At 49.2% G+C, this 133,519-nt stretch overlaps 2 protein-coding genes, 1 long non-coding RNA gene and 1 pseudogene across 32 annotated transcripts; 1 reads left to right on the top strand and 3 right to left on the bottom strand.

The window, feature by feature from the left end:
- Positions 1-17,126: 17,126 nt before the first annotated feature.
- Positions 17,127-22,918, bottom strand: LOC140712059 (uncharacterized; annotated as a pseudogene).
- Positions 22,919-23,764: 846 nt separating this feature from the next.
- On the top strand, positions 23,765-108,584 carry LOC140708570 (uncharacterized). Of its 30 annotated transcripts, none has more exons than XR_012093316.1 (7): positions 23,765-24,600; positions 27,185-27,292; positions 34,674-34,746; positions 36,210-36,361; positions 36,967-37,042; positions 37,129-37,223; positions 37,313-37,561. XR_012093316.1 is itself a non-coding variant. In XM_073017289.1 (7 exons), exons 1-6 carry the CDS (start codon positions 23,791-23,793, stop codon positions 37,181-37,183), a joined length of 1,278 nt encoding a protein of 425 aa, XP_072873390.1. In that variant the 5' UTR covers positions 23,765-23,790; the 3' UTR covers positions 37,184-37,223; positions 37,313-37,561. The 30 variants fall into 30 exon arrangements, 16 of the variants coding, with proteins under 16 accessions (XP_072873390.1, XP_072873388.1, XP_072873392.1 ...); XM_073017289.1 differs by having other exon boundaries at positions 36,963-37,042; XR_012093319.1 differs by lacking the exons at positions 34,674-34,746; positions 36,210-36,361; positions 36,967-37,042; positions 37,129-37,223; positions 37,313-37,561 and adding exons at positions 41,018-41,173; positions 43,034-43,215; positions 101,691-101,746; positions 101,922-108,584.
- LOC140711984 (uncharacterized) lies at positions 38,881-41,018 on the bottom strand. The gene is made up of 2 exons (XR_012093332.1): positions 39,174-41,018; positions 38,881-39,044 (listed from the first exon to the last, which is right to left on the bottom strand). It is a non-coding gene; the product is annotated as an uncharacterized lncRNA (long non-coding RNA).
- On the bottom strand, positions 42,211-46,738 carry LOC140712060 (uncharacterized). Its single transcript, XM_073017795.1, has 5 exons — positions 46,697-46,738; positions 45,778-46,012; positions 45,042-45,527; positions 44,010-44,289; positions 42,211-43,890 (listed from the first exon to the last, which is right to left on the bottom strand). The coding sequence occupies exons 1-5, from the start codon at positions 46,736-46,738 to the stop codon at positions 43,410-43,412; spliced, it is 1,524 nt and encodes a 507-aa protein (XP_072873896.1). The 3' UTR covers positions 42,211-43,409.
- Positions 108,585-133,519: the final 24,935 nt, after the last annotated feature.

A 133,519-nucleotide genomic window follows, 5' to 3' on the forward strand; every position in this document is an offset into this window, starting at 1 on the left:
ACGGCTTCCGTGTGGCGTGTGAAGCTGGAGTCCTGTCACGGTGACTCAGGCTGGGGTCTGAATAGGGGTCTTAAAAGCAACTAAGCAACTAGGACTTACACCCCAAAACCCAAGTCCCCACACTCATGTACCTGTCAAATGCTGCGTGGCCATCACCACCAGATGTGAACCAAGATCGATCTGTATCCTGTGGCCCTCATAACCTCCGTACATGCCTGGGCCCAGCACAGGCCTGCACGGTACCCTGCTCACCTCCAGTGGGGCTCTCTCCTGCCAAGGGGGATGGCCCTGAATTAAGTTGAGATTTCCAAAGCTCTACAAAAGTCATCCTTCCTCCTGCTGGTTCAGAAGGCCTAAAGCCCTGAAGACACCAGTGAGAATTGAGCTAGCCTCTTAAGACAGCTCAAACACCTACACACAGAACGCTGGACCTCTCTGCCCTGGAGAGCAGCCGATAACCCACTGGGCTAAACAGAAGGCACAGACATCACACACCCAGAAGCAAGTGGTGCTCACGTTTGCATTCCAGGAGCCGCCCATGTGAGTCCCCCCCTCCAAGGCTTCCAAGTCCCACTTGATTGTTTTCATCATATCTCTATAACATCAGAGACATTATATCTCGTGGTATCTATGAGATCGCCTCTACTTTTACGAGCACATATGCTCCCTGAGTTACCATGGGATGAAACTGTTCCAATAAACCCAGCGTAAGCTGAAAATATCCTAAATAGAAAGTGCATTTGACATAATAGTTTCAACTTACAACGGGTTTATCCAGAGGCAGCCCATCTCGATTCGAACAATGCACCGAGTGTGACTAGTTCACACCATCACAAGGTTGAAAAACAATCACAAATGTAACCATTGTGAGCCAGGGACCATCTGTATTGTGGCTCCTGTCTTCAGAGACAACAGAAACCTCTTCTTAGACAAGAATCACGATTTATAATCCTCAAAATGTTTAACTAAAATTAGTTTAACATCTACAGGTTCAAACAAAGCCGAAGTAGGCCCACAAGGCCGTTTGTGCCATTCACTAAGACACATGACTCTGTAGTAACCCTCACCACAGCCCCTCATGGTGGGTCCCACAGGTGGCTGAGGCTTGTGGCTACGGACACTAATGAAACCAAAATCAGTATGCAGGTGCAGTCAAGTCATATGACTTCTCCACTAGAATATGCACAAATATTCATCAGCAAATCTGATCTTTGCTTTACCTCCCCCTCCCATGACCTAAAAAGGAGTCCACCACACACACACCCCACTTGAAAAAAAATTCGTCCTTGCATTCAATTCTGGGCATTTGGAATAGACCTAATGGGGGATTAAACCTTTCCTCCAACCCATTGATTAGTCTTCTTAGAGGATGAAGGATTTTGCATAACACAAGTCAGCATGTAAAAGATCTTGTATAGAAACATACTTTCGAGTGGTCGTCATAGTGATTCAATATACAAAGGACCCAACACACAGCACAATGTCTATTAGAAGAATGATTAATTTGTTCCCCTAAAAATCCTAATATCTACATAGAAAAAATACCCTACACACATTTTATCATTCTTTACCAGTATAGTCATACAAAGGAGTATCACAAAAGCAAAAGAACACATTTGGTTTGACTCACAGTTCTAAATTTAATATAAAATTGCAAAAACCACCAAGACAAACATGACTATGAAGTATTTAACGATCTTCACCTAAATTCAAGTCACCATTCAACCACCAATACCTCTGCTCTCCTTACAGGAACTTTCCAAAAGTCAATTCTGGAATTAACAGGACAAATTTTTCTGGTGATAGAAATTAGGAAGAAATTGGTTGAAGACTGTTCCTTGGCTGTCAAATTTTTCTCAATAATATTTTGTAAAATAAAAGCGTCAAACAGATCTTTACATTAACTTACAATCTATCAAGCAATACTGGAGCAAGCTTTAAATATTAGCCACATTCTCACAAGACAGGGATGCCCTCTCTCACCACTCCTATTCAACATAGTGTTGGAAGTTCTGGCTAGGGCAATTAGGCAAGAGAAAGAAATCAAGGGTATTCAGTTAGGAAAAGAAGAAGTCAAATTGTCCCTATTTGCAGATGACATGATTGTATATTTAGAAACCCCCATTGTCTCAGCCCAAAATCTCCTTAAGCTGATAAGCAACTTCAGCAAAGTCTCAGCATACAAAATTAATGTGCAAAAATCACAAGCATTCTTATACACCAGTAACAGACAAACAGAGAGCCAAATCAGGAATGAACTTCCATTCACAATTGCTTCAAAGAGAATAAAATACCTAGGAATCCAACTTACAAGGGATGTAAAGGACCTCTTCAAGGAGAACTACAAACCACTGCTCAGTGAAATCAAAGAGGACACAAACAAATGGAAGAACATACCATGCTCATGGATAGGAAAAATCAATATCATGAAAATGGCCATACTGCCCAAGGTAATTTATAGATTCAATGCCATCCCCATCAAGCTACCAATGACTTTCTTCACAGAATTGGAAAAAACTGCTTTAAAGTTCATATGGAACCAAAAAAGAGCCCGCATCTCCAAGACAATCCTAAGTCAAAAGAACAAAGCCAGAGGCATCACGCTACCTGACTTCAAACTATACAAGGCTACAGTAACCAAAACAGCATGGTACTGGTACCAAAACAGATATATAGACCAATGGAACGGAACAGAGTCCTCAGAAATAATACCACACATCTACAGCCATCTGATCTTTGACAAACCTGAGAGAAACAAGAAATGGGGAAAGGATTCCCTATTTAATAAATGGTGCTGGGAAAATTGGCTAGCCATAAGTAGAAAGCTGAAACTGGATCCTTTCCTTACTCCTTATACGAAAATTAATTCAAGATGGATTAGAGACTTAAATGTTAGACCTAATACCATAAAAGTCCTAGAGGAAAACCTAGGTAGTACCATTCAGGACATAGGCATGGGCAAAGACTTCATGTCTAAAACACCAAAAGCAACAGCAGCAAAAGCCAAAATTGACAAATGGGATCTCATTAAACTAAAGAGCTTCTGCACAGCAAAAGAAACTACCAGAGTGAACAGGCAACCTACAGAATGGGAGAAAATTTTTGCAATCTACTCATCTGACAAAGGGCTACTATCCAGAACCTACAAAGAACTCAAACAAATTTACAAGAAAAAAAACAACCCCATCAAAAAGTGGGCAAAGGATATGAACAGACAGTTCTCAAAAGAAGACATTCATACAGCCAACAGACACACGAAAAAATGCTCATCATCACTGGCCATCAGAGAAATGCAAATCAAAACCACAATGATACACCATCTCACACCAGTCAGAATGGCAAACATTAAAAAGTCAAGAAACAACAGGTGCTGGAGAGGATGTGGAGAAATAGGAACACTTTTACACTGTTGGTGGGATTGTAAACTAGTTCAACCATTATGGAAAACAGTATGGCGATTCCTCAAGGATCTAGAACTAGATGTACCATATGACCCAGCCATCCTATTACTGGGTATATACCCAAAGGATTATAAATTATGCTGCCATAAAGACACATGCACACGTATGTTTATTGCGGCACTATTCACAATAGCAAAGACTTGGAATCAACCCAAATGTCCATCAGTGACAGATTGGATTAAGAAAATGTGGCACATATACACCATGGAATACTATGCAGCCATAAAAAAGGATGAGTTTGTGTCCTTTGTAGGGACATGGATGCAGCTGGAAACCATCATTCTTAGCAAACTATCACAAGAACAGAAAACCAAACACCACATGTTCTCACTCATAGGTGGGAACTGAACAATGAGATCACTTGGACTTGGGAAGGGGAACATCACACACCGGGGCCTATCATGGGGGCGGGGGGGAGGGATTGCATTGGGAGTTATACCTGATATAAATGACGAGTTGATGGGTGCAGCACACCAACATGGCACAAGTATACATATGTAACAAACCTGCACGTTATGCACATGTACCCTACAACTTAAAGTATAATAATAAATAAATTTAATAAATAAATAAATCATGCTGCTATAAAGACAAAAAATATATATATTAGCCACATTCTGTCAGGGCTGACATTAAATCAGCCTCAGTCTCATGTCTTGCAGCATCCACAGCTCATTTTCTCAAAACCACTTAAGATTTCAAAATTAACTCAGTTAAACAATGTAAGTCATCTCCTTGATCTTTGACATGAAGGGGTAATTTTCCCCCAAAATAGTACCTCTTTCCTTGACATGATTTAATCTGCAGTTAGAGTATTTAACAGGGTTTTTTTCCTTCATAGAAAATAAAATATACACCTTTCCAATATGAAAAACACTAACTGATAACACTTTTGACCTGGTTCAGCTATAGTTTGTTTTTTTTTTTTAAAGTTTAAAAAAGGAACCTAACTACATCTTTGGACCTTATGTGAGGTCGTGTCCAGGGTCACTGGGACCCCCGCTTGGTTAGTGCAGCCAGGTACCAATTGAAGACAGAAACCCAAGAGTTCACTCAAAGCCCCTTCCCAGTGGTTCATCCTAGTGGAATCCATGGGCACAAAGGAATACAGCATTCCACGGAGGGCTTTGGGGATAGGCTGCTTGAGAACAAAGAAGTGGCTCACGTCCCCCAAGTATAAAAGTCAGTGACTGCTCCCAGCTTCAATGCAGCATCATCCACATCAGCCAAGGTCTGGAATCACCCGAGACCCCATCAACAGGGTATGAACGGAACGTGGCCCGAACATACACAGAAGCAATACTCCACCACACAGCAGAGAGCCCTGTCATCTGCGGCAGCATGGATGGAGCTGGAGTACATTACGTTAAGCAAATGAGCCAAGCAAAGAAACAGCGCATGTTCTCACTCAAGCAGGAGCTGAGAGATCTCATGGAGGCCAAGAGTAGGTGGTGAACAGGGCCCAGCAGAGCCCACTCATAAGCAGGATGGGCAGAGGCTGGTAACGGGCACTAACAGCCTAATGGGAGCACAAGACCTACTATTGACAAATCAGCAGGGGGATGGCAGTGGGTCATCTACTGTGTATTTCAAAACAGCTAGGAGAGAATAATTTGAACATTACCAGCACAAGGAAAAGAAAATGTTTGAAGTGAAAGACATCCCAAGTACCCAGATTTAATCAATATAGGGATGAATCAAAATATCACATGCATTCCGAAAATATGTATATATATTATGTATCAACAAAAAGAAAAACTAATGACAGAACCATTTGCGAAGCACGTGCAGGAGAAGAATGGGAAGCCTGACATGGTGGCTGTGTGTCCCCACCCAAATCTCATGCTGAACTCTAACCCTGTGTTGGAAGTGAGCCCTGGTGGGAGGTGATTGACTCATGGCGGTGGTTTCTAATGGTTTAGCAAAATCCCCCCCAAGTGCTGTCCTCGTGACAGTTCTCCTGAGATCTGGTTGTTTGGAAGTGCATGGAACCTTCCCCTTCCAGCCATGTGAAGGCATGCCTGCCTCCTCTTCACCTTCCACCCTGATTGTAAGTTTCCCCAGATGTAGAAGCCTGTACAGTCCACAGAACTGTATGCCGATTAAACCTTTTTTTCCTTATTACCCAGCCTCAGGTAGTTCTTTTATTGTAGTGGAAGAACAGTACAGTTCTCAGGACCAGCAATGTTTTCCTTCTACCCAGTGGCCAACAAGGTCCCACACCCTAGCTGGTTTTCTGAAGCCTTTGCCAGAACACTGAGGCTGTTTTGGGGATACTAACTCCCCATCTCTGGCAAACCAGATGGGGCATCCTATTTCCCTTTTACCACCTTTGAGAGAGACCCCACCTCTTAAATGACCTCTGCCAGGGGCCTCCTTCAGCAGCAGCAAAGCTGAGTATTCCTTGCACTTCCCTTCTTCTGAACAAGTGAACATTTTAAGCTTGTTTTTCCATCTTCCCAGCTCATTGGAAAAAAAAAAAAAAAAATCTTATGCTTTTTATACACACACACACACACACACACACACACACACACACACACACACACGAGAAGTGCCATGAGGGCAGGGGCTCTTGTTTTCCCAGATCTGAGCCTGGCCCTCAAACACTAGCTGAATTCCTACTAACATGATATCCAGAGGCAGAAATGCAAATAACCCCACGACTTCAAATACCCTAAGGATCTAACAGGCCTAGTGGCCCATGTAACTATGGTTTGTGCAGGGCCATTCAACTGGTGTCCAAATCCCTGTCCAAGTGAGCTCTTTAATTTTAGGACTTTTCAGACAGCTTTTTTTGGTTGTTCTGTTTTGTTTTTGTTAAAGGGATCTATTACAGTTACAATCAAGAATATCCCAGGCCGAGTATGGTGGCTTATGCCTGTAATCCCAGCACTTTGGGAGGCCAAGGTGAGTGGATCACCTGAGGTCAGGAGTTCAAGACCAGCCTGGACAACATGTTGAAACCCCGTCTCTACTAATACAAAAATGAACCAGCCATGGTAGCAGGCACTTATCCCAGCTACTCAGGAGACTGAGGCAGGAGAATGGCGTGAACCAGGAGGTGAGGCTGCAGTGAGCCAAGATCATGCCATTGCATTCCAGCCTGGGCAACAGAGTAAGACTGTCTCAAAAAAATAAAAATAAACCAATATGCCCACTTACTTCTTCACCAATGTCAGATATATCAGTTAAAACAAAAATGTGAAACATGTTTTTAAATTTCAGTGTTGAATTTAACCATATCTTTTGAGATATGGAGATAGAAGCTCCCCAAGGATCAGGGGAGAAAAAAGTTAAGAAAATTTCAAAACCTCAGGAGAAAAACAAGTATGGGGTAAGACCTCAAGGCAAAACTTTTTCTTTGTACTTTGATTTCAAAAGAACAAGAGATACCAAAAATATGAAGTCTCCCATCTGCATTTTATACTCCTCTATGTCCTTTGAAAGGCTGGAGATGGGATCCCAGGTTCCAAAGTGCCCGGCCACGGCTCACATCAGGTGGATCCCTCTACATCCTTTGAAAGGACGAAGATGGGATCCCAGGTTCCAAAGTGCCTGGCCACGGCTCACATCAGGTGGCATCTTTCACAGCCGTTTACTCCCCTGTGTCTAGAGAGCTCTGTGGCCCAATTTACACAAAAAGGTCCTAATTTACACACGTTCATCACTTTGAACAAAGTCTCAAGAAATGAGACAAATATTGATACTCCACAGAAGTATTCTCTTCCGAAAAGTCAAGTGTCAGGCTTCCATGAGCCAGGCAGCTTGGTTACAGAAAGCACTGGCTGACTTGCTTGTTTAATGTTAAATGCATTTAAAATGCTAAGTGATCCGGCCCCCCCCAGTGGGTGTGTGTGTTGAGCTGGCTGTAGTAGTGATGCACACAGGACCATGTTCTTTCCTTTGGTTTTGCTTCAAGCAGAGCACCCCACACCCAGGAAGAGGCCATAGGATGGCATCGAGGTCTAGGACAGTTCTAAGGAGAGCTGCAGGCTGACTGCCTCATCCGCAAATAGTCTCTCATTTCAGAGGAAATCATTGAACAGAGTTCATAACACGTGAATGTTAAAATTTCTTATTTCTAATTTCATCGCATTAGAACTTTTGAATAACAGATGTGCACCTGCTCCAAGTCAATGAGGATGCTCGGACAGTCTCTCACAGGTCCTCCGCCTCCACATCCCACCTAGAAAACGTCAGCTCAAGCCGATCACAGCGCAGTGCGATTTTCTATAATGTGCACGCCTGCATCTCAGCAGAGATGTGAATGTCTAGAATGTGCCTGACAGGCCCAGGAGGAACTGCAGCAGCTGTGGGGACACACTCCGCTTAGGAATCCGATTTGGAGGGAACTCAAGGCAACTAAAACTAGTTCCACTGTTTTTTCTTGGCAAGGCTTGACCAGGGAAACTTATCACTGTTGCTAATTCATGGTAATTGGGATGGGGACTTAACAGTAATTAGAGCAATTACAGAATTTGCTAGTCAATTACAATGGCACAGATTCCTGAGAATGGAAGAACTGTTGCCCAGGAATAGAGTTCAAGATGTCCTCCCCATGCCCCGGGAAACATGGCATTTCCATGCACCCCTGCTTTGGTCCCCCAGCCACCACCCTCCTGATCTCAGCCATCTGATGGCATCACTCCCCACAGCTGGAAACACCTGACCTCTTGTCACCCTCCCATCTCCCCTGCCTTCTTCCAGCCCGGGGTCTTCAGGGATGCCCACAGAAGGGACCAGGAAACCAGGGCCTGCATTCAAAGTCCTCCACGGCAGGACAATCACCAACGGCCAATACTCCCAGAACCTTCCACCTCTAAAACGCTGCATTCTCTTTGCTATGTACACACGGAAGCATGTCAGGTTCCACCTAAAGGTATCATCAGGTTCCACGCTGGTCAGGAACCCAAGCCTAGTCACTCTGCGTGACTCAATTCACCATCCACCGAGAAGCCTGCAGTTTGGATGGTGGATGCATTTCCCCTGAAGACTCAGAGACGGGAGCCTGGCCAAGGAGACCCATCAACCCCAGTCCCTACAAGGCCCGGATATCCCCTCTGCTGTCTGCACAGAGTACCACAAGTCTAGCAGTGCTGGCTCTGTGGTGGGATCCATCTCAACCTGCAGAGGACCCGGGGCAGAACCGTGCAGCCTAGCTGCAGCCAGAGGCCTAAGGGATTCCCACAAGGCTCTCCAGCCAAGGTGCCCTCACCACAGGCAAAGCCATGCAAGAGAACTGCCTGCTGAACTGGAAACGTCCCAATCTGCTCAGCCAACACAGAAAGACAACAGCCACCTACAGCTGCTGAGCCCTGAAACGTGGCCACTGGGTCTGAAGGGCTGAATCTGGAATTTAATCTGTGAAGTTCTTTTCAAATGTGTTTAGCTATGTAATCAAATCTTTATTCTAATTAAATTTAAAGGAGCCTCTGGATATGGGCTCCCTTGTCAGGCATCACAGCTCCAGGGAATAATGGGAGAGAGAGGCCCAGAGCCTCTCTGCATTCTCCATGCTAATTCAACACGTCATCATAAGGAAAGGCACTCCAGCAGGAGAGGTGTGCACAGGAAGAAATGGATTGGCCCTGACACAAGCATGACCCCCATGGCATCACAGCTGCCTCAGCCAACAGGCAAAAGACAATGATGCCCACCTGGACAGGCCACCGATGTGATGACGCAACCCAAGCCCTAGGCCCACAGCAGCCAGAGACCACCCGCTGCTCGTCCCGGGTGAAACACAAGCCCTGGTCCCACAGCAGCCAGAGACTACCCGCTGCTCATCCGGGTGAAATAGGCAGAGCTGCCTGAGCCCTCAAAAGCAGGAAGAATTAAGGAGGCAATTCCCGTGATTCCCAGGACACACATGACACGCCTCGGAGACAGACACAGGCTTCGCTGCGAAAGTGCAGAGGATGGTGCAGTCCCTAGGTGGGCTGCTTCTTCCAACGATCGGGGAAGAAACCAGATCCATTTCCTTGTAGGAGAACCATTTGTACCGTGATTAGACAGAAGACAGAAGGTGGCTGATGTTATCAGATCACCAAACACCGCACGGCTGCTTCTCCAAGGAGAGCCTGGAAACTTGCAGCCACCCGTGTAGGGGCTGCAGTGTTTACAATGGAGACATGGGTGACTGAGGTCTGGCTTCCTCAGGGAAGCTAAATTTGAACTTTCACCACTGAGGAATCTGTCATTTACAGTCACTCTCCCTCAGTGCAGAAGAGGGCTCAAGACACTGCACCAGACTTCAACACTCAGGGACAAATTCACAAGTTTTACAAAATGTCTATTTACTTGGGATGCCAGAAGAGATGTAGCTTCACACACACACACCCCCGGGTTTGCTTAGCCCCTCCACCAGTGGACCTCACCAACGGATGACACATCCACGCCTCATCCATGGCAGCACAGAAAACCACTTGGAAGACAGCCACTCCCACCAATCTTCCTGGTTTTGGTGTTTAAAACCTGCATCTCATACGTGAGATTACACTTCTCCGAACAACAGACATTGCGACTGTCATTTCACCCAAAAGGGCTTTAAGAAATGACACACGGCCCAGATGCCACAGGTCGCAGGCCACCGTACTCTAGCCTAATTCCTTTGTACCTGTATGGAGGCTTCACAGATACAGCCCCGTCACATTAATGACCGTATGAGAAGCTCAGGGCAGAGACGAACTCAATGCTGAATTTTTACATATTTATCGCCCTTTTATCCAGAAGACAATGGAGAAAGGCTGGGGCAGATCACCTCATTGAGTGTAATGACTCCAGCCACTTCTCTTCATCCCAGGTCACTCCCTCAAATCACACGCTTTTGAGAAACCAAAGCCATTCTGTTCTCTTCACTCTGGGTTCCAAGTACTAAATTCCTCCATTTTATATCTGGACTGCAATCTGATACAAAATTTAAAGCTAATTTAGGTTGCGGTAATAGCTCCTATTTACGTTATAGAAAAGGCATGAATGAAAACTTTAATCTGTTCATAGGACCAATTTTGTAAACAAACCAATTATTCAAGCAATGATTGTCTACAGTTAGATGCAAATTACTTTGCTCATAAAAGATTTTCCAATAGGCATTTTTAAATCCATGGTCTGTATTTCCTGAGCCTGTCTCTGCACCTTCCCGAGTGCACAGGACTTCTCAGGGCATCCCATCAGCAGGCCCACTGAAGAGAACAAGCCCGCAGCCCCCAGCCCAGCAATCAAGTCCGAGCCCCAGCAGCCCCTCATCCAGCTGGGGCTTCCTCACCAGCACAGCACCCAGAGGACTCCAGGTTTAATGCCACGTGTGCATGGAAAGTCGAGTGCTGGAAGGACCACAGTGGACATTCTACAAATGCAAATTCCCTCCTCGAACAGCCCAGCAACCCTCTACCTTCCTCAAAGTACCCATGCCAGGCAGGCATAGAGTCTAATGGGGTGCCTAGGAATCAGCATTTAATACGATTCTGATGAATAAAAAAGTTTGAGAGGCCGGTCAGCGAGAGGCTGCCATGGCCTCCACTGATTTGCAGGCTCTGAAGAGACACATCCAGGTAACAGGTCAGACAGGACAAGGATGGGGAGGTGGAGGGCAAATCCCATAGGCCACCAACCACCCCGCCATCCCCAGAGACTCCGTGATTTAAGGAGAGGCAAAACCAGGGAGAAAAGATGCCTGCACCACTCGAGGGACTGAGCTTTCACCTAAAGCGTGCAGCATGTGGCTGAGGGTCAAAGTTGGGCAAGCCAGGAGCACAGAACGGGGTTCACAGGCCCAGAGGTGCCCCCCACACCCAGACCTCCCAAGCACTGCCTGTCTCTTGCTCCCCTCTATTGTGTTGGTTTCTCAGCTGCCCCCCACCACCTTACACCTCTCTACAAGCTTGGTGAACTGAAAATAGCACGGGGGTGTAAGAGCTGGGCTCTGGGGCCAACATCCTGCCTGAGACATTAGTTCCACCCTACCCAGCTGTGATATGAGCCCGAGATTTCTCAAATGTGAGATGGGAAGGAACTGAACCCACTTCCCAGGGCGGCTGTGGAGACTGAGATCACATATAGCCACACCTCGGCGTCCAGCACACGTGGGACCCCAGCCGCGTTGACCCTGATGGGAATCCCTCTATGCCCCCTCTGCTACCAGAGCCAACTCCCACCAGTAGCTGTGGAGGGTGCGTCCTCTATTCCCACGCCACTCACCTCCCATCACTCCACACAGTGACCTGCCGCGCAGCAGCCACCAGCAAACCCAGCCCCACTATCTAGGCTCCTATGGATAACCGAACCCTCACCTTGGGTCGTCTTCTACTTGCGGTTCTAAAGGGGGCCGAGAAACCGCCCTCAAGGGCACTCACCTGTTCCTTATTGCACGTAATGACCTGTCACGCAGGTCCACCAGCAAACCCGGCTCCACCATCCAGGCTCCTGTGGATAACCGAACCCCCACCTTGGGGCGTCTTCCACTTGCGGTTCTGAAGGGGGCCAAGAAACCGCCCTCAAGGGCAGTCACCTGTTCCTTATTGCACGTAATGACCTGCCATGCAGGGCCACCAGCAAACCCGGCTCCACCATCCAGGTTCTGGTAGGTAACTTCCCCCACCCCGGCTTCTTCCTAGGTGTCTGGGAGGCTCAGAAACTGCCCTCCAAGGGCACTCATCTGTTCCTTATTGTACTAATACCTCATTTACAGAAACCCACTTTGACTTCCAGCACTGCAGGTGTGACAATTTAGGAATCCTGCTTGCTTGCAAGCTCCAAGAGCTTGAGGTCATGTCCACCTCACCAGCATCCCAGAGACCCAGCACTGTCCCACTGTTTAAAATTCCAAAATACTCTTTCAAAATGCTAGTGGCATTTGGTTTGCACATAAAATGCTAAACACCTTCAAGTGAAACAAGTATCTTCAACAGTTTGATTCAATCATAACATGTGAGTTACACATCTGCGAAGTTGTAAAGCCTCATGCATTTATAACATTTTATGCATGGTCAAATGATTAATATAAATTATGAGAATCTCTAACAGGTTTTTTTTCTGACATTAGATGACCAAAGGAAAACTGGGTTCTGGCTGGCTTGTGGGCCTGTAGAGGCACACATCGGCTGACACAACCAAGCTCCTTCCCACTGACATGGCCTCATCCCAGGCCCCTCACCCGGACGCCCGTAGGCCCCTGGAGGAGCAAGTTGACCTGCCCACATTTCTCAAATGCACAGCTGTTGCTCACACTGCAAATGGAGCTCAAGGCACGAGCAGGCCACCACGCTAAACTACCACGCAGCGTCCACGCCAGGTGATGGTGGTTTTCACTCCATCCCAAAGCCCCATATTTGAGTTTACAGCTATGACTACTAAATGGATTTTTAGACCCTCAAAAACATACTTTGTTTGCTTTTATGCAACAAAGTTAAAAGATTATCCCTCAGATACAGGCTCTGAAACTGTGGAATAATTATTTCGGAACAGAGCCTCTGCCAGATCAGGATAAGCACTTGGGACAACACCCCGTGACCTCAGCCCACACAAACCCATCCAGAGACCTCCCGCACTGCTCTGTAATTTCTGTGGATTTCTGTAAACGCGGTATTAGTGCAATAAGGAACAGATGAGTGCCCTTGGAGGGCAGTTTCTGAGCCTCCCAGCCACACGGCCATGTTCAGGCTGAAGCCGCACCACCTGCAGAAACACTGTCCCTCCCCGAGGTGTGCCTGGCTTCTCCCTTTTTCCAGAACTTAACAAAATCTGAAAGGACAGGTCTGTGTAGAAAAACACAAACTACTTGCGATTTCTTTTCCCAGTTCAGGCTGTAGGAAGCTCCTTTCAGCCCTCACCGTGTTCTGACTGTGGCTTGGTTCCCATAAGAAATAAAGTCAGAAGCCGGGCGCAGTGGCTCAAGCCTGTAATCCCAGCACTTTGGGAGGCCAAGACGGGTGGATCACGAGGTCAGGAGATCGAGACCATCCTGGCTAACACGGTGAAACCCCATCTCTACTAAAAAATACAAAATATTAGCCAAGCGTGGTGGTGGGCGTCTGTAGTCCCAGCTACTTGGGAGGCTGAGACAGGGGAATGGTATAAACCCAAGATCCGGGCACTGCACTCCAGCCTGGGCAACAGAGCGAGACTCTATCTCAAAAAAATAAAATAAAGTCAGAATTCTAGTCCCCGTCTCCTGGGCGGTGTGGCAGGCATACATACCTTCAGTTACATGAGGAAAGGCGTGGCAAGCCCCCTTCCTTCAGTAAAACTGCACAGTTCCCAGAACCCTGATGCCATCCCCCTCAAGCCACTCTGAACACCTGGACAGAGCACATTTCAATGCGTGCACCTTTGTAGGCTAGTTTTCTATTTCTCCACTAAATCACCCCAAATTTAGCGCCCTAAACACTGACTTATTTTCTCACATTTCTGGAAGCTGGAGTCCAAAACAGGTCCCACCAGCTAACGCCCAGGTGTCAGCAGGGCTGGCTCTGGGGGAAGCGAACATCTCCTTCCCTCCTGTGGCCTCTAGAGGCTTCACACATCCCCTGGTCCATATGGCACCCACCAGTCTTCAGAACCCACAACGGCCCTGATGGCCCAACAGGAAGACGCAGAACGTCAGGAACCCAGGCTCCAGTGCTATGGCCAAGCCTCCCCAACCTCCCAGCATCTCACGCACTCCCGTGCGAGGTAGTATAGATTCCACTTTAACTAGTGTCACCTGTGTAAGGGGTAAGTGCCCAGCTGTGAACTGGTTAACCTCACCCACACAGACGCCGGGAATAAACTCACAGGCCATGGACCACTGCACAAGCAATGAGCGACCACCTGTTCGGGGACCTCCATGGCCCAGCAGAGCCCTCCGGTGCCTCCCCATGGGCTCAGGGACCGGCGGCCAGGGTCTGCAGAGCCAGAGGGCCCTGGATTTAAAAAAAAAAAAAAAAAAAAAAAAAAAAAAAAAAAAAAAAAAAAAAAAGGCAGCTCCTATGTTGGGACGCACCCGCCCGTGGTTGAGTTCCCGGTACTTTAGGTAGCCCAGGTGGACAAGCCGTTCCGCGTGCAACCCCATCACCAGAATAACGCCTGCACGTGGCGAGTGCACGGGTGTCCACCCCTCAGCCCAGCTGGCCGCGCTAAGCACATCGCCGCCGTGATGCCCAATCAGACTCAGCTGCTGGCACAGCCCAGGCATCGGACCCCAAGAACATTCCGGATCACAATTCACAGTAGTGATTGCGATCAGGGCCACATGTGGCTGAATGTATTTACAGGAGGACGCCACAGCCGATCTATCTGGACTGAGAGCATTTCCCACTGTACATTCTTACAACACCATTTTATTTGCACTTTATTAAACTTTTATGGCTTTTTCTGCCTATCTACTTTATGGGAGTGTTCTTGTTCTTATGACTGCAGTGATACTTCAAGCTACAGCTATCAATGTGTAAAATTAGTTTGGAAGGCGCCTTATCATTAAACATTTCACAAGCAAGCAATCAGAGGCACCTAACCTGGAGGCCCGTTTTCTTCTCTGAGCCAAACCTACCTTGGACTCAAAGAAAACAGCACACGGAGAGGGGCTGGATCTCCAGCACTCATTTCTAGGGGGCCTCATGGGGAGCAGATATGGAGGGAGAAGCCCTGGGTTATGGCACTGTTGTACTAAAGAAAAGTCCATTTGGGTAAATGCAAGCACCAGACTTAAGAGATTAAGCAAACCATGAAAAGAAACCACTAACTACAGCTTCTCCAAAACAGAACTAAACTCCCTTTAGTTTGAATTGGAAAAGCAGAAGTGATGATCAGGATACAAAAGAAATGACACAGTATCTGAACACAGGAGAATAAACAAGGGCCACTGTCTCTTCCTGTGTCAGTGAGAGCCTCACATCTAAGCTGGATTTAGAAGGTTGCTACTTTGGACTGAAAGTTATCCCCAACCCTAGGTTGTAAGCAAGTGGAGTAGAACGCTTCAATTATTTCAAAGTTTAGAAGTAAAGTTCTGCAACTCTCACAACCATTTTAAATGGTGTGAATTTTAAAGTGACTCAATCTGTTGGCTGGAGTATCTAACAGCTTAACCACAGGGTCATGTTGGAAAATTATTCCAGTTGCTTTTGTTTTTCCTACTGAAGATGTATTTGAACGTTCTTGTAGTTTGCAGTTGGCTGGTTCTGATGTTTGGTCCCGAGGAGGCCCAAGTACCCAGAGAGGAAGAATCTGAAACCTCAAGACACTCCAGTGCTATCTGGGGAGATGGAGACCCCAACCCAAGGGCTACTGACAGACTCAGCATGGGCGCATCGCCGCCTGACGCAATGGGCCACATATTTTCCGCTTACAAAACAACATAAGCACATACCCCCAGGTGTGCACCCATGCTCTGTACACGCTCATGTCTGTCCATGCCAATACCAGTACACACCCCCAGGTGTGCACACACGCTCTGTACACATCTGTCCCCGCCAACACCAGCACACACCCCCGGGGGTGCAAACACACTCTGTACACGCTCACGTCTGTCCATGACAACAGTACACACCCCCGAGGTGTGCACACATGCTCTGTACACATCTGTCCCTGCCAATGCCAGCACACATCCCCAAGGTGTGCACACACGCTCTGTACATGCTCACACCCCTTCCTGCCAATATAAGCACGCACCCCCAGGGGTGCACACACGCTCTGCACATACTCACATCTGTCCCTGCAGTCTGAATTAAACAGTCACGGAGAGGCAGAAGAGGAGGAGGAAGGACGCAATGGGCACTGAGGTCCTGGGCCGGCTCCCCTCCCTACCTCGGGAGACACCCCTCATGTGATCCTACTGTCACTCACCCTTCTGCCTCCATCCTCCATCCTCCCATATGGATCAGGAGGACGCCCACTGCACAGAGCTCTGATGAGCATGAACAGAAGATGGCAGGAGCTCATGCCAAGGTGCTGAGCACAGGGCCTATGGAGTGCTTCTTTCTGCTGTGGCTGATATCATTAAACAAGAGGCTGACACAGCTTCCGGGGAGAATGTCACTCACTGAGAAACTGAAACGTGTGACCTAGGAGCCTGTGAAGGTCTAAGAACCAACAAACCAAATGATTTTGTTTGTTTTTCAAACACTGTAGCCTGTTTTTTCTTTTTTTAATGCTCTACCTTGGGTATCATTTAGTTTAATTTCAAAGTAAGTCCAATAAATACACAAAATCACAGGACTGAGCATGGAGCATTGTTTCACTTCATGTCCTCCAGCCTTTAGGACACATTAAGGAAAGACATGATTCCAGGATTCCCATTAGAAAGGCTGCCCTGAGGCACCTGCTGGGACAGCCAAATTGCAGCTGTTGAAGTTGCCCCCAAGCTGCTTGGATGAAGCAGAAGATTCCTGAGGTCTCTTCTCTTCTGTGCCTCACCCAGGAGAGAAGGTGGAGGGAGAAAGGTGAGAGAAGACAGGAAGAAGGAGGAGGGAGGGAGGGAGAGAGGAGGGGGGAGGGAGGGAGAGAGGAGGGGGAGGGAGAGAGAGAGGAGGGGGTAGGGAGGGAGAGAGGAGGGGTAGGGAGGGAGATAGGAAGGGAAGGGAGGGAGAAAGGAGGGGGGAGGGAGGGAGGGAGGGAGGGAGGAGGGGCATGTTCCATCCACCAAGGCAGCTGCACTGCAGAGAGAATGGAGGGTGTGTTGCCTTTCAGGACAGCAAGTTCAAGCTGTTTATAATTGTTAGTGTAAACAGTGACCAGCTGAGGACAGGGCTGTAATTGGAGTTGACAACGTTTTATTTTCATAGTTGATATTGCGGACCTGGATCTAAAGCACCGTGCCTTGCCCTTTTGCCAGATGGGCCAATGCCTCTCTATACTTAAGTCTATTTGACTAAATACCTGATATTGACTAGGAATTATGTTGTGTAGGATACCCCTTACCGCAGTAACGTCAAACTCACGTTCTCAATGCAATTTGCTCAGGGACTGGCTTCTAACTCTGGGTGGGAATGTTAAACTCAGTCCAGTTCAATTCAATAAGCATTTATCAAGAAACTCCTAGACCAAGAGCTGTGTTAGACACTGGGTATGGGGTAATGGGGATACGAAGATGTAGAATTAGGACTCAAGAAGCTCAAATGCTCTCATTTAATTCCCTAATGCAATTACCCAGCTTCAACCTGAGGGCTGTAATGTCTAAATTCACTTTTTCTTCATTCCAGTTCTACATAACAAAGCATAAATAATAATAGAGGAATGATTCCGTGTTGGACTATTCAGTGGACAGAGAAGAGCATTCTGACCGGCGTAAGACACTGTCTCCATTTCCAGGGAGCCTGTGACGTGGCTGCACGGAGCACACGCGTGAAGATTCAGGAACACGAGCGTCAGGTGACGGGAGGAGCACGGAGGCAGCACCAGACAGATGCCTGCCGAGGGGCCGCTGCAGCCGAGCTGGCCGGGAAGGTCACGGGAGCGGGCACAGGCGTCTCCCTCCAGCCACACTTGGTTTTCATGAGGACGCGTGCAGGGAAGGGGATGACACCGAAATGCTGTGGCGTTGAGGGGAGGAGGGGAGGAATGCAGGGTTGAGGGCTGGCCACCACCCCTTGCGTCCCTGCCCCTATGAATGCTGCCAAAATCAGCTCCAATGGGGAGAAGCGAGGTGGCTGAAAGAGGTGGACAGACTTGGCTTCCATGGAATTCACAGATTCCAGTCATTAAAATTACCTTCTGACTTTTCATTTAGAAAACTTTGCAAAGGTACTTAGGGACAAAAGGCAGAAGATGAAACCAACACAGTTGGGCTCAAACCGCTGCCCTTCTCCTCTCTGCATCCAACACCCACCCTGAGCCCCTGAGTGCGAGGACCCGGAGCTGCCCAGCCCAAGGGCGCGGCCCCTGACCAGAGGAGGGAGCCGCACAGCGGGGCCCCCAGCATGTGGATGGCAGGATCTGTGCTATCTCAGTTCCAAGGCCCCAAGCAGAGAAGGCCTGGGGCTCCCAGCTGAAGCTTTGCTGTCTCCTCTGTCACCAAAGTCGAGAAGGACTGAGTGAGACCAACGCCGGACCTGCCGGCTCCTCAGTGGCTGCCGATGTGGCCCTCAGGCTGCGGGTGAGACTGTCTAGGGGAGCCCAGACAGCGGTGAGAATCACAGCCACGAGTGCTCCAGGGGACCCAAAACACAAGCGCAGCCTGAGGAAGGCAGCGACTGCTCAGATCCCCGTCCAGGCTTGTGTGCCACACTCCAGAGGCACACGGCATCAGAACATGGCGCTTTAAGTGGCTTTGTGGGGTGCAGGAACACAAAGTGGGGCCTCGAGTGGCTCAGAAGTCACTCCCACTAGACAGCGGGGACCTGGGCGGCCCCTCTGGATGTGGCTGGAGTCTCTCCAGGGCGGGCTCCAAAGTTCCACGGAGGAGGTGAGAGTCCGTCTTGCTCTGACCTGAGAAAGGCCCCTAATAGGTATCCTGAACATGCAGGCACACAGCTGGCTGACTCATCTGAAGGGACCTGCTGTTGCCACAAGCCAGGGAAGGCTGGAGAGAACTCGACTAACACAAGAACCTTGCCCAGGCACCCACCTGGGGCGCCCACGAGAAAACTAGGGAAGCTGTGAAGACGGAGGTCTGCACAGGGCTGGGAGAACCCAGGGAGGAGCCGCACTTGGGACCAGGTGGGACGGAGGGCTGGGCCTCACAAGCAAAGGACGGAGGCGCTCAGTGCCATGAAGATCCCGCTGCACCCACAGCTGCAGGCGTGGCTGGCAGCACGAGCTTGGTTGCAGGGGCCCAGGAGCACGTGTGTTTGGCAGGAGCTGCCCTCCTGGAGCCGCACTACGGGTACCATCATTTTAGAGGCAGGCACCTGATATCAACGATGATAATCAACCATGCCACCCTGAATTACAGCCGTGTCCTCAGCGGGTCACTCTTTACGCTGACAATTACAAAGATCTTGAACTCGCTGTCCCAAGAGGCGACAAGCCCTTCATTATCACGGCGGCAAGCCTCTGTGCGGCCCTCCACCCCCGCCGCTTCCCGTTGGGGGCAAGTGAAGTCCCGTGACGGTGACTCAGAGCCAGCCCAGTAGCTTCAGTGCAGGAAAAATCACAAACACTCAAACACATCCTAAACATGGGCAGTTGGTAGGAGCCGATTCCTCAATTCAACCTGTTCGGAGGCTTTCTGGGCTAGCACAGCTCTGATCACAGGCTTGCGCTTTCTGCTCCCTGTGAAGGGCGGCGAGGAGGCCGGGCTCTGCCATTCTGCAGGCTCCACTACGTGAAGTCTGCCCGGTGGCCTGTGCCAGACAGTGTGACCGTTGCCCGCAGCGAATACTCGGCACAGCAGAGCCGGCGTGGGGAAGAACAGAAAGTGCCTTGTAAACCCACAGAAGACGCTAAGCCACGCACGGCCTCACGTGCACTGCGTGTCAATCACGGGAAGCAGGAAGGAGCTCTTAATAGTTCCAGTAAATGCAAAGGCCGCCCTGCAAAACTGCGTGAAACTTTCTGACGACTCACAGGTGAGGAGCCACTGCCTGAGACACAAAGGTAAAGAATTAATCTGAAACTGCATATTATAAAACTTATTTTTAAATGACGGTGCTTAATTGAAAAGACTCCCAAAGAGTACTGCATTAGAAAGTGACAGAGTGAAACCGTGAGGCTGACCACAGGAGTCCCTGGAAAATTCACCAATGGGGACATTGTTTCCCAGTGTCAAAACTAGGAAACAGAAGAACCGCACCTGATAAAACATTCAATTAATCACTTGAGTCCTCCCCACATACGAAGCTATGTTAAAAAGTGTTCCCAGAAGCTAAAGTGAGCAGGAGGGCTGTGAACACACAAAGAAAGAGCCACTTCGTCTGCGGACCACGACAAAAGAAACGCTAATGAGTGCCTATGACATGCTGGAGTCCAGGGCTCTGGGTACAGCTGTGACGGGGACACTCAGGGTTCCACTGTCCAGATGGGAAAACAGGGTGGAAACACCAGGGAGCCTGTCCCAAGGTGCAGAGCCAGTGAACGGTGGTTCATACTGGGCCAATCCCAGCTGCCAGGCTCTGGGGCTCCTGGGGACAGAAGCCTGTTGACTTCACTCTGGTGTGTGAGAGGCGGCAGCATCCCCCAAAGGAGCCTGGAGAAGTGGTGTTACCCTCCATCCCTCCATCCCCTGTCCCCGGTGTTACCCTCCGCCCTGTTCCCAGAGTTACCCTCCGTCCCCCCATCCCAGGTGCTACCCTCTGTCCCCTGTCCCCAGTGTTGCTCACCATCCTCCTCACCTCCGGGTCCCTCTCCCTGTCCTCCCTCATTTTCCTGTTCACCCAGAGCACGTCACATGACTCTTCCCTTTTCAAGAGGCTCAGCTATACCCAGAGGCATTCCAGCCTATTCAGGACAGGACACACACCCTGGGGAAATGCTAACACAGGGTTGGAAGGGCCTGAGACCCTCACTGTCACCCAGGAAGGATGGAAGAGCCCACGGTCATGCTGCTTGTGAGGCAGGATGAAAACATCTGTGTCCAAAATATTATTTTCACTAGAACTGTTCCGACCATTCGTGAACGAATCAGTTAAATACCAGCAAGGGCCATTCCCACTTATTCTCTGGCTACAGTTTTCCACCCACCAGCAACCACACTCCTAGGAATTATCCCTAATGCAGTATCAGCGCCTTGTGCCTTTAGGAAAACCTCTTTCTCTCCAGCTTTGTCCTCCTTCCACAAAAGGTGCCTCTGACTCCCTCACTCACCGTACCAGGATTTCGCTCGGCTACAGAGGAAAATCTGCATGGGGCTCAGAGGTGGGTGGTCCCCTCATGGGCAGCAGCTCTGTGACATCCTCCGAGGAGCCTGGCCCAGGTCTGCCCCACACACCAGGACTCTGCCTTCTGGCCCTCGGGCCCCCGAAGCTGCTTTCCCTCCAGGGGTCATGCCTCGGGCAAGAAGGCCGGACAAGAGCCCAGGGCTGCTGTGGGTCGGGAAAGTCTCCTGACACCTCCCACTCCAGGACCCCCCATCAGCATCCCAGCATCTGGACCTGTGTCACCAGCCGCTCTGCCGTGCAAGAGAATTGGATTTTCAGCTGGGTGTGCTGCTTCCCTAAACAAAGTAGGGTGTTGTTACTGAGGAAAAAGGAAAAAGCTAGCATCTTCCTGGCAACCCCACGACATCCAGCCACTGGTTCTCACCACCCCAGAGATGTCCATCCAGGGCAGATAGTGTCTTCAACCAAGCGCCACTGACCCAGAAGTGCAGTAATTAGTACACTTTCACCAGAATCACCCACTCCTTCACCTTTACACCCAAGAAAAACATGTTTGCCAGGCAAATTAGATGTCCAGGAGGTGTAAGGAAACCCCAAGCCTGCTTTAAGCCTCAGACTTTTGAGACCATTGAGGGCTGTGCGCACAAGAGCAAGGCTGCACCCGAAAGCTCTGCTCCTGCCGGACGTCATGGACAGACCACACGGCTCAGCCACATGGACCCTTCCAGGACTTCACGAGAGGGACCTCCGTGGTACATGCAATGATGTGCACTTCGTTCAGCCTCGAACAGACCACGCCCTCGTTACAGGGTCAGTGATCCACCTCCTGCCATCAGCTCCCCACCTCACCGAGGGTCTGCATCTGCATCTGTCATAACTTTGCTGTTTTACCCGGGTACTAAAATGCAGCATCGGAATGTTTAAATGTCTTTAAATATCAACCCTCCGGGTGCAGTCCTTGTCACTTTAATGCGGTCACTCGATGCAGGCCTCACTCACAACTCTGAGGTAGCTCATACCTTTCCTACCTAACCAAGGAAGAAACGAAGGCATGGAAGGTGCAGCTCCTAAGGAGCAGATTAGGATTCAAACCAGTGATCTTCGTCACATGCTGAGCTACCTCCCAGGCTGAGATAACATTCAAAATTAACCAGGCAGAACAGCGTTCCATAAATCAGCCAGAAATGGTCCTTGTGGATGGGCCTGTGGTTATTCCCTGAAGAACAAGACCATTCGCCCAAAAATCCACCTGTGTCACACTCAAATGTTTACATATCCAATTATTTTTAAAATACCCCAATCAAGCATGTTCACAGCCATTTAGAGCCATACAAATTGTCTGCTTTGCTGACAATCAACCCAAGACCTCTGTCGGCAAAGGGCACGGTGCCAGGTCCAGAGAAGGTGGGACAGAGACACAAACAGGAACCGCTCCGTTTCTTTGGGAGCCTCGCTCTGATGGGCCCGCGAAGACATGGCGCAGACAGCGGGGCACAGGCAGAGGGCAGGCCAGGAGAAGGGGCTGCATTGCCGGGAGGCAGTGCTTTGAGCTCTAATGGATGGAACACTGCTAACCAGCGAAGGTGGAGAGAGGGCAGCCGTCTGAGAGGACGAAGAGGCAGCAAAGCACAGTTGGCCTCGGGGAACCGGAAGCCACAGGGACATCAGGCTGGGTGCTGCTGTCTGCCGGCCACCGGCTGGGAGACTGTACTGGGCCTGGAGGGACATCCCTGACACTCCCCACTGGATGCCAGGGGCACCCCCAGCCCCAGGTGAGAACCACGGATCCCATGGTGAATGAGGACAGCCTGTGGGAAGTAGGGCTGGGACAGCTCTGCACGGCTTAATAGGAAAGTTGGGTTCTATTTTGTGGGGTTTTGGTCACGCCAATGGCCGGTCAGTGCTGTCCATCAGGAAGTGATTTGAGGATAGATTAGAGAAGGGGCTGCCAAGGCCAGCTGGGCATTCGCTGCCTGGGTCCAAGGAAAAGGAAATAAAGGCTGGCGATGTGACAGTGTGGGGGAGCACAGAGGGAAGGAACTGGTGGAGACACAGGACTGGCTCCGCACAGGGCCACGAGCAGCTACCCGGGGGTCGTCCTATTAATTCTCCTTAGGGTCCAAGAGGCGGCTGTGAGGATCCCTCTCCTGAGGACAGAACTGCTCCAGAGCCACACAGCGAAGATCCAAAGAACCAAGATCCCGGCCAGCTCCAAAGTGGGCGATCTTGACCCCTCACCCGTGGTCCTGAGGCAGGGATCAGAGCCCCCTGGACACACAGACCCTCCCAGGAACTGCAGGAAGGGGAAGCAGACGCCCCGGACCAGCGGCAGGACCCAGGGTTTCTGCCCTCCAGGGCACATTTGGACCAGCCACTGCACAGGTGGACACACGGTGCTTTAACCCGCGCTGGGGAAAGGAGCCCTCGCTGTCAGGATGGAAGGGTGGAGACCCCACCCTCGATGGGGACCGGCCTCCCTACTTTAACTCGCGCTGGGGGAAGGAGCCCTCGCTCTCAGGGTGCAGACGGCAGCTCGATCGGGCTGGCCTCCCTGCCAGGCACAGCCTGAGCCACATGACGAAGTCCAGAGAGGATTACCAATGTACACCTGGCCCAGCTTCCGGCAGCCCCCGACCAGGCCACTACCCTCACTCCAACAGCCCGGTCCATCACCAAGCCCCACCCTCTTCTGCCAGCCCTGCCCCCACAAGGCCCCTCCTCTCGCTGCAAGTCCCGCCCCCAAGGCTCAGCTTGCCTGCAGCCCCGCCCCACTGGCTCCACCCCATCGCCTGCAAGCCCCATCCCCAAGGCCCAGCTCATCCCCGCCTAAAAGGCTTCACTCCTCACCTGCAAAGAGCCACCCCTTACTAAGCTCCTCCCATCACTTGCACAGCCCCGCGCAACATAGCACTACGCCCTCCAGGAGCCCCTCTTTTCACCCGGACAGCCCCGCCCTTCACCAGGCCCCACTCCATCTGCATAGACACGCCTCTCGCCACGTCCCACTTCTCCCTTGCCCACTTCCCCCTCCTTCTACTGTCCACATCCTGCTGCTGGCCCCACCCCGCCCCTTTCGTCAAGCCGGCCGCGCCCCTTTTACCCGTGAGCACGCTTCTCCCCTTGCCGCCTCCTTCGGCTTGTCGGCCCCGCTCCTCCCGCCCATCGCCCTCTGCACCGCCCTCCCGCCCGTCCCAGAGCAGTGGAGGCCCGCCCTTTTCATCTACAGCCTATCGCAGAGGACGTTGCCGTTCGCGCTGACCAATAGGAGTGGTGGCCGTCACGGCAAGCCCCGCCCCACGCCCTACGTCGCGTTAAGTGGGGGGTCCCTCGCCAGCCCCGAGCTGGTCTTACGCCATGTGGCGCTGTGGCGCGCGGAGGGGGTTGAGTTCTCTGAGGCGGCTGAGCGGCGGGTGAGGCGCTGCGGTCGGCGGCTAGAAGTGCTCGGCGTGCTGGCTCCCGGGAGAGGAAGGTCCAGGGCGGGCCGGAGACGTAGGGGTCCCTGCGCCCAAGCCTTGCAGCTCCCCGCACTGTGGGCGCCCCGCACCCCGAGGCCCTGCCGGGGCCTTCCTTGGGCTCCCACATCCGGGGTTCTGAGGCCGGAGGACCCCGGGGCGATGCCCCGGGCTGGGGGCCGGGTCTGCCCGTGGCGCTCCCGGCAGGGCCCTCCTTTGGAGTGGGCTTTAATGGGGGTAGTAAATGGGGCCGGCAGTTGCGGTTCTCGCTGGTGTCTTTGCTCCTAGTTCATTTTTGTTGGAGGCCGAGTCCTTAAGAGACCCGAGGCGCCCACAGCCCACTCTTAAAGTCCGGCTGTGTTCAGAGAACTGAAGCCTCCCGGAATTTAACTTTTTTTGGTTTTTTAACGACTCAGTTTATGGGGGAAAAAATTGACGAAGCGGTTTAGTGCTCATGGTAATCCACGAGCCAGTATTTAATGTAACAGTTCAGCGCTGCCGGCCCAGGCCGGGGGGAGACACGGGGCGTCCGTGGCGTGAGTTTGGCAGCAGGTTACTGGAAAGTTCGGGGGAGACCCTGGCCTTACCGCTCACGGGTTTCCTATCATGTCCTTGCTCATAAGTAACTTCTTAAAATGCGTCTCTGTCCCATAATTCTGAAATTTGCTAAATCAGTAAGCAAATGTTGACTACAGCATATCTTCATAATGTTGACAGTGACTGAATAGGTGTTTTCTTTTCCCCTGTATATATCTTTAAAATATTTTGGTGGGATATATTAATGTAGAAAAGCCCGTAAGACATATAGTACAATTTGAGAAAATAAAGTGTTTTTTTTTTTTTTTTTTTTGAAGAGACGGGATCTTGCTCTGTTGCCCAGGCTGGTTTTGAACTCCTGGGCTCAAGTGATCCCCCTCCTCAGCCTCTCACATTGCTGGGCTTACAGGCGTAAGCCATCTCATCCAGGTGAGAATAATTAGAAAAGAAGTAGGTTGGGCGCGGTGGCTCACGCCGGTAACCGCAGCATGTTGAGAGGCCAAGGCGGGCGGACCACTTGAAGTCAGGAGTTTAAGACCAGCCTGGCCAACATGGTGAAACCGCGTCCCTACTAAAAATACAAAAATTAGCTGGGCGTGGTGGTGAGCACTTGTCGTCCCAGCCACTCAGGAGGCTGAGGCAGGAGAATTGCTTGAACCCAGGAGGTGGAGGTTGCAGTGAGCCGAGATTGCACCACTGCACTCTAGCCTGGGCAACAGAGCAAGACTCTTGTCTCAAAAAAAAAAAAAAAAAAGTGTCCGCATGACCAAGCTGAAGATTTCCCCTAACTGCTCATAACCCTCTCCCTCCCGCTTAGATTAGCACTATCATACAGAAATGTCCTTGCTTTTTAAAAATATTTTACCATCTCTATGCATTCTGACAGTATCTTGTTACCTGTTTGAATAATACCTGTTTAGGATAATACTGTATCGTGTGTATCTTTTGTTTAACATTATGTGACCTTCATCTTTGTTATATGCAGTTGTAGGCACTTTTGTTGGTTAGTTTTTTTTTTAATTGAATGATTAGTCTGCAGTTTATCCATTCGCTGTCGTTACACCTCCAGGTGAGTTGAGTTTGGGACTATCAGAGTTTGTGCTGACAATCTTGTCTGTGAGTGCTGGTGCAGCAGTGTAAGGTGTGGAGGATGTAGACCAAGAGGTGAACGGATTTCCAGTATTCAGATTTTTTTTTTTTTTTTTTTTTTTTTTTTTTTGACGCCCAGGCTGGAGTGTAGTGGCGTGATCTCGGCCCACTGCAACCTCTGCTTCCCGGTTTCAACGATTCTCCTGCCTCAGCCTCCCAAGTATCTGGGACTACAGGCACCTGCCACCACGCCTGGCTAATTTTTGTATTTTTAGTAGAGACTGGGTTTCACCATATTGGCCAGGCTGGTCTGGAACTCTTCGGCTTCCCAAAGTGCTGGGATTACAGGTGTGAGCCACCATGCCCTGCCTGCTTAGCTTTCTAAAGAATGCCAAGTGTTTTTCCAAAGTTGTTCCACTCTGTACTCCCTGTGGGACAGGTAGCAGTGTACGTAGCAGTATGAGAGCAGTATGACTAGCAGTGTGTGAGAGCTCCTGGTAATATTAGGCTTTTTAAAAAGTTTTCACCAATTCGGTAGGCATGTAATGGGATTTAACTGTAGTGTGAATTTCTTCCAATATTTTGAAGGCTTGTGAGGATTCTGTGAGGAAAAGAAGCCCTTTTGTTTAAGAGTTTCTTAAGGGGAATTTAAACCATGATTGTATTATAGTTATTTTTGAACATGTATAAAGAAAAGGTTTCCAACACTGAAGCTTTAGGTAAGATAAAAGGTCATTAAAATGGGAAGGGTCTTACCAGAAATTAGTTTTCTGGAATGTGCAAGATTTTGGAAGATGCAGTATTTAATTTTTATCTAATTAATGATCTTTATCATGTAAGAGTATTTTCACTATGTGGCTGAATAATGTTAGCCAGATAATTTTCCTGCAGCTCATCTAACTTAGATGACCTTTAGTCTAGACATGCACACCACAGAGCGTGGCGATGGAACAGTAACCGGGCTTGTGAGAGGGCTCTACAGTATCAACTAGGAGACAAGATCCACGGATTCACCATAAACCAGGTATGGGTCCTTCTCGGCACCTCCTCATAAATCCACATACATTGCAGGTGCGGTTTCTGGCATAGGTACGGGCCCTTTAGGGTGGAGACTAGCCTTGTCCTCATGTCCCAAGGCCCTGGCCCAGCTCCTGTTGCATGATGGCTACTCGGCTGAACAAAGCTTGTGAGAGAAATGACCCCCGGTCCCTTCCTGGAATCCCGCGAAGCCTGATTCTTGTCAGATTTGAGAGAGTAACACTTCCAGCTGGGTCTGTCATCAGACACACTCAGGTTTCTGCAGCCAAACCTGATGATTCGCTGAGTGTGAGCACGAAGACTCAGTGCCCTGATCTGTTCAGTCAGGTTTTGCCATCAAATAGTTTGCTCTAAACTTCTGCAGAATCTTTCAGTTTTCTGAGCCTTTTGGGTTTCAAAATTATAAAGAAGAAATTGTGGACTTAAGGGGGGAGAGGGAAGAGCTCCTGGAGAGGGTGGTGTAAGAAAGCAGCTGCCTCTGGGCAGGGCTCCAGCAAGGGAACCAGCGCAGTGACTAGGGGGTCCCAGGCAATGTCCAGGCATGGGAGTCCTGACAACAGACTCAGAGCATTTGTGAAATCCTGCAAAGTGAGGGCAAAGACACCTCACTCTGGGTGAGGCCCTTATTAATAGTAGCCAGTACTATAAACTCACTCCTTTATTTTTCAAATTTTATAGAAATGTACTTATTTTTGAGACTGGGACTCACCATGTCACCCAGGCTGGAGTGCAGTGGGATGATCTGGGCTCACTGCAGCCTCAAACTTCTGGGCTCAAGCGATCCTCTCACCTCAGTCTCCCAAGTAACTGGGACAAGGTGCCCCCACGCCTGGCTCATTGTGTGTGTGTGTGTGTGTGTAGGTGGAAACTTGCTTTGTTGTCTAGGCTGGTCTCAAACTCCTGGGTTCAAGTAATCCTCTTGTCTTGTATATTAGTCTAATCTCACACTGCTATGAAGAAATACCCAAGACTGGGTAATTTATAAAGAATGACCTAAAGAGTAAAGAGGTTTAATTGACTCACAGTTCTGCATGGCTGGGGAGGCCTCAGGAAACTTACAATCGTGGTGGAAGGCACCTCTTCACAGGGTGGCAGGGAAGAGAATGACAAGTGAAGGGGAAAGCCCCTTATAAAACTGTCAGATCTCGTGAGAGCGTACTCACTGTCACGAGAATAATATGGGGGGAACCGCTCTCATGATTCAGTCACCTCCTACCAGGTCCCTCCCACAACATGTGGGGATTATAGGAACTACAATTCAAGATGAGATTTGGGTGGGGACGCAGCCAAACCATATCACCTTGGTTTTCCAAAGTGCTGGGATTAAAGGTGTGAGCCACTGTGTCCAGCCATAGAAACTTACGATAAGTCATGTTTCTTGTTTGAGAAATAGCTACCATGAGCGCTATTATTATTAAAGCTATATATTGTTAGAAAGCAGACATCTCACTGTATCTGCTGATTTTAAATGCATTATCATCTGTTACAAAGTACGGTAAGCTTGGAAACGAGTAATTTAACAGTGGTAGATGATGCAGGTCGTAGTGGGCCACTTATGCATGGTGGTTGGATGGCAGGCTCCCTAGATTGGGCTGAGGAGACTCGAGGTCTCACCTCTGCCAGCGACTTGCTGTGTGTGCTTGGCCAGGTGACTCATGGCACCCGGACGGAGTGGGTGGCAAGTGTTGTGATCACAGGGACGTGGTATGTGATTGAGGGAGAGGGCCGGCTGGCATGACTGAAAGAGAAGACAGTTTCTTTCATACCGAAAAGTATGGACACTTACCAGGAGGCTTACCTAAAGTAAGGTCGGGGGCCAGAGTATGGAGCCACTGCCCCATCTCAAGAATAGCTACAACTTACTGTCCTAGGACAAAGGGGAAATGAAGCTTGAGACTCAATAATTTTAGTAGAAATCTGTTATATTTTACAATTTCACTTTTCATTTGTACCCAGCTAGTGATTATACTCTGTATCCATTTTCCACACAAAATCCCAAGGACCTTCAGAATCTCCTCTCGGTGTATTTGGACGCCACCTTTTTCCCGTGTTTACACGAGCTGGATTTCTGGTATGTCATGAGTGATTAACTAGTTGATGCAGACTTTAGTATTTGAGTCACTGTCAGCTTATAATTATTTGTCCTCAGGCAGGAAGGATGGCGGCTGGAACACGAGAATCCTAGCGACCCCAGACACCCTTGGTCTTTAAAGGAGTCGTCTTTAGTGAGATGAAGGGAGGGTTTGTAAGTTTTCTTTCTTTTTAATGTTGTGTTCAGCTTACCTTACCCATGTACAGAACCATGATACAGACACATCTGGAAGGTGGTTGATTTTTATATAATATTCTCATTATAGGTGACATGTTCTTGGATTAGCTAGGTCAGTGCTGTGAGCAGAAGCCAGGGGATTAGCGGGGCCAGGATGCTGTCTCAGACCATGTCTGACGACCCCCGTGTATGATCTGCAGCGAGAGAAAAGCTCTTTTCATACCACTATCAACACATTGTCTTTTTCACTCATTCTTGCCCAAGTACATGGTGTACTTTCTAGAGGCTGTGTAGCGAGGTGTGTGACACGCACCAAGCTGCATACAGAGCAGATGGGGGAGTCCAGCTTCACCTCTGACCCAGACACTACAGAGGTTTGCAAAAAAGGCAACACAGCATCACTCTAAGTAGTCAGTTTTTTACTTTGTTATGAGAAATATTTTTCAAACATATTTATATTATCATGTAATGATGGCTTACCTTAATGCATAAGTAGTTTTTAAATGTCTCAGCTTTAATTTAGAATATAGAAAAATTATATAAACACACACAGGCACCTACACAGGCAAAAAAGCCCACATATTCAAAAGCTGCTTGGGTCCTCATTAAAACCTATTTATGCCTCGTGTTCCATTATTGGAATCCTAAGCTTGTGGGAGTTATTTATATCCTACAGCTCAAGGTCATTGCCAAGGTCTGAATTTTTACAAAAAAAATTGCAACCTCAGGCATAAATGGGTTAATTTTTCAGAGTGTAAAGGAGCCTTGAGACCATTTTGGATTAAGAGCTGCTGTCCTGGGCCCGTGTCTTCATGTCCCCTTGTGACTTTGACAACCTGCCTGTGCTGGTGTCCCTGGGGCTCGTGGGTGGCCTGCTCTCTGACTCCCGTAGCCCCCCTCAGCTGGTGAACTATTTCTTACCTTTCATTCTCAATTTGGTGGTCTTTTCTTCCAAGGAGCCTTCTTAAAACTCAAGTTAGGGTGAGAGCTTCTCCCCACTTCCCTCCTGGCTGGTGGGCAGACCTGGTGATCCCTCCAATTTGCAACACACATCAAAAAGTCCATTGTTCTCAATCCTTGGGTCCTGTGCATGGGTGATGAGTGATTGAATACGGTGTTAAACAATGCCTGCAGGGGTGTCTTTTTTGTTGTTGTTGTTACCATTAGAACAGTTTTATTTGCAAAGTATTACAGGCATATGCACCAGAATGTGATCAATTGGCTATATTGTAAGTAATGTAGTATGTGTGTATTATTTTAAATGTATGTATTCTTATTTATTTCACATTTCAAGACAGACAATGAGAGGATATTCCCCCAGCACCTTCAAAATAGACTTCTTCCCGACCACACGTACTCAGTGGTCTCCAGGGGTGACCCACTGTGCATCCCGGAGCTTATGTGGGAGCAGCTTAAGCAATTTCATACCACTCACTATCACCCAAGCAATGCTAGGTAATATTTTGTTGGAAAAGTTTGATGGTGGATTGTGGAAAGTTAACTTGTGTGTGTTCTTCCAATTTCATGACATGGCGTCTCTCACATTTAGCAATGCTTAGCTTCGAGCCTCTCCTTGGCATGGAGAAGTGCTCTTCCGATAGTGGATGCAGTCACAGAACCTTCATCACATCCTCACTTTCTGATCTATCGCTTGTTTCTTATGTCACTAGTATAAGGTCATTATAGTAATAATATAGTTATACGTATCCTATAAAACACTAATAATTTACATATAAATGCTAATGTAAAAACATATTTGCAAGGTTAGTTTATATAAAAACAATTATGAAAACTTTCAAGTATACAGAAAAGTAGACTAGGATAATGAGCCCCTAAACACTTATCACATAATAGATATCCTTTTCCTTGTGAAGTTTTTGGAAGTAAATTTTAAATGTCATCATTTACCACTAAATATTTGAATTTGTGACCTGAAAACATGATTTTTTCTTACATGAGCTAATGCCATTTTCAGTTTTAATAGAATAAAACATACTTTCATAAAACTGCCTATTTCTTATTCCATATTCACATTTTCTAGTTGGCCCCAAAGTGTTTGCTGCACAGGGTCCCACAGATCACACCTGGTCAGCCCGGGTCTCTCCTGGGCACCCTCTCGGGGACGGCAGAGGAGTGTGCAGGCCGGGTTTCCTCCAGGCCCTCTCACTTTCCAGGTGTCCTGGCTGCTCCTGTGTGGTGTTGGGTGCCATGTTCCTGTGTTTCCTGAGAACTGGAACTTAGATCCAAAGCCTTAGCTTGAGTCAGGCTGCGCCTTTTTAAGCAGAGTCCCTCGTGGGGAGTTCTGCATTGATGGCCACATCCTACCATCGTGTGAGGCCTGCTTGCCTCCACCGGGGGGTCTCACACCAGCAGGGTGCATGCTGAGAGTCGGCCACTGTCTTGTGAAGATCTGCTTTCTCCCTTCAGCCACAGACCATCTGGTGCACTTGAGTTTCTGGTGTCCTGTGATAATTCCTCATCAACCTATTAATGGTTTTCATATTCATTGAGGATTATTGCCTGAATCATTTATTAGAGTTTGTGAAGTTTTCAAATTCTGTAATTCTTCATTCGTTTGCTGGACTTCTTCAAAGAAGAGCTCCACATCAGCTGGGGCTCTTGGGTTATCTTGAAATATGGTTCTGTGGAAAAGGCAGGGGCGGCTGCTCTCCCTGGGAAGTCCAGTTTGAGGAGGAGGGGTGGTGCAGGAACTACCTCTAATGTTGACAGAAGAAGCTGTCTTTTTTTTTTTAAAGACAGGGTCTGGTTCTGTCCCCCAGGCTGGACTACAATAGCATGGTCTTAGCTTACTGCAGCCTCAGCCTCCTGAGCCACCTCAGCCACCTGAGTAGCTGGGACTACAGATGTGCACCCCCATGCCCAGCTAGTGCTTACGTTTTTTTGTAGAGACAGAGTCTCGCCGTGGTGCCCAGGCTGGTCTCGATCTCCTGAGTTCAAACAGTCTGCCCACCTTGACCTCCCAAAGTGCTGGGATTACAGGTGTGAGCCACTGCACCCAACATGGAGAAAAGAGTTCTTTCTTTTCTTCTTTTTTTCCCCCCAGTCGTCTTTGTTTTGTTTTTTAGTACCACTGTGACCTCACAAATATTTCTGTATATGTATATATTTGAGACCATGTGATCAGATGGAATTTATTTATTTTTATGCCGACATTTGCCACAGCTGTTGGCCCATTTTGGTCTCACTTCTTTGGTTTGTATGCCCCCATCCCCACCTCCCTAACGCAGGCACAGCCAGGCCTTCCTCCTCCAGAGGCTCAACTGTCTGTTTCCCAGGGAGCTCTGATTTCTGTGGCTAGTGGGGAAGGGCCTTTGGAGAGTAGCATCGGGACACTAGGGGTGGTGATTGCTCCTGGATTCTCTCAACCCCGAGAGTGTGAAATTTGTTTCTAAATTCTAGAATGAGAAATTTCTGAAGGTTCTTTAAGATACTAGTTCCCCAAACCTTAACCATAGCTCAGACAACATAGTAAAGAAAAAGATAAATTCTGTCATTGTAACCTTTTTCTTCTGGTTGAATAAATGTGTTATCTTTATTAACATGTATAACCTTGAACTTGTTGCCAAAAATTGACTTTTGTGAAATTGTCAGTTGGATTACTCTATTACTGTACCTAGGGTTATAAAGTATTTTAACAAATACTTCGTTTGGTTTTTGTCACATCTCTAGATGAAGTTTAAAATGAAAGATCAATTTCTGGCTAGGTGTGTTGGCTCATGCCTGCAAATTCAAGCACTTTGGGAGGCTAAGATGGGAGAATTGCTTGAGGCCAGGAGTTTGAGACCAGCAAGAGTAACCGTGAGAACCCATCTCTAAAACTTAAAAATTAGTCCACTGGGCATGGTAGCTCAAACCTGTAATTCTAGCACTTTGGGAGGCCGAGGCGGGGAGATCACCTGAGGTCAGGAGTTCAAGACCAGCCTAACCAACGTGGTGAAACCCTATCTCTACTAAAAGTACAAAAATTAGCTGGTTGTGGTGGCAGGCGCCTGTAGTCCCAGCGACTCAGGAGGCTGAGGCAGGAGAATGCTGTGAACCCGGGAGGAGGAGCTTGCAGTGAGTGGAGATGGCGCCATCGCACTCCAGCCTGGGCGACAGAGCGAGACACTGTCTCAAAAAAAAAAAAAAAAAGCTGGACATGGTACACAAGGTGACCCCAGGAGACTCCTGTACAGAGTAGAAACACACCCCAGCACTAAACTCAGTCCCTGAAGTCCCTGCGGGATTCTCCCCACCCCCCACCCCTGGGTCCACCTGTACCCACCTGGAAAGAACAGTGACACCACCCCACAGCAGGAGCACCATCAGCGGCCGCGGCACCCCAGGTAGCTGGGCCACCCCCAGGGTTTCACAGGTGGAGAGGGAGCCTGGGAACGTGCATTTCTAGCAATTTCCAGGTGACGGGGCACCACACTTTTAAAAATACACAATACTAGGTCTTGAAAGGACTTCTATTCACTTGCACGTTGGTGGGATGGAGCCCTACATTGCAAAGGGCTTTTCTTCACGTGTCCTCCTTGAGCTCATGGGCTGGCAGCACTTGGTGGGACCTAGTAGGGCGTCCCTTGCTGACTGCACACCCACAGCTAGAGCCCAGGCCCGGATGATTCTCACAGGAAGCCCGCAGAGCTCCTGACACCTCCCTGGATGTATGAGAAAGCTGAGGCTCTGAGGGGGATAAACTGATTACTGGAAGGTAACGACCTTAGTGAAGTGGTGAAGCTACAGGGTAAACCCTAGTTTTATTTCCTTTTAACTTTCAAGACTTCCTGATTTCCTCTATTATGATACCTGTGCCTTAGAGTCACCAATGGGAACTTGAAGGAAAATAATGCCTGCTGAGGCCAGATGCTCATTTAATTGCCTGGGGGTGGAGCCTGTTTGGTTCTAAGCCCTCCCTCTGAACTTCTGAATGGTGAGGACTGCAAATCAGCTGCCTCCTGCTGGGCCCTGCAGGGTGAAACCTGATGAAGCCCCAGGAACATTCAGTGAGGGGTTAGGAGGGAGGAGAACACGGGTGGATGAAAAGCAAGAAGGAAATGCACCAGCATTCACTGGCAGGCTCTGTCACCCACAGGACAGGGATAAAGACGTGCACACCTGCAGTGCGGACTTTCACAGCCTGGCAATGAGGGCTTTCAGCCTCACAGGTAAATGTCACCTGTTTCACCACCTCCTTAGGGCTGTTCTAGGGCCCCGGCACACAGCCATTTGGGACAAAGGGCAGTTTCAGTGTCTTTCACTCCACGCTCAAGCTACAGATTGTCCTTATAGCTCAGGTATCCTGGGGATAATCCATCTTGTTTTGTTTTGGTTTTGGGAGCCCAACCCAAGAATCAAATAACTTTCCTAAGGATTTCCAGGAGAAAACATCTTCCCACCAAAGAAGAACCTTACCATTTGGAAAAACACCTCCTGGTAATTTGCAAAAAAACCCAGTTTTCTGGGAAGTGATAATCTTGTCATGAGAACCAAAGATAAAGTTGGAGATAATGAGGGAGTGGTTAAATAGGAAATATGTGGTCATTACTCTGATCAATTAGTAAATCACTTTCTTCATATGATATACTTTTTAACAGCTTCTTACTAAACGACAGTGCAGGTAAGAAAGTCAGTCACAAGACAGCTTCTTCCTTGAGTCAGTCATCCCCGGCCCACACCAGGGCCTAGCAAGAATGACTTAGGTCACCTGGCTTATTTCCTGGCTACTTGGAGGAGATGGATATCCCAGTTTACAAATCTCAGCTTCCTAGGATTCTATTCTGATAAAATCTAAATTGTATTTTTTTTTAAAAAAGGAATAGGCTGGACACGATGGCTCACGCCTGTAATCCCAGCGCTTTAGGAGGCCAAGGCAGGCAGATCACGAGGTCAGGAGATTGAGACCATCCTGGCTAACAGGGTGAAACTCCTCTCTGCTGAAAATACAAAGAAAACTGAGCCGGCCGTGGTGGCATGCGCCTGTAGTCCTAGCTACTTGGGAGGCTGAGGCAAGAGAATCGCTTGAACCCGGGAGGCGGAGGTTGCAGTGAGCCGAGATTGCGCCACTGCACTCCAGCCTGGGTAACAGAGCGAGATTCCCTCTCAAAAAAAAAAAAAAAAAAAAAAAAAAAAAAGAATAGATGAACTCTAGTGAAATAATCTAGGTCTATCCTTTTACCTCCTCCGTTGTCTGGAGTAATAAAGCTCCCTGCCTCGCTCTCTCTCACAGCACTGAACTGCTTTTCCTGAATTTTCCCACACTGCTGATCACTCACTTGCTAATTTCGATGCATACATTCTTTTTGAGAAAGTCAGTTTGCCAACTCCTCCCACTGGTTTGTCAGAAAATGAGCTTACACTGCGCTGATCTCACTCCTGCTGCCAAACCTCCTTCTAGGGGTCTCTCCTTTGATAATGCAGGGATTATGTAGGCATGGGGAGGTGGGATACCAAGGGGGGATTCTGTCGACGGTGCTGTTCCCCCCTCCCCACCCCCGCCGGTTCAAAGTCATCGAGCCGGGGGGCCTCTCTGACTATCTGGACTGTGCAGACCACCGTGTCTTCCGGTAGGGTCAGGGGAGGGCTTGAGATAAATCTGTAGGGCTCAACCACCAGCCACTGTCCACCTCAGGTGCCCCAAGCGCCATCTCTGCCGGGAGCTATGTGTATGCATCGGTGACAAAATGGAAAGCCTCTGGTCCTGGCGGAGCTTGTTCCAATCAGGAGAGACCCGAAAGCAAGAAACACAGTGAACAAATGCATGATGCCCAGGGGTGGATGGCCGTAAGCACTGAGGAGAAAAATAGCAAGTGGGGTGGGGGGTGTTAAGAGGGTGGAGGATGGAGATGGGCTGCCATTGACAATCGGAGAGCCTGCAGACCTGCCTGAGAGTGACGTTTGGGGAAAGAAGGAAAGGGAAGAAGGTGAGGGAGGTTAGCTAAGTGGACATCTGGGAAAGAGCTCAGGCAGCAGAGGGGCTGGGGTGGGGGCGCGCTGGCAGCCTGCTGCATTCCAGGGTCCTCTGTGTGGCTGGGACGGTGTCGGCCCTCCCCTGCCCATCCCTCAGGGCCTTCGCAGAAACACTCACACGGGGACCTTCTATGTACAGGCAGCACACGCCACCCATCGCCGTGACCACACTGTCCCTCAGAGGAGCCGCTGGCCACGTGTGTCCCGACCACATGGAGATGCACTTGAAGATCCTTTACACACTGGGTTTCAAAGACTTAGTATGGAAAACAGTGTAAAATATTAATAACACAATAACTGTTATCAAAATAGTGGGCTGAATAGAAAATGTAGTTTGTTTGTTTATTTATTTATTTATAGATAGGGTCTCACTTTATTTATTTATTTATTTATTTATTTATTTATTTATTTATAGATAGGGTCTCACTCTGTTGCCCAGGCTGGAGTGAACCGGTGCAGTCACAGCTCACTGAAGCCTCCAACTCCTGGGCTCAGGCAATCCTCCCACCTCAATGTCCCACGGGGCTGGGACTGTAGGTGTGCACCGCCACATCCAACTAATTGTTTTGTATTTTTTGTAGAGACTGGGTCTCGCCATGCTGCCCAGGCTGGCCTCAAACTCCTGGGCTCAAGTGATCCACCTGCCTTGGGCTCCCAAAGTGCTGGGATTACAGGCGTGAGTCATGGCACCCAGTGTCCCCCCCTCCGGACCTGCCTTTCTTTAATGTGGCAACTAGATCATTTAAAATTGCATATATAACACAGGCCACCCATGCAAGCCTCAATCCTGGGAGATGCTCCCGTTGGAGAAACCTTCAAGAAGCGGATCTGCGGCCGGGCGCGGTGGCTCAAGCCTGTAATCCCAGCACTTTGGGAGGCCGAGACGGGCGGATCACGAGGTCAGGAGATCGAGACCATCCTGGCGAACATAGTGAAACCCCGTCTCTACTAAAAAATACAAAAAACTAGCCGGGCGAGGTGGCGGGCGCCTGTAGTCCCAGCTACTCGGGAGGCTGAGACAGGAGAATGGCGTGAACCCGGGAGGCGGAGCTTGCAGTGAGCTGAGATCCGGCCACTGCACGCCAGCCCGGGCGACAGAGCGAGACTCCGTCTCAAAAAAAAAAAAAAAAAAAAAAAAGCGGATCTGCTTGGATTTGCAAACGGCCCCTCTGGCCCCAGGGGGATCTGCTGTGCAGAGCTGCTCTGGACTCAGCTCTTCAATACTGCCCTTGAGTGTACTGGGCACCTCCTGACTTTCGACCAGCACAAAGCTCCTTATTAAACGCTGACAAAAATTCCTTCCATTCTAGGTGCCATAATGGATTCATTAATCTCCTATTGATAGCTTTTTGCTGGTTTTCCCACTTTTTGCTATTCTAAGCACTGCTGCGAAGACTCTCCTTTTACCCCACCTGCCTGTGTCTGCTTCAGCTCACATGCTCCGCCTTCCAGCTGTCATAGCTGAGTCCCTGGGTCTCCTCGGCGGGGTGTGTCTGTGGGCACAGGGCTGCCCTGCCACATGCCCCACCCCATAACCTTCCATCTGTGGCCGCTCCTTGTGAGACCCTAAACTCACGACCTCCCCTCCTGTCCTCTCCTCTCCACAAAGCCACCCTTATCGGAGACAGTCAGTCTGCTTCCCAGTTCCCCCAAGGCAAATCCAAAGTCCTCCACTGGCCCACCCACCTCTACCGACTCCTCCCTCACCTTCCGGTCAGGTCAAACGGCCCCAACCAGAGGCTCCCCGGGCCCTTTCATAAGACAGGAGCTTTTCTTCTCAGGTCCGGCTACAGGTACATTGTACCCGCACCTCACCGCAGGAGTGAGAGCCGCAGGGGCGGAGAGGGCTTAGTTCTTTTGCCTAAAGCCTGCCCTGACTCACCGAAGGCGGTCGTTAATGTGCGCAATGATTACAGAAACACAGAAATAAGGCTGGGGGTGGTGGCTCAAGCCTGTTATCCCAGCACTTTGGGAGGCCGAGGCAGGTGGAGCGCTTGAGGTCAGGAGTTCGAGACCAACCTGACCAACATGGTGAAACCCCATCTCTACTAAAGATACAAAAAAAAAAAAAAAAAAAAAAATCAGGTGGGCATGGCGGCACATGTCTATAATCCCAACTACTTGGGAGACTGGGACAGGAAAATCACTTGAACCCGGGAGGCAGAGGTTGCAGTGAGCCCAGATCAAGCCACTGCACTCCAGGCTGGGCAACAGAGCGAGACTCCATCTCAACGTCCCCCACCCACCCCGCCACACACACAAACAAAATCTTAATCGTAGTAAGACACAGCTGAAAAGATATGACGGAATGACTCCCCGAGGCTACTGGATGCCACTCCTTCAATCATTTTCCATTCAGAAAACTTCAGATCAGATCATTTACATATGTACGTTAAGACAAGGGGTCCTATATTAATGAATCTTCTCCGTCAAAATCCTGGTCAAAGTCAGAAAACAATCCCACCGGACTCCTGGGAGCATCTGATGTTGGAGAAACCTGGAGAAGTGGAGAAGCTGATCTGCAGGATTTGCAAACCGCGGCACTGCCCCCAGGGGGACCCGCAGCACCGGCGCCTCCCCGTGAGAGTCGGAGCCTCACTGAGACCCACACAGTCAGGATCTGCACCTCCAAAGGCTCCCCCAGGCGGCTCTGGGCACACGGAAGCTGGGAAGACAGCAAATGGGCCCCGGGGTTGGGGGGGCCCAGCACAGTCCAGCCTTTTCTCTTTTGTCTCCTGAAGACTTTCACTGTGGATGTGTGTTAGGGAAGGGGGGAGTGAAGAAAGAGACAGGGAGAGAAGATAGAGACTGAGTGATGCCTCCATTCTGCAGAGAAAAACACCGAGGCCCTATCTCAGCACTCGAGACAGTGGGGCCACGGCGGGACTTATTAAGTCTCTGCCTCTCAGTGCTCTGATCTGCCATGTGTCTGGCTGCCTCTTCCATCCTGACAAACACAATGACTGTAATTCCAAAGTACTGGGAGTTGGGGGTGAAGATGCAGAGAACGGAGGAGTGGGGAGGGAAACGGCAGCCTCTGGGCAGCTACTCTCTAATAAACACGAACACAACACCAGAAAGGGCTTGTAGAAAAGAAACATAAAATGCAACCCAACTACTGACACATGGCCCTCTGTTCCATATTCACCCGCACGTTCTTAACAGAAACGCAACTGTGAACATGCAATCTGGTATCCTGACATTTGCCCTGACCAGGTTGTTACCGCATCTTCATCTTTCTAATTTTAATTGCTTCTGACGGCCCATCCGACTGGTCGAGCTTATTTAAAGAGCCCTGATTCTCCCTGATAAAAGGTTGGAGTCCTGTATCAAAAGCTTTTAGTTTTCTGTAACCAAGGGGGAAAACATGCTTCTTTTGAAAGATGACAAAATGTCTAGCTTCGAAGGGTCATCCGAGTATGGCACACAAGGTGGTCTGCATTCATAGAAAATGATGCCATCATATAAATCTCCCACTGTGTGACGGGGTGACACCATCACTCATCATCTGCCTCCCAGACCCAGTAAGTTTTGCAAAATTAATTACTGCACTTTACACTGAAAAGATCCCATCAAAGAATGTGTGTGCACAGGATGGTGAGGGGCGCCGGAGCTGTGTGAGGAGAAATGGCACTGTTCTCAGTTTCCCCTTCCATCCTACTGGGCTCTGAAGCATTGCTTCGGAGATTTTCAATTTTATCTTATAATTAAATAATATGAACTCTACTGGGGGAAGAAAAGCAGCCCATCACATTGGTATTAAGCCTTAATATCATTTTTGCCATCTTGACTCCTATCGCTATAAAAAGTCATTTTCTGTTCCCCTCACAAAACCACCCAAGGAATATTGCTTCAGATACCAAAGGTGCCCATGTGGGGCTCAAGCCTGGTGTCCAATAAATATGTGTGTCATTGACCTAATGCATGTCCAGTCAATTGAAACCTCACACTTCTGACTTCGGTTTTTAGGTTGTAATCTTGAAGTCTTAACAGTTTATACGCATTGACCTGAGGATATTGGAAACTTTTGATTAGAGAAGGTTGAATTCCTCTAAAGGACTTCATGAATGAAGAAGACAGCTAGAACCCCTGGTTTCCTGCTCCTCAGTGGAGATTCCAGGCGGGAGGCAGGCAGCAAACGCTTGCGTTCCTGTCAAGCGCCAGGCGTGGTGCTGGGCGCAGGATGGACACCAGTGAAGACACAGCTACACGCAGCCCTGAACATCCCTGCAGCAGCCACAGGGCCTGGCCACACCAGGGAGCTCTGTGAACTCAGGGAAGCCGGTACACCTCGGGCATCCCTTGCTCATGTGTAAAGTGGGGATAAGTCAGTGCCCAGGATCACTGAGGGCCTGCCACATAACAGAGTCACTAAACGCTAGCTATTCTCACTAGGATTGGAAAGGTTGAAGCTTACTACATTTCTGTGAACTTTCTATAAATACTGTATTGATGTTCACGTCACCACAGGCAAAAAGGACGCCGCTTTCGCATCCAGCCCACCCTAAGAATGCCCCTGGACTTCCCAGTACACTCAGCTCCACCAGGCACCAGGCCCTGCAGAAGCCACAACCTGTGACGAAGACAATGAGTCACTCTTGGTGTGTGGCACAGCGTGATGTGGCGGTGGGTACTTAGTCATGGTCAGTCCGCGATCCAGAGCTGTGGAGCTTATTTTAGGTTGGGTGAAAATCAATTTAAGTTTCCAGATATGTCTTGGGACAACAGAAGATACCCAAAGAAGCAGGGAAAAAAAAAAATAAAAAACAAAAACCCCAGAGCCTGAGACAGAAGATACCCAAAGAAGAAGGAAAAAAAAAAAAAAAAAAAAAAAAAAAAAAAAACCCAGCCTGAGAAATACTTTCTTCATTCAAGGCCTGGGGAGTCAGGAATACAGGAAAGATATTTTCAATTTTATATTATAATTAAATAATATGAACTCTACTGGGAGGAGAAAAGCAGCCCATCGCGTTGGTATTAAGCCTTAATATCATTTTTGCCACCTTGACTCCTATCGCTATAAAAAGTTATTTTCTGTTCCCCTTACAAAACCACCCAAAGAATATCTGCATAATTTTGAGCAAGTTGGGTTTTGCTCACTTTTGAGCATTAACTAGAATAAGGAGCTTCACCAAGAAAGGCCCCTGAAAAGCATGGTGGAGGCCTGACATGACGGCTCAGGTCTGTAATTCCAGCTCTTTGGGAGGCCAAGGCAGGAGGCTCACTAGAGGAGGCCAGGAGTTCAAGACCAGTCTCAGCAGCATAGTGAGATCCTGTCTCTACAAATAATAATAACAATTAGCCGGTCATGATGCTGCATTCCTGTCTTCCCTGCTACTCAGAAGGCTGAGGCAGGAGGATCACTTGAGCCCAGGAGTTTGAGGCTGCAGTGAGCTGTAACGGCACCACTACACTCCAGCCTGGGTGACAGAGCCAGACATAAGTACTCTTCGTGGTCTAAGGGAGAGTACAATATTTGGAATTAGGATCTGTTTTGCTCCTACCACAATCGCGTATGCACCTCACTCCCTTACCTAAGTTATTTTTCTTTGTGAGTCTTTCTCCCCACTTCCAAAATGAGGGCATGCCTCTCTTGGGACCATGTATCTAGGCTTGGAGATAAGAATTGTAAAGCTCCTAGTATACAAAATATTTTCAACAAATGGTAGCTATGGTCATTTTAATATATTGAATTGTACCATAATTTCACATCTGACAGATAATTCCCCTGAAATTGATACTTGAATGTGAATGTGTTCTCTGACCTCCAGCTACAGGCAATAGTCTTCTATGTCAGGGAAAATCAAGTACTAATATAGAATCAGAATAAAATGGCAAAAAGAATGGGGGCACAACAGATAAATTCTCGAGGAATAACTTACTTAAAGGATTTGTAAATCTGTGGCAGCTAAGACCAGGCCCTCTAAGCACATCTGGAGGTGAACTTCCTTAAAAGAAATGGGTCCAAATGCTCCAACAGGTTCAAGATCATACCTCGGAAGGGTAAAGCTCTTTACAGAGTTTACAAAAAAATTTTGACTTCGGCTCTGCCAGGGAAAGAAAGCCCAGGCGACCCGCCATGGCGGGCTTTCCCAGGGACAGCCCAGGTGTGACCCACGTGGGCTCAAGGCCACCGTATTTGATGCCATCTGCAGAGCTGAGAGCAGCTGTCTCCCATTAACCCGAGGCTGTACCAACCAAGCCACGTTCCCACATAATACTGGTTTCCAAAGTACCTTTTTCCCCAGAAGAGAAGAGGCGTGGACTTACTAACCTCCAATATGTGTAACTCCTCCCAGGTGGCAAAACCAGGGCAACAGAGAACACGGAGATTCTGCCAATGTATCCTAATTTCACGTACCTGTACACAAACTCCCAAGCATTTTAGCAAGCTTTTGGACATGGAGCTCAAAAGAATGACCCATAAATACTTTCCAATACATACAGCATCTTAATGTGTTTTTCTTTCTTTTTTATTTTTTGTAGACACAGAGTCTCATTATGTGGTCCAGGCTGCTCTGGAACTCCTGGGCTCAAGCGACCCTCCTGCCTCAGCCTCCGAAAGCACTCGCATGACAAGCATGAGCCACTGTGCAGGACCCACAGCACTTAAATTCCAAAATCACCTTGAAACCCTGACCTTCCACCTGCCCTGGTGGCTTCCAGAGGTCAGTTCCTCTTCCCGTACCAAAGGTTTCTTGTCTTTCGCCGCCCAGGTAAGGTCACTCCAGGTGCTCCCTCTGCTTTTGAAGGCCTTTGACTGAGAAGCCACTCTGGGTCCTATTAGGACCCCAAGGCGGCTCCATTCGTACTCGCACATCTCCCGGCCGGTTTAAGTCACGCTGGCCAGGCTACTTCCACTTCACTCTCCTAATTTCTCCAATCCCATCCTCTGCTGCATCACCTTTTCTTTCTCTGAGAACCCAACCCTGCAGGAGGAACGCTGATGCTGGGGTCCTTTAACTAGAACGCTAACGCCAGAGCACTTCCCCGGGCGCTGGGGGGCGGGCTGCCGGGCGGGGCCTGGCGCTGCCACCGGGGTATCCCGCGGGGAGGGGGGCGCTGGGCCTAGGGAGGCTGCGCTGCTGGCTCGGGGAGCGCGCGGCGTACGGATGTCAGGGCCAGGGCGCATGGAGACGACGGGCCGGGCATCACGTAGGCGCTCGCGGCGGGCGGGGCGGCGCTGACAGCGCCCCAACATGCAGCACCCGTGCCGCCCCGAGCGCTCAAGGGCGAAGGGAAGGTCACCGGGACCGAGGGCGGGGGCCCATTCCCGCTCCATCCTTGTGCAGTGCGCGGTCCCGAAACGGGAGGAAATCCGCCATCCGCGCCTTTCCACGCATCTGCGGCAGGAGGAACCGGGAAAATAAAAATCAAAACCCAGCCCCGGGCGCGTCGCGTCTCCAGCCCGCGCTATCACTAAGGCTCCCAGGTGGCGTTCGCCTGGGAAGCGCCGATCTACCCGCCAGGGGCTGCGCGGCCTGGGGCGCTCCACCGTCCGGGCACCGGCGCCCTCACGTGCACCCGGGGCCTGGGGCGCGCAGTCTCCACCACCTCCGGCTCTTCAATGTTAAATGTCCTCCTGGCGCGCCCGCGTCGTGGACCCAGACTCGGGTCCCTCCTGGAGAGCCGCTTCCACATTGCAGGGCAGGGGAAACCCAGAGCCCGCGCCGCGGCGCCGCTGACGTCCCGGAGTCCCCGCTTCCTGGTCCTTCTCGTCCGCGGAGGTCTGCGGGGAGGGCCTGGGACCCATTTTAGTTTTCGGTTTTCTCACGAGCCGAAAGGCAACAGCACATGCGAGCGCAGGAAACCCATTTTTAAAATCTCCCAGCGGAAACGCGAGGGGCTGCCGGACCGCCTCGGAGACGCCAGGCGGGAACCCAGAGCACTCCTTCCGCGTCCCGCATTGCAGCAGCCAGGACCCCGCCCACGCCGCGCGGGGCACGAGGCGACAGGAGGCGCGCGGGGACCCGGCCGTTTCTTCCTCGACATGCTGGGGGGCGGCGTGGGGCGGAGTTGAAGGGCGGGGGGCCACTTAGGAAGTGATCGCGCTGTACCCACGCTTCGGAGGGGAAGCCCGGCCGGGTCCTACAGCTCAGAGGCAGAACGACTCCCGAGGGTCCTCCAGGCGACCCCCTCTGTCAGGCTCAATTTAAAACATAAACCGGAGGGGGTGGAAAGCTCACTATCTTCCGGATGGAGGTTCCTATCGCCATGTCCCTTCCTCCTCCGCCCCACCCGGCAAGGACCCGGGGGCTGCCTTGCTGGCTCACGCCGCCCCGCAGGTACCCCTGCCGCTGCCGGGCACGGGCTTCTCCCCAGTTCTCCCCATCGCTTCCCCGCTCTTCTCCCTGGTTCTTCCCATCGCTCCTCCACCTTTCCCCGCGTCCTCCCGTCGCTTCCCCCCTCTTCTGCCCCATCCCCCAAATCCCCTTCGCCTTGTTCTCCTCGGCTCCGTCCGCCCCTCCCTCGCCGCCGGGAGGGAGGTGCGCACCTTGAGCATCCTCGCCTCTGGTCAGCACGCCGACTGCCTTGCCGGCCCCGGAGAGGTGCTCCAGGAACTTCCGCAAGGAGCCCTTAGGGGCCTGGGAGTCGTCAGTGTCCATGGCGAGGAGGTCGAGAGGAGCCGCTAGTCCCGGTGCGCAGTAGGCAATGTGGACCCTGCCCGCGCGCGCGGGAGTCGGAACTGCTGCCCCGCCCCGCCCCAGGGCCAATGGGCGGTGACGGGCGGGGCCCGAGCGCACGGGAGGGGCTGCGGGAGCGGGGGCGTGGCTAGGTGCAGGGAAAGGGGCAGGTGCGGGCGGGGTGCGGGAGTGGGCAGGAGCACCTACGCCGGGGTCGTCGTAGGTGGGGGCCGTGCTAGCGGTGAGGTGGGCCGCAGACGTGGGGATAGCGCCACAGGTAGGCGGGGTCCCTGCGGGTGGGGCCGCGTCTCTGGTGCTCGAGACTCGCGGGTGGGCTGGAAGGCTCTGGTTGGGGACTTCAGAGATGCCCGGAGTGCCACAGGTGGGAGCAGGGGCAGCGTCCGGGGGAGGGGAGACCACAGGGGGGCGGGGGTCACATCGTTTGGGGGGCGCGCCAGGGTGGGGCGGGATAGAACGCGGGGAGCATCTCCCGGGCCGGGTGAGGGAGACCTTGAGTGGGCGCGAACGTCTGGGCGGGGGAAAGCCCTGCACTTGCGGGGAGCGCCGATGGCGGGGCGGGGTGGAATTGGGGCGTGGAGACCCCACCTGGATGCGGAAGTTCGCAGCAGGCCCGGCCGCTCCGGCGGTTGTTGGCGCAGAGCCCCGCTGCGCGCACAGCTTCTAGTTGCCGGCAGGATTCCTTCTGGGGCTGCGCTGGGAGCCTCCGGGCGCGGCTTCCTCGACCTTCGCCCCCAGGTATTCTCTGTAGTCTGAGGTCGGGAAGGACGAACGGAGAGTAGATCCTCCAGGTGGTGGGAAAAACTGAGCGCGGCGGGCTTAGCTATGACGAAGCTGCGATTTCCCGGGCCCACGGGGGCTGTGGCGTCCACTCGGTTCCTGCTAATCCCACTGTATTATAAGGTGGGGAGAGTCAGCTTGCATAGTGAAACCAAAGAGAGCTGCGAGATGGAGAGTGAGAGTGAGAAACCAAGAGAGTGAGACACACACACACACACAAACACACACACACACACACACACACACACACACAAACACACAGAGAGAGAGAGGGAAAGAGAGGGAGAGTGAGAGAGACAGAGAGAGAGAGACAGAAAAAGTCAGAGAAGCAGAGACACAGAGAGACATAGAAAGATAGAGAAAGATGAGGGGAAGAGAGAAACAGAGACACACAGAGTCTTAAAAAGAGACACAGAGAGACAGAGCAACCAGGAGAGAGACACAGAGAGGGAGAAACAGAGACAATTTAAACCAAAAGAGAAAAACAGACCAGAAAAGAAAAACAACTAGTAGAGCTCGGAACTGCGAAGGTGGAATCATTCCGTTAGTCTCGGGTTTTGCTTCCTGGGTTTGTGACATGGTCAGAGTCCTTGTCTTTGATTTCCTAACACAAGTTGTTAAAGTTGGAAGTGAGTGTGAAATTGAGTTAGTCTAGCTTTATTCTTTCAGGGATGAGAAGTGAATTATCTTCAGCAAGGTGGGTGCAGGCGTGGTCCCCGGGGGTCACTGTGGTGAACAGGCTGCCCTTGTGGGCAGCCAAGTTCGTCATCACTGGGACAGAGCCCAGGACACTTCCCCGGCTGGCCAGCCTTTTCCTAGAACCCCACACATTGCAAAGGATGGAGTCCAGATCTATACCATAAAGAAACGAGGGTGGTTACAGAAAGCACCACGATCTCAGCTGAGTGGCTCTGAGCACCCCAACGTTGGGGCACCTCAGTACAGGTTGGGGCAGCTCAGGCTGTGCCCAGCAGGGAGGCCGGCCGATCAAGCTGCAGTCTCCACCCTGAGAGTGTGGGCTCCTTCCCCCAGCGCGGGTTAAAGCATCGTGTGTCCACCTGTGCAGTGACTGGTCCCAGTGGCCCTGGAGGGCTGAAACCCTGGGTCCCGCCACTGGTCCAGGGCATCCGTTTCCCCTTCCTGCAGTTCCTGTGTCTGTGTGTCCAGGGGGCTCCGATCCCTGTCTTAGGACCATGGCTGAGGGGACAAGTTCACCCGCTTTGGAGCTGGCCCGGATCTTGGTTCTGTGGATCCTCGCTGTGTGGCTCTGGAACAGTTCTGTCCTCAGGAGATGGATCTTCACAGCTGCCTCTTGGGGCCATGAGGAGAATTAATAGGACGACCCCCGGGTAGCTGCTCAAAGCCCTGTGTGGGGCCAGCCCTGTGTCTCCACCAGTTCCTTTGCTCTGTGCTCCGCCCCACTGTCACATCGCCAGCCTTTATTTCCTTTTCCTTGGACCCAGACAGCGAATGCCCCGCTGGTCTTGGCAGCCCCTTCTCTAGTCTGTCCTCAAATCACTTCCTGACGGACAGCCCTGACTAGCCATCAACGTGACCAAAACCCCACAAAATAGAACCCAACTTTCCTATTAAACTGTACAGAGCTGTCCCAGCCCCACTTCTCACAGGCTGGCCTCATTCGCCATGGGATCCATGGTTCTCACCTGGGGCTGGGGGTGCCCCTGGCATCTGGTGGGGAGTGTCAGGGATGTCCCTCCAGGCCCAGTACAGTCCCCTAGCTGGTGGCCGGCAGACAGCAGCACCCAACCTGATGTCCCTGTGGCTTCTGGTTCCCCGAGGCTGGCTGTGCTTTGCTGCCTCTACATGCTCTCAGACGGGTGCCCTCTCTCCACCTTCACTGGTTAGCAGTGTTCCATCCATTAGAGCTCAAAGCACTGCCTCCCGGCAATGCAGCCCCTTCTCCTGGCCTGCCGTCTGCCTGTGCCCCGCGGTCTGTACCGTGTCCTCACGGACCGATCAGAGCGAGGCTCCCAGGGATGGAGAGGTTCCTGCTTGTGTCTGTTTGTGTCTCTGTCCCGCCTTCTCTGGACCTGGCACCGTGGCCTTTGCCGACAGAGGTCTTGGGTTGATTGTCAGTGAAGCAGACAATCTATATGGCTCTAAATGGCTGTGAACATGCTTGATTGGGTTATTTTTAAAATAATTGTATATGTAAACATTTGAGTGTGACACAGGTGGATTTTTGGGCGAATGGTCTTGTTCTTCAGGGAGTAACCACAGGCCCATCCACAAGGACCATTTCCAGCTAATTTATGGAACGCTGTTCTACCTGGTTAATTTTCAACGTTATCTCAGCCTGAGAGGTAGGTCAGCATGTGACGAAGTTCACTGGTTTGAATCCTAATCTGCTCCTTAGGAGCTGCACCTTCCATGCCTTCGTTTCTTCCTTGGTTAGGTAGGGAAGGTATGAGCTACCTCAGAGTTGTGAGTGAGGCCTGCATCGAGTGACCGCATTAAAGTGACAAGGACTGCACCCGGAGTGTTGATATTTAAAGACCTTTAAACATCGCGATGCCGCATTTTGGTACCCAGGTAAAACAGCAAAGTTATTTCAGATGCAGACACAGACCCTCGGTGAGGTGGGGGGCTGATGGCAGGAGGTGGACCACCGACCCTGTAACGAGGGCGTGGTCTGTTCGAGGCTGAACGAAGTGCACATCATTGCATGTACCACGGAGGTCCCTCTCGTGAAGTCCTGGAAGGGTCCATGTGGCTGAGCCGTGTGGTCTGTCCATGACGTCCGGCAGGAGCAGAGCTTTCGGGTGCAGCCTTGCTCTTGTGCGCACAGCCCTCAACGGTCTCAAAAGTCTGAGGCTTAAAGCAGGCTTGGGGTTTCCTTACACCTCCTGGACATCTAATTTGCCTGGCAAACATGTTTTTCTTGGGTGTAAAGGTGAAGGAGTGGGTGATTCTGGTGAAAGTGTACTAATTACTGCACTTCTGGGTCAGTGGCGCTTGGTTGAAGACACTATCTGCCCTGGATGGACATCTCTGGGGTGGTAAGAACCGGTGGCTGGATGTCGCGGGGTTGCCAAGAAGATGCCAATTTTTTCCTTTTTCCTCAGTAACAACACCCTACTTTGTTTAGGGAAGCAGCACACCCAGCTGAAAATCCAATTCTCTTGCACGGCAGAGCGGCTGGTGACACAGGTCCAGATGCTGGGATGCTGATGGGGGGTCCTGGAGTGGGAGGTGTCAGGAGGCTTTCCCGACCCACAGCAGCCCTGGGCCCTTGTCCGGCCTTCTTGCCTGGGGCATGACACCAGGAAGGAAAGCAGCTTCGGGGGCCCGAGGGCCAGAAGGCAGAGTCCTGGCGTGTGAGGCAGGCCTGGGCCAGGCTCCTCGGAGGATGTCACAGACCTGCTGCCCATGCAAGGACCACCCACCTCTGAGCCCCACGCAGATTTTCCTCCGTAGCCAAGTGAAATCCTGGTACGGCGAGTGAGGCAGTCAGAGGCACCTTTTGTGGAAGGAGGACAAAGCTGGAGAGAAAGAGGTTTTCCTAAAGGCACAAGGCGCTGATTCTGCATTAGGGATAATTCCTAGGAGTGTGGTTGCTGGTGGGTGGAAAACTGTAGCCAGAGAATAAGTGGGAGTGGCCCTTGCTGGTATTTAACTGATTTGTTCACGAATGGTCCGAACAGTTCCAGAGAAAAGAACATTTCGGACACAGAAGTTTTCACCCTGCCTGACAATCAGCCTGACCGTGGGCTGTTCCATCCTTCCTGGGCGACACTGAGAGGGTCTGAGGCCCTTCCGGCCCTGTGCTGGCATTTCCCCAGGGTGTGTGCCCCATCCCGAATAGGCTGGAATGCCTCTGGGTGCAGCTGAGCCTCTTGAAAAGGGAAGAGACATGTGATGTGCTCTGGCTGAACAGGAAAATGAGGGAGGACAGGGAGAGGGGCCTGGAGGTGAGGAGGATGGTGAGCAACACTGGGGACAGAGGACGTAGGGTAACACCAGGGACAGGGGGATGGAGGGTAACGCCTGGGACAGGGGCATGGAGGGTAACGCCGGGGACAGGGGATGGAGGGTAACACCACTTCTCCAGGTGCCTTTGGGGGATGCTGCCGCCTCTCGCACCCCAGAGTGAAGTCAACAGGATTCTGTCCCGTGGAGCCCCACAGCCTGGCAGCTGGGATTGTCGCAGTATGAACCACTGTTCACTAGCTCTGCACCCTGGGTCAGGCTCCCTGGTGTTACCACCCTGGTTTCCCATCTGGACAGTGGGACCCTGATGTCCCCGTCCCAGCTGCGCCCAGAGCGCTGGACTCCAACGTGTCGTCGGCACTCATTAGCGTTTCTCTTGTTGTGGTCCGTGGATGAAGTGGCTCTCTCTTTGTGTGTTCACAGCCCTCCTGCTCACTTTACCTTCTGGGAACACTTTTTACATAGCTTCGTATGTGGGGAGGACTCGAGTGATTAATTGAATGTTTCATCAGGTGCAGTTCTTCTGTTTCCCAGTTTTGACACAACATTTGGTGAAATTTCCAGGGACTCCTGTGGTCAGCCTCACGGTTTCACTCTGTCACTTTCTAATGCAGTATTCTTTGGGAGTCTTTTCAATTAAGCGCCATCATTTAAAAATAAGTTTTATAATATGCAGTTTCAGGTTAATTCTTTACCTTTGGGTCTCAGGCAGTAGCTACCTACCTGTGAGTAGTCACAAAGGTTCACGCAGTTTTCTCTAGGCGTCCCTGGCTCGTAGCTCAGCAGATCCCTTCAGATGAGTCAGCCAGCTGTGTACCTGCATGTTCAGGATACTTGTCAGGGGCCTTCCTCAGAGCAAGACCGACGCTTACCTCATCCTTGGGACTTTGGAGCCCGCCCTGGAGAGACTCCAGCCACATCCTAAGGGGCCGTCCGGGTCCCACAGGCTGGTGGGAGTGACTTCTGAGCCACTCCAGACCACACTTTGTGTTCCTACACCCCACAAAGCCACTTAAAGTGCCGTGTTCTGGTGCTGTGTGCCTCACCAGTGTGCCACACAAGCCTGCACGGGGATCTGAGCGGGCGCTGCCTTCCTCAGGCTATGCTTTTGGGGCAACTGGAGCACTCGTGGCTGTGATTCTTGCCACTGTCTGGGCTTCCCTAGAGGGTCTCACCCGCAGCCTGAGGACCACATCGGCAGCCACCGAGGAGCCGCCAGGTGCGGCCTTGGTCCCACTCAGTGCTTCTCGACTTTGGTGAGAGAGGAGACAGCAAAACTTCAGCTGGGAGCCCCAGGCCTTCTCTGCTTGGGGCCTTGGGACTGACATAGCACAGATCCTGCCATCCACGTGCTGGGGGCCCCGCCGTGCGGCTCCCTCCTCTGGTTAGGGACTGCACCCTTGGGCTGTGCACCTCCTGGTTCTCACACTCAGGGGCCCAGGGAGGGTGGTGGATGAAGAGAGAAGGAGAAGGGTGGCAGTTTGAGCCCAATTGTGTTGACTTTGTCTTCCGCCTCTTGTCCCTAAGTACATTGGCAAAGTTTTCCAGATGAAAACTCAGAAGGGATTTTTAATGACTGGAATCTGTGAATTCCATGGAAGCCAAGTCTGTCCACCTCTTTCACCCGCCTCATTTCTCCCCGTTGGGGCTGATTTTGGCAGCGTTCATAGGGGCAGGGACGGAAGGGGTGGGGGTCAGCCGTTGGCCCTCTGTCCCTCCCCTCCTCCCCTCAGCGCCACAGCATTTCGGTGTCATCCCCTTCCGTGCACGCGTCCTCAGGAAAACCAGGTGCGGCTGGAGGGAGATGCCTGTGCCCACTCCCGTGACCTTCCCGGCCACCCTGGCTGCAGCGGCCTCTCGGCAGGCATCTTTCTGGTACTGCCTCCGTGCCCCTCCCATCACCTGACGCTCGTGTTCCTGAATCTTCACGCGTGTGCTCTGTGCAGCCACCTCACGGGTTCCCTGGGAACGGAGACAGTGTCTCACGCCAGTCAGAATGCTCTTCTCTGTCCACTGAATAGTCCAACACAGAATCATTCCTCTGTGATTATTTATGCTTTGTTATGTAGAACTGGAATAAAGAAAAAGTGAATTTAGACATTACAGCCATCAGGTTGAAGCTTAGTAATTGCATTAGGGAATTAAATGGAAGCATTTGAGCTTCTCGAGTTCTAATTCCACATCTTCGTATCCCCATCACCCCATACCCAGTGTCTAACACAGCTCTTGGTCTAGGAGTTTCTTGATAAATGCTTACTGAATTGAACTGTACTGAGCTTAACATTCCCACACAGAGTTAGAAGCCAGTCCCTGAACAAATTGCATTTAGAATATGAGTTTGACGTTACTGTGGTAAGGGGTATCCTACATGTCATAATTCCTAGTCAATGTCGGGTATTTAGTCAAATAGACTCAAGTATAGAGAAGCATAGGCCCATCTGGCAAAAGGGCAAGGCACGGTGCTTTAGGTCCAGGTCCCCAATATCAACTATGAAAATAAAATGTCAACTCCAATGACAGCCCTGTCCTAAGCTGGTCACTGTTTACGCTAACAATTATAAACAGCTCGAACTTGCTGTCCTGAGAGGCAACGTACCCTCCATTCTCTCTGCAGTGTAGCTGCCTTGGTGGATGGAACATGCCCCTCCTCCCTCCCTCTCCCTATCCCTCCCTCCCCCCTCCTCTCTCCCTCCCTCTCCCCTCCTCTCTCCCTCCTTCCCCTCTCCTTCTTCCTATCTTCTCTCACCTTTCTCCCCCCACCTTCTCTCCTGGACAAGGGGTAGAAGAGAGGAGACCTCCGGAATCTTCTGCTTCATCCAAGCAGCTTGGGGGCAGCATCAACAGCTGCAATTTGGCTGCCCCAGCAGGTGCCTCAGGGCAGCCTTTCTGATGGGAATCCTGGAATCGTGTCTTTCCTTAATGTGTCCTAAAGGCTGGAGGACATGAAGTGAAACAATGCTCCATGCTCAGTCCTGTGATTTTGTGTAATTATTGGACTTACTTTGAAATTAAACTAAATGATACCCAAGGTAGAGCATGAAAAAAAAGAGAAAAAACAGGCTATGGTGTTTGAAAAACAAACAAAACCGTTTGGTTTGTTGGTTTGTTCTTAGACCTTCACAGGCTCCTAGGTCACACGTTTCAGTTTCTCAGCAAGTGACATTCTCTGCAGAAGCTGTGTCAATCTCTTGTTTGATGATGTCAGCCACGGCAGAAAGAAGCACTCCGTAGGCCCCGTGCTCAGCACCTTGGCGTGAGCTCCTGCCATCTTTCGTTCATGCTCATCACAGCTCTGTGCAGTGGGCATCCTCCTGATCCCTGTGGGAGGATGGGGGATGGAGGCGGAAGAGTGAGTGATGGCAGGATCACATGAGGGGTCTCTCCCGAGGTAGGGAGGGGAACCGTCCCAGGACCTTAGTGCCCATCGAATCCTTCCTCCTCCTCCTCTGCCTCTCTGTGACTGTTTGACTCAGGCTGCAGGGACGGACATGAGTATGTGCAGAGCCTGTGTGCACCCCTGGGAATGTGTGCTCATATTGGCAGGGAGGGATGTGAGGTTGTACAGAGCGTGTGTGCATACCTTGGCCGTGTATGCTGGCGTTGGCAGGGACAGATGTGAGCACGTATGGAATGTGTGTGCACACCTTGGGGATGTGTGCTGGCATTGGTAGGGACAGATGTGTACAGAGCGTGTGTACACACCTCGGGGTGTATGCTGTTGTTGACATGGACAGATGTGAGCGTGTACAGAGCGTGTGTGCACACCTCGGGGTGTGTGCTGGTGTTGATAGGGACAGATGTGTACAGAGCGTGTGTGCACACCTGGGGGTGTGTGCTTATGTTGCTTTGTAACCGGCAAATACGTGGCCCGTTGCGTCGGGCGGCCCTGCGCCCATGCTGAGTCCGTCAGTGGCCCTCGGGTTGGGGTCTCCGTCTGCCCAGACAGCACTCGAGTGGCTTGAGGTTTCAGATTCTTCCTCTACGGATACTTGGGCCTCCTCAGGACCAAACATCAGAACCAGCCAACTGCAAACTACAAGAACGTTCAAATGCATCTTCAGTAGGAAAAACAAAAGCAATTGGAAAAATTTTCCAACGTGACCCCGTGGTTAAGCCGTTAGATACTCCAGCCAACAGATTGAGTCACTTTAAAATTCACACCAATTAAAATGGTTGTGAGAGTTGCAGACCTTTACCGCTAAACCTTGAAATAATTGAAGCATTCTGCTCCACTTGCTTACAAACTAGGGTTGGGGATACCTTTCAGTCCAAAGTAGCAACCTTCTAAATCCAGCTTAGATGCGAGGCTCCCACTGACACAGGAAGAGACAGTGGCCCTTGATTATTCTCCTGTGTTCAGATACTGTGTCATTTCCTTTTTTTTTTTTTTTTTTTTTGTATACTGATCATCACTTCTGCTTTTCCAATTCAAACTAAAGGGAGTTTAGTTCTGTTTTGGAGAAGCTGTGGTTAGTGGTTTCTTTTCATGGTTTGCTTAATCTCTTAAGTCTGGTGCTTACATTACCCAAATAGACTTTTCTTTAGTACCACAGTGCCATAACCAGGGCTTCTCCCTCCATATCTGCTCCCCAGGAGGCTCCCTAGGAATGGGAGCTGGAGATCCAGCCCCTCTCCATGTGCCGTTTTCTTTGAGTCCAAGGCAGGTTTGGCTCAGAGAAGAAAAGAGGCCTCCGGGTTAGCTGCCTCTGACTGCTTGCTTGTGAAATGTTTAATGATAAGGCGACTTCAAAACTAATTTACACATTGATACTTGTAGCTTGAAGTATCACCGCAGTCATAAGAACAAGAAACACTCCCATAAAGTAGATAAGCAGAAAAAAAGCCATAGAAGTTTAATAGAGCACAAATAAAATGGTGTTGTAAGAATGTACAGTGGGAAATGCTCTCAGTCCAGCCAGATCCAGCTGTGACGTCAGTCCAGCTGTGGTGTCCTCCTGTAAAAACATTCAGCCACATGTGGCCCTGATTGCAATCACTAGTCTGAATTTTGATCCAGAATGTTCTTGGGGGCCGATGCTGGGACTGTTCCAGCAGTTGAGTCTGATTGGGCGTCACGGTGGTGATGTGCTTATCGCAGACAGCTGGGCTGAGTGGTGGCCACCCGTGCACTCGCCACGTGCAGCCGTTATTCTGGTGATGGGGTTGCATGCGGTGCGGCTTGTCCACCTGGGCTATTAAAGTACAGGGAACCCAACCGCGGGCGGGTGCCTCCCGACATGGGAGCTGTCTTTTTTATCCAGGGCCCTCTGGCGCTACAGACCCCTGCCGCCAGTCTGAGCTCACAAGGAGGTACCGGAGGGCTCTGCTGGGGCATGGAGGTCCCTGAGCAGGTGGTCACTTATTGCTTGTGGAGTGGTCCGTGGCCTGTGAGTTTATTCTCGGGGTTTGTGTGGGCGAGGTTAACCAGTTCACAGCTGGGCACTTACCCCTTACACAGGTGACACTAGTTAAAGTGGAATCTATATTAGCTCACACAGGCGTGTCTGAGGAACTGGGAGGGTGGGGAGGTTTGGCCCTAGCACTAGAGCCTGGGCTCCTGACATTCTGCGTCTTCCTGTTGGGGGGCCGTCAGGGCCGCTGTGAGTCCTGAAGACAGTAGGTGCCATATGGACCAGGGGATGCAGAAGCCTCTAGAGGCTGTGGGGGGCAAGGAGACGGTCGCTTACCCAGAGCCAGCCCTGCCGACACCTCGACGTTAGATGGTGGGAACTGTTTTGGACTCCAGCTTCCAGAAATGTGAGAAAATAAGTCAGTGTTTAGGGTGCTAAATTTGGGGTGATTTAGTGGAGAAATAGAAAACTAGCCCACAAAGGTGCACGCATTGAAATGTGCTCTCTCCAGGTGTTCACAGTGGTGTGAAGGGGATGGCATCAGCGTTCTGGGAACTGTGCAGTTTCACTGAAGGAAGGGGGTTCGCCACTCCTTTCCTCATGTAACTGAAGGTATGTATGCCTGCCACACTGCCCAGGAGACAGGGACTGGAATAATTCTGACTTTATTTCTTATGGGAACTAAGCCACAGTCAGAACACAGTGAGGGCTGAAATGAGCTTCCTACAGCCTGAACTGGGAAGAGGAATCGCAAGTAGCTTGTTTTTTTTCTACACAGACCTGTCCTTTCAGGTTTTGTTAAGTTCTGGAAAAAGGGAGAAGCCAGGCACACCTCAGCGAGGGACAGTGTTTCTGGAGGTGGCACGGCTTCAGCCATAATGTGGCCGTGTGGTTGGGAGGCTCAGAAACTGCCCTCCAAGGGCACTCATCTGTTCCTTATTGCAGTAATACTTCGTTTACAGAAATCCACAGAAATTACAGTGCGGGAGGCCTCTGGTCTGGATGGGTTTGTGTGGACCGAGGTCACGGGGTGTTGTCCCAAGTGCTTATCCTGATCTGGCAGAGGCTCTGTTTCCAAATAATTATTCTTCAGTTTCAGAGCCTATACCTGAGTGATAGTCTTTTAACTTTGTTGCATAAAAGTAAAGTATGTCTTGAGGGTCTAAAAACCTATTTAGTAGTCATGGCTTTAAACTCATACATGGGGCTTTGGGATGGAGTGAAAACCACTGTCACCTGCGTGGATGCTGCGTGGTATTTTTAGCGTGGTGGCCTGCTCATGCCTTGAGCTCCATCTGCAGTGTGAGCAACAGCTGTGCATTTGAGAAATGTAGGCAGGTCTGCTTGCTCCTCCAGGGGCCTGCGGGCATCCGGGTGAGGGGCCTGGGATGAGGCCACATCAGTGGGAAGGAGCTTGATTGTGTCAGCAGATATGTCTGCTTCTACAGGCCTGAAAGCCAGCCAGAACCCAGTTTTCCTTTGGTCATCTAATGCCAAAAAAAAAAAACCGTTTCTTGGAGATTCTTGTAATTTATATTAATGAACCATTTGACCATAAATGTTATAAATGCATGAGGCTTTACAATTTGGCAGATGTGTAACTCACATGTCATTATATCAAACTGTTGAAGATATTTGTTTCACTTGAAGGCTTTTAGCATTTTATGCGCAAACCAAATGCCAGTAGCATTTTGAAGGAGTATTTTGGAATTTTAAACACAGTGGGACAGTGCTGGGTCTCTGGGATGCTGGTGAGGTGGACGTGACCTCAAGCTCTTGGAGCTTGCAAGCAGGATTCCTAAATTGTCACACCTGCAGTGCTGGAAGTCAAAGTGGGTTTCTGTAAATGAGGTATTAGTGCAATAAGGAACAGATAAGTGCCCTTGGAGGGCAGTTTCTGAGCCTCCCAGACACCCCAGGAGGAAGCGGGGTGGGGGGCAGTTACCCACCAGAACCTGGACGGTGGATCGTGTTTGCTGGTGGCCCTGCTTGGCAGGCCATTACGTGCAATAAGAAACAGGTGAGTGCCCTTGAGAGGTTTCTCAGCCCCCTTCAGAACCGCAAGTGGAAGACGCTCCAAGGTGGGGGGTGGGGGTTCGGTTATCCACAGGAGCCTGGTTGGTGGAGCTGGGTTTGCTGGTGGTCCTGCGTGGCAGGTCATTACGTGCAATAAGGTACAGGTGACTGCCCTTGAGGGCGGTTTCTCAGTCTGCTTCGGAACTGCAAGTGGAAGACGCCCCAAAGTGAGGGGAGGCTGGTGGTCGGTTATCCAGTGGGGCCGGGTTTGCTGGTGGCCGCTGCATGGCAGGTCACTGCGTGGAGCGATGGGAGGTGAGTGGAGTGGGAATAGAGGATACACCCTCCACAGCTACTGCTGGCAGTTGGCTCTGGTAGCAGAAGGGGCATAGATAGAGGGATTCCCATCAGGGGCAACACGACTGGGGTCCCACGTGTGGTGGATGCCGAGGTGTGGCTATATGTAATCTCAGTCTGCACAGCCGTCCTGGTGAGTGGGTTCAGTTACCTTCCCATCTCACATTTGAGAAATCTCGGGGGCTCACATCACAGCTAGGTGGGTTGGAATTAATGTCTCAGGCAGGACGTTGGCCCCAGAGCCCAGATCTTACCCGCCCCCACTCTTTTCAGTCCACCCAGCTTGTAGAGAGGGTTGTGTGGTGGTGGGTGGTGGCTGAGAAACCAACATAGTAGAAGGGGGGGAGGAAATAAACCAGGCAGGAGACACAGGCAGTGCTTGGGAGATCTGCACGGGGTGTGGGTGTGGGAGGCACCTCTGGGCCTGTGAACCCCGTTCTGTGCTCCTGGCTTGCCCAACCTTGGCCCTCAGCCACATGCTGCGTGCTTTAGGTGAAATCTCAGTCCCTCATGTGGTGCGGGCATCTTTTCTCCCTGGCTTTGCCTCTCTTTAAATCACGGAGTCTCAGTGGGGATGGCGGGGTGGTTGGTGGTTCACGGAATTTGCCCTCCACTTCCCCATCCTTGTCCTGTCCTGTCTGGCCTGTTACCTGAATCTGTGTCTCTTCAGAGCCTGCAAATGAGTGGAGGCCACGGCAGCCTCTTGCTGACCGACCTCTCAAACTCTTATTCATCAGAATCGTGTTAAATGCTGATTCCTAGGCACCCCATTAGACTCTACGCCTGTCTGGCATGAGTACTTTGGGGAAGGTATAGAAGGTTGCTGGGCTGTTCCAGGAGGGAATTTGCATTTGTAGAATGTCCACTGTGGTCTTTCCAGCACTCTACTTTCCACACACACATGGCATTAAACCTGGAAGATCCCTGGGTGCTGTGCTGGTGAGGAAGCCTCGGCTGGATGAGGGGTTGCTGGGGCTCAGACTTGATTCCTGGGCTGGGGGCTGCGGGCTTATTCTCTTCAGTGGGCCTGCTGATGGGATGCCCTGAGAAGTCCTGCTGTGCGCTCAGGGGGAGGTGCAGAGACAGGCTCAGAAAAGACAGACCATGGATTTAAAAATTCCTACTGGAAAATCTTTTATGAGCAAAGTAATTTGCATCTAACTGAAGACAATCATTGCTTGAATAATTGGTTTGTTGACAAAGTTGGTCCTATGAACAGATTAAAGTTTTCATTCATGCCTTGTCTATAATGTAAATAGGAGCTATTACCACAACTTATATTAGCTTTAAATTTCGTATCAGATTGCAGTCCAGATTACAAACGGCTGCTTGATAACCTAATTGATAAAATGGAGGAATTTAGTGCTTGGAACCCAGAGTGAAGGGAACAGAATTGCTTTGGTTTCTCAAAAGCGTGTTGACTGAGTGGTGACCTGGGGTGAAGAGAAGTGGCTAGAGTCATTACACTCGAGGAGATGATCTGCTCCCGCCTTTCTCAGCTGTCTTCTGGACAAAACAAAAGGGTGATAAATGGAAAAATTCAGCACTGAGTTCGTCTATGCCCTGAGCTTCTCATACGGTCATTAATGGGCTGTATCTGTGAAGCCTCCATAGAGGCACAAAGGAATTAGGCTAGAGTAAGGTGGCCGGCGACCTCTGGTGTCTGGACCGCGTGTCATTTCCTAAAGCCCTTTTGGATGAAATGACAGTCGCAATGTCTGTTCGGAGAAGTGTAATCTCACGTATGAGATGCAGATTTTAAATGATGCAGATTTTAAACACCAAAGTCAGGAAGCTTGGTGGGAGTGGCTGTCTTCCAAGTGGTTTTCTGTGCTGCCATGGATGAGGTGTGGATGTGTCATCTGTTGGTGAGATCCACTGGTGAAGGGGCTAAGCAAACCATGGAGGTGGGGGGGTGTGAAGCTGCATCTCTTCTGGAATCCCAAGGAAATACATTTTGTAAAACTTGTGAATTTGACCCTGACCCTAACCCTGAGTGTTGAAGTCTGGTGCAGTGTCTTGAGCCCTCTTCTGCATTGAGGGTGAGTGACTGTAAATGACTGATTCCTCAGTGGTGAAAGTTCAAATTTAGCTTCCCTGAGGAAGCCAGACCTCAGTCACCCGTATCCATTGTAAACACTGCGGCCCCTACGCGGGTGGCTGCAAGTATCCAGGCCTTCCTTGGAGAAGCAGCCGTGAGGTGCTTGATGATTTGATAACATTAGCCACCTTCTGTCTTCTGTCTAATCACGGTACAAATGATTCTCCTACAAGGAAATGGATCTGGTTTCTTCCCGATCGTTGGAAGAAGCAGCCCGCCTAGGGACTGCACCATCCTCTGCACTTTCACAGCGAAGCCTGTGTCCGTCTCCAAGGAGTATCACGTGTGTCGTGGGAGTCGCCTCCTTAATTCTTCCTACTTTAGAGGGCTCGGGTAGCTCTGCCTGTTTCACCCGGGATGAGCAGCGGGTGGTCTCTGGCTGCTGTGGGACCAGCGCTTGTGTTTTACCCGGGGCGAGCAGCAGGTGATCTCTGGCTGCTGTGGGACTAGGGCTTGGGGGTGCATCATCACATCCGGTGGCCTGTCCAGGTGGGCATCATTGTCTTTTGCCTGTTGCCTGAGGGAGCTGTGATGCCATGGGAGTCATGCTTGTCAGGGCCAACCCAGTTCTTCCCGTGTACACCTCTCCTGCTGGAGTGCCTTTCCTTATGATGACTTGTTGAATTAACATGGAGAATGCAGAGAGGCTCTGGGCCTCTCTCTCCCGTTCTTACTCCCTGGAGCTGTGAGGCCCAACAAGGGAGCCCATAGCCAGGGGCTTCTTTAAATTTAATTAGAATAAAGATTTGATTACATAGCTAAACACATTTGAAAAGAACTTCACAGATTAAATTCCAGATTCAACCCTTCAGGCCCAGTGGCCACGTTTTGGGGCTCAGCAGGTGTAGGTGGCTGTTGTCTTTCTGTGTTGGCTGAGCAGATTGGGGCGTTTCCAGTTCAGCAGGCAACTCTCTTGCATGGCTCTGCCTGTGGTGAGGGCACCTAGGCTGGAGAGCCTCGTGGGAATCCCTTAGGCCTCTGGCTGCAGCCAGGCTGCACGGTTCCTGTGCCCCGGGTCCTCTGCAGACCCAGATGGATCCCACCACAGAGCCAGCACTGCTAGACTTGGGTACGGTGTGCAGACAGCAGAGGGTCACATCCGGGCCTTGCAGGGGCTGGGGTGACTGGCCTCCTTGGCCAGGCTCCTGTCTCCGAGTCTTCAGGGGAAATGCATCTACCATCCACCATCCACACCGTGCACCAGAGGAAAACTGCAGGCTTCTCTGTGGATGGTGAATTGAGATCATGCAGAGTGACTAGGTTTGGGCTTCTGACCAGCGTGAAACCTGATACCTTTAGGTGGAACCTGACATGCCTCCATGTGTACAATGCAAAGAGAAGGCAGCATTGTCAGCTCGAATCCAGATGTGCTCCCGTTTTGAGGTGGAAGGTTCTGGGAGTATTGGCCATTGGTGATTGTGCTGCCATGGAGGACTTTGAATGCAGGCACTGGTTTGGGATAACCCTGGTTTCCTGGTCCTGTATGTGGGCATCCCTGAATATCCTGGACTGGAGGAAGGCAGGGCAGATGGGAGGGTGACAAGAGGTTTCAGGTGTTTCCAGCTTTGGGGACTGATGCCATCAGATGGCCGAGATCAGGATGGTGGTGGCCAGGGACCAAAGCAGGGGTGCGTGGAAATGCCATGTTCCTCAGAGCATGGGGAGGACCTCTTGAACTCTATTCCTGGGCAACAGTTCTTCCATTCTCAGGAATCTGTGCCATTGTAATTGAGTAGCAAATTCTGTAGTTGCTCTAATTACTTACTGTTAGGTCCCCATCCCAATTACCATAAATTAGCAACAGTGATAACAGTTTGCCTGGTCAAACCTTACCAAGAAAAACCAGTGGACCTAGTTTTAGTTGCCTCCAGTTCCCTCCAAATCAGATTCCTTAGCGGCTTGTGTCCCCACACTTGCTGCAGTTCCTCCTGGGCCTGGCAGGCACATTCCAGACGTTCACATCTCTGCTCAGATGCAGGCGTGCACATTATTTATAGAAAATCGCAATGCGCTGTGATCGGCTTGAGCTGACGTTCTCTAGGTGGGAGGTGGAGGTTCAAAAGTTCTAATGGGATGAAATTAGAAATACAAATTTTAAAAATTCACGTGTTATGAACTCTGTTCAGTGATTTTCTCTGAAATGAGAGACTATTTGCAGATGAGGCAGTCAGCCTGCAGCTCTCCTTAGATCTGTCCTAGACCTCGATGCCGTCCTTTGGCCTCTTCCTGGGTGTGGGGTGCTCTGCTTGAAGCAAAACGAAAGGAAAGAACGTGGTCTGCATCACTACTGCAGCCAGCTCAACGCGTACACCCACTAGGAGGGGGGTTTGATCACTTAACATTTTAAATGCATTTAACATTAAACCAGCAAGTCAGCCAGTGCTTTCTGTAAGCAAGCTGCCTGGCTCATGGGAACCTGGCACTTTTTGGAAGAGAGTACTTGCTTCTGTGGAGTGTCAATATTTGTCTCATTTGTTGAGACTTTGCTCAAAGTGATGAACGTGTGTAAATTAGGACCTTTTTGTGTAAATTGGGCCACAGAACTCTCTAGGTACAGTCAGGGGAGTAAATGGCTGTGAAAGATGCCGCCTGATGTGAACCGTGGCCAGGTACTTTGGAACCAGGGATCCCATCTCCAGCCTTTCAAAGGACATAGAGAAATATAAAATGCAGATGGGAGAGTTCATATTTTGGGCATCTCTGTTCTTTTGAAAGCAAAGTGCAAAGAAAAAGTTTTGCCTTGAGGTCTTACCCCATACTTGTTTTTCTGCTGAGGTTTTAACATTTTAACTGCTTTTTTCTCTCCCAATCCTTGGGGAGCTTCTATCTTCATACCTTCTTAAAAGATATGGTTAAATTCAACACTGAAATTTAAAAACAAGCTTTCATATTATTTTTCTTTTAACTGATGTATCTGACATTGGTGAAGAACTAAGTGGGCATAGTGGTTTATTTTTATTTTTTTGAGACAGTCTTGCTGTGTTGCCCAGGCTGGAATGCAGTGGTGTGATCTTGGCTCACTGTAGCCTCACCTCCTGGTTCATGCCATTCTCCTGCCTCAGCCTCCTGAGTAGCTGGGATTGCAAGTGCCTGCCACCATGGCTGGTTCATTTTTGTATTAGTAGAGACGGGGTTTCAACATGTTGGCCAGAACTCCTGACCTCAGGTGATTCGCTCACCTTGGTCTCTCAAAGTGCTGGGATTACAGGCATGAGCCACCACACTCGGCCTGTGATATTCTTGATTGTAACTGTAATAGATCCCTTTAAAAAAAACACGAAACAGAACAACAACAACAACAAAACAACTGTCTGAAAAGTCCCAAAATTAAAGGGCTCACTTGGACAGGGATTTGGACACCAGTTCAATGGCCTAGCACACCATAGTTACATGGGCCACTCGGCCTGTTAGATGCTTAGGGTATTTGAAGTCGTGCGGATATTTGCATTTCTGCCTCTGGATATCGTGTTAGTATGAATTCGGCTAGTGTTTGAGGGCCAGGCTCAGATCCGAGAAAACAAGAGCCCCTGCCCTCATGGCACTTCTCTTCCGTGTGTATGTGCGCTAGGAAAATAGAAAACATAAGATACTTTTTTCAATGAGCTGGGAAGATGGGAAAACAAGCTTCAGATGTTTACTTGTTCAGAAGAAGGGAAGTGCAAGGAACACTCAGCTTTGCTGCTGCTGAAGGAGGCCCCTGGAAGAGGCTGTTTCAGAGGTGGGATTTCTCTGAGAAAGGTGGTAAGAGGCAAATAGGATTCCCCATCTGGTTTGCCAGAGATGGGGAAAGTTAGTATCCCCAAAACAGCCTCAGCATTCTGGCAAAGGCTTTGGAAAACCAGCTAGGGTGTGGGACCTTGTTGGCCGCTGGGTAGAAGGAAAACATTGCTGGTCCTGAGGACTGTACTGTTCTTCCACTGCTATAAAGAACTACCTGAGGCTGGGTCATAAGGAAAAAAAGGTTTAATCGGCATACAGTTCTGTGGGTTGTACAGGCTTCTACATCTAGGGAAACTTACAATCAGGGTGGAAGGTGAAGGGGAGGCCGGCATGTCTTCACATGGCTGGACGGGGAGAGAGAGTGAAGGGGAAGGTGCCATGCACCTCCAAACAACCAGATCTCAGGAGAACTATCATGAGGACAGCACTTGGGGGATTGTGCTAAACCATTAGAAACCACCCCCATGAGTCAATCACCTCCCACCAGGGCCCACCTCCAACACAGGGTTACAGTTCAGCATGAGATTTGGGTGGGGACACACAGCCACACCATGTCAGGCTTCCCATTCTTCTGCACGTGCTTTGCAAATGGTTCTGTCATTGGTTTTTATTTTTGTTGATACATAATATATGTACATATTTTCAGAGTGCATGTGATACCTTGATTCATCCCTATATTGATGAAATCTGTGTACTTGGGATGTCTTCCACTATAAATAGTTTCCTTATGCTGGTAATGTTCAAGTTATTCTCTCCTAGCTGTTTTGAAATCCACAGTAGATGACCCACTGCCATCCCCCTGCTGATATATCAATAGTAAGTCTTGTGCTCCCATTAGGCTGTGCATTTGTGTCCGTTACGAGCCTCTGCCCATCCTGCTTATGAGTGGGCTCTGCTGGGCCCTGTTGACCACCTCCTCTTGGCCTCCATGAAGTCTGCTCTCAGCTCCTGCTTATGAGTGAGAACATGCGCCGTTTCTTTCCTTGGCTCGTTTGCTTGTATGCAAGTATGTCTTGAGGGTCTAAAAATTCATGTAGTAATCATGGCTGTAAACTCATACATGGGGCTTTGGGATGGAGTGAAAACCAACGTCACCTCGCGTGGATGCTGCGTGGTATTTTTAGCGTGGTGGCCTACTGGTGCCTTGAACTCTATCTGCAGTATGAGCAACAGCTGTGCATTTGAGAAATGTAGGCAGGTCAGCTTGTTCCTCCAGGGGCCTGCGGGCATCTGGTTGAGGGGCCTGGGATGAGGCCACATCAGTGGGAAAGAGCTTGGTTGTGTCAGCAGATGTCTGCCTCTACAGGCCCGCAAGCCAGCCAGAACCCAGTTTTCCTTTGGTCATCTAATGCCAGAAAAAAACCTGTTTCTTAGAGATTCTCGTAATTTATATTAATGAACCATTTGACCATACATAAAATGTTATAAATGCATGAGGCTTTACAACTTGACAGATGTGTAACTCACATGTTATGATTGAATCAAACTGTTGAAGATATTTGTTTCACTTGAAGGTTTTTAGCATTTTATGCGCAAACCAAATGCCAGTAGCATTTTGAAAGAGTATTTTGGAATGTTAAACACAGAGTGGGACAGTGTTGGGTCTCTGGGATGCTGGTGAGGTGGACGTGACCTTAAGGTCTTGGAGCTTGCAAGCAGGATTCCTAAACTGTCACACCTGCAGTGCTGGAAGTCAAAGTGGATTTCTGTAAAGGAGGTATTAGTGCAGTAAGGAACAGATGAGTGCCCTTGGAGGGCAGTTTCTGAGCCTCCCAGACACCCCAGGAGGAAGCGGGGAGGGGGACAGTTACCCACTAGAACCTGGATGGTGGAGCCGGGTTTGCTGGTGGCTCTGCGTGGCTGGTCATTACGTGCAATAACAAACAGGTGAGTGCCCTTGAGAGCGGTTTCTCGGCCCCCTTCAGAACCGCAAGTGGAAGACTCCCCAAGTTGGGGGTCTGTTACCCACAGGAGCCTGGATGGTGGAGCTGGGTTTGCTGGTGGTCCTGCGTGGCAGGTCATTACGTGCAATAAGGAACAGGTGAGCGCCCTTGAGGGCGGTTTCTTGGCCTGCTTTGGAACTACAAGTGGGAGACGCCTCAAAGTGGTGGTGGGGGGGCTGCTGGTGGTCGGCTATCCAGTGTGGCCAGATTTGCTGGTGGCCGCTGTGTGGCAGGTCACTGCGTGGAGCAATGGGAGGTGAGTGGAGTGACAATAAAGGATGCACCCTCCACAGCTACTGCTGGGAGTTGGCTCTGGTAGCAGAAGGGGCATAGAGGGATTCCCATCAGGGGCAACACGGCCGGGGTCCCACGTGTGCTGGACGTTGATATGTGGCTATATGTGATCTCAGTCTCCACAGCCGTCCTGGGAAGTGGGTTCAGTTACCTTCCCATCTCACATTTGAGAAATCTCGGGCTCACATCACAACTGGGTGGGTTGGAACTAATGTCTCAGGCAGGACGTTGGCCCCAGAGCCCAGATCTTACCCACCCCCCGCCCTTTTCAGTCCACCAAGCTTGTAGAGAGGGGTGTGTGGTGGTGGGGGGCGGTTGAGAAACCAATACAATAGAAGGGGGGCAGGAAATAAACCAGGCAGGAGACACAGGCAGTACTTGGGAGGTCTGCACGGGGGTCTGGGTGTGGGGGACACCTCTGGGCCTGTGAACCCCGTTCTGTGCTCCTAGCTTGCCCAACCTTGGACCTCAGCCACATGTTGTGCGCTTTAGGTGAAATCTCAGTCCCTCGTGTGGTGCGGGCATCTTTTCTCCCTGGCTTTGCGTCTCCTTAAATCACGGAGTCTCAGCGGGGATGGCGGGGTGGTTGGTGGTCCATGGAATTTGCCCTCCACTTCCCCATCCTTGTCCCGTCCTGTCTGGCCTGTTACCTGAATCTGTGTCTCTTCAGAGCCTGCAAATGAGTGGAGGCCACGGCAGCCTCTCGCTGACCGGCTTCTCAACTTTTTTATTCATCAGAATCGTGTTAAATGCTGATTCCTAGGCACCCCATTAGACTCTCTACGCCTGCCTGGGATGGGTATTTTGGGGAAGGTACAGAGGGTTGCTGGGCTGTTCCAGGAGGAAAGTTGCATTTGTAGAATGTCCACTGTGGTCTTTCCAGCATTCTACTTTCCACGCACATGTGGCATTAAACCTGGAAGACCTCTGGGTGCTGTGCTGGTGAGGAAGCCCCGGCTGGACGAGGGGCTGCAGGGGCTCAGACTTGATTCCTGGGCTGGGGGCTGGGGGCTTATTCTCTTCCATGGGCCTACTGATGGGATGCCCTGAGAAGTCCTGCTGTGCACTCGGGGAAGGTGCAGAGACAAGCTCAGGAAATATAGACCATGGATTTAAAAATTCCTACTGGAAAATCTTTTATGAGCAAAGAAATTTGCATCTAACTGAAAACAATCATTGTTTGAATAATTGGTTTGTTTACCAAATTGGTCCTATGAACAGATTAAAGTTTTCATTCATGCCTTGTCTATAACGTAAATAGGAGCTATTACTGCCACCTAAATTAGCTTTAAATTTTGTATCAGATTGCAGTCCAGATTACAAACGGCTGCTTGATAATCTAATTGATAAAACGGAGGAATTTAGTACTTGGAACCCAGAGTAAAGAGAACAGAATTACTTTGGTTTCTCAAAAGCGTGTGACTGAGTGGTGACCTGGGGTGAAGAGAAGTGGGTGGAGTCATTACACTCGAGATGATCTGCCTGAGCCTCTCTCAGCTGTCTTCTGGATAAAACAGAAGGACGATAAATGGAAGAATTCAGCACTGAGTTCATCTATGCCCTGAGTTTCTCTTATGGTCATTAATGTGACCGGGCTGTATCTGTGAAGGCTCCATACAGGCACAAAGAAATTAGGCTAGAGTAAGGTGGCCGGCGACCTCTTGCGTCTGGGCTGCGTGTCATTTCCTAAAGACCTTTTGGGTGAAATGACAATCGCAATGTCTGTTCGGAGAAGTGTAATCTCACGTATGAGATGCAGATTTTAAATGATGCATATTTTAAATACCAAAGTCAGGAAGCTTGGTGGGAGTGGCTGTCTTCCAAGTGGTTTTCTGTGCTGCCATGGACGAGGCTTGGATGTGTCATCTGTTGGTGAGATCCACTGGTGAAGGGGCTAAGCAAACCCTGGAGCTGGGGCGGTGTGAAGCTACATCTCTTCTGGCATCCGAAGTAAATACATTTTGTAAAACTTGTGAATTTGACCCTGACCCTAACCCTGAGTGTTGAAGTCTGGTGCAGTGTTTTGAGCCCTCTTCTGCATTGAGGGTGAGTGACTGTAAATGACCAATTCCTCAGTGATGAAAGTTCAAATTTAGCTTCTCTGAGGAAGCCAGACCTCAGTCACACGTATCTCCATTGTAAGCACTGTGACCTCTATGCAGGTGGCTGCAAGTTTCCAGGCCCTCCTTGGAGACACAGCCGTGTGGTGCTTGATGATTTGATAACATCAGCCACCTTCTGTCTAATGTCGGTACAAATGATTCTCCTACAAGGAAATGGATCTGGTTTCTTCCCTGATCGTTGGAAGAAGCAGCCCGCCTAGGGACTGCACCGTCCTCTGCACCTTCACAGCGATGCCTGTATCTGTCTCCGAGGAGTGTCATGTGTGTTGTGGGAATCGCAGGAATTGCCTCTTTAATTCTTCCTGCTTTTGAGGGCTCGGACAGCTCTGCCCGTTTCACCTGGGACAAGCAGCGGGTGGTCTCTGGCTGCTGTGGGACTAGGGCTTGGGGTGCATCATCACATCCGGTGACCTGTCCAGGTGGGCATCATTGTCTTGCCTGTTGGCTGAGGCAGCTATGATGTCATGGGGGTCATGCTTGTGTCAGGGCCAACCCAGTTCTTCCCATGCACACCTCTGCTGCTGGAGTGCCTTTCCTTATGATGACGTGTTGAATTAGGGTGGAGAATGCAGAGAAGCTCTGGGCCTCTCCTTCCCATTCTTACTCCCTGGAGCTGTGATGCCGGACAAGGGAGCCCATAGCCAGAGGCTCTTTTAAGTTTAATTAGAATAAAGATTTGATTACATAGCCAAACACATTTGAAAAGAACTTCACAGATTAAATTCCGGATTCAGCCCTTCAGGCCCAGTGGCCACGTTTCGGGGCTCAGCAGCTGTAGGTGGCTGTTGTCTTTCTGTGTTGGCTCAGCAGATTGGGACGTTTCCAGTTCGGCTGGCAGTTCTCTTGAATGGCTCTGCCTGTGTTGATAACACCTTGGCTGGAGAGCCTCGTGGGGATCCTTTAGGCCTCTAGCTACAGCCAGGCTGCATGGTTCCTGTGTCCCGCGTCCTCTGCAGACCCAGAACTATCCCACCACAGAGTCAGCACTGCTAGACTTGGGTACTGTGTGCAGACAGCAGAGGGGCACGTCTGGGCCTTGCAGGGGCTGGGGTGACTGGCCTCCTTGGCCAGGATCCCGTCTCCAAGTTTTCAGAGGAAATGCATCCACCATCCACACCGTGCACCAGAGGAAAACTGCAGGCTTCTCTGTGGATGGTGAATTGAGATCATGCAGAGTGACTAGGTTTGGACTCCTGACCAGCGTGAAACCTGATACCTTTAGGTGGAACCTGACATGCCTCCGTGTGTACATGGCAAAGAAAATGCAGCGTTGTCAGCTTGAATCCAGATGTGCTCCCGTTTTGAAGTGGAAGGTTCTGGGAGTATTGGCCGTTGGTGATTGTCGTGCCATGGAGGACTTTGAATGCAGGCACTGGTTTAGGATAACCCTGGTTTCTTGGTCCTGTATGTGGGCATCCCTGAATATCCCGGGCTGGAGGAAGGCAGGGCAGATGGGAGGGTGACAAGAGGTCAGGTGTTTCCAGCTGTGGGGAGTGATGCCATCAAATGGCCGAGATCAGGTGACCAGGGACCAAAGCAGGGGTGCATGGAAATGCCATGTTCCTCAGAGCATGGGGAGGACCTGTTGAACTGTATTCCTGGGCAACAGTTCTTCCATTCTCAGGAATCTGTGCCATTGTAATTGAGTAGCAAATTCTATAATTGCTCTAATTACTTACTGTTAAGTCCCCATCCCAATTACCATGAATTAGCAACAGTGATAACAGTTTGCCTGGTCAAGCCTTGCCAAGAAAAACCAGTGGAACTAGTTTTAGTTGCCTCAAGTTCCCTCCAAATCGGATTCCTTAGCAGGTTATGTCCCTACAGCTGCTGCAGTTCCTCCTGGGCCTGGCAGGCACATTCCAGACATTCACATCTCAGCTCAGATGCCGGCGTGCATATTATAGAAAATCGCACTGCACTGTGATCAGCTTGAGCTGATGTTCTCTAGGTGGGAGGCGGAGGCCGAGGACCTGTGTGGGACTATCCGAGTGTCCTCTCATTGACTTGGAGCAGGTGCACATCTGTTCTTGAAGAGTTCTTTTTTTTTTTTTTTTTTTTTTTTTTTTTTTTTTTTTTTTGAGACGGAGTCTCTCTGTCGCCCAAGCTGGAGTGCAGTGGCCGGATCTCAGCTCACTGCAAGCTCCGCCTACTGGGTTCACGCCATTCTCCTGCCTCTGCCTCCCAAGTACCTGGGACTACAGGCGCCTGCCACCTCGCCCGGCTAGTTTTTTATATTTTTTAGTAGAGACGGGGTTTCACCGTGTTAGCCAGGATGGTCTCGATCTCCTGACCTCTTGATCCGCCCGTCTCGGCCTCCCATAGTGCTGGGATTACAGGCTTGAGCCACCGCGCCCCGGCCTCTTCAAGAGTTCTAATGGGATGAAATTAGAAATATGAATTTTTAAATTTCACGTGTTACGAACTCTGTTCAGTGATTTCCTCTGAAATGAGAGACTATTTGCAGACGAGGCAGTCAGCCTGCAGCTCTCCTTAGAACTGTCCTAGACCTCGATGCTGTCTTTTGGCCTCTTCCTGGGTTGGGGTGCTCTGCTTGAAGTAAAACCACGTGGTCTGTGCATCACTACTGCAGCCAGTTCAACGTACACACCCACTGGGAGGGGGGCCGGATCACTTAACATTTTAAATGCATTTAACATTAAACCAGGAAGTCAGCCAGTGCTTTCTGTAACCAAGCTGCCTGGCTCATGGGAACCTCACACTTCACTTTTCGGAAGAGAATACTTGCTTCTGTGGAGTGTCAATATTTGTCTCATTTGTTGAGACTCTGCTCAAAGTGATGAACGTGTGTAAATTAGGACCTTTTTGTGTAAATTTGGCCACAGCTCTCTAGGCACAGTCAGGGGAGTAAATGACTGTGAAAGATGCCTCCTGATGTGAGCCGTGACCAGGCACTTTGGAATCTGGGATCCCATCTCCAGCCTTTCAAAGGACGTAGAGGAATCGGCCTGATGTGAGCCCTGGCCGGGCACTTTGGAACCTGGGATCCCATCTCCAGTCTTTCAAAGGACATAGATTAATATAAAATGCAGATGGGAGAGTTCATATTTTGGGCATCTCTGTTCTTTTGAAATCAAAGTGCAAAGAAAAAGTTTTGCCTTGAGATCTTACCCCATGCTTGTTTTTCTCCTGAAGTTTTAACATTTTCTTAACTGCTTTTTTCTCCCCCGATCCTTGGGGAACCTCTATCTTCGTATCTTCTTAAAAGATATGGTTAAATTCAACACTGAAATTTAAAAACATCCTTTCATATTATTTTTCTTTAAACTGATGTATCTGACATTGGTGAAGAACTATCTGGGCGTATTGGTGTATTTTTATTTTTTGGAGACAGTCTTGTTGTGTTGCCCAGGCTGGAATGCAGTGGTGTGATCTTGGCTCACTGCAGCCTCACTTCCTGGTTCACGCCATTCTCCTGCCTCAGCCTCCTGAGTAGCTGGGATTATAAGTGCCTGCCACCATGGCTGGTTCATTTTTGTATTAGTAGAGATGGAGTTTAAACATGTTGGCCAGGCTGGTCTTGAACTCCTGACCTTAGGTGATTCGCTCACCTTGCCCTCCCAAAGTGCTGGGATTACAGGCATGAGCCACCACACTCGGCCTGTGATATTCTTGATTGTAACTGTAATAGATCCCTTTAATAAAAACAAAATAGAACAACAACAACAAAACAACTGTCTGAAAAGTCCCAAAATTAAAGAGCTCACTTGGACAGGGATTTGGACACCAGTTGAATGGCCCAGCACAAACCATAGTTACATGGGCCACTCGGCCTGTTAGATCCTTAAGGTATTTGAAGTCGTGTGGATATTTGCATTTCTGCTTTTGGATATCACGTCAGTATGAATCCGGCTAGTGTTTGAGGGCCAGGCTCAGATCCAGGAAAGCAAGAGCCCCTGCCCTCACGGCACTTCTCTTCCTTGTGTGTGTGTTTGGAAAATAGAAAGCATAAGATATTTTTTTCAATGAGCTGGGAAGATGGAAAGACAAGCTTAAGATGTTTACTTGTTCAGAAGAAGGGAATTGCAAGGAATACTCAGCTTTGCTGCTGCTGAAGGAGGCCGTTTCAGAGGTGGGGTTTCTCTGAGAAAGGTGGTAAGAGGCAAATAGGATTACCCATCTGGTTTGCCAGAGATGGAGAAAGTTAGTATCCCCAAGACAGCCTCAGCATTCTGGCAAAGGCTTTGGAAAACCAGCTAGGGTGTGGGACCTTGTTGGCCGCTGGGTGGAAGGAAAACATTGCTGGTCCTGAGGACTGTACTGTTCTTCCACTGCTATAAAGAACCACCTGAGGCTGGGTCATAAGGAAAAAAAGGTTTAATCGGCATACAGTTCTGTGGGCTGTACAGGCTTCTACATCTGGGGAAACATAGAGTGGAAGGTGAAGGGGAGGCCAGCATATCTTCACATGGCTGAAAGGGGAGAGAGTGAAGGGGAAGGTTCCATGCACCTCCAAACAACCAGATCTCAGAACTATCATGAGGACAGCACTTGGGGGATTGTGCTAAACCATTAGAAACCACCACTATGAGTCAGTCACCTCCCACCAGGGCTCACCTCCAACAGAGGGTTAGAGTTCAGCATGAGATTTGGGTGGGGACACACAGCCACACCATGTCAGGCTTCCCATTCTTCTCCTGCACGTGCTTTGCAAATGGTTCTGTCATTGCTTTTTATTTTTGTTGATATATAATATATGTACATATTTTCACAGTGCATGTGATATCTTATTCATCCCTATATTGATGAAATCTGGGTACTTGCGGTGTCTTTCACTTTAAGTATTTTCTTTTCCTTGTGCTGGCAATGTTCAAGTTATTCTCTCCTAGCTGTTTTGAAACACACAGTAGATGACCCACTGCCATCCCCCTGCTGATTTATCAATAGTAGGTCTTGTGCTCCCATTAGGCTGTGTGTTTGTGCCCGTTACGAGCCTCTGCCCATCCTGCTTATGAGTGGACTCTGCTGGGCCCTGTTGACCACCTACTCTTGGCCTCCTTGAGATCTGCTCTCAGCTCCTGCTTATGAGTGAGAACATGCTCCGTTTCTTTGCTTGGCTCGTTTGCTTAACGGAATGTCCTCCAGCTCCATCCATCCTGTCTTGGATGACAAGGATCTCAGCTGTGTGGTGGAGTATTGCTCCTTTGTATGTTCAGGCCACGTTCCCTTCATCCCCTATTGACGGGCACTCAGGTGATTCCGGACGTTGTCTGCTGTGGATGGTGCTGCATTGAAGCTGAGAGCAGTCACTGGCTTTATACTGGGGGGACGTGAGTATACTCGGGGGACGTGAGCCACTTTGATGTTCTCAAGCAGCCATTCCCCAAAGCCCTCCGTAGAATGCCGCATTCCTTTGTGCCCATGGCTTCTACTAGGATGAACAGCTGGGAAGGGGCTTTGAGTGAACGCTTAGGTTTCTGTCTTTAATTGGTACCCAGCTGCACTGGCCAAGTGGGGGTGCCAGTGACCCTGGACACTACCTCATATAAGGTCCAAAGATGCAGTTAGGTTCTTTTTTTTAACTTAAAAAAAAAAAAAACAAAAAACACTTTTGACCTAGTTAAGCTATAGCATTATCGGTTAGTGTTTTTCATATTGGAAAGGTGTATATTTTATTTTCTAAGAAGGAAAGAAATCCTGTTAAATACTCTAACCACAGATTAAATCATGTCAAGGAAAGAGGTACTATTTTGGGGGAAAATGACCCCTTCATGTCAAAGATCAAGGAGATGACTTATATTGTTTAATTGAGTTAATTATGAAATCTTAAGCGGTTTTGAGAAGATGAGCTGTGGATGCTGCAAGACATGAGACTGATGCTGATTTAATGTTAGTCAGCCCTAACAGAATGTGGCTGATATTTAAAGCTTGCTCCAGTATTGCTTGATAGATTGTAAGTTAATGTAAATATCTGTTTGATGTTTTTATTTTACAAAATATTATTGAGAAAAAGTTTGACAGCCAAGGAACCGCCTTCAACCAATTTCTTCCTAATTTCTATCACCAGAAAAATTTGTCTTGTTAATTCCAGAATTTACTTTTGGAAAGTTCCTGTAAGGAGAGCAGAGGTATTGGTGGTTGAATGGTGACTTGAATTTAGGTGAAGATCATTAAATATTTCATAGTCATGTTTGTCTTGGTGGTTTTAGCAATTTTATATTAAATTTAGAACTACGAGTCAAACCAAATCTGTTGTTTTGCTTTTGTGATACTCCTTTGTATGACTATACTGGTAAAGAATGATAAAATGTGTATAGGGTATTTTTTCTGTGTAGATATTAGGATTTTGAGGGGAACAAATTAATCATTCTTCTAATAGACATTGTGCTGTGTGTTGGGTCCTTTATATATTAGTTGAATCACTATAATGAGGACCACTTGAAAGTCTATTTCTATACAAGATCTTTTATATGCTGACTTGTGTTATGCAAAATCCTTCATCCTCTAAGAAGACTAAGCAATAGGTTGGAGGAGAGGTTTAATCACCCATTAGGTCTATTCCAAATGCCCAGAATTGAATGCAAGTATGAATTATGTTTTTGAAGTGGGGTGTGTGTGTGTGTGTGTGTATGTGTGTGTGTGTGTGGTGGACTCCTTTTTAGGTCATGGGAGGGAGGTAAAGCAAAGATCAGATTTGCTGATAAACATTTGTGCATATGCTAGTGGAGAAGTCATATGACTTGACTGCACCTGCGTACTCTGATTTTGGTTTCATTAGTGTCCGTAGCTACAAACCTCGCCTGCCTCTGGGACACACCCTGAGGGGCTGTGGTGAGGGTTATGACAGAGTCGTGTATCTTAGCGAATGACACAAACGGTCTTGTGGGCCTACTTTGGCTTTGTTTGAACCTGTAGATTGTTAAACTAAGTTTAACATTTTGAGGATTATAAGTTGTGATTCTTGTCTAAGAAGAGGTTTCTGTTGTCTCTAAAGACAGGAGCCCCAATACAGATGGTCCCTGTCTCAAAATGGTTACATTTGTGATTTTTTTTTTTCAACCTTGTGATGGTGTGAACTAGTCACACTCAGTGCATTGTTCGGCCCGAGATGGGCTGCCTCTGGATGAACCCATTGTAAGTTGAAACTATTATGTCAAATGCACTTTCTATTTAGGATATTTTCAGCTTACACTGGGTTTATAGGAACAGTTTCATCCCATGGTAAGTCAGGGAGCATATATGCTCATAAAAGTAGAGAGGATCTCATAGATACCGTGAGATATAATGTCTCTGATGTTACAGAGATACGATGAAAACAATCAAGTGGGACTTGGAAGCCTTGAAGGGACTCACAAGGGTGGCTCCTGGAATGCAAACGTGAGTGCCACTGGCTTCTGGATGTGACATCTCTGTCTTCTGCTTAGCCCAGTGGGTTATTGGCTGCTCCCGAGGGCAGAGAGGTCCAGCGTTCCTGTGTTTAGGTGTTTGAGCTGCCTTAAGAGACTAGGTCAATTCTCACTGGTGTCTTCAGGGCTTTAGGTCTCCTGAACAAGCAGGAGGAAGCACGACTTTGTAGAGCTTTGGAAATCTCAACGGACTTCAGGGCCATCCCCCTTGGCAGGAGAGAGCCCCACTGGAGGCGAGCAGAGTGCCGTGCAGTCCTGTGCTGGGCCCAGACGTGTACGGACATTGTGAGAACCACAGGACACAGATCGGTCTTGGTTCACAACTGGTGTCGATGGCCACGCAGCATTTCTTCCAGGTACATGAGTGTGGGGACTTGGGTTTTGGGGTGTGCGTCGTGGTTGCCTAGTTGCTTGGAAGACCACTATTCAGACCCCAGCCTGAGTCACCGTGACAGGCCTCCCACTTCACATGACACATGGAAGCCGTGGCGTCGGTCACTGACGTCCACCAGCTGTCAGATGTGTGTGTGTATCTTCCCTGGCCTCAGGATTGGTCTTGTTTTGAGGTTATAGTAAACGTTCTTTAGGAGGGGTTTTGGATTTTTTATGTTGTTTGCAAGGAGGCAGCAGGGAGTGCTTGAGCAGTGAGATCCCCTTCCCAACCAATGCAATTTCAGATCACAGCAGGTAATTAGGGCTGCGGAGCTGTGGGATCACCTACCCAACCAATGAGACTTCAGATAACAGTAGGTAATTAGGGCAGCCGGGTGGGTGGCAGAACCCTGAACTGTGGCTGTTTCTGGTGTCTTGCCCCGGGCAGAGAGTGTTGGGGCCTCCGTGGTCCTCTGTGGGGTGGGTGGAGCACATGAACTGGGTGCTGCAGGGCCGTGGCTGGCTCCCCAGCCTGGGGTTTATGCAGGACTCGTTCTGAAGACAACTTGGAACCCAGAAAGCAGCACGAGGAGAACGGGTTTGTGCGTTTCTGGATCCTGGGTGCTTCCCAGTCTCAGACGCTGTGCAGGCTCTGAGGGGTCTCGCCAGGAAAACTTGCACAGTCGGCCCCCAGGGTGGAGTGGGGCTGTAGCAGGTCTTGCAGGAGCTGGAAGTGGGGGTGAGTTTCTCGCCAGCGGGACTTTTCAAATGGGCCCAACAGGATGTATCCGTGGAAATGGTGCCATCTAATGCAGGGCTGCGGCCATCAGGGCCTGAAAGGCTACAGCAGGCTCTGTCTCTGCTCTCTCTTGAAAGAGCCTCTGCACGGTTTTCCTTGGTCTTTGTCTATTTGAGGGACGCTTTCCCCTTTGTTGGGCTTACCTAGCCTTCTGAGCTGCCTTGTTGAGTATGACGAAGCCCTGAGAAGGCATTTTTATTGCATAATTATGTTATCCTGGTGGCTGGATAAATGACCTGCAAATGTGGGTGACTCAATAGCTCTGAGGGTGTTCAGTATCCAAGACAAGTGGGAAGGAAATGTTCAGGCAGGCGTCAGAGGATCTGTTCTCTGCTACACACTGGGGCCCTGGTTTGCTAACAGTCTTCACACTCGATCCAAAATGGGATAATGAAGTCTCACGGATTCGGCTTCAGCTGAGAGCTGCCTCCAGCACAGTCTTGTGTGAGTCACAGTTTATATGTTTGGTGCAAAGGGCGGGCATCAGTTGATCTTATTTGTGGTGGTGCTTATGGTGGCTTTTCCGTAAGGAATTTAGACTTTATTAGCTTTGGCAAGGGAATCCTGAGTGATAAATTGGAAGAATGTTTCAGGAAATTCTGGAACCTGCAGTGAATCTGGAATCTGTATGAAATTGAGATTTGGATTCTCACGATTTCCTAATGCTACCCCGAAACCCAGTAGTTGACATAGTCGTAGAGCTTCAGTTGTGCTGCACCAGTTCCCCAATTTGAAAGGAACACGTTGCTTTCATCTAGAATGTTCTGAGCTCTGAGTGCTGCCGGCGGAGTGACCAGCTCTCTGCATCAGAGGGGAAGCCAGGGCTGCGTTCACGGCGTCGCGGCAGCTGGGAGCTGACCCCGGACCTCAGACACGTGTGATGTTGACCATTTTCTGTAAACTCCAAGGGTGTAGTGGTCTCCTTGGTGTTTTACAGTCTTCTGAAGCTTTTGATGTGTCTGCACTTTATAGATTTTTCAGAAGTAGACGGCCTTTTCCCATACCCTTGGGCTGAGTTTCATCAGAGGCTGGTGTGTGGGAAGCACCACACCCACATTCTGACAGGGAAGACTCTGGTGCCCAACTGAGGTCAGAGTGGAAATTTGTTTTTCCTTCCCTCCAGTCTGGTCCAGCTGCTCCCTGCTTGGCCAGAAGAAAATCATGCTTATCCAAGTCGTAGGCAAACCCCTAAATCAAACATTTGTCTTTTTTCTTTAATATGCCCATTTAGTTTATATGGGATAATAGATAGAGAAATGTCTTTTAGGGAAAAATTAATTTCTTTAATTACAGAGAACTTTGGATAAAAACTGCAATCAGGAGTCTATTTTGTAATAAGATCTAGTTAAATACCACAGTGGAAAGCTCCTTATATTTGATCTTATACTTGGGCCTGGTGTGTGTGGCCGCACGCTCGTACTCATGACGCCACGCTCAGCTGTGAACTACAGGCACGGTACATACTTTGTTGTTGCTTTTTTGAAAGTCTTATTGCTTGGCCTCTCCAACTCAAATGTTGAATTACGTTGATTCTGTTCAGAATGTTCATCCCTCCGTCTAGGGTCCAGTCGTCCATCTCAGAGGAGGAGACCTGAGGATGAGATAGAGGCCAGAGGGCTGTGGGGTGAGGACAGGTATGGGGTGGGGGCCAGAGGGGCATGGGGCCAAGGGTGGGGCAGGGGCCTGAGGGGTGCAGGGCTGAGGCCGGCGCAGTGGGAGAAGGGGTGTTGGGCTGTGAGCCAAGCTGCATGGTGGCCTCTATGAATTGGGAGACTCCAGGCAGGAACACAACCTACTGACCCGTTGACTTCAGCCCTGGGACTCCTGACTTCCTGGGCTGAGAGGAGGTTTGCATTTGTGGTAATTTGTTGCAGCAGCAATAGGAAGTTAATGCATTGTATCTGTTCTTCACCTCCAAACCTTTGAAAGGTAACCCTGTTGTATCGGCCTTTTGTGTGCCATAAATTCTAATGAGATGGTTTGTAGCAAATAATGGACACAAACGATGGCAGAACAAAAAGTTGAACAGAAGCAGTGTCTTCTGTGGTTCTGTAGTTTGGGTCTGTGAAGTTAGATTTCGGTCAGAGAGTGTGTGGTCTTGTTCAGTGTATACCTGGAGTACTTGTTCAGAGCTCCTGGGGGAGTGGTCTTTAACACTGTTAGCATTAAAACTCCAAGCACATCAGGGCCAGAGTTCCTGAGTCAGTGTTAGGCGACCTTTGAAGAAGAGTGGGCATGTAGAATCTGCCCACTTTACTAGTATGAAGCAGCAAAACCTTTTTTTTTTTTTTTTTTTTTTTTTGAGATGGAGTCTCGTTTTGTCACCCAGACTGGAGTACAGTGGTGCGGCCTTAGCTCACTGCAACCTCCGCCACCTGTGCTCAAGTGATTCTCCTGCTTCAGCCTCCAAATTGCATGATTTATTTTCCTGTTTTATATACTTAGTATATGCAAACTCTGTAAACTTTATTAATACAAATGACATGCCAGAACTTATGAGAATCCAGCATTTTCCCATGCAAATTAGTAGTGATGTGGAATTCCTGGGCTGGTTTGGTTTATAAGAAATAGGGGTGGATTCTTTGCCTAATTTCTGTGGAACTAACAGTTGTTAATCACCCAGCACTCTTACCTCCCCCAACAGCTCAGGTGAGGGTGGTGTTACCCCCGCTGTCATGATGAAAGGCAGGAGACTGAGGCTTAGGTAAGCAGGTGACACATTACTGTCCAGCCCCACCCACCCCGTAGTTTCCTGCCATGGCTCAGCTATCTTCCCGCAAGAAAGGATAGACACCCTGATGCTGGGTAGAATTCCTTGTGAACCCCTTTGCATCCTCCAGGGAGTTCTTGTTTCACAGTGGTGGCTCATGGGAAGGCCTCTGGCCCACTGAGAAAGTGACTCATGTTGTGACATTACTGTCTCTCTGTCCGGTTGCTGTCGATTGGGTGATTTGTAAAGAGACATTTATTGCTCACAGCTCTGGAGGCTGAAAAGTCCAAGGTCAAGGCAGTCCAAGGTCAAGGCACCTGCACATCTGGTGTCCCGGGGCCTGTGGCTTACAGACGGCAGCATCTCACCGGGTCTTGTGTGGCAGCAGACGTCTCGTCGGGACTCACATGGTGGAGGAGCAGGAGGGCTCCTCCAGACCTCCAACAAGGATACCAACCCCAGTCCTGAGAGCAGGACCTCCCAAAGTCCCCATCTCTTAATGTATCCCACCGGAGATGGTTTCAGCATGAGGTTTTGGGGACATTCAGGCCAGAGCCATTGCTCTGCTGTGGTGTTAGGGCTACATGGCATCATTACTGCAGCAGAGCCACAGCTTCTCATCTGTATTTGCTGCAGGAGGAAGACGCAGGTGCCTGTGCAAGTTGTAGTTCGGTGCAAGAAGTGGAGACCCTCTGGGAAATCTTAGCAGGAGGAACTTGAGGCATTGAGAACTGACACCTTAGGACTGTAGTTTTCTTCAGACTGTAAAAACCTTGGTGTGTGACAATACTGAACATTTCCTGAGCCCTGTGATCCTGTAAAACAGTGGTGGTTAAGACATTCCCCCTCCCCACAACTGCGCCCGCACTTTTACTGCAAGAAGCCCCTTCCCATGTGGTTTAGGCTGACTTGCAGATGATCATTTACCGAGAACAAGGCCAGACACAGGCCTTCAAACCCCCGTTCTGTGCCTTATAAGTGATTAGCTAAACTGCCTGTTCCCACTGATCAATCACCTCCCACCTTGAAATGGTTCTTTGTGGTGCAGTTGTGCCTAGGGGGGTGGACTTGTCTTTGACTGTTGCCTTCCACAGAGGACGGTTAGGGTGGGCAGGAAAGAATTCTCTGCTACAGGTCTGCATTCCAGGCTGTTTCCAGAAGTGGGAATTCTTGCGCCCTGGAGTCTGGGAATGGATTTCTAGTGTCCCAGCTTCAGGTGGAGTTGAAATTGAGTGAGACAACCCACCACACCCATCTGGAGCCAGGAACTAGAGCCATTTTTAAAGTGGCAGTTTCTCCATAAGATTACCCAAAAAATGCACTCAGTAGGTTTCTTTCTTATATGCATTTGGCCATCTAAAATGGGAATGGTGGTTTTTTGAAGCATAGATGTAGTTTTAAATTTTGAGTATTGTAAACCTTAATGTAGCTTCTTAAAATGTTTGCCTGATTATCTGGAGATTTACTAAACCTTTGGAGTAGCAATAATGAGTTGATCTATATGACTTTGCTTACTATGATGCAATGAAAGTACTCTAATTAAAACCTCTGCAGTTGGGTCAGCAGACGATTGGCCAAAACAAATTCTGCTTTTTGGGTTTCTTTAACCAAACGAGGGAGTAGAGTGTAGACTGAAGTGGCAAATTCATTTCAGAGCACGCCAGAGCCCTCAGTGATTGAGCAGCCTTCTCAGGTGAACGTGTAACGTGCCGTGAGTCTTGGCAAGCCTGGCTACTGATGTGTGCACGTGACACCACAGAGCCACACCTAGGAAGATGTGGTTTCTGTAACAAGCTTTGGAAAACCCAAGTTCAACTTAATTATCCAACTTTGTTACAGAAAAAGCTTAGACCAGATAGCCAAAGACCTGATTGTTTCATGGTTGAGACATGGTTATAAAATTGCCCTTACTTGGTGCCAATCAATGTTGGTCCACAGTGATACTCCTCCAACCTCACTGAATAGTTTGGAGACTGATATGAGACTGTGAAAATCTCCTTAAGATGAAAAGGGCTCTGGGGCACCCGGGAATATCCGCACACCCGTGGCCATTCCCCTATAAGGTGGAAAGGACGGCTGGGTCACGTGGGAGCATCCGCACACCCGTGGCCGTCCTCTTTAAGATGGAAAGGGCTGCTGGGGTGCCCCGCAATATCTGCATACCCGCGGCCATTGTTCCTGTCCCCCTTTCTGCTCAGTCACCTCTGTGTTCCTGCTCATGAATAGCTTGTCCCCTGGGCTGGTGAGGAAGGAGTGGGAGGTTGTTCTGAGGCTCTGTCACTGTCTGCCATGTCATGAGCTGGGCAAGGCAGTGGCAGTGACCCTGGAGGAGTCTGGTCAGTGAGAGCTCCGGCAGGAAGTGCCGAGGCTTGAGGTGGCTCTGCCAGTCGTAACCAAATGTCTTTCCTCTTATTTCCATGATTCCTTCTAGTTCTGCACCTTGCACTGCACTGTCTCTGTGTGTCTATAAATACACATGAGTTATGATACAGTGTCTCTTTCCCCTCTGTCTGGAGCAGGGCCCGGAGAGTGAAGTGCAAGAGCCCCTTACTGTTGGATGCCCACCAGCACGAGGCACTGCCTGCCCTGCTAACGAATGCCTACAGCGAGTCCTGGAAGCCCTCTTCTGAGCACCTGGCCTGTTGATGGTGTACACAGGAGACAGATGAGCTCCCCTTGCCCCACCCTGAGCAGAGACTGGGCAGGCGGTGGCAGCACTGTCCGCCATGGTGCATCCTTGGTGCATGGAGGAAAGTGTGTTCACCCTTAAAACACAGCCCATCCTCTCAAAGGCAGGGTGACAACCACATTTACATCTGGAATCTTAAAAAAGGGCCCGTCTCCCTGAGAGAAGAATGTGGATGCGTGTGTGTACCTCCTTTTTTTTTTTTTTTTTTTTTTTTTTGAGACAGTTTCCCTCTGTCACCCAGGCTGGAGTGCGGTGGTACGATCTCAGCTCACTGCAAGCTCTGCCTCCCGGGTTCATGCCATTCTCCAGCCTCAGCCTCCCAAGTAGCTGGGACTACAGGCACCTGCCACCACGCCTGGCTAATTGTATTTTTAGTAGAGACGGGGTTTCACCGTGTTAGCCAGGATGGTCTCGGTTTCCTGACCTCGTGATCTGCCCACCTCGGCCTCCCAAAGTGCTGGGATTATAGGTGTGAGCCACCGCACCGGGCCGTATGTGTGAACCTCTTTACAAGTCTTGCCTGACCTTTGCATTTAAAAATTATTGAAAAACTTAAGGATGTAACTGACAAGAAATTTATAGGTTTCTCCAAGTAACAATTTGGAAAAGTTAAGTGAACCCATAATGTGTTTTATTTCTGTGAATCCCACACTTGGATTTTTAAATGTGGGCAAAACATCTGTATGTTCTTCAGCCTGATTTCCGTGAAATCGTGAATGAAACGTGCTGAAGTTGCCGTGCGGATTTTGTTATGTGGCGGTGACATATGGGGGCTGGTCATTAAACAACTGGAGGGATCCTCGTCCTTTCTGTGCTCCTGTTGGACACTAGGCACGTGCTTGGGTGTTTTCTGTGTGTGTGAACAAGATGAGGACAGAATTTCCAGATTCACACGGTGGTATCTTCTCCCTTTTCTGTTAAAACATGTCTTCTGCTGCTTCTACATAGACAAAATGTTTCTTTCTCTTGCCTGTCTACATAAACGCTGTTTAACAAAAACTGTATTGTAGACATGTGAAGCTGAATTCCACATGATAAAGCAGATAGAGATGACTGAGTATACTGTTTTGTGGGAGGAAGGTTTAAAATGATTTTTAGCTTTTTCCCTGAAACAGGGAATAATTTTAACTTTTTCCCTGAGATAGGAAATAATAAAATGGGAAAATAATTAAATTTTCCCATTTAATTGTTAGATTATATTTAATATTTAGATTATTCATATATTGCAAGGGAAAAAGGAACTCGATCACCCCATGTACCCAAATGAAAATTTAAAGGGTATGGGTGAATTCATTTGAACTCCTTTAATTTGTTTTTATTTGTTTGTTTTTGACAGTCTCACTCTGTTTCTCAGGTTGGGTGCAGTAGTACAATGACAGCTCACTGCACCCTCAACCTTCTAGGCTCAAGTGATTCTCCTGCCTCAGCCTCCCCAACTGCTGGGATTTACAGGCGTTAACCACCACACACAGCTTATCATCTCTTGGAGACTAGCTTTGAGTTTGGGCATTCACTGAACTATATTTTGGTTAATTCTCAAAGTTTGTCACTGTTTATCTTTAATTTGATAAAAATCTACATGTATTGTGAAATGCATTACATTTCCTTAGCATTTATGGATTCCCTGTTAGTGGGGCAGAGACATAGAAGGGCAGAAGGCGTTCGGGCATCATCAGGGTTGCAGTTGAGTGCTTGCCCCGAACACACTGGGGCTCTGGGCTCTGTGGCCCTACGGGGGTCCTCTGTCCACTGAGGGGCCGGGTTACCTGGAAGGTCCCTCCAGCCTCTGCCATTTTGCCCTTTTCAGGTTAACATCTCATCGTTGTCCTGGACAGCACTGCCATTCATTCACTGACCCACGAGTGCACAGCTGGTCAGTGGCCAGTGCTGCTTCCTGCAGCTGGGAGGTGGTGATGTGATAACACTTCCGTGGAACTTGGTTCTTGGTGTGTATTAAGGGTTCAGTTGTATGTTTCTTTTTAATCTGCACCTCTGAATTGGTCTTTTGATTGCAAAGAGATTGCTTACTGGATTTGTTTCTGACTATTTCGTGGATAACACGAGAACCTTGTTTATCTGCGTGTTCATTTAATGTGTTTTTGCCAGGCATTTAAATGGGTGTGTTAGCCCTTAGCCCACTTTCTGTGGGTGGTGGAGTCATTGAAATCATTTATGTGAAGTTTCTCTTCTATTAAGGCCGGAGGACGTGGGGTGGTGTCTCCCTAAACTAGGGGGAAATGACTTGTTCTGTCCTCCTCCCTGGGAACGCTGGTGTTTCCAGGTCTCTGAACTTGGCTCCCACACTGGGAGAGTGGCTGTGGCTTCTGGAGCCCGTTTTGTGTGGGACTGACTCCTTCACTTGCTTTATTCCCCACCGTCTTTGCTGCTTTATGATGCAGGGATGAGGAAGTTGGGCCCGGGGGCCTTGTCTGTGCCTGAAGGGCCCGATGCAGAAACACCTCGTGGGAAGGATGTTCCTTGAGGGCAACTTTTCGAGTCTTTTCCTACTTTTAACTGAGAAGTAGCTATTCACATGGTTCTTTTCTGCTAGTGTGTTTCAAAATAATTGGTGTAGAGTTACGAAGATGTCCGAAACACCCATGATCCACTCCGGGCCAGTGCCAGACATTGAGCTCAGATGCATTCAGACCACATTCAGATGCCAAAGATTCTTGCTTGGTTATTCTCAAACTTATGAGAATCTAAAACGCGAGCCACGGTATGGATTTTCTCTTGAGCCCCCATGACTTTGCCTTGTATTTTGGGCATGAATGACTTCATCAAGGGGAGAGAATTTGAGGAAGGAGCCTCTGAGGCTAGGAGGGGGTGGGAAGGGGTGGTGGGAAGAGGAGGGAAAAGGAGCTGTAGAGGGAAGAGCCAGGCTGGGGCTGCGGCATCTCCTCATGTTGCTCCCCCATCCCTGGCGCGAGGCCCCAGGGACTGACTGATTTTCCCACAGGAAACGTGTTTGATTGCGTGTCTGTTTTGTGGGCTGGCCATTTGGATTGAGGGAATGTCCGTGTTGTGATTCCTTATTGATTCGAAGGTTGAAAAGGTTTGTGCTCAGTACACGGGTCTCTTGGTGCGATGAGAAATGTGATCGCAGCCGCCTTCAGGGTGGGGAGAGCCCTTGAGGCCCTCAGTGGTGGCCGGGGTCGGCCTTCGTTTCCCTGGGTGAGCTGCCCTCAGGGTGGGAAGGGAGGTCCTCGGTGGTGGCCGCTGTTGGCCTTTGCCTCCGTGGGTGAGTATTGCTCCATCCCCGGCTCTCCGACTCCTTGCCTGGCATCTTCTTCGTTGGAGGCCGTGATCCATCAACCTTGTCCACGCGTGTCCTGTAGACTAGTGCTGACTGTAGGTTCAGGAGTGGTCAGAGGAGGCCCTCGTGATGCGAAGCTAAACGTTTAATGATGGCGCTGCTGAGTGCATTAGCCGCGTCAGCCCAAGTGTCTGGGTAGGAGGGAACCGCGGGGTGGAGGGAAGACTGGACAGATGCGTGCTTTCCTCGGCCCCTGGGAGCACGGCCAGGTCCGTGCTCAGACCTCCTGGTTTCTCCCATATTTCCATAAATAGCAAGGGAAGGACTCGGGGCACCCAGGGACCTCAGGGGGTGTAAGCTCTGTCCTCGCGTGGCCCCAGCTGTGGCCAGTGATGTTATTCTCTTTAACCTCAGGCTTATTTTGTATAAAAACACAAAGGGACACAAGTAGTTCAAGGGCCTCTAAAGACTTATGTAGTTGTTAATAGGCCTACTTTTATGCTTTCTTATGTATTAAGAGCAAATCATGAAACAAACTCATTTCTGTTTGAAGAAATCTCGACGATTCTCATTTTTGTGGCAAGCAACATTGATTCTTTGCTTAGTGAGCGTTAGTGCCCTCCTGCCCAGTGCTGCTGCCTGGCGTGTCCTCGCACACAACTCTGTCCATTGGTCTCCATTCACCTTTCCGCCTAGAATTGAAGGAGGGGCGCTAGGATCTTAGGGTTAGAAAGAAACTCTGAAGACCACTTTTAGGGGTGGCTTCTGGTCAGGGCTCTCCAGAGAGACAGCCAGCCGGGTGTGCATGTGTCTCCAGCGGGAGGGCTGTTGCAGGGGCTACAGAGTCCAAGAAGCCCCAGGACCCACAGCCTACAAGCTAGAATCCTGGGAGAGTGTGGCTTGAAGACTTGAGAAGCGGAGGGTGCAGATCCCACCCGGGTCTGCGGAGCTGAGACCCAGGAGCACGGGCTGCAGAAGACAAATGTCACTGGCCCGTCAGCCAGACAGGTGGAGTGAACCCAGTTTTCCCCACCTTGCTGTTTCACTCGGGCCCTGGGTGGATAGGGTGGTGCCCCCCACACCGGCGAGGATGGGTCTCCAACTCAGTCCAGAGGCAAACATGCATCTCACAGAAATAATGCAGAACCAGCCATCTGGGCACCCTGGGCACGCTCAGTTTGATGCACAAAACCAACGCCGCGCGTGGCCCTGACGTCTGCGTGTTCGCATCACTCCACGCACATTGCTCGGTCATCGCCTCGGTGAGTTTGTAAGCTCGTTGTGTGGTTCTGGGGCTCTTTGTCCCGGTGGTGGTGGTGGTGGTGATGACAGGCTCCCCACTACCCCAGCTCAGGTATGGAAGGTGATGGCATCAACGGCTCCTTGTTTCTCAGACACTTGAGCGGGTGCTCTGTGCAGCCAGTTCCACCTGCAGCAGCATCTGTTCCCTATGCCGATTCCATTCGGAGTGTGCGCCTCCCTTCTGTTGAGGGTGCAGCCTTCTTTCAGGGAAGAACTGTGTCCTGTTCGCCTATATCTCCTGTGGTGTATCTCATGGTTGAATAAGTAGCTATAGTAAACCTCGGTGGCTGAATGATAGGTTCATTAGAAGGAAAACTTTATAATTTTTTTTTTCTTTTTGGGATGGAGTTTCACACTCAATGCCTAGGCTGAAGTGCAATGACATGATCTTGGCTGATTGCAAACTCTCCCTCCCAGGTTGAAGTGATTCTCCTCCCTCAGCCTCCCAAGTAACTGGGGCTATAGGCGTCTGCCACCATGCCTGGCTAATTTTCGTATTTTTGTTAGAGACGGGGTTTCACCATGTTGGCCAGGTTGGTCTTAAACTCTCGACCTCAGGTGATGCACCCACCTCGGCCACCCAAAGTGCTGGGATTACGGCCATGAGCCACCACACCCAAGAACTTAATACCTTTTTTTTTTTTTTTTTTTTTATCATAATGGGCTTGTTAAATGCTTATGTAAATGTTTATTTTTAAAAATATTATCTGTGACCTTTCAGCTTTTCATAGCACTTCTCGTGTGAATATTTAAAAAAGGCCCTTTACTCGTGGAGGAGAAGCGGTTATCCCTTTCAGCAGAGGGAGATGGAGGAACACGCCCTGGTGGGTCTGAGCACAGGTAGTCACCCCAGCCTTGGTGCTTGCTTAGGTCTGTTCTCTGTTCACCGTAGCACAACCACTCTCATTGTCAGCTTAAAAATAAGCTTTTTCCTCTTTCTAATCAGAACAGTTAGTTTGTTAACCATCACGTTAAGGTATCAAGAATGATAGCTTTCAGGCCTCAGATATGACACAAGTAATAAATGCAGCTGACCCTGAACAACATGGGTTTTGAGCTTCGAAGGATCACTTATGTTAATTATTTTCCAACCAATCCTTACTGAAAAAACCTGGCTTTGTGGAGGGCTGATGTTTCCTACATGCGGTTCCATAGGGTGGTCGCCGAGTCCTGTGGATACGTAGATTTGGGTAAACTCGGGGGGTGTTCTGGAATCCATGTCCCTGTGTATACAGAGGGACAACTGCAGCTTTTTAAAAGTTTGTGTCCTGCCTTGTCCTAAAAAGGCTCCAAGGTGGATGCAAAATTATTTCATCCTTTTGGTTTTGTTGGTGGGATACTGATGTTTATTCTTCAGTGTCTAAAATCCTGAGTGAACAGAGTTAGTGCTTCAGGAACAAAGCCAGTCTGGAAACACATATTGAGATATCCACCTTTTTGTCATGGTTTCACAAAAGGCCATGATCATATTTTATTCAGTTGAACTGTAGGAAACTGCCAGTATTTGCTGTTTTTGGCCTACAAAATGGCAAGTTTGTACGATATTAAAAACCAAGGCTTCCTGGATGGGGAAAATAGGAATCGGTGAGAACCTGAAGTTGTCTGTCATGGCCTCTGAGTCACAGGTAAATAAACCTGTGTGAGGGGAAGTTGGCTGTACAGTATTTTCCTTCTGTTTTGAGACTGTCAGAAAAAGGAAAGTTCCATTGCATTGGGTCCCTTTTCCTCACCTTTGCTGCATAGGGGACTTGCCGTTATACCTCTTGGTTCCAGTGCCCAAGAGGCTGATGCCACATAGAAGACCTGCAGGTCGGTGGATGTGAAACAGGCATCGGACACGCTGTGCACCTTGGGATGCATCTGAGAAGTGCGTGCTGGCGGCAGATCTGAGGTGAGGGCGTGTTCCATCTCCTCTCCCTTCTCTGGCTTTGCAGGCCTTTGAAGTTGGTCCTGGAAAGTGAAATTAGTTAATGCTGATTTAAGCTCCAGGTCAAAGTCAGGGGGCCGAAGAGACCCGCCCTTCCCTAGGGGTGTGAAGCATTGGGCCCTCCCATCAGGAGGCAGCAGGGACTCGAGAAAGCCCCACATGCCCTCCAGTTCCCTTATGTTGACATTTTTTGTACTCGGCCATGCCGGGTCATTTTGGGAGGTAAATGGGGCGTTCACATGGGGGTGTGCAGTATTCTTAGGTGTCAGGTGTGAGAGTTGAATTTGTAGAAGCTGTGTGGATAGGAAAGGGCCTGGCAGGGAGTGCTGTTTACAGGGAGCAGATTTAACGTGAGGTCTGTGCTCTGCCTGGGTCCGTGTCTGACCGGTGTCTCCCAGTCTGCAACAGGACGTTCACGTGACTCGGCGCCATCGTCCCACTCTGTGTAGACGTCTGAGGATCTGTGCGCAGCTGCTCTGTGAGAATGAGTTGTGATAATTAACTGAGAAACAGTGAACAAACCCTGAATTGGTTAGCACTGGTTCCACGGCCACTTCTGCCGTGGTTGGAGTCATTCATAATAAAGTGTGCTGGACTCCTATGCAGAGCTCTGAATTTCAGAGGCCCTTTAACTTGGCAGCTAACCAGCCGCTTCCTTCAGAAGACATTTGAGTCCCCTTTACCTACCAGGGTGACTCTGGGAGTTTGAAGATGAGTGAGACAAGCCCTCCGTGTCTTGTGGATTTTGCTGTCCAGAGGGGAGACAGATGTGGATGGTGAAGGAGGCCCTATCAGAGGTCAGCACATGTCAGTTTTGTTTCTTCAGCACTTGCTATGTTCAGGTGGTGCCCCGGGCCATGTGCAGAGCATCTGGGGACCCTGCCTATGGCATCCCAGACACAGCATCTGTGCCATCTTCGTACTTGGCCTGAGTTTTGGGGAAGTACAGAGGATGGCTTCTGCCTTTGCTGAAGAGAGTTGGAAGTCAGGGCAGCCCTCCACAAGGAGATGATCGCCAGCTGATTCCTCAAGAAAGAGAGGTGGTCCCCACATGGGCAGAGCAGGGCAGCATGCACAGACCTGGGTGTGGGGTCTGGGGCATGTGCATCTGAGTGGGGTCTGCTGGGAGACAGCAGGGGTGAGGTGTGAAGGCAGTTGGAATTGACAGGATAAATTATCACTAAGGCGATGGTGGGAAAACATAAAATTGGGACTCTCTGGGGTAAACGTGGACTTAGGGTGACCCTGGGCGTGGGTGTTTTCAGGTTCTGAAGGCAGAGATTTAAGAAATTGGGGCAGAGCTGAGCCCCAGATGAGGATGAAGACCATCCTTGGGATGTTAAATGAGACAGGGGTGGAAATCCAGTGAATATCCTGGGGTCAGTCCAGCAGGAAGGCAGAAGAGGAGACCGGTGTCTTCAAAGGCCCCTTGGGCCTGCCTCTCAAAGTGCTGGGATTACAGGCATGAGCCACTGCTCCCTGCTGATACTTTTAAAATTTCTAAGCTACTCTCTCTCATACTCACTCCCGTATTTTTTTTTAGACCAGGTTTATGGCTATATTTTTTCCAAGGGAATCAAAAAGTTACCTGTTTGAAGTACAAATAACACCGTGTTTAAAAACCAAAAATGCTAATTTGCACAGAAGTTTCCAAATACCCAGTTGGTTTGAGCCTTGCATTGCAGTGTCACTACCTGCTCTTAAATTTCTACACGATGTATAGATAGCGAGGCAGGGGGACGGCTCGTACATCTTCAGGTTTCGATTCTACTAACTTAGGCTATATTTTCATTTATTTTGGCACACCTGTGGGTGTGGCAAGCAATGCCAGGGTATTTATTTTGAAGCTTGTCCAACAACAGTTGGGAAGATTTTCACATTTTTAGAATTTTCATAGTAATAGTTACAATTTACAAAGAATTTAAAATTGTGTAGTCATTATTTTGCTTTTTTTCTAGATGTGCCGCAAAACAGGGTTGCTGACTATCATTCTACATCACAGGATTCAGAACAGTACCCTTTTGGAGCAGATGCCTGTAATCGAGGAATTCCGCCTAGTCAGTTCACTTTAAACGTGTTTAAAAGGTTTTCTTTATCCTAGTTGGCACCTGTGGCTATAGTTTGTTTTCACTGCTGAGGAATATTCCATGATGGAAACCGTAATTCATCTGTTTTTCATATCGGTGGACATTTGGATTGTTTTTGGAGGGTGTGTATGTCTATTCAGCCTTCATTTTTTCAGGATTTTTTGTAGAAGATAATGTAACAGTGTAACATCCTCTGGTACCGAGCCAACACGAACCCCGATTACAGCCACACAGACTCACACACAGACTCTCAGGCCTTGTTACCAACGCACAGAACCATTTTCTTAAGTTGAAACACAATAGTAGAACCTGAAGCCATGTGAACGGGTCCTCTGATCTTACACTTGGAATTCACTTTTTATTACTATGTCTGCTAATTAGGAAGCATATCAATTATACAGAAAACTGAGAATGTAAAATTACACGTTTATAACAGAAAAAACCTTATTTAATACCCCAGAACATATGGCTATGTTTTTCACTCATGCCCCGCCACTGTTTTCTTGGCTTGAAAGGGGAAATGACACTTGAAGGTGGTTTTCTAGCGACTGTTAGGCTAGCATAGTTCTTCAGAGACAGAGGATGTAAAGCACATGGAGAATTTCTGTCTGTGGAATGTGATTTCCTGGTCACCTCATTCAGGCTGCTGCCGCCTTCCCCTCTGGCCGCCTGCACTGTGGGACGTCTGAGGAGGTCCCTGTTTCATCCTCTGGAAATTCTGAAAAGGAAGGAGAGGAGGGTGTGCAGGGTGTGGTGCATTTGTGTTGGTCCTTCGAGCTTTTATTTGGAGTCTCGGCTGCCTTGTTGCTTCCTGCCTTTATGTCCCTAGCTCGTGGCTTCGTCCTTGTGTCTAACTCACAAGCAGACAGATGGAAAGGGAAGTTGTATTCAGCCAACAGCTTGATGTTATTCTCAAGGCTCAAGTCAACTAGGTATTTGGAGACTTCTGTGCAAATTGGCATTTTTGGTTTTTAAACATGGTGTCTTATTTGTACTTGAAATGGGTAACTGGTTCTCTGGGAAAAAATATAGCCATAAAGCTGGTTCTTTAAAAAAAAAAAAAAAAAAAAAAAAAGGGAGTGGGTGTGAGAGAGTGGCTTAGAAATTACACCAGTAATGGTTGGGCCTGGTGGCTTACGCCTGTAACTCCAGCACTTTGAGAGGAGGAGGCAGGTGGATCCCCTGAGGTTACGAGTTCCAGACCAGCCTGGTCAACATGGTGAAACCCCGTCTGTACTGAAAATATGAAAATTAGCCGGGCATGGTGACAGGCACCTTGTAATCCCAGCTACTTGGGAGGCTGAGGCAGGAGAATCACTTGTACCCGGGAGGCAGAGGTTGCAGTGAGCCGAGATGGCGCCACTGCACTGCATCCTGGGAGACAGAGCAGAAACTCCATCTCAAAATAGAGGGGGGGGGGAACACCCCAGTAATGGAAACCTGGTTGCATCATTTGTGATGGAGATGGCGGATTATTTCCTTTTTAGTGGCAGGATGAATTGGATATGTTTGCAGTATTGATCTTGACAAGGGAAATGGTGAGAACCAAACGTGCCGCCCAGCTTGGGCCTTGCCATTGGCAGAAGACCCTGGCGGGCAACAGACTGGAGACTCGGAGACCGAGGGGAGAATTCTCACGCCTTGACGCTGGTGCAGTGTGTGCTTCTGGACTCCTGCTGGAGGGAGCGGCCCCTTTGCCTTGCAGGCTTTGGTGCTGTGGAGATCTTGGGACGTGCCCCTCTTGGCACACCTGTGGGTGTGGTGAGCAGTGCCAGGGCTGAGGCACAGGTGCTGAGCCCGGAATGTGGGACGGCAGAGGCTGCACACGCCGGCAGGTGTCTGCTCCAGCAGCCGGGGGTTTCCGCAAGGGGGCGGGGGTTGGTTTTCCTCCTTGAATTTGGGTGGGGAGGGTGTCCTGGGGTGCTGTGTCTGCACTTGTGTTGCTCTGAGGTCAAGTTGTGGCCCCGAGTCCCTGTCTCTCTGCCAAAGTGAGGGTTTGCCCATTTTTAGGTCAGATTTCTCTTGGGTCCGGGTCTCTAGGAGTGGGGCGCATTCCAAGGGGGCGTGAGCACGGTGGACGCGCGTGGGCCTCTTCCTCTCCCCTCAGCTCCTGGGCTGTGTGTGAAGAGCTGCCCAGCAGAATCACCCTCCTGCCTGGTGTTTCATTCACCAGAAATCGTTCTCACTGTGGACTCTTGAGTCAAATGTAATCCAGGAATGGAACGTGCTGTTGCTGGATGCCTCACACAGCATCAGGAGCTTAGTTGGGGATTATATGATCTTACCCCACACCTTAAAAGTAAAGACTATGGTTGTCAAGCCTCTGAGCCCAAGCCAAGCCATCGCATCCCCTGTGACTTGCACGTATATACGCCCAGATGGCCTGAAGTAACTGAAGAATCACAAAAGTGCAAATGCCCTGCCTGGACTTAACTGATAACATTCTACCAGAAATAAGTGAAAATGGACGGTCCTTGCCTTAAGCAATGTTTTTTTGTGTGTCTGTGTGAAATTCCTTTTCCTGGCTCATCCTGGCTCAAAAAGCTCCTCCACTGAGCACCTTGTGACCCCCCACTGCTGCCCACCAGAGCACAAGCCCCCTTTGACGATAATATTCCTTTACCTATCCAAATCCCATAAGACAGCCCCACACTTACCTCCCTTCGCTGACTCTTTTCAGACTCAGCCCGCCTGCACCCAGGTGAAATAAACAGACATGTGCTCACAAAGCCTGTTTGGTGGTCTCTTTACACGGGCGTGCATGACAATAGTTAAGGGGATACTGAAGTCTTTGGCAGCTCCAAGAGCTTTTTCAGTTTGTGTCAGGACATTTTAGGCAGAAGGAAAAGCTTGCTAAGAGAATCTTACAGAAATGTTTGGTGCAGTGCCATTAACTCGTGGAATAAATGTGTAACTTTCCGTGGAGGCCCTCTGGAAAGAGATGCACTTTGAGTGCACCCTGGCCTGCTCGCTACAAGAATCGGCCATGTCACCCGCTTTCCGTGGGTCTGCAGGTGTGCGTGGTCCATTGCCCTGCACTGTGGCCATGGAAGGGAAGATGATCTGGAATGCTGGTGACAGTTATCAGTGCGTGTTGATGTGCTGCTTTCTACAGGGGAGAACATTTCTGTTTAATAAACGTCTCATCACGATGATGACTGCAAGATATTTGAGTCTCATTCAATAGTGCTTCTGGGTTCCTTCTGTTTTTAATCTGCTTTCTAGCACTAGGCAAGTGAAGACATGGAAAGTAAAAACCCATTGTACTTGTAGAGACATGGTGTTGTGTAGGAGCAGACTGTAGCCTCTGGCTGTTTAAAGATTGTAGTAAACCTCTTACCTGGCATGGTCAGGGTGTAAATTATCTTGTTTAATTGAAATGTGTATGAGTCAAAGCTGGCGCCTGCATTGTTGATGAAATACCAGATTTTAAGGGAACATGTCAATGTGCCATAAGATACCAACAAAGTTCCTCACTGAGGTTTGGCGCGGGTTCGGAAGAGCTGGGCCTTAGGTCACCAGGGTCGTCTCTGGGCCTTAGGTCACCAGGGTCGTCTCTGGGAGCAGATGCTCATTGTGGGCATTAGTCCCTTAGCCTTTCCAGAGCCGAGGAACAGCTCTCTGTGATGGTTTTTGGAACCTGTATTTTCAGTCAGTTTGTCCCACTTGACTCGAAGTTGCTGCGCAATTTCAGACCTTTGCCTCCACCGTGCGCTCGTTTTCTTGTCCCCTGATAACTGCCTCGGTTGCCCTGGCCTGACATTTGAGCCTCGTCGTTCAAGGACACAGGCTCCGTGGTGGGGCCAAGGCCGCGACTCTGGCTTGCACAGTTCCTTGCCTCTCACCATGGCTTACCACATCACTCCCGGGATCTCCCGTTTAGAGGAAGAGTGTCCCTTTCCTGCAGGCCCTGTGTGGTGTGGAAACCACCCCTACCTACCTTTCTCCTGTTTGAACTGTACCGTGAAGCTATTTCTGTTCTAGTCAACCGTCAGAATTTAAGGAACAGTGATTTATGTAACTTATCACAAGCTTCTCAGCAGTTCTTTATGAATTTCATTCTGTTGTGAAATTATTGCAGTTTTCATGGCTATGCTGGTCTCACGTTGTGGCCCTTGAAATGAATTCCCTTTCCCGTTGTGTGTTAAGGTTGTGCCTGGGAGCTATTGCGGCCTCACCTCTGCTTAGGGCAGTGGCTTTGCTCTCCTGACAACAGGAAGAATCTTATTTAGAGCATTTCTAATGTGGTTTTTGCTTCCAGACAGAATTACTTTTTTCACAGAGACAGCCACTAAAGTCACAAATTATGCTCAGGATGGACACACGTGTCAGCTGACAGAGTGGAGTCCAGAACAGATCCAAAGACGCAAAAGCAGTTCAGTGGAATTTGAGTCTTTTCAACAAATGGTGCTGGAATTATGGGACAGCCGTATGCAAAAGAGTGAAAACAGGGAGAAATTCCTGTATGAAAATTAAGGTGGACCGTAGCCCTGAATGTAAAATACCAAACGACAAAAGAAAGGGAAATTGTGGAGACTGAGGGTGAGAGCTCTTAGCCATACCATGATCCATAATCAAGGAAGAAAACAAGTAGGTAAGACTCATCAAAATTAAACTTCTAATATAAAAGACACCCCTAGGGAATTGAAGAGACACATTTTTGATAGACGGGGAGAAGATTTCTGTGAACCATGCAGCCGGCAAATGACTCATATCCAGAATGCACAGGACTCCCACGGCTCATGACAGAGAACAAACCACCTGACTTAAAAGCGGAAGAGACATGAACAGATGCTTCGCTGAGAAGGACGGGAGGATGGCCCGAAAGCATCTGAAATGACCTTCAACATGACTGGTTGCACCGAGATGTGCACTGAAGCCGCAGTGAATTTGTTCACACCCCTGTGGAGCGCCTGACTAAGGTCTTCCGACAGCCCCAGGTGCTGGTGAGGACAGGCAGTCGGGACTCCTGTGCAATGCTGGGGTTCAGCATGGTGCAGACAGCTTGGCAGTTCCTTACAAAACTGAACTCACACAAACGTGGGGCCTGGTGACCCCAATCCTGGGTATTTACCCTAGAGAAATAGAAGCTGATGTTTAAGAAGAACTGTGCCCAGATGTTAATAGCGCTGTCTATAGTTGCCCAAAACAGGTTACAATGTGCCACAGCCATACGTGGAATAATATATACCCAGCAGCCCCGAGGCCTGGCTGTTCATCACAGGACACCCCGGGTGCACCTCCAAGCATGATGCCCAGGAAATCCTGATTTTGCGAGTGTTTTGCGACAACACTCGCAAAAGACAGACCCGGGGGATGGGAGAACACAGAGAGGGTGGTTGCTGGGAATGGGAGGGTATGCTTATGAGACCCCGTGAGTGGGTTTGGGTCTGTTGGACTGTTCTGCTTGTGTGATGATGATTATGGGAATATTTGTGCCGAAATTCACAGAACTGAACACTGTCCACTTTACAGTAATTTTTAAAAGGTGGTAATATGCTTATTTTCGGTACTGTTTTTAATGGAAGATGGAGTTTTGCAGATGATTTGTCAGGGCAAGCCTGTCTCAAGAGTTTGTAGACGATTCGTCAGGGGCCTGTCTCAGGGCCCTTGGGTTGGGTTGGGTTGGGTTGGGTTGGGTTGGGTTGGGTTGGATTGGGTTGGAAAAGCCTTCCCTGTTGCGGGCAGTAGTATGGGGTATGGAAAGGATATTGCCAAGGAAACACGTAGAATCCTTTGAGGAAACGTGTATTTCTAACTTGCTATAAGATAGAATTGGAAATTGTAATGGTTTTGTTTTCTAGAGTCTTGGTGGAATAGGGAAGACAGTGTAATAAAAGCTAATTTTGAAATGAAGAATTTTAAAGATTTTCAATAGCAATAGCTCTAGGAAGTCACCCTGGAAATGTTTTTAAAGAAGTTCAAAAGCAATAGCTCTAGGAAGAGTCACCGTGGAGTTGCTTCTTGAGTATTGGTTTCCTAGCTGTATCTTCCGACTTTCATTTTTAAGTTTTGCTGTGAGTTGAGGATGTGTGGGAATAGCCATCCCCAGGTGTTGGGTAGAAGTGGCCCTGCAGGGGGTGTGCATGTGCCCCGAGGCCTGAGGCACTGTTTCAACCTAGTTTGCAACATGGGGACTCTTGTCAGTGGCTGGAGTAAGAGTACTAGCCTGGCAGGCTGGGGGAGCCCCGGGGTGGTCTGGGCACTGTCCTCCCTGCCTGCAGGATGGCAGCTGGAGGAGCTTGAAGGCTACCTGCCTCGTGGCTGTCAGCGCAGCAGCCCCTCCTGGCCCTGGAGCAATCTTTGGGTTCATAAGTCTCTGCGCCGGGACTTGCCTCCTGGGACCTCCGCCACTGTCCTGAGGGCCCTGGTGCCACTTTCCCGGTGGGACCCAAGCCTCAGGCAGCTGCGACCCCAGATTCGGTTGCTTTCCCTGCCGTCTCATTGCAGCACGAGTGCTCACCTCACTCAATGTAGAGCCTTAGGTTCCTTCAAGATCCCCAGAGATGGAATCTCCCAATTTAACAAGATAGTTGGTGACAAGATTTGAGCGACACTGATTTAACTCAGCTTCCAGAGTTTAAGTTCCCAAGACACAGTCCTGCTCCTTCCCTGGCCTCATCCTGTGTGGCTGTTGTGGATGCGGGGTTTCCGGAGGGTGCGGCTGAGGCAGGTCAGCAGCAGGGGGATGGCTCATTATTGATCGCTCAATGCCTTGAGGATAACTAGAATTAATGACCTTTATAGGGCTGTAGTTTTGGAGTATATATATGTGCGTGTGTGTGTGTATATATTTGTATATATGTGTGTGTGTGTGTGTGTGTGTGTATATATATTTAAACGAGGTGGGCACGGTTATCACTGCATTTTTCTGACATGAAACTTGGAGAGCAGAGGGTTTAGGAAACTCCTGAAGCCACACTGTCAGCGGGCCCGGGGCGGTCTGGCCTTAGAACTCACGCTGGTCGCCCCTCCCTGCCACATTGTGGGGTTTTTCCTGCTTCTGGGCAGCATTTGATAGCTTGTGAAACAAGACCAAGACTTACTATGAGTGGATATGCCGTTCTCTGAGATCCAGAACGTTTCCTGGACCTGGCGTTGCCAATGTCATGTAAGGGAAGGTAAAAACATTTTCACTGTGGTCACTGGGGCTCCTGAAATGGTATTTTTCCCAGTGAAAGTTTACTCATAAAAATCTTTTAACTCAATACTATGTGAACAGGAAGAAATGTGTTGGGCTCTAGTTAAATGTCTCAGAGCCACAGAAGTAAATGAGGGCACCTTCCGAGCACAGCCTCCCGGAGGAGGCCAAGGACGTTTGTCTGTAGGGTTTGCCATGAAGCAGGACTTGGGCAGGGCTGGTCTGCCTAGGGAGGCCTGTGCCATGATGTAGGTTAGTTGAAGTAGTTGAGGGGTGGTGGCGTGAGGTCGGTGGTCCCCGAGGAAGCCCCTAGCAAGGCTGGTTTCCGTGGGATGGAAAACTGCCGTTCAGTGGCTTTAATCCTGGCTTCACGGGTCTGACATACAATCCTGCACTTGGATACTTGGATCCCAGCCAGGTCAGATGGCCCTGAAAGGACATTCGGACTGTGACGGCTGCACCCATTCTCAGCATCTGTAGGGTCTCCTATGTATGTGTGTGTTTCCATTTTCTTTCAGCACAATTTCTCCCAGTGAAGTCGTGAGAAATAGAAGGAAACGTGGAATGAAGATGTGATTGAGGAAAGTGTGGTGTGGTCTTCGACCTTATTTTGCCTTGGTTGGTGCTCAAGAACTCCACCTGACCTCAGAACTGAGCGTTTCTGCCAGGAAGTCCTGCCTTTTATCCTGCCTCGAGGCCTGTTGAGACACTCCAAGAAGCTTCATTAACAAATTGCCTTTTCCTTTTACAGCAGTTGGATATATTTGCAGTAAAACAAAGGAATAACCCCCCAATATGGTGATGAAATGCATTTAAGTATAGATAACATTCAGTCGTGAAGGGCCTGGGATTTTAATCATCTTTGGGTCATGTAACAAGTGGTGTCGGTGATTAAAATCTCCTGACAGCTTTGTTCTGCCACGTTCCTCAGTTTTGAATGATGATCTTCCTGGTTGTACCTTGGAGGGGCGTTTGTGTCAGTAGAGAGCAGAGTGGTGGTTCCCAGAGGCTGGGAAAGGACAGAGGTGAGGCCCCTGAAGGACACTGGTCTTCCTGGTTTAGGGGTTTGGGGCTCAGCCACCTTCCTGGGTCCGTGTAAATTATACCCAGGATCATTTTCACTCGCCCCACTTTAGTTGAGCATTGGAGCTTCAGGATATGTGTGCCCACGTCACCTGGGCCGTGATCCTGGAGTTGGGTGAGACTGATTCCCAGGTTTATAGAATTACTCTGGGATTATTGAAAACAGAAGCACTTGAGGCATTCATAATGCTATTTCCTGAACATAATTTATGTTCAGTTCTTCAGAAACATTTATCTGAGGAAGCATCTATAACTTTTATTTTCTGCCACTCAGTGCTAGAAAGAATTGTGCTACACTCAAGTGAGTGGCATTATTCCTCTCCCTCCACCATGCAAGCAAGATTAAAGGTACCTCTGGCTCCCCTCAATCTTCTCATCTGCAGGGTGCCTGGCGTGGCAGTGTGCTGCCTTCTGTCTTCTTTTTGGGGAGAATTAGTTGTGTTTGTGTGTACTGCTCAGCTCAGCGCAGTTGTGTGGGTGAGGAGCTTGGATGCTAGGTGACCCTCCCAGGCCTGCCTCCCACCTCCCTAGGCCTTGTTCTAAACTGACAGATAAACAGTGTGTTTTGGAAGAGGACAGCAGCAGGGCAGGAGAGAGTTTGTTCAGACTTTCTCCTTGCACTGACGTTTGAGCCTTCATCCAGCTTGGGCACTTCTACAGAGCTGTGTTTGTGTGTTGCAAACCATTCCCTCCCAGTAACCGTGCTTTCAGAGGTTTGGAAATGTGACTTAACTCATCTTCAATTTAAAGCGTACTATTAAATTTTAGTGTTGAAACTGATGTATTTTATGGCCTTTATTTGATTTCTCTTGATTTTTTTTTTCCCCATATGAGACATAGCATCTTAAGGGAGACAGCCTGGTGTTGGCTGCCTTTCCTAAGGATGGAAGTGAATTCTGAAAGCCCTTTATGTAGGCAGCGAAATAATCAGGGAACCATCATTATAGCTATGCCTGTCCATGTAAAGCGAGCACGACTCATAAGCAGAAAAAAGTGCAGCCCGGGGGCAAGGTGAGCCCTAATGCTGCCTGTGCCTCACCTCCCTGCCATGAGGAACGGAAGTGCAAGCGCAGGTGGTTGAGTTAGCCTCCAAGCCCAGCCTGCGCCCCCCTCACATCCCTCTGCATCTGCAGGGGCACAGGCCGTGCTGCCACCCCTCGCTCAGTGCCAGGGCTGATGCGTCAGGAACAGGGGGTACTGTCCGCCCCTTGCTCGGTGCCAGGGATGATCTGTCAGGATCCCTCGTGCTCATCTGGTCCTCATGTCTTCATCACCAGCCTCCTGCTGGTAATGGGCTTGTTATTACCTTGGTATGGGTAATAACATACCCATACCAACATATATAATAACATACCCATACCAACGTATGTAATAACAGACCCATCCCAACGTATGTAATAACATACCCATACCAAGGTGTTGTGGGGCGGTGCTCAGTCCTCCGAGGGAATCGGCCCTTAGCCGATTCATATTCAACAGGATCGGGAAATGGGTTCTTGTTCCCTGTCCTGGATCCCAGGAAGCCCTTGCCCTGGACCCTATCATGCCCGGGGTCTTCCTGAGAAACGCTGGTGCCACTGGAGCACAGCCCGACCCCCTCCAGTTTCTCCGCTTTGTAACTGCACTTGTGTTTAGCAGGTCTTCCAGGACTTAGACGCTGCTTGGTGTGAGCCAGGTTTTGTGTGGAAAGGGGACAGATCCGAGCCGGCAACCAACCAGCCCAGAACCATCTTTTACGCTTCCAGATTCTGTGTCCAAAAACTCACCCGTGGACATTGAGGGTGATGTATTTCTGCTCCAAGACATCTGTGGACTCAGCTGGAGGGATGGAAAGGATGTGGAGCCTCTTCACTCCTGGCCTGGGCTTGGACCTGCTGTGCAGCCTCTCAGTGGCATCAGGGCCCCCTTGTGTCACAGTGGCCTCGGGTTGGTGGCACTGCCCCAGGAAGTCCCAGGCTTCATGATGTCCAGGCTCCCCTGGCATGGTGGCCTCAGGTCGGTGGCACTGCTCTGACGGACGTCCCAGGCTTCATGATAGTAGGGCCTGCTTGTGCCATGGCAGCCTCTTAATGGTGGCACTGCCCCAGGGTGTCCCAGGCCCCAAGGCCAGTGTTCCGTCCAGCGAAGGGAAGTTGTACTGTAAGGTCTAGTCTCGGAAGATGCATGGGGTCCTATCCTTCAGAGCGGTCCTGCACTCACCACAAATCAAGCCAGGGGAGGCCCTGCCAGAATTTGCAGCTGTGTTTCAGGTTGTTCCACAAGGCCTCTTTTATTTTGGGCTAGTCAGGTATATGATTCTTATTCTCTGGTTTTTTTGAGACAGGCAAAAAAAAAAAAACCTTTTTGTTGCCCAGGCAGTGGTGTGAGCACAGCTTACTACAGCTTCAACCTCCCAGGCTCAAGTGATCCTCCTGCCTCAGTCTCCTGAGTAGCCAGAACCCACAGGCACATGTTCCACATGTCCTCATGCCTGACTTATTTTTGTATTTTTTGTAGAGATGGAGTTTTACAATGTTGCCCAGGTTGGACTCAAACTCCTGGACTTAAGCAGTCCAGCTGACTCAGCCTCCCAAAGTACTGAGATCACAGGCTTGAGCCACCGTGCCTGGCCAAGTGTGTTTCTAATTTCAAAATTAAGAGGACCCAGAGTCAGTTAATGACGTCTCTACTGGAACATGCTGCTTATAGTACATTAGGAAAAATCATCCAGAACTTGGAAAAGGGGCTGGACAGACACAGCCTTTCGAGGTTGTCTGATGAACCCCTGGGGTCTTTAACCATCTGGAGGGATGTACCATGTCAGACTCACTGTTGCCAACCAGCTGAAGCCCAGGTTTCATGAGGTTATGTGTCGGCTTGTAGTACTTTCTCTGGCAGAGATGCGAGTGACTTCTGCTCAGTGAGAGGCTCATCTCAGGGACTTCATGGCCTGAGGGACGGCAGCCTGTTTGAGCTGATCGAGCAATCTCACGCTACCCTTATTTTCTGAAACGCCTATGAGTGACTTCTCACACGGTCTTTGAAGCGGCTTCATGCCCGCGCTCCTTGGTAACAATCGAATGGTTTTTTTGACCCCTCGTCCCTTTCTTTGGGGTGTTCCAGTCTCAGTTCTCATGTGTTCTGCTTCTGCAGGAATTTCTGAAGCTGCTGAGTGTAGAAAGCACTGAGGAGGCTGTGCTCCCACCCCTGTGAGCCTTCCAGGCATCGTCCTCTCCCCTTGGCGCGGCAGTGTCCATGACACACCGAGGAGGCTGTGCTCCTGTCCCCCGTAAGCCTTCCAGGCGTCCTCCTCTCCCCTCCAGGGGGACAGGAGGAACCTTTCAAACCCTTCTTAAACTTGTTTCCATGTCTTTGTTTTAACAGATTTCTTTGCATCTTCTCCCTTATCCAGAAGTGAGGGTGAACGCTGAGTTATTCACGGGAGTCAAGAAACCACACGCAGCCCAAAGTGACGTTTGTTTCCCTGAAATGATTTGTGTGTGTTCACCTTAAAATGCAACTCAGTAAAACAGGTGTGTTTTGAGGAATGACTTTAAATTACTCAGGTAAAAATGTGACAGTTAACTTTCATCATCTGTGCGGGTGTCCACAACCCCCTTCTTTGATTGCTTGTGTGTTTGTGACTTGTGGTTATTTTTGAAGAAAAAATCTGTTGCTGAGGACTTCGAAGGGTGTGCTGGGATTGTGTAGGGTGGACATCGGGGGCTTCAGTGTGTGGCTTCCTTGAAGAGGTTCAAATTCAGGCTGAGCGTCCCTACTCCAAAATGCTCCGAAACCTGAAACATTCCGAGCTTCCTTGTGACGCTCGAAGGAGATGCTCTTCGGAGCACTTTGGATTTCAGGCTGGGGATGCTCAACTGGAAAGTGAAATATTGCAAGACCCTTCTGGCCCCAGGAGCTTGGATGAGGACATGTGGCCTGTGCCGGGCATCCGTGGCGTGCAAGGCAGCCTGGGCTCGCTGAACTGGTTTTTGTAGGAGCCACAGAAGGGAAGGAGGGTCAAAGTGTCCACGCCTGGCTCCTCAGAAGGCTGGACCAGAAGGAGGTGGGCGCAGAGGGCAGCAGCGGAGTCCCCAGCGTCCGGGGCTCCTGTCCCTGGTGGAGTTGAGAGCCTCCTCTAGTTGTGGCCTCTCCCCTGTCAGCAGCCACTGAGGCCTGAAGGGAGAGGGGGCTGAGGAGAGGAGGAAGGATAGGCCTACTTTTGGAGAGGGCCAGCATCAGCCTGTGCTAGCCTCGTGTGTTACTCCTGCATCCAGGGTGCATGGCCGTGCCTCGTGGTGTAGCGGTTCCCGGGATGCACAGCGCTTTTGTCTGCAGTAACGGCTTTGTCTCCGACCCTTGGAGGCAAGTTACCTTTTTCCCCAGTGAAAAGAGGTAGAAAATCTTATAGAAATGCATTTGCTCTAATGTCTATTTTCCGATAAGACATGGTCGCTTAGGCTAAATCTTTGGGAGGTCAAGGCAGGAGGATCACTTGAGGCCAAGGGGTTCAAGACCAGCCTGGACAACATAGCAAGACCCCATCTGTATTACAGAAAAGTTAGCTGAGTGTGGTGGTGTGTGCCTGTGGTCCCTGCTACTCTGGAGGCTGAGGTGGGAAGATCACTTAAGGCTACAGTGAACTGCGATTGCTCCACTGTACTCCAATCTTGACAACAGAGCCAAGACCCAGTCTCAGAAAGAAAAGTAAAAAAATAAAAAAAAATAAAAAAATCCAGAAATGTCATTTTCTTTTTAAATCATCCCAAAAGAAAAATCAGTTTTTTTCTAAGAATGTAAAGGGAAACTGATATGATTCTTTCCTTGCATTATTTCTCCTTTTCAAATATTTACAGTAGTCCATCCACATCGTCTCTCATCTCATTACAAAGCAGCAGGTGTCTTTGAGGTTAGTGGTGTTTCTCTGTGTCGCACCTTGGAGAACAGCCAGCATGAAACCTCTTACCACGATCGTGCACACCGTTTGTAGTCCCAATTAAAATCCTCTCCAGAGACGCCTGTGCTGCTTATTATAGCAGAACTTTGGTTGTGCTGAAATGTGCATTCAGCTAATGGTTTTAAGTTCATATCTGAGATGATGTTGTATAATTCATGAAGCATGTGGGATCAGTAATGATTGAAGATAATTCTGGCTGATGTCATTTAGAGGATATTTTTCACTTCAAGTTAAAACTTCCTTTTGCCATCGTCATTTTTGGGATTCATTTAACTATGCTTTATTTCATAGCTCAAATTTTCTTTAGTCATTTCATAACATAGGATTTTGAAAGCAGATTTGGTAAAATCTTTCTAACAAAATCCTTGCTTCTGACGTCCCAAGGAACAGCACTCAGAATTGCTGGTAACTGTGGTACATTTTAAGGCTGATGATAGAAGTCACTTGAACGGGAAGGGCTGCTTTGTGAGGCAGATGGGATTTGGACCCCGACCCTCCTGATACACCAGCCCTGACTCTGGCCTTCTCTCCACTGGGAGATGAGAAGGGTGCTAGCATCCTCCTCACAGGCCGTCCTGAGAACCTGGGACTAAGGGCTTGTGTTCCTCTTGCAGGTGGCGCAGACGTGGGGGCTTGACGATATACACACTGCAGGCTGCCAGTGTCGGGGTAATCCAGTTTTAGTCATAAAGGTGGGATTTGCTTTGCTCCCCTGCAGACCAGGTGCAGTGCTGCTGTTGTATCTGGTGTGTGGATCTTCTTGGGTGGTCCTCAGGTGGACAACGAGTCACCGATTCGGATTCCCAGTGTTAGATGTGAGGAACCATGGACCTCATGTGTTCAGAGGGGAGGAGTAAAAAGCTTCCCTTGTAATTCCAGGACTGTCTATCCCAGGAATGCCAAACCACTGGCTTTCACCTGATGCTGTCATAGGTGACACTATGGAAATGAGGACTCATGTTCTGCATACCTGAGCCAGTGCCCGTCTCCCTCCAGGGCCGTGGCCGAGCCCTCCTGATTTCGCTGGGTTGCCAGCCTGGGGATCTGTAAGCCCAGTGACGTCTCTGGTCTCGGCCCCCGCTCCCCGTGGGGACAGGAGGTGGCTTCAGGAGGCTGGTGATGAATGCCTGAATGAAGTCGATTTGTGACTGCAGTTCTGTCTAAGGGCCTCCCCGGGTGTTAGATGTCAGTAAATGACACGTGTGTGTGTGGATCTCATGTGATGAGAGAAACAGTGGGGGAAACCAAAACTTGTGGAGTCTGCAGGTTCTGGACTTGGGGGTGTGTGCACCTGTGTACTTGGTGAGGGGTGTGAGGTCTGGAATGAGTGTGCACGTGTGTCACGTTTGTGCGTGTGTGGTGAGTGTATTTAGCAGGTGTGGGTGGAGTGAGCATGTTCATGTGTGTCGTATGTATTTGAGGGTGTGTGTGGAGTGTGTACACGCATCACATTTGGTGAGTGTATTTGAGGGTGTGTATGGAGTGCATACATGGGTTTGCATGTATAGTATTGGGTGAAGGGGTGGCATGTGTGGAGTAAGCATGCACACGTGTATGCTGTGTGTGGGGTTTCTATGTGGTCCTCCCCTGAGCCTGCTCCTGGGCCCTGCTGTCCTGGCAGCTTTAGAGTTTTGTGTGTCTTCGATTCCGGAAGATTCTGGAACCAAATTCTGAAGCTGTGATCACAAACCTGCAGCCCTGAAGGACGCTGGTTCATGGAGCCGGCACGAGGGTCTCTGTGCTGGCCTTACCCTGGGCTCTGTCCACAGAAGAGCATGTCTGATGATTGAGCTGTGCGACTCTATGGCTCCCCAGCCTCAAGTCAGCCCTCAGTTGTGTCCCGCCTCTGTTTTTCTTGCTGAGGGGCTCCGGGAAGTGGTGCCTGGGATGACGTTTTCACCCTGGGTTTGCTTCGCCAGCTGCCCAGGTGCTGGCTGACTGAGGCCTGTTGCCGTCCTGGGTGGACGGGGCTGTTGTGGGGTCATCCCTGAGCACCTGTGGGAAGGCAAGGTTAGGAAGTGCCAGAGGTGAGTGGCTTCATCCCACACTTGATTTTTTGGAAAGTTCTAGGTCTCATATTTTTCCCTAAGGGAAGTTAGAAACTGAGTTTCTCTTTAGGGGAACGTCTTTGCAGCATCTATTGTTTGAATGTTCTCCAGGTGTGGAATACTCGGGGCTGTGTGTGTTTGGGAACATCCGTGTCCTAAGCGAATTCAGTAGGGAATGGAGAGAGGCCTCCTGTCAGCTTGGCCTCTGTTTCCAGCCTGTTGAGAGTTGACGGCTGCTGGTATCCCAGGGAGAGTAAAACACTGGGCAGTGTGGGATGGGAACGTTCCCTCTGACAAAGTCAGTGGGAAAGCATCTAAAAAACGTCGCTGTTCTCTGGGCTCCTCGGGGTCGAGTTTGTTTTGTGGTGTGGAGGGAAAGCTAACCTTGTTCCTGTTCCTCACCATTTGAAAGGTGTCCAGGGCTCGTTCCTCTGGAGAGGTGATGCGCGTGAGTGGGGGTCAGGTCGCAGGTTCCGAGGTTATTTGGAATCTGTCAACTGATTTCCTGAACCCACAGGTACTTGGTAAAGATGTTCCTGATTAGCTAAAACATGTCAACAGGACGTGATAGCTGGTGGTTGTTTAAAGACTATCACAATTTTCCTGTTACTTTTAAATGCCTGTTGAATAAGGGAGGATTCACATATTTTTCTTTTCCTGTCTGCGTACTTGATATATTTTTTTTTGTTTTTTGTTTTTTATGTGGATGTGCAGTCAACAGGATTTAGAAACAGTCTCAGCCCTGGGGAGATTTCAGGGCCGCCTCAGTCAGTGCTGAAGGGAGGCAGGGATTTGGGGGCTACCTCCTCCACAGGACGGACACCAAGGGCTAGAGGTCAGCAATCTCAGGTCACAAAAACGGGCACACCCAGCACCCTGGCCCATGTGCCTCTCCTTCACATTTGTCTCTGCTCAAACTGCTCTCCTGGGTCATCACGGGTGATCTCTAGGCGCGTGCTTGGTTCTTGCAGAAGTGGTGTCTGGCTGTGGTCAGTGTGGGCCCTCAGGCCTTCCATATTTTTGGCTCATGTCAATATTGGGCAGTGGTGTATGTTTGTTCTGGAGTGGTAGTTCGGGTGGATTTTGGCTTTGCCAACTCATTTAATACGTGTTCTAGGCGCTGGAACCCTCTCACAAGCCGCATGTTTTCCTAGGTGCGGGGGCCCTATTATAAGCCATGTGTTCTCCTAGGCGCTGGGACCCTATCGTAAACTGCATGTGAAGGGATCTCGGAGGTGCTCCTTATGAGGATCCGACGCCTGACCTGAGGTGGAACAGTTGCAATTCAAAACCAGTCCCCAGAAAAATTGTCTTCCATGAAACCCATCCCTGGTGCCAAAAAGGCTAGGCGACAGCTGGCCTAACAGGTGCTAAGATGTCAGTAGATTTTTGGACTCGGGCCTCAGTTGAAGAGGATTAGATTTTGAAAGGTGGGGATTGAAGGCTTCTAAAGGGCAGGTTTTCATCTCCAGTGGGGCCTGGGCAGAACTGGGTAGAACTGACCCAGAAGCTGACAACTAGTCGGGCTGGCTCACTGCCTGCGTCCTGGGTGTGCAGCCTTGCTGTTTATTCAATTGTCTGGTGGTGCTGTGGATTCCATCCACAGCCTCAGAGTAGTGGAACCCATTACTTCAAGGCTGACCTTATTTAACTGTATCAAAAAGACATGAAAATCATTTAGTATAAATCTTCCAGATACCTGTATCCTTTCTTTTCCCAGAGGCTTTTAAGTATTGCAACTTAAAAATCTTCAAAAATAACTTTAAAGGAAAACCTCTAAGTACATTTTTGATGAGCACCCTTGACAGCTTTAATATGTGAAGTAAATTCCCTTGACTTTTGTATTCCTGTTTGCAGAAGACTTTATATTTTGTCAACAGTGGCCACTGTTCGGTGACCATCATACCTGCCGTGTCTCATTTAGAAAGTTGGATGTGGATGTATTGACTTTTCAGACACAAAAACACATGGGCTGTTTGTTTTTGGTTTTTTCTTTTTCCCCAGATGAATTCAAGAAAGGGAAACAAGCAGAGTAAGTACCCAAAAGCGTCTAAGTGGCTGGGTGGGGGATCCTACTATGGTGTTGGATTGTGTTCTGCCAGACATCGCTCCTTGAAAAGCTGACCCTGAAAGGGCTGGCATTGCCCTCACCCTGGGACATTCATTTGTCTCACCAGAAAATGAAGAATCTGCCAGAGCACTGTGAGTCAAATTCAGTCAGAACACGATTAACTAAGACGCTTTGTCTCAAAGGCCAAAACATGAGGACACATTTTTAAGGAGCACTTCATCGTGAGTCAGTTCTGATGTGTACTGCATTAGGAAACCTCTGAACTTACATGGTCCAGCCCAGAACTCTGAGGGAAAGTGGTTGTGCCCTTCCCACTATTTTTGTCACTAGCTTTATTCATTTCCTTAAAACCCTTTTTGTATGAGTTCTATTATAGTTTGAAAAAAAATTCACTTAGGTAGAACTGGAAGCCTTTCCGCAGTGTTAATATTCATGACCTGTTCTGGGTCTCGGTATATGTGTACTGTATAAATGTACATGTTTGTATGTGGTGTACCCATACTACGTGTATTTCCACGGTGCATGTATTTACAATGTATAGGTATGTACACTTCATATGTGTCCTACACACGTGCATGCTGTAGGCATGCATGTACACGTGTATATGTGTGTATGGGCACTATGGTTATATGCACACTACTTGGACACCTATCTGTTCTGCATGTGTACATACATGCATGTATTTAATGCCATGTACATACCTGTGTACGTACACCATGTGGGTATGTGCACATTATTTCTGCAGATGTATATATACATATGTGCACGGAAGCATGCATGTACACTATGCACACTGAATAAACTTCTGGATATGTACACACTGATACATACACATGCTGCATATGTATGTACACTATTGCATATGTGTATATGCTGTATACGTTAGTGTACTGATGTACATTGTGTACATGTGCCTATGTGTACACTGCGCATGTGTATGAATGCTGTAGTGCACCTACGTACATTGGATAAGAATGTATGCTATACGCATGTGTATACATATAGCAAATAGCATACGTGTGTACATACGGATGTGCATGTGTATGCCATGTGCATGTACATACAGGTTATAGTATACCTGTGTACGCTGTATGCATATACATGGGTGTACATGCTATGCATGTGCATACACGTTAGCGTACCTGTGTACATTTGCTATATGGACTAGTGTATGCTCTATGTTTGTACACACGTAGTGAACTTGTTTGTACACTATATATATTTGGATGTACACTCTATACATGTACACTACATGGATCTGGATGTGTGTGCACTCTGTACACATGTAGTGCACTTATGTACACTACATATTCGGATGTGTGTACGCTCTATGAAGGTACATGTGTTACAGTGTATCATATACGTACACTATGTGGATGTAAATGTGTGTGTGCTCTATGGCACCAGGAATAGGGCTCCCGCAGGGATCCAAGAATGCACCATCTCGTTGGCATCGGAGACTGTAGGATGAAAACAGTTTTTTGTTGCAACCTAGTTGAAATTGGCAGGTTACTCTACCCTTTGCAATGATTTAGGAATAGTCACTTCATTGATGTGTGTATTCCTGAAATCATAAACAGCTCTGTGAGGTGTGTCTCATCCCCAGACGAGAAAGGGAACCGAAACAACAATGACTCGGTCACTTAAGTGAGGTAGAACTAACAGAGCAGCTGTCTAGCTTTCTGTATTATAACTTTGTCAGCAGCTCAATGAGAAATCGGCACTCATCAGGAAATGTGTCCACTTTCTACTGTTCTTTATTCGTGGCGTATTTCCTGCCTCGTGTTATTCCTCACGATGTAGCGAAATCCCTCCTAGAGTTGTGAATATAAACAGTTCGTGACAAATGTAGTATCTTCTTTGTTAACATTGGAAATGATATGTAAGTTCATCTTCAGATACTGTCTGGAAGGATGAGAAAGAAGATGTTTAGGACAAAAGGATAGAGAGCTTTCAAGTAAACAGGGAAAATAAGGACTTTGTGCAAAACATTTCCGAATTTGAGAATACTAAATCTCACATCTAAGATCATAGGTAGCTTTTTTGGGAGGGTTTTAAAATTAGTACTTGGTTTTCCATGCCTTTGGGAATTTCACTCCTGATGGAGGATTGCAAGAATAATCTGATTTTTCAGAACAGAAGGACAGTCTGTCTCAAAGGTAAATTCCAGGTTCTACCATAGAGAAATAGAAATTGCTGTCAACTTTCTGTAAGGTTCTTCAGTTCTTTCCTCTTCTGTGGTTAAAAAACCATCTCTGGGTTTAGTCTCAGCCAAGTTCCTCTTATTAGGTTGCCTTACATTTCGCACAGCTATTGAGAGTCTTCATCATTTGTAGTTAACTTGTTAAAAGCAAAACCTTGTACTAGTTAGATCTGAGCACCTTGAAGGCAGGGCTTTGTTTTATATTTTTAATAAGCAGCAGGGTGATGGCAGGACTAGGGCCCTTCATCCCATCATGCGTTCCTCTGAGCTTTCAGAGTTCTTATTGTGTGCTGAGTGTGGTGTTGGCTGTTTAGGGTTTAAATAGGAATACGAGGCTCTGTGACTTGGGACGCTCTTATCACCTTCATAGAGAGCTTGGTGACAGCTTAGCATGACAGCTTGCACACCTGTTGTGTATAGTTTCTTACGGCCCCACAGAAAGGGTATTGATTTAAACGTGACTAATTTCTCGTGTTTGTTTTTCCTCTATTCCTAGTTACAGTCCCGATACTTTTTCTTCCTTTAAAATCTTGCTAATCGCTGGTGAATTAGTGATAAGCTATATTTATGTATTCTCTAAATCTAGCGATTTAATTGGAGGTCATTATTCTTGTACCATGTGTCAGTGCTATGTCAGGATGGTTCAGTTTTACGTTGTCAAAGGATTAACTAGAGCAGGATGCAGTCTTACTGGAACTTGCTCATTTATGAAATATAGGCACTTTATTTTTTGTTATACTCGAGGGTGTGCTCAAATGTAAACATTTTGAGCTGTGTTAGAAGGATATACAAGATTGTAATGAAGAAATCAACAACTTGATCAAGTACCAGCTAATGAACTTTATGTTTGAAGTATATGGAACATGGATCTTGGCAATCAGTTTTCATCTTGACCTTTTATTTTTTTACGAGAATCTTGGTCTGTCACCCAGGCTGGAAGGGTGGAGCACAGTAGTACGATGTCCGTTCACTGCAACCTCTACTTCCCAGGTTCAGGTGATTCTTATGCCTCAGCCTCCCTAGTAGCTGGGGTTACAGGGTGTGTACCACCATGTCCGGATAATTTATGTTTAGTAGAGATGGGGTTTTGCCATGTTGGCCAAGCTGGTCTCCAACTGCTGACCTCAAGTGATCCACCCACCTCAGCTTCCCAAAGTGCTGGGATTACAGGTCTGAGCCACCATCGCTGGCCTGATCTTCTGTTCTAATATTGGTTATTCAGTCTCAATGATAGCGCCTGGTTGTATTAATTTGTTGTAGAAAGCACAATTGCAATGAATCTGGTTGTGTATGTACGTGCTGACTTAGCGTTCATGGCTGCACTGTGAGGTGGGCATTGTTCCTGAAGGAAGGCTGGATGGGCAAGTCGGGGCTTAGATACGGGACTTGTGGGCAGTCACTGTTGTCCCATGACTGAGATCAGGCCTGTCTGTCGCCTGTACCCTGAACTCTTAACACACGAACGAGCAAGTGTCAAGAGTCGGTGCTTGAGTGTGATGTGGCCTGTGGTGTGTGCCTCTCAGCCTTGCTTTGGCTCGGGGTAACAGGGCAACAGCTCCGTCCCTCATGCGGCTGCCTGGGAGTCCCAGGAGAACTCACTGATACGGTTTATAAATGCCGGACATCGAACGTTCTCCTTGGTACCAGCACATCTGGAATCGGACAGTGCAGTTAGATTCTTGGCCAGCAAACCTGTACAGGAGTGTGTGTACTCTGCGTTTGCTTCTCCCGGACAAAGGTTAATTCCTGGTCACTACTGGATGGCAACAGGTGTGGCCTCAGGAGCAGCACGGAGACGGGCACCCGGGTGCAGGAAGAGCATCTGCAAGAGGGGGTGGGGAATGTGACAGACGCACATGCGAGTTCAGCTGTTACCGTAGGGGGTATGGGGTGGGTGAGACCAGATTTTCTCTTTGTTGCCCCTTTCTGAAAGGGACCCTGAATTGACTTCTCTGTGGCTCCTCGCGCCTCCTTGTCAGGTTGGAAGAGACTGTGCCTCTGGCTCAGGCCCAGCTTGCGGCGAGATGGAAGCTGCTGTTGCTTGCCCTGCCCTCCCTGTGACATCCTCTGTGCTGTTCTCCTCCGGGAACAGTTCTACCGAGCAAGCTTGGGCTCTGCTCCCTTCTGCTCTTGGATTTCATGCCTGGAAGGCTTGTGTTCTTTCCTGGTTTTTGATAATGCTGAGCTGCGTTTTTGCAAGGATAACACGTGCCCATAGCAGGGAGAAGCCCCTTTGCAATTTTAACATCTTGAAGCTCTCAAGCAGAGCTTGCTATCGAAGTTGACAGCCTCCTGTGTTTTTGTTTTGGCAGAAACTGAATTTCAGTCCTAGGACAGCTTCAGGACACTTGATCCTAGCTCTTCTCTCTCACTGCTCCCCTCGTGTGTGGCAGATATCATATGCCCTGAAGTTTACCAGTCCCTTCATTTGAAAATCAGTTAATGTATGCGATCCTCATGAGAATTTTACTTTTTATAAAACCAATCACAAAGACTGGCTTTTGTGAAACCAGTGTTTTATGTGTATATTAATTGCACTCACAATAAGCTTTGTCTTCTGAATAGTCCATGTTTCAGATTAGCACTGGAATCATGCCCTGGAGTAGTCTTGCTTTTCCGCTTTTATTTTTGGGTGAGGTAAAGTTGAGAACATTGTGATACGAGGTGTAGTGAACGCTTTTAGTTTCTTCTATGTCTGTTTTCCTTTAAGCCAGAACCAGCAGACGGATACCAGTTTGTGAGCACCTGGTATCTCCCGGGCCTTTCCTGGGTCTTCCTTCCGCTGTCTCGTGGACAGAGCAGTCACTCTTGGAAGGTGAACCTGAGAATCTGTGCGTGGAATTAAATAAATGTCATAGCTCTCTTCTGTGACGAACTGAATCACATTAAGCCCAGTAAATTGTAACAGCAGGTTTTGCACATACAAAGCATTGAACACCAGGACAGGTAACCACGCTGCGACACTTCTGGTCCTGCACAAGACCTCCGGTATCACAGCGCATTTAACAAATTGGTAGCATTGAGTGTTTGAAAACGTGTATGTGCCATGTCCGTGATTTTCGAGGGCCTGGTAAAACACCTCTGTGGTTATAGCAATCTTGATCAATGGGAGCTTAAGGTTAGTACTGGGGCAGACTGTGTTTTAAAGAATTAAGGTCTCTCGAGTATGTTTAGGTTTTCCCATGAAGAAGAAAGATGTTAGCTGTTCTTTCCTGGACTGTGGCTATCAGAGTGCCCCACCACGGTCACTCACACGTTTACTTCATTTCCGTTTAACTGGGCTGGGCTTGGGCCAGAGGACTTTGGTAGTCAAATGTCATATGAGGCTGAGGAACTGTCTTCTGCTTCATCGTTGGCATATGGAAATACTGTTTTCCAAAGCATACTCTACTTTCTCATTTGTTTATATAAAATAATGGAATGATTATTTTAACTGTGCAGTTTCCTATACTTGGTTATAAAATTGCGGAAAGATAACGGTTTTATTTTGCTAAAATCTGTACTAGGAATTGTGCAAAATCTTTGTGAAATGCCCAGTTTACTAGCTTAAGTTATAGATCTTTGTATAGAAAAGAAAAAGCCTATTGCTAAAAGGAGCATTGTCTTTATCGATGCAAAAAGCTTTAAACTTATTGGCCATGTAGTCGGTAAAATGCATCAGAATGTGACGAAAATTGAGAAAAGCGTTGAAGTTTTAAAATCTGCTATGCAGTTTTCTTCAACTCCCTTGCAAGATACTTAATTTGAATAAAAGACAGAATAAAGTGTTCCCATTGAGGAAAGTGGCAGGAGGACACTCAGAATGTGTTCTGAATCTGAGCCGTCCTGCCACGCTCGTCTGTGATGTGGTGGTGTCCATGGTATCACTTTACAGAACTTTAAGAGTGCTGCTTCTGTGAATAAAATACATTTATTCTTAGCATTTCAGTTTGGAGTTTTGAGAAGTGTAAAACGTGTTAATGCTTTCTTTCCCTTACAGAATTTGCTTGCTCTTTTTTTTTTTTTTTTTTAAATGCCTACAAGACTGAAGCAAATTAATCACTTGAAAAGAAAAAAAAAGGGCTTGGCGTGATGGCTCATGCTTAGTAATCCCAGCCCTTTGGGAGGCTGAGGTGGGCGGATTGCTTGAGCCTGGGAGATTGAGACCCAGGGAACCAGCCTGGGCAACCTGGTGAAATCCCATCTCTACTGGAAACACACAAATTAGCTGGGCGTGATGACTGCACACCTGTAGTCCCAGCTACTCCAGAGGCTGAAGAGAATGGCTTGAGCCTGGGAGGCGGACCTTGCAGTGAGTGGAGATCACGCCCTTGCTGTCAAGCCTTGTTGACAGCGTTTGAACCCCGCCTGAAAAACAGCAAAGATAATAACGTATGGGTGAACTGCCCGGCTGCTCTGTCTAGAGTAGAATCAATCCAATTACATTGTTGTCTTTTATTAGCATTGAAATTTTCTTAATCATCCCTTTGTTTTCATTACATTGTAGCAATATATTGCTGCTGAGAGTCTGGAACAAGTAGTCTTCTCTGGATCAGGTTCTTACTGGATTGCTAAAACTTAGAATGATTATTCCCCTCCTTGGATGTGACTTATAGAACTTTGCCTTTTGAGGTGATGTGCTGCATTTGATAGCGGACACAGGAACGCCCAAAGAATTCACTTACGGGGCTAAAATGTACGTGCTTTGTGTTGTTTCCCTCCTAGAATGAAAACAGTACCTCTCATTTGTGGGTCGCTGATGCTATTTGCTGAAAACATTTTAAATTTTATTTATTTTAATTTTTTGAGACAGACTCTTGCTCTGTTACCCAGACTGGAGTGCAGTGGCACGATTTTGGCTCACTGCAAACTCTGCCTCCCAGCTTCATGCCATTCTCCTGCCTCAGCCTCCCGAGTAGCTGGGACTACAGGTGCCCGCTACCACGCCTGGCTAATTTTTTGTATTTTTGGTAGAGATGGGGGTTTCACTGTGTTAGTCAGGATGGTCTCTATCGCCTGACCTTGTGATCCACTTGCCTCATCCTCCCAAAGTGCTGGGATTGCAAGCGTGAGCTGCCACACCCGGCCGAAAGCATGTTTCTTGACTGCCTCAGTCCTCAGTTGGGTAGTCTGTTCTTTGTAGGACATTCAGGGAGCGGGGACATCTTGAGTCTTGAAAGGCGCGCTCTGCGAGATAGGAATCTTCCGGCTGCTTATTTAGGGAATCCTGCCGGTTGTCATTTACTGGAGAGCGCAGTTTCCTGTCTGCCCTGGTCTTTGAGGGGAGGGAGACTGAGGGGTCATTTTCCCACCTGGACCAACGTGTTTATTAAACCTGGCTTGTGTATCCTTTGGATCTTTTTATGAAGGAAAAGCCACATCTGTGACTTTCAGATGAGTGGAAGTCATGTTAAATATATATATATATATATATTTGGCTACTATGGAGAAGTTTTGTCCTTGGGACCTGTGAATACAGTCACAGGAGAGCAGAATGTTCATGATGTGGGTGCCTACAGTGGACATGCAGTCACATTCTTCACAACTATTATGTTAAAAAGTGAAAAATAAGAGAAAAATATTTTCCTCATGACAACCTCGGTAAGAAGCTGACACTACTCTTGTTTTTGGAGGGGTGTGAAGGGAATATTGAGAAAGTGTCATCAACATTAGACTCACCCACTCTGCAAATCCTGTGCCGGCTGGAGTGAGGACCCCGTGACGGAAAGATGCACCCCTCTGCCTGGAAGGAGTTGAATCTTTGTGGCACTCAGGATGCACGGTTCTTCTCTATATAAAGGCAGAGGGTGAAACACCGTAGAGGCTGGGAGTAGAGATGTGGTTAGCAAGTATGAGTGAGACATTTGGGGCTTGTTAGCACCTATCGTCTGTGCAGCAAGCTTTTTCCCTGTTACCACTAGGATAACCGTAATTGAAGGCTGTCATTCAATCCCAAGTCCCCGACGGGGGCTCCTTTCAGAGAGGAAAACACCCTTAGTGCCTCGGGCAGAATTCAGTGATTTTTCTTATAATGTTGCTTAGATTTCAGCACCTTAGCTGAAAGCTGGTCTCCCATGCGGTGAGCAGGAGCCTACCTCATTGCTTCAGCAAGGAAGATGCTGCCCTCATGCTGGAATTTACTTCAAACAAATTTGAAGGCCCTGGCACCGCTGCTCATTTCCATACTGTTGCAGACCATCTAAAATACGGAGCATGCCTTGGCGTTTTGATTTTGTTACTCCTCTTGAAAGGCTCTGAGATGGCTCATCGTGAGTTTAGACATTTGCAGAAATGATCAAGCAGAGCTGCAGTCATCTTGCAGATCAAGTGAAGTTTTTTCTGAAAGCCTGTTACAGGCTTAAATTTCTGATCCCTTTCCATCCACTGATCTTGTATGATTGGTTTCTTTTTGCACCCATTTGGGTCTGTGAAGCGTCTCCCCGCCGTGGTAGAACTTTAGCTCTGATTTCATGCATGAGTCGGTATCCTCACTCCTCATCTGCAAGGAGAAAGCGCTGCAGGTCCTGCGTGGTTTCCGTCCCCTCCCTGCACGTGGATGGATTGGGAGGTATTTGTGGTGTGTGAACTTGCTACCCCCAGAGACTCCTTGTTCACTCCCCTGGACCACACACCTCCCTCCTGGTTAACTCCCTTGGACCACACTCCTCCCTCCTAGTTCACTCCCTGGACCACACTCCTCCCTCCTGGTTTACTCCATGGACCACGCTCCTCCCTCCTGGTTCACTCCCTGGACCACGCTCCTCCCTCCTGGTTCACTCCCTGGACCACACTCCTCCCTCCTGGTTCACTCCCTGGGCCAAACTCCATCCTCCTCCCTCCTGGTTTACTCTCCTGTGTCCCCACGCCTCCCTCCTTATTCACTCCCCTGGGCCCCCACACCTCCCTCATAGTTCACTCCGCAGGGCCACCACTCCTCCCTACTCCCCTGGGCCGCATTCCTCCCTCCTGGTTCACTCCCCTGGATCCCCACTCCTCCCTCTTGGGGGCGTGGTAGTTTCTGCTGTACTTGTGCCAGCACGATAAGGCTGAGTGGCAGCTCCAGGGCTGTGGCTACTCTGTTAGTGCAAAAAATTGCGGGAATGCAGCTGCCCTTGCTGTGATTCTTCAAGTGTCATAGTCGGTGTGGGAAGCTGGGTGGGACGTGGATGTCCCAGGAAGGGACAGGAGCCTCCCCTCAGCCTCTGTCAAACACTTTTCAGCCAGGCGTGGGGGCTCATGCCTGTAATCCCAGTGCTTTGGGAGGCCGGGGCGGGCAGATCACCTGAGGTCAGGAGTTGGAGACCAGCTTGGCCGGCGTGGTAATTTTTGACACATTAAGAATTAAGGAAAATGACACTCACTCATTTGCCTTGCTTTTTAATTGATGATTGGTGTAGCCCAGTAGTCTGAACTTGTTAAGCAACCATTTTTACTGAAAGACTAATGTTTAAAAGTCTATTCCTCTGGACACGTCTTTGGCTGCTGTAATCAAATGCAATGTAGTCAACACTGGTTAATGGCTTTCCTTGCTTGGCTAACAAATGCTCCTCAGAAACTTTGGTTTCTTGTTATTTTCATTTATAATTATGTTTTAAGCCTTCTAATTTTTCTGGCTTTCCTGCGAGTTGGGAATAATTGTGATGGGTGCTTAGTTTGGGATGTTGACGTATACTCTATGCCCAGCTACTATGCCACTGTGTGAACACTGATTTCTCACTTTCTCATGAAGACTGATTTCACCTAGTTTGGTAAATTCTATTAATTTTAAGGAAAGGGGTGGAATGCAACTACTGTTAGGAGGCTTTTTTAAGGATCGGGGAAATGTTGCCATGATTATTACAGTTACAGAAGGAACATAAAAATACGTGCTGCCTTCAGTCATGATGAATATGTAAGTCCGCATCTGTGACTGCAGAAAATGGCAGCCCCAAAACTTAAAATCGTGTGGATGCACCAAGCCCATGTGCAGGGCACTGTGGAGCAGCCTGCATTAGCCGAAGTTGGCCCACAAGCCCTGAGGGATGGTGTCTGAGTTATGATAAGGCTCTGACTTGGGATTAAACAGGCCTCCAAGTACTGTGATATTCTAAACAACGACACGATACTGCCCAGGGAGCCCAGTGGGCCCCTGTAGGCAGTGTGGGTGAGAAAAGACTCTAAAGAAGATTCCTGCAGCTCAGCTAGGAGGATTCTGTAAGGCAGTAGACACATCAATGTTCACATGGGAGTGTTGAGCTATATTCATTCCTTTTAAGCAGTCAGGCTTGTGTGTGTTTTTAGGGGCACTCACATGGCGCCCCTTCCACCCTCACTGCTGGTTGTGCCTGTTTGATGTTGCGGATTTCTGTGTTAAGTGTGTCCACTCTCCAAATGTATCTCTGTCTCTAGAATATTTTAGAGTAGACCATTTATTGTTTAAACGCTTGCATTTAGTGAGGAAGAAATCTTTAAAACGGGCCATACAAACCCTGCTATAAACGTTCAACAATGGAATGTGTAATGTTTAACACGTAGTGTTTAAAGTAGAAGACAGTTTAATTTAGAAATCCTGTTGGAATGCCAACTTAAATTACCACCATCCGTATGCATATGGAAAAGAATGAGAGTGAATGTACAGAATTGGAATTTTCTCTATTTTGTAGAGATTCTGTAATGTATCAGGTACAAGCCTCACTTCATGATTTAAATGCATGAAGCTGAAATTACAAAACTTGACAAAAACATGCCTTTGAATAGTGAGCCTTTATCCTCCTTGAAATAGTGATTCATTCACTAAAATGTCCACCTGCAACTTTGTCAAACACATTTGTTGCATTAGTTCTCAAGTGAGCTCAGTTTTCCAGACAGGGAGATTATTATTGCTTAAAGTTTGTCCTGATGATGTTGGTGAACAGGGAAAATCCTATGATGTGGATCCTCTGTGTGTGTTACACATCAGACGCGGCCTGCCCAACCCTCTGCCTGTAACTGGGAACCTTGACTGTCGGGATCATTGTAGAGAACCTTGAGGAAAGCAAAACAAAAGGCCTCTGGAGTAGCAAAAGATGTAGCTGATTTCATGCAGTAAAACTTACATATTTTTCTTTAAAATGCATCCTTCGGAACCTCAGCTTGCTGATTATTTTAGAATCACTGTAGTCTGCTGACAGCAGTCGTGGGAACAGGTGCATGGCCCGGCTGGTGCAGGAGGGTCTCAGAGCGGAGTCACACTGCTGACACCGAAGGAGTGGCTGGAGCCATCATGCTCGTGACTCGTGCAGATGGCCTTGGCTGACCTCCAGAAGAGGAAACGTCAGTATCCAAGGAGGAAAAAGTCTATTAATTTCATGAGTGTTTGCCTTCGCAATGGCTACAACCCTGAGTTTGTGGCACCTGCTGTCTCTGGAATGAGGAGTCTTCCCTTCCTGGCAGACAAGCTCTAGATGGGAACAGGAGCTGTGATTGCTGGATTGAAGAGGTTTCCTTCTTGGGGAGGAGGCCATCGAGCCTGACTCAAAGGAAGCTGTGACTGGCGGGAAAGGGCCTTGGAGACAGTGTATTTACCAGGAGGGTCGGTGACTGAGAACCATCCTGTTCCGAGTGTTGCCATTCTGGTTCTAGAGTAAACTTGGGGAGAAACAACAGCCAAAAGCCTAGAGGAATCTTCTGTGATGTTGATCACGTTTGGTAGATTTGTTGCTGAGACTCTGAAATGAGAAGCCCGGGAGGTGCAGGTCTATCAGGCCGTGGGATGTGGGAGAGCTGCTGCTTCAGGGGTTGGAGTCCCCGTGCCAGAGGTTCAGTCCTGCAGAGACTTTTGCACAGTGGGCAACTGATGCCTCCAGTTGAGTGTGAGTCCCCAGATGAATACCCATGAAAGGTACCGTGTCAGCAGAGAGTCAAACTCTGTGAAGCATTTGGAGATTTATTCTGAGCCAAATGAGTTACCATGGCCCTTGATAACTACCCTCAGGAGATCCTAAGAACATATTCCCGAGGGGATCAGAGCCCAGCCTGGTTTTATAGCTTTTAGGGAGACATGAGACAATCGATCAATTAAATGTAAGATGTACATTGGTTTGGTCTGGAATGGTGGGAAAACTGGAAGCAGAGGTGTCCAGGTCGTAGGTAGATTCAAAAATTTCCTGATTGACAGTTGGTTAAGAGAGTTGTCAGATAAGGGGTTGTGGAGACCAAGGCTTTGTCATGTGGAGGAAATCCTCCAGGTAGCTTTGGAGAGAATAGATTGTAAATGTTTCCCATCAGACTAATAGTCTAAGTTCTGTCTAATTCCAGAAGGGAGGTGGGGTGATGAGGCAAGTCCGACGCCCCAGCGATCATGGCCTGGACTAGTTTTTCAGATTAGCTTTGGAATGCCCTTGTGAAAAGCAGGGGCTGTTCAGATGGCCGAGGGTGCTTCAAATTCTAATGTTTTCACATCCAGAAAGTGATTGTGTTTTTTTCTGTGGATGACAGCCAGTGTGTTAATTAATATTTTATTAGCAGATTAATTTGGAAGTCAATGTGTTTTCAAGTATGTTAATTATTAAGTCATCAACAAACAGAGAAAGGCTTACTTTGAAACCAGCCTGAGACTCAAGAGGCTCATCAAAGAAAATGATGGACTTGGGAGAACTGATTCACGTGTTTACTGTGCCAAGTTTCAGGCATTATGAGAAGTCTGTGCTGATACGTTGTGACTTGAGAACTTAAATCTTGATGGACTCTTAAGAGTGAGGCTTTCTTTTTTTCTTTTCTTTTTAAACGGTCAGTGTTTCTGTCTCCTGTGTTTTGTCTTCCAGCCGCTGAGCACTTTAGCTTTGTGTTCACGTGGCCTTGTTCTCCGAACCACCCGCTTTGAGGCTCCTCCGTCCTGCCCGCCTTCATCGCGTCTTCCCTGCCCCGTGGGTTTTATCCTGAGGACTGTTCTCTGCTGTGTGGAGGGGAGGATCAGTGGACACTGGCTTTACCGACTCATTTTTTATGTAGCTCCCAGTTTCTCAAAATCGTAATTGTCTTGGATTCCCTGTGAAACTGGGAGTCAGGCCTTCGTCGCAGTGCTAGGTGACCTTGGGTGCAGTACTGGGGCAGTAGGTAGAGATGAGAACAGGAAAGATGGGTTTGTCAGGGGAAGGAACCCCTTGCCAAATTCCTGTGTCTGTTTTAGGTTAAAGATGAATGGCCGGGTGGTGGATTCTCACCTGCTGTGGCTGGACCTCGCTGTACTGAACTCTGAGCAGGGGCCCCAGCAGCTGCCTCCTGCCAGGCCGGGGCCACAGGGCTGGGCTGCTGCCTCTGGGGTGGGTTGCGAGGGTTCGTGCCAAGTTGCAAGGGTCTGCACTGCTCCTGTGTGACCTGAGGGGCATATGGGAAGCTGGTTTGTGCTCCTTACCTGGGAGAAGCTGAGCTCACCTGGGCCAGAGCCTCTGGGGAGGTAGGAAGGCAGAGGCCTGGAATTCCTGCTTTCCCCAGACAGCAAGGAAGCTCAGTGTTGCACCTGCTCTGAGATGCCCTCAGCAGCCATATATAGTTGATTTTAACATGACAGAAGGTGCCAATTAACCCGGCTCTGTGGAGAGCTTTGAGGAGTCCAGGTCCTGGGTCCCGGGCTTTTTAATATGTTCCTTCCTGAACAAAAAACAACAAAAGATTCCTGTGGCTGATGCCGACTGCGTGGGGTAGGACATTGCCGGGCTTGCGTGGGCTTGCCCCTGAGTTTCTTTGGTGCTCCTCCCAGCCCCCATGAACACCAGCCTTTCCAGGCCAGGCTTGTCCTGTTTAGACCCTCGTTGGTGGGGTCTGTGGTCCTGGTTCGAGGCCCCAAGCACTTCTTTCATGATTATAAATGATTCACCAGAGACGCACGGCTGCCCCCAAACATCTCACGAGCATGAGATACAGCCAGTGCTGCTGCCCCAAACTCATAATTCCAGTGGAAAGAGGAAATTTTACTTTTAATGTGCTCGTGTGACTCAGATGCAAATATTTAATTCCCGTTAAACTTTCAAGACCTTGAGAACCTCTGAGATTCCTTGGAAGCCGTTCCTTGGCCCCACGACTAACTCTCCTGTGGAAGGAGGCTAGGGTGGTCCGCGGGGTCTGGGGTCCTGCTGCGTTCTCCAGGATTCCTTAGGTTTTATCATTAGTCCCAGCTCTTCAGCAGGTGGAGCTGATTGACTCTGACATTCCCATTACATTGTTCTTGTGTTGCCTCAGTTAACTTAGAATAACCAGTATTTACCAGAAATAATTGATGGCGTGATGGGAATTATTGGTGATTCCCTGACCTAGACACCCTGTATAGATAAGCGTGTTACACGGTGTCTGATTTCTGAGATGTCGGTCCACACCTTCTCAGCAACACACTTTCAGGGGTAGATTCCTGTGCAGGAGAAGCTGCTTTATCCCGAGACGCGATGGCGGTCCCTGCACTGGCATGGCAGGGTGGCTGTGTGACTGGGCAGGGCTGGACCTGCTCCTGGGCGCCCACCTCTGCACCACATGTGTGTTGAGGGTGCCTGCCTTTGTTCCCCCACCTCGAACTCATAGAATTGTATACCTTCCTTGACACATTCCTGCATAGAGATGATTAGATCTGGGGGCTGAATCTCAATCTGACATGCATGTAGGTAAATTATTCACGTGAATGACTTGTATCCTCCACCTTCAGGGTCAGGAGGCACGAGGTGGGTTTGGAGACAGCTGCCTGGCCTCAGAAAGTTTCTCATGGGACTGTTTCTTTCTCTATCAAAGTAAGTGATGCCTACCTCACCAGGCTTAACACACGCTCAGTACTCAGATGCTGTCTGGTCTTTGTTATAGTTAGTATTTGGGGAACAGCGTGGCTGGTAAGAAAATGCGTTATCTTTACAATTTATACAATGTCATTCAAGGCAAGCGTGAAACCGGGACACTACCTTAATCTGAAGATGCTGGTGCTTAGTCTTCTCCTCAAGCATTTTGTTGTAATTCTGGCGTGTGTCAGCCAAGTCATATGACGGTACTGCGTGCGTGATGCCAGCTCAGTTACCTTGGAACGGGGAACCTGAGGCTGCCAGGGAGCATCCCTCCTGCCTCCAGGCTTTGGCGGTTTCCTTCTCTCCTTTCCTCTGTCCCTCCCCATCCCCCAATCCTCCTCACCACTCCTGCTCCCCTCCCTACCCTCCTCACTTACTCTACAACAGAGGTCGAGACTTTGACAAATCCCAGCTGGGCCTATTTATCGCTTGGCTGGGAAACCAGAGGGAAAGGAGCCCAGTTACTACAAAAATAGAGAATTGAAATAGAATGTGAGCTACTTTTGCTTCTTGTTTTTTATTTTAATCTGAATATAAAAGGCAAGTGTCAAACAAAATCGGTGCTAACTGCGCCACTCAGCTCCGAGTCTGCCTTGTCGGGGCTCCGTGGGTTCCTATGCCCTGGCCTTCTCCATGAGCGTCTGGACATGCCGTGGCCGTGAAAGGAGCATTCAGTTATGGTCCTTTGAATGTTCCAGAGTCATGTGTAATAAAAATCTTCACGTTTACCCACAGCCAAGTCTTGATTTAATAACAGGTACTGCAGGTCTCTGGGTGGGCCTGAGCCTGTGTTTTAGAAGCAGCCGCACCATCCGAGGGGCAGGTCCGTGTGGGCTGGCAGGCGGCCTGGTCCTTGAAGCACAGGGTGGACCTGACCCAGTCCTGGCAGTGCGGGGCCTTGCAGTTCTAGAATGTAGTGATGCAACCTGTAGCATAAATAAAAAGCCTCATGTGCCCCCATGAGAAGCTGGGGCTTCCCCTCAGTACTGGGGTGTGCTGTGTTTGTGATCGTGCAGATGTAAAAGGGTGAGGGAGATGTCTAAAAACCAGGCTCCCAAAGACAGTCCTTCATGTCTGGTGCTTTCATGTGTATATGCACACGTGTTTGACACGTGTACACCTTCACATATTCACCTGTTTCATGCGTGTACACCTGTTCGTGTGTTCATACACCTGTTTCGCACTTGTGCCTGTTTCGCGTGTGTGTGTGTGCCTGTGCATTCACCCTGTATTGAGTCATACGTTGTATTTTACAGATTGGGTATTTTCAGTTTGTATCGTGAGCTTGTAATGACTTTGTGAAGAAAAGAGGGGGCCTTGGCAGCCTTTGGCTCTGAGAAACGTGATGTCACAGAAACAGATGAGACAGCCCGGGTGAGGCCGGCAGAGGCCATGGTGGCCTTGGGAGTCCGTGCACATCCACTGTCTGTCGCTGTGTGACAAGTGACCCCAAAACCTAAGGGCTTAAGGCAACATACACGTACGACTGTACAGCTTCTTCAGGTTGGAAATTCAGGGCAGCCCTGATGAGAGGTTCTGGCCCAGTCCCCCGGGTCACCATGAAGATGCTGTCCAGGGCTGCAGCCATCTGTAGGCTCAGCTGGGCTGGAAGTTCTGCTCCAGGATGCTGTGCTGACATGTCTGCGGGAAGAGGCCTGGTCCTCCACACCTGGCCACTCCCTGGGGCTGCCAAGTGCATTCCTGCCCAGGGCCGCTCCTTTCCCCAGAGACGTAGCAGTGCTGATCTTATGCCCAGTGTCAAGGTGGCCGGGTCAGGAGCAAAGACTTGTTTCCCCTACTCAGTGGCTACTCCTGCAGGGCTGGGCGACAGTGGAGGTCGCGCAGGAAGGAGTTCGCTGAAGACCGTGCTCTGTGACTTGACGGGTGTTCCTCCCAGGAGGGTGAAATGGAGACTGGACACCGGGAGCGGCATCCTGCGTGACCCTACGTGTAGTGGGGTCACAGGAGAGCTAAGTCCTTCCTTTACAGATACTTTTCAGAGTTTGCCTGCCTTTAGATTCTCTGATTAACGTGTCTGAGGAGGGTCCCCGGACCCTCTGCCAGGCCAAGGAGGTTCCTCTGCCACCTGCCAGGCCAAGGAGGTTCCCCTACATGTGGCTGGTCCCCTGACACCCTAAGAAACGTGACTCGAGAGGATCACCCGAGTTTCCTAAACGAGTCACCTGCCTTCTCTTCCCTTTGCTTTCATGCCTCCCCCAGGGTGGGTCAGTCCTGTCCGCCGCAGCGATACCTGCATGCTGGGGTTCCAAGGAGATTGGGGGTGTGTGGGTCCCCCAGGGAGATTCGGTGACTGAGGATGCTGTCATAGCAGCCAACATGTCCTTATTGTTTTCACTTTTAATGAAGTTCAGTTATTAGGTTTTCTGAGGCACAGTGATGTCCTTGTGAAAAATTGGTGATCAGGGAAGCAAGCAAGTGTGGGAAAATGATCCTACCCTTAAACCTGAAAAACGATGAAACAGCAAAGAGCCCTGAAGAGCCCATGAACCTCCTCATGGGACGGTGAGGAGACACCTCAGTAATGGCTTAAAAAAAAAGTGATAATACTGAAGAAAAGGTACACTAAATTTTGGGTCTCCTATGGGTAAAGAGATTGTGGTTTACATTTTGGAGGCATGCGTTTATATACTTATTTATTTTTCTTTGTTGGATTTAGAATTAGTTGAAATAATTGTGGTTTTTTAATTTAAAAAATTGGGGTATACGAAGTCTAGTCCCTTTGTGATATTTCTGTACTGTGAGACTCCACATACAAAAGTGAAGCCCAGACTGTCGATCTCTAATGAACCAGAGAGAAGTGGTCATCTCCTGCAGGCCGGTCTGGTCTCCAGGCCTCTGGCCATCCTCCCAGTCTTGGGCACACCTGCATCACTGGTGCTTCCTGCCAGACTGTGACTCTGCCCAGGTTTCAGGAGCACCCGGAACAGTTTTCCTAGGGGCTCCTGCTTTGTCCTGGCTCCTGGAAGCACAGGCTTTTGATGAAGGACTCTCCCCACTGCCAGGTAAATTGGTGATTGCCCCACAGTCTGTACTTCTTGCATGGGGCGCAGAGCGTGTGGGCGTGGTGTCCTGGCCCTGGAGTCATCTCTAGGACTGCACGGCGGCCTTTCCTCCGCCCCTCATCTGGGAACAGGGCGGTGGGGAGGAGAAAGGAAGCAGGGTCTTGCCCCTTCTGCGTCTCAAGAACACGGGAACACATCGTCCCATTGTCTTGCACCATTCACAGCCAAAGCTTGTGTGAAGTTTTATTTTATAACCTCCCCTGACAATGATGTATTTTATATAAGCAGCACATAAAGTGGTAATTTAATACCCTATCGAGCAAGATTAAACAATAAGGAGCAGATATCACTGTAGAAAAGTTACTTTATCCGGGAAACATTTATCTACTGCAGGTGGATGTGAAGCATGGCTTCCTCCTCGGTGGCTCCTGACGAGCCTGTGAGTTTCTGTCCTGTTCGCCACTGTTAGTTATAAGCTACACCTTTCCTTCTATGATGTTAGTTACAAGCTCTACCTTTCCTTCTATGATGTTAGTTACAAGCTCTACCTTTCCTTCTATGATAGTTACAAGCTCTACCTTTCCTTCTATGATGTTTATTTCTTGCCCGTTCACCACTGTTACAGATACAAGCTATACCTTTCCTTCTGCGATGTGTATTTCTTGCCTGTTCAGTACTGTTAGTTACAAGCTATACCTTTTCTTCTGTGTGTATATTTCTTGAAGGCATGGACTAAATCCTAATTCCACAGTATTTGATGCACACACTCAAGAGATACTTGTTTGAATGAATGGATTAATGGAAAATAGAAGTGGTGACTTCACTTTTAATTCATTATGTCAAAGTTTGTTTACATGGAAAATTTTATGGTCCTTTGGAAAAACAGGGCCTCTGTGCAGGGTTGGTAGATATTGTGAGAGTGCCTCAAATGGCTCTGTGGCTCTAGGATCACAAAGGTCTTCAGGGACTTGGTGGCGGCACTTGTGTTGAAAACGGAGTTCTGCAAATCCATTCGAGTGACCTGCCAGCACACACAATCCTACTTCCCAGTTGATTTCTGCACAGAGGCTTCTCCTGAATGCCCCAGGTGAACGTGGGTTTAGCCAGCACTGCTGGGCTTCCACAGCAAGCCAGGGTGCTGCAGGGATGAGAGAGAAGAGGGGCAGGACCAGGATCTTCCTGGGACCCAGTCCCCATGTGGGGACACTGCCTGGCCTGGCTTTTCTGGGGGAGGTCAGGGAAATGATGGCATGGAGGGACTGTTGGCACAAGCTGCTTGCTCAAACATAGATCCCAGTTCTGTGTGAGAGGCAAAATAGAAATTTATGTGGATATCATCAGTAACATAGCAAATATGGGCTTCTTCACTAGGGTGGCTGACCCTCTTGCTCATCTGCTGAGCAAAGGCCAGGCCCGGCCTTCTGGGCCTCCACACTGAGCTTTTCCCAAGCTCTGTCCACTCCGTGGAGATGGATGGAGCCAGGGCAGACATGGAGTGTTTGCCCCCCTTTTTTTTTTTCTTTTTCGAGACGGAGTCTTGCTCTGTTGCCCAGGCTGGAGTACAGTGATGTGATCTTGGCTCAGTGCAAGCTCCGCCTCCCGGGTCACGCCATTCTCCAGCCTCACCCTCTTGAGTAGCTGGGACCACAGGTGTCTGCTACCACACCAGGCTAGGTTTTTGCGTTTTTAGTAGAGACGAGGCTTCACCGTTTTAGCCAGGATGGTCTCAATCTCCTGACCTCGTGATCCACCCGCCTCGGCCTGCCAAAGTGCTGGGATTACAGGCATAAGTCACCGCACCCGGCCAGGTATTTGTCGGTTTTTGAAAGCTACATTTAAAGAATGAAATAGACCGAACAGAATTTCTTCCTTTTGAATGTTTAATACTTAATCTACCAAAACACTTAAATACAGTTAATGTATTCAAATAATAAGAAAGAACTTTCCCTCCGTTTCCAAAGCAAAAGTATAAACAGTCTTTTACTTGGCAGGGATTTCACTATATTTCTTAAAAGCCAGCAAGCACTTTTCCTGAAATAGACCTGTCTCTTCCTCTGCATAGATCCTATGAACATTTTAGCTACATTTCTGCTGTATCTTGATGTGATAGATTATAGAAAATTCCTTGCTACTGGAACTTCACGATGCTTTCCTTTTAAACATCAAATAGAAAATATGGATAGTAAATCTCAGACTAGTTGCAATTATCAATCTTGGTAGAGCTGCCACCAACAGCCTCTGTCAATTACAACAGAGTGTGTCTCCCCAGCAACTAGGTTTAGATTGCAGACCAAGCCAGGATCACCCAGGATTCAGTGCAACGTCTTCCAAAGCTGTAGCCACTGCTCCTGGAGATTTGAGAAGCCGTCCCTTTGATGCCTGTGCATGGCTGTTCTCAGATCACAGCAGCTGCAGCAGCATCTCGGAGGATGCCGGCAGGGGCCTGCAGTATCTGAATGAAATGGGCCGTGACACTGAGCACCCTAGAGGAGTCCACAGCCACGTTTCAAAAGTGCAGTGGCCCGAGGTGAACCCCAGAGCACCGAGGAGCCTGGAGTTGACCTGTCACAACTCCATTGAGAGAGCTGACTGAATTCCTTACCTGTGCCGGCAAAAGATGGCTATTTGTGCTTGGCCCCTTCCCAGGACAGGGCAAGGGAGGTTGTCTGTATAGCTAGTGGGAGCTTGACTCTGTTCACACTCGGGGCTGAGTCACGCTCCTTTCTGTGAGCCCAGGGAAGATAGACATGCCGAGCTCTCCTGGAAGAGGGCCCTGATGAGTCCAAGCTGAGCTTCAAGATAGTCGGTGTTGTGGTGTGCGTGGCGGGTTTGGAGTCGGTGCGAGCTGAGTGGGGGCCAGCAGCTGCTGTCGCTATTGGGCTCAGCAGACGCTGCAGGGGACGTGGCTCCTGTGGTACTTGGTGTTCTCACAGAGGTGGGTTTCCCTGTGGTGAAGGTGTTGGTGCTGTGACAGGCAGCCTGGCAGGAGGAAAGGTGCTCGTGGGGTTGCGCCCCGAGGCCCCCTTCCTCTTGAGCAGGAAGTGGGTTTGGGACCCAGCTTCCAGCTGCGCTCCCTTGCTAGGTTCTTGGTCTCGGGGGCCAGGAGAAGCTGAGTGCAGGCCTGAATCCTGGATCCCTTCCATAGCCTCCGCGGCACTTGTGGTGGTATGCGGGACGTCGCCCTTGGAACTCCAAGCCCTACCCTGGCATGCCCGCCCATTGGGGCGTCTCAGGCACCTGCTGTGTGCTAGGCTCCGTGGTGGGTGGGCGGTAGCAAGGGCTGTGGGGTAGAGGCGACACGGTACGCGGATGATGATGAGAAGCATCAGGGAGGCAGTGAGAGCAGAGCTGAGACCTGCAAGGAGGGGACTGGCTGTGGGTGTTGGGGCTCAGGGAACTGCCTCTACCCAGAGCTACAGTGGCCAGTGAGGGCAGAGCAGGGGACCGAGGCCCAGGGAAGCCGTGTGTATGGTTCGCATCAGGTGTGCGGGTCTGCCGGGCTGTGCTGCCCTTCTCAGTCCTGGCTGGGCCTGGGGTCCCAAAGGGAATGGAGGGTCTTCACATCTCCCTCCTCTTGCTCCCCTACTGCTTCCTGGTCAAGGGATGCTTCTTTATTGCAACTCTGGCAGTTATTCTGCATATTAAGAGGAGTTTCACAAAATCATAGGGGGAGAGGCGGACTAGGGATTCATTTTTTTTTCTCCCCCTGATTTTATATGGAGGCTTCTACTATCCCTTAGTGTGGAGGCAGAGTGCAGATGCTCTACAGTTCTCTGTCCAGGAAGAGAAGAGCTGCTGGGAAGCCACAGATCTGATCCTTGCAATAGCACTGACATTTTTAAGTGGGAAAATGCTGATGTCTATAATAATCAGAGTAAAACTTCAGTAGCTTCAACATAAAGCTGCTGAGATGATCTTAGAGCCATTTCGTCCCTAGATCCTTCTACAGTGTGGAGTGTGACATCTCTACCAGCCTCTGGTCAGTGGCCGCCTGTGGGTAACTGAATGCTTGAAGTGTAAATGAGAAACTGACCTAATTTTATTTAATTTTAGTCAAATTTAAATAGTTATATGGGCAGGGCACCGTGGCTCATGCGTGTGTTCCCAGCAGTTTGGGAGGTCGAGGCGGGTGGATCATGTGAAGTCAGGTGTTCAAGACCAGCCTGGCCAACAAGGTGAAATCCCATCTGTACTTAAAAATATAAAAAAATTAGTCGGGCGTTGTGACAGGTGCCTGTAATCCCAGCTACGTGGGAGGCCGAGGCAGAAGAATCACTTCAACTGGAGAGGCAGAGGTTGCAGCAAGCCGAGATCGAGCCACTGCACTCCAGTCTGGGTGACAGAGGGAGACTCTGTCTTAAGAAAAAAAAAGATTTTAAAAAACCCTACATGCCCCTAGTTGCTTCTGTAGGAGACGGCATGGTTCCAGAAGGTAGACTTTGTGTTGAGGACTCTGCAGCGTCAGGCTGGAGACAGTCTCCCTTCCTAGCAGCGTGGGCCCCTGGGCTGCTCTTCTACCAGAAAGAATGGTGGCGTCTCTGGGAGGTATCTGTGGACTCAGATCTGTGTGGATTAGTGACTTGTGTTACTCACAGATACTTAATTTTATGGGTAAATGAATACCTGGACTGGCTGCAACTTCAGGGGGAGATTTGGGAGTAGGGAGTAAAAAGTGACGACGGAACCCTGGGCTTGTCCTGCCACCCCTAGGAACCGGTCAGGGCGCCTTCTCGTCTGAAGTCCCAGCACGTGGTCAGGGTACCCCTCCCCTCTGAACCCCCCAGGAAGTGATCGGGGCACCACTCCCTTCTGAATTCCCCAGTACCTGGTCGGGGCGCCCCTCCCTTCTAAAGCCCCCAGACCTTCCTGGCCTGCGGTGCTGCTTCTCCAAATGCTGCCTTTGGCTGTTTTCCAGGAGTCATCTGCACCCGAGCAGGCTCCGTGTGTCATTTCTTGTTGGATCTGGGGTGTCGGTGAAGCTCATTTATCTTGTCTTCCTCATGTGCCATATCTCACCTGTTGTTTGAGTTTGTGTGAGTGCGTGTTGTGCGTTCTCAGGCTGTACTCGGTGCTTAGGTGACAAGAACGTCTTAGAGCAACGGACTGTCTGCTCCAAAGGACGCTGTGCATGAATCGAGACACGGTTTACTTGTGGGGTTTAAATTTCCTGGGTGTTGGAGGCAATTAAGGGGAAAGAAGGTCTAAAAAAGCCCCTGGGGATGAGGAAGGCAATAATGAAAAAAATTACTCTATACACACTTAGCAGTGGATTTAATTTGTAGGTGAATTTTGCATTTTGGGAACCACTAAAGCTACTGTTTGTAGGGATTCCTTGATGAGCTTCTTGTTTTCTGTCAAGTAGAAAGTAAAGTGGATTGGTTTTGCCTTTAATTCTGACTGACTAGAATGTACTTCCTTTCCCCCCCATTCACATTAGGGTAGGGATTGGACTAGAAGAGCTGTAGGATCTCTTTATTTCTGATCTGAAATGAATTTTTTCTTTACTCATTTTTTTTTTGGGTGAGCTGCTACTTTTTCCTTCAATGCACTGTTCTTTGGTTTGGGAAATGTGCTCAATTTGTACCATGCTTTAAATGTACACAGTGGTTCTAAATTGCTACTTTTCGTTAGATATAGCATCTTAATTAAAATGTCATCTATCAATCAGGCACAGTCTGGGGCCTGGAGACCCCTCTTGTCACTTCCTTCCAGCTGTGTCTCCTTCCCTGGCCACCTCTCCTCCCCACACCATGCCGTGTCATCCCCCCACCACCTCACCTCTGGTCACATCACCTCCCTCCTGGCCACATCACTTCTGGCCTCACTGCCTGCCTCTCTCCCTCCCTGGTAGCTTCTGTGACTCCCGCTGTCTGCCCTCCCGAGGGTCTGTTCAAGGGTCCTTCCCCATTTTCCGCTCCTGAGTGGGTCTCGGGGCCTAGATGTTTCACAGGATGCAAGTTTCTTCCCTTCCAGCCGTGGGTCTCTGAGCGACAAGTCCAGAGAGGGCACTAAGCTCTCCTTACCAACCTGGGGGCCCCGAACCCTGACCGCCAACCACCAGGGCTTTTCTGCAGCGTGTGGGGCAGACTCATGCATGAATTGGACTAAAAAGATGCTTCCAGGAATCCTTGTTTTAAGTGCACTGGAGCAGAGATGCGGAGAGGGGACCACCTGGTTTGCTCAGAATTGGGTCCTGATCACAGCCAATGAGGCAACGTAAGCACCTCCTAAATGAAGCATTCCATAGACTGATTTTACACATGACAGAAAGGCTTCACACAATGAGTGAGTTTGAGCTGCATTTGAAGGAAGAACTGGTCTCTGTAGGTGGAAATGAAAGGTAAAGGTGACCCAAGCCTTCAGCAGCAGCGAGGGGGTGGGGTTGTGCAGAGTCCCCATGGATGGTGGGCATGGCTGAAATGCAGGAGAGGGCAGGGGTGCGAAGGAGCAGCAGGGCGGCAGTAAAATCTCTCTGCAGAGAGGGGACGTGACTGAGATATTATCACATGTATACAACTGAGAGATGATTTGAGGATGATTTCTGGGAGCCTGTGGGAAGAGCACGTGGTCATCATCAGTTTTTGGGGTCTCATTTTATGAAGTGAAAATAGTCATGCCTCTGCCTATCTTGTAAGCTATTGTGACGATCAAATCAGATAATCTTCAGCGAACCTTGTAAATGCTAAAGCTTATGACAGACTGTTCCAGCCCCCTTGTCTCCACCCTCCTTTCCTCCTCGGTAATGTGAACCCTGCTGGGTACCTCACTATCTTCCTGGCTTCCTCCTCCATAATGTGAGACCTGAACCACTGTCCCTACAGTAGTAACGCATCATTCACGTCCCAGCAGGCCAAGTCCTCAGGAAAATGAGGCCAAAAAGTAGAAAACCATGACCGTGGAAGGCAACGGCAGGTGTCTAGGCTTTCTGGGTTGTGCGTCCTTATGGTGATAAAAACAGTCCTAACTGAGCTGAACACCAGAATGAAAAGGAACCTTCCTCCGTGCTGAAGTTGGAAGAGGTGTGCTTGGCTATCCGCAGTGCCTGCCTGTTTGGGCGGTAATTACTGCAGGTCACACGTGCCGTACAGGAGGAGGGCAGTGAACTCTGGAGCCAGGCTGGCCGGGTGCAAGTCCCAGTTCCATGGCCAGCTCTGTGATCTGGGACAATTCACCTATGTCCTCTGCCTCCCGGTTTCCTCCTCTGTAAAATGGGGGTAATAGTCACATCTATCTGAAAGGGCTATGTGAGAATTAAACGACCTTGTGTAAATGTAAGGGGCTGAGAACAGTATCTGCTCTTGGTGAGCAGAAGGATGACCAGGAGGTGACCAGGTGAGCAGAAGGATGACCAGGAGGTGACCAGCAAAATACCCCTTTCGAAGCCTCAGTACTGTTCCGTAGTGAGCAAAGACACAGCTCCTCTACGGATAAAGCCATTAATAGTCGATCCTGGCAGGCAGAGTGCAGATTCCTTCGAATCAGAAATTTGAACTCTGGCCAATGACTGCTGTACTGATTGAGTGAATCTTAGGATTTGTTGTTAATGGTAAAGTAGTCTACAAAAACAAACAGTCTGAAGGAGTTTGAGAGGGTGTGGGCTCAGCTGCAACCTCTCCTCCCAAGGCCGTTGGTCAACATCATCTCCAGCCCTGTGGAAAGACAGAAGCAGTGAAGAAAATGTCGGACAAACATTTGGTGTGTTTGTACACTTCTCCCAGAAATCCTACATGCTTTGCATGTTTCAGCTAATTCATTAAAATGGATTATGCTGACCATTTTATAACCTACTTCACTGCTCTCCTGTCTAAATCCATCCCTTTGTGACAAATTTTTTACACTTGGCTCATTTTTTCAATTGTGTTTGCTGTCTTACTCCCATGTAAAGGATAAACGTGCATGTTAATGTTGATGTGACTGAGACAGCT

The sequence above is a fragment of the Chlorocebus sabaeus genome, chromosome 7 (genome assembly GCF_047675955.1).
Source record: "Chlorocebus sabaeus isolate Y175 chromosome 7, mChlSab1.0.hap1, whole genome shotgun sequence".
Classification (NCBI taxonomy): Eukaryota; Metazoa; Chordata; class Mammalia; order Primates; family Cercopithecidae; genus Chlorocebus; species Chlorocebus sabaeus.

Excerpts from the sequence above, each read along its gene's own strand:
- LOC140708570 (XM_073017287.1), top strand. The coding sequence starts at position 23,791 with ATGTACACCTGGCCCAGCTTCCGGCAGCCCCCGACCAGGCCACTACCC. Across the intron at positions 36,362-37,128 it reads ATGCCCAGGGGTGGATGGCC|AGACTGGGTCTCGCCATGCT; the intron begins GTAAGCACTGAG and ends TATTTTTTGTAG. Across the intron at positions 37,224-37,312 it reads AAAGTGCTGGGATTACAGGC|GCCACCCATGCAAGCCTCAA; the intron begins GTGAGTCATGGC and ends TATATAACACAG.
- LOC140712060 (XM_073017795.1), bottom strand. The coding sequence starts at position 46,738 with ATGACGAACTTGGCTGCCCACAAGGGCAGCCTGTTCACCACA. Across the intron at positions 46,013-46,696 it reads AGGGCAGCCTGTTCACCACA|CTAAGCCCGCCGCGCTCAGT; the intron begins GTGACCCCCGGG and ends GCTTCGTCATAG. Across the intron at positions 44,290-45,041 it reads CAGAGGCGAGGATGCTCAAG|GCCCTCCCCGCAGACCTCCG; the intron begins GTGCGCACCTCC and ends AATGGGTCCCAG.